Source organism: Crinia signifera, chromosome 6 (assembly GCF_055691185.1).
Source record: "Crinia signifera chromosome 6, ASM5569118v1, whole genome shotgun sequence".
NCBI lineage: Eukaryota > Metazoa > Chordata > Amphibia > Anura > Myobatrachidae > Crinia > Crinia signifera.
Window position 1 is genome coordinate 160,460,067 of NC_139222.1, and position 144,179 is coordinate 160,604,245.

At 43.8% G+C, this 144,179-nt stretch overlaps 1 protein-coding gene across 2 annotated transcripts; it reads left to right on the forward strand.

Annotated features, from left to right (window-relative positions):
* Positions 1-9,414: 9,414 nt before the first annotated feature.
* LOC146007125 (bactericidal permeability-increasing protein-like) lies at positions 9,415-120,557 on the forward strand. 2 transcript variants are annotated; one of them, XM_083145499.1, is made up of 16 exons: positions 9,415-9,537; positions 11,226-11,341; positions 11,437-11,545; positions 11,664-11,792; positions 48,771-48,926; positions 49,210-49,273; positions 51,716-51,776; positions 78,108-78,199; positions 79,250-79,426; positions 80,779-80,832; positions 86,774-86,941; positions 98,333-98,403; positions 110,021-110,063; positions 112,048-112,111; positions 112,194-112,270; positions 120,416-120,557. In XM_083145499.1, exons 2-16 carry the CDS (start codon positions 11,242-11,244, stop codon positions 120,470-120,472), a joined length of 1,422 nt encoding a protein of 473 aa, XP_083001625.1. In that variant the 5' UTR covers positions 9,415-9,537; positions 11,226-11,241; the 3' UTR covers positions 120,473-120,557. The 2 variants fall into 2 exon arrangements, with proteins under 2 accessions (XP_083001625.1, XP_083001626.1); XM_083145500.1 differs by lacking the exon at positions 86,774-86,941.
* The last annotated feature ends 23,622 nt before the right edge of the window (positions 120,558-144,179 follow it).

Below are 144,179 nucleotides of genomic sequence, written 5' to 3' on the forward strand. Positions count from 1 at the left end.
TTTGACCCTTTTGTTGTTCCATATAAATGACGACAACATACTGTTTATTTTTTTAAAAAGTGACACTGGCAAGTACACTGGCGACTGCTGGAGGACGTATAGAAACTTGGGCAAAATTATCATTTTCACCAGATTTACCCGACCTGTAACCGTGAGTGGCAGCTTACTCCATGACTTAAACCTCACTGCAGTGAAGTCCAGCAGTGGCTGGATATTTAGCTTGCTGAATTCATATGGGTCTCTGGATATCCATATCCCCAGATATTTGAAGGATTCAGTCCAGCCAATTGAAAAAATTTCATTCTGTACTAACCCCGGCTGCTGTTTCATAGCCATTATGCTGGACTTCCTCACATTGACCTCAAAGCCGGAGTAACCGCCATGAGTTTGGATCAGTTTTAGCACCATGGGAGCCGATTTTGCATATTCTTGCATAAAAATTAGTAGATCGTCAGCGTATAATGCAACCGTGTCACACCCCTGACCAACTTCAAATCCCTTAATACCCGAATGAGATCTTAATGCACATGCCAAGGGTTCGATCGCCAATGAAAACAAACTTGGTGATAAGGGACATCCCTGCCTTGTCCCTCTAGTGAGGGCAAAGGCATCGGACGTCCAACCGTTAACAGATATTCTAGCTGTCGGGTTGCTGTACAATATCTGCGTCCACTTAATAAAATTAATTCCAAATCCAAATGCTTTCATAGTCTCCCACAAATACGACCACTCAACAGCGTCGAATGCTTTGACTGCATCTAGGGACATAATAGCTGAGTTATTTGTGATATTTTGTGATACCTGCAGGTGTCTATAGACCTTCCTGATGTTAATAGATGTAGATTTGCCGGGTAAAAACCCCGTTTGACTAGGATGTATAACCTTTTCCATACGTCCATTCAGCCTTGTCGCCAGTATCTTTGCCAGTATCTTTGCTTCTGAAGGAAGCAACGAAATTGGTCTATATGCCTCGGGGTCTGTGGGATCTTTCCCCTGCTTTAGGAGAAGTATTATTCTAGCCTCCATCATTGTTTGAGGGCATTCCCCCTTCTCAAAACAGGACTCAAACATCTCAAGTAGTATAGGGGCAAAAAACTCTGCGTATTTTTTATAGACATCAATAGGTATGCCGTCTAAGCCTGGGGCTTTACCTCCTGGCAACTCTTTAATGGCCTGTATTACTTCTTCTAGTTTTATGGGTGCTTCAAGGTCTTCTCTATCTACCTCTGGTAGGGCCGGTAACTCAATTTTCTTCAAGAAATTATGAGTTTGTAACTGATTATATATGGATTTAGATTCGTACAAAGTACTAAAAAAATCCTTAAATACTATCCCTATTTCTCCTGTTTTATGGTGCATAACCCCATTTTTATCCAGAATCTCATGGATGGAGTTTACAGGATTATCTACTCGGGCCAAGTATGCCAGGTATCTGCCTGCTCTATCAGAGTTGGCATAAAACCTCTGCGAGTTATATTTCATACATTTTATATTTTCGGTTTTAACGTAATCCAGCCATTTATTTCTAGCGAGATCCCAGGCTATTTTATTTTCAGGATTGGCATCGGACAGAAATCTGGCTTCCCACTCATTGCATGAATTTTCGAGAGCCTGAGTTTCTAATTTCTTTGCCCTCCTGATTTCTCCTATTTTTTTTTTTAGGGTGCCTCTTAAAAAGGCTTTAAATGCATCCCAGGTTATCATGTCCGATGTCGACCCTTTGTTTATAACCCAAAACTCCTTCCATTGGTTTACCAAACCGCCCATATCATCAATTCTGGTAAGCCAGGTTGCATCGAATTTCCAAAATGGACACCCCTTATCGACATAGTCCTCTAGTTCTATTTCAACAGGAGAATGATCTGAGATGCCTCTTGTTTTGTATCCCACCGCTTGAATATATGGTAATAGTTCTCTAGAAACCAGAGCCATATCTAACCTAGAAAAAGCCACATATGATGTGGAAAAACATGAATATTGCATCAGGTTTGGGTTATTAATCCTCCAAGGGTCCACCCAGCCTAAATCATTAATAAAATTGCCAAAATTCCCAGAGCTACTGTTGACACTACTATGCACCTGGGTTTTTTGCCAACGGTCTAATTTGGGGTTCAATACATTGTTAAAATCACCGATACATATTGCCGGAGTATCCGGCATCATTGCCACAAAGTCTGCGGCTTTCCCCAGTATATCAAAGGAAAAAGGGGGTGGGATATAAACCGCAAGCAGGTGCAAATGTCTAGTGTTAACCATACAATCCAAAAAAACATACCGACCCCCTGGGTCAATTTTTACTCTATTACATACGAACACAACAGTTTTTTTTATCAAAATTGACACTCCCCTTGCGGAGGATGTAAAAGGAGCATGATACGCATGACTCACCCAGGCTTTTTTAAGGGTCTGCAGTTTTACACCTGTCAAGTGAGTTTCTGTTAAACACACTATATCGGCATTGCTTTGCCTAATCTGGCGCAAGACTAAGGAGTGCTTTATTTTGTCATTCATGCCCCTGGTGTTCCATGCCAATATACGGACCATTTAATTCTTAGTTACATATCTCCTTTGCATACCATGCTTCCCCTTCCATCCCCCGAAATGACCAGAATATTCCAAGTCCTTGCCTGGCATCTCGCTGTCTTCTTTACAAATAATACATTAACATTACTACAATTACCACCCTCCCCCCTACCTATATGCCCACCCTTCTTAAGCATATTTAAATTCCCCTCCCCGTACACAAAGAAAGGAGAGAAGAGAAAAAAAAAAAAAAGAAAAAATTAGAAAATACAATAACATTCCCTTAGAGGCTAATGGAAAAAAAACCCTGACCACGATAACCCTGCAGGGCAAGCCCTTTCCCTCCCCCCCCCAGCACTTTATATAGGAGGAAAAACAAAGAGAAAAAAAAAAAAAAAAATGAGTCCAGGATTTTAATAATTCCCCCCTTTTTCCCTTTTCTTTTTTTTTTTTTCTTTTTCCTTTCTTTACTGAGCTAATTGGCGCTTATCCGGGGCATTCTTATCTAACCATTCTCCTGCCTCTTTAGGAGTTTGGAAGAAAAATGCTTCCCCGTCCATAATGATCTTAAGTTTTGCTGGAAACAACATGAAATACTTTAAACCAAGTTCTCTTAGCCGTTTTTTGACGTCTAGAAACTTAGTCCTGCTTTTTTGGACTTCTATTGAAAAGTCTGGAAATGCTGATATCTTAGACCCCTCAAATTCCAGAGGACCTTTTATGCGTGCAAGTCGCAGGACTGTGTCTCTATCTTGATAGTTGAGCATTTTTAGAATCAGGGTACGTGGCGGTGCTCCGGGCTGCGGGGGTTTAGCTGGTACTCTGTGGGCTCTTTCGACAGCGAATTGCCCAGAGAACGATGCTTTATCGAAATTATTGCTTATTAGCTGCTCAACAAATTTAGGTACATCACTCCCTTCTGCTCTCTCCGGGAGTCCCACGAGCCTAATGTTGTTTCGCCGCAGTCTCCCTTCAACATCTGATATTTTGTATTTAATTTCCCGAATTTGACCTGCCATTTCATCAACTGAGTGCTGAAGCCTGTTATTAGCATCCTCAAGTACAGAAACCCGGCTTTCGGCTTCCTTCATTCTGCCTTTCATATCTTTAACATCTTGCTTTATTTGGATAAGATCAGTCTGCATGTTATCTATTTTTTCCAGCAGTCGGGTCTCGCTGCTACCAATTGCATCCAGGATCTGCTGCAGTGTGATGTCTGGGGCGGCGGGGGTTGCAGTGGGGTCTGGCCCTTTAGCCGGGGTGGAATGTGGGGTAGTAAGCGCTGTTTGGGATGTGTTCCCAGATTGAGTTCTGGCATACCTTTCCAGGCGTGCTGCTGCCGTGGTGCCAGTTTTGCCCATTTTTAGCAGGGCTACGCGTGGTTTGCCTGGAACAGGTGTTTTTAATACTCAGCGCTATTTTACCCCCGAATTCCTAGCCAGTATGTTCCCTTTTATTTGAATAACAGGTGTCCTTCTGGGGAACCCAGAATTCCTGAGGGTATATGATGTTCTATACGGTATACGGCCTCTGTCGCAATACAGTTCTCTGTACTAGTTCTGGACACTTAATTTAAGTGCAAAAACAGTTCTTGTATTTGTTATGCTCAGAGAGCCGTTCGACTCACCCCCACTGCTCACCCTTGTAGGATTTCTCCTCTGCTTGATGACGCCGTTCACACCGCTAGGTTATACAGGTGCTCCCGCTGCTATGTGGCCACCTCATTAGCCGTCCGGACTCTGCCGCGAATCTCCGGGAGCAGACCTCTGTTTGCACGTGTAAGCGTGAGGGGAGCCGTCGCGTCACTCGGCGCGACGATCAGGGGGTGCCGCGTCACCAGCTGCGGCCAAACGGGGAACCGCCGCGTCGTCTGCCTCGGCCAAGCCTGGCGTTGGGATATAAGACTCGGCCGCTGGATACACAAACAGCGCTGCCTCAGCTCATTCGGATGGTGCCGGGAGGGAGCGTTGCCCTACACGTCCTCACACACGCCCTGCCGTGGCCACGCCTCCAACTAGCCCACAAACATGGATTACTTGCTTCAGCTGGCAGTTGTTTTTGCATCATCGATGGTGAGTGAGCAATCGTCGTTGATTCAGATGATTAGTCACTGTGTTCTGATTGTCTCTGGTAGCCATCCCATCTCCCCCTACTATTTTATTTAGTTGCGATTACTCAGCAACCGTTGGTAGGTACCACGGTGTGTACATGACATGAATCAATGTTTGATCAGGTGAGAGGACACAATGCAAGTGGAGCAGCCAACTCCAGCTATCTATGGCTTACTTCATGGCTCTCTGGCTATTTTGGAACTGTAAAGTGGGCATGTTTGGGCATGTTGCCCACCCTCCCGGAATGGCTGGGAGGGTCCCGTAAATCGGGTCAACCTCCCGGCCCCCCGGAAAGGTAGGCAAGCCTCCCGGAATCCGGGCAGGGGGTCCATGGGAGCAAATTATGCAATTCACATCTTTGTAGCCCTGCCCAGGGCCAGATTAAGCCTTCGGGGTTACTTTAGACAGGGGGGGCCTTTAGACTTATCATTACCAGCCACAAACAGCATGGGAGACTATTACACTGTAAAAACACAGGCAGTATTAACTTGGTCTCCCAGGGAGGGCAGCCAGGAAGTGGACAACCCTGGCTTGGACTACTAGTTTCACAAGACATGCTGGAACTTGCAGCAAAATAAAAGCTTTAAAGCCACATGTTCCACTCTCTACAATATTTAATAACCAAATGTCGTACAGATTGAGCGCTTCTCATTCAGCGCCGGGTATCGCCAGAATGTCCCCACTGGCGATCGCTGGTGGAGAGGTTCTCCATCTGACTGGGTCGCACGAGTGTCTCACATGCACACGCGCCCCAGTTTTTCCCAGAACTGATTTATGGGGCCAAATGTAATATGGCAAGGGAGATTTTGGGAGAGTTTTCCCATTTTTTTTTTAAAGTGGCAATGATTTACACAAAAATCCAGGTTTATTTTGCCATGTAAATGATTGCTGCTTAAAAAAAAAATAGGAAAACTCTCACTTCGCCAAAATCTCTCACTTTCTGATTTTCACACCCTATTACATTTGGCCCCTGGTACTTTTAATAATAATTAAAAATAAAAAAAACATTATACTGTACATCAAGATAGTTAGAGGACCTTGCTGGGAGCTTGTGCAAGTGTCAGATATTTTGAGTAATAAAAACAGTTTTTACAAGTCATATAGTATAGCTTGCTTATGAAAAATAAAGCTAATATTGCCCCTAATATATTAATAAAGTAAATATTTATGTTATTTGCCTCCATATTCGGAACATAATGGTTGCCTCATTAATGAATACTTTTTTGTGATTCCACATTTTCTGATTTAAGAGATAGTTGGAGGGAATACATGACGTCTGGATTTAGACTGTTGGCATCCCGACCACTAGAATGCTAAACACATCCCCGCTAAAGCACCATGCTTTCTGAACTACCTAAATATGGTTTTAAACCACAATCTGTTTGAGAATAACTGTTGAAATGGCACGTAATAAAATGTCAGAGTTTGTCTGGCATCCCTTTCGGAGTGTATAACATCCTGCAGCTGGTGTGAAATCAGAATTATAATCATCAAGATCGAACTTTAGGTTTTCATATTTGGCAAATTAGCATTTTAAGTGATTTTACAGTCTTTAACTAAAACCATTGGTTTTCATAACGTTGTTCAAGTCTTTTTTTTTTCCAATATAAATTTTTATTAAAGGTTTTGTTCCGTTACATACAGAAGGGGAACAGGGTACAGAATAAAGAGGGGGGGGGGGGGGGTAGGGGGTAGGACTACAGTCCAACATTTATCAGCTTATACATCAACAACCATAAGTATAGGCACAAACAATATTCGCAATGCAAATACAGGGGAGAGCCATACCAATCCGTGGCTTTGGTTAGCGCTAAAGGGGGGTGGGCTAAATGAACAATAAGTTATGCCATATCAAATATTAATGTTGCCCCTTCAGGCATCGCAACATACTCCCGCCAACAGGACCAAGTCACTGGAGGAGAAGAGTGTTTGGGGGCAGACAGTAAGCCCATTGTTTCCATTTGGAATGAATGGTGAAGTTTCCTGACAATTTTACTAAGATGTTATTACATTTTGACATTTTGAATGATGCGAGATAGATTTTTTCCCATTGCTGTTGAGAAAAGGAGCACTCCAGTGCGCCCTCCCATTTGACTTGACACTGCTCCTGCAATCCAGTGGACAAGGAGCGATAAAGACACAGGTCAGCCGGAGCGCTCCCCATCTTCCATGGTCCATCTTCTGTGCTGAAATCCTGCAAGCCACCCAAACACAGGGTCAGGGGCAGTGTTCCCTCTAAGCTGTGCGCACGTGCGCGCGCACACAACTCGATGAGCGTGCGCACAGACATTACAACAGAGCGCACAATGCAGCAGTGGTCCCTTTTTGCAGTTGTGGACTCAATTATTATGTGTTTCACCCATTAACTACATTGTGTGCTGTGTTTTGAATGTTTAAATGTTTAATATCATTTTGAAGTAAAGCTACCACAAATGCTGAATGTCATTTTCCAGTTATATATAAGTGACGTACAAAAATTTTAATTTCCTTCCAAAGTTGCACAGCCAAAATCTTTTACCGCACACAGCCTTCGTAAAATTAGAGGGAACATTGGTCAGGGGCCTAACTAGATAGTCGTAGGCCCCATAGCCAAGGCTGCCACCAGAAATTGTGGGGCCCGGTACTTAAAAAATAAGCAGCCCCCACCCATTATTACAAGTGTGCGCAGGCTGAAGCAGCAAGCTTGCCTATAACTAACAGTGTTTCACCCTGGCTCTGATGCCAGGTTATTATTTTGTGGTGGTGAAACACTATTAGATATAGGCAGGCAAGATTGGCCGGTGATAAAAAAAATAGACACTTTATCACTTCACCAAGCTTAATAAATCTGCCCCTCAGTTCCATCCATATCTATCTCCCCCATTAGCCAGCACTCCCTCCACATCTCTTTTTACATCCATCTTACTGTATGCTTCCAACAGAGATTAGAGACAATTGATTGCAGAACTTTCAATGAACATCCCTACTCCATTACCCCCTCCACACCTTCTTTTAGCTCTCCATCTATACCACCTCCCAGCAATCTCTCCACAGCCTCTCCTCCACATCATATTCATATCTCAATACTCTCTCCATATATTCCTTCTCAGCAATCCTGCATATCCTCTCCCAGCATTTCCTCCACATTCTATTCCTATCCCAGCACTCTCCCCATACACTCTCCCTACATTCCTACTCTCCCAGCATTTCCTCCACATTCTATTCCTATCCCAGTACTCTCTCCATAAACCCTCCCTGCATTCCTACTCTCCCAGCATTTCCTCCAAATCCTATTCCTATCTTGGCACTCTCTCTCCATATGTTCGTTAGCAGCACTCCTGCATATCCTCACCCAGCATTTCCTCCACATTCTATTCTTATCCCAGTACTCTCTCCATAAACCCTCCCTGCATTCCTACTCTCCCAGCATTTCCTCCACATCCTATTCCTATCTCACCACTCTCCACATACCCTCCAAACACTCCTGCATATCCTCGCCCAGCATTTCCTCCACAGTCCATCATGTGTATTAAAATACTAAATATTTCTATACTGTATGCTCCCACAAAAGTTTGAATGTTTACCACAATGTATTGCTGTCAAATTGTTTTATTGTTTGTTTATGTATCACTGAGGAAGCAGCAAGCACTTGAACCTAAATGCATTTCACAGAAAACAACATAAGCGCTACACTGGTCATTTACTGTAGATGGTTCCAAGACTGATTCAAGATTAATTAGTGAAAGATTTAAATCACCAGTAAAATCACTCACTAAAGATTAAAACCGGTTTGTCCATCGAAAATGTTTTAAAAAATAAAACCATAAGGCTTCCTAATATTTATTATCTGCAAGCTTTCTCAAAGCCAATTGTATTATATTGACTCATACTGCATATTGCAGCTGTGACACAGCATTTAATAGGCACGTGTTCTGAAATAATATATTAAGATTTTTTGACTCTCACATTTAGTGCATGATTCAGGTTGGCTTGGTAAGCTATGAACATCACAGTTTACCAAATGCCTGAGCCGCCACCCATCCAAACACCTGCCCCCCCAGCCAATTCCCCTCGGTAACATGCAAGGTGTCAGATGCCTCCGTCAGCAGGAGAAATCATTCGATGGTCGCCAACCATCAAATGCTTTCTCCTATCGAATAGAAGTCACTGAAAACTGAGTTTTATTTGTGAGCGCTGCGAAGAAGGCGGGGTGGGCATCCCCATGGGAAAGCCCAGCATTTTCATGGGGATGCCCATGGTCCAGCGTCATCACTGCCCCGTCCACCCCCAGCCCTCCCTCTTGTGTGTTATTCGATACGGAGTGAATTCTGCTTCACTCCGATGTTTGCATGTGCAGACCCCCAAACATCGGAATGGGGCAGAATTCACCCCATAACAGATGATACTGAATTAGGCCCTTAGTGTCCATGACCTACTTGTCTGGGATGTATCTATTTTTTCAGTTAAACAAAGTATACAGCAGCACAGAGTATTTTTAGATATGAGATCTTGACGTTAATTGTGTGATATGATGAGTGTCATAATGTGTGCATCAATGATAATTACCATCACATCAAAATAGTTCAATTTTAAAAAGTATTAGGCGCAAAAAGCCTGCAGCGTGGCTAGCCAGGGATGGGACATGGAGCAGGACTATGGGCGTTAAAGATGGCAGGGCCCAGAATAGTGACTGTACTTAAAACAGCTCCAGCATATAAATAGATACAACGCTTAGCTGGCTGCTACTGCAGGAGCTAGGGCTACGCTCTGATTGGCTCAGCGTCAGAGCTAGCAATGTGCTCAGTTGCCTGGCAGCAACCTGAGAGAGGGGAAGAAGCCAAGATACCAGTTAATGCAATGCACAGAGCAACAGCCACAAAGGAAGGAGCCGGGGATAATGCGATGTCAAGATATAACAAACCTGGTAACCATTGGAACACTACAAATCGGTACCATTCAGTAGTGGCAGTCATCTGAAAGACACCATTGAATGGTTACAACACTAGCATCCAGGGCTGTTTCAAGACAATATGGCTCCCAGATCAAACACAAAATAATGCGACACTCCCCCCCACCTGATGTAAAAATAATGTATTTGTGCACACTGAAGGCGTGTGGCCAAAAGGGGGCATGGTCTTGCTGCAAGTCAGTTTGACCTTGCTGCAATAGGTGTGGCCTTGCAGGAAAAGTCAACCGTACACCCACATAAAAGTGCCCCTTACACCATATTATGCTTAACTCTGCAATGCCCCTAGCAGCAAATTACAGTATGCCCCACACAGTAATGCGCCTTATTATGCCTTATTCGTCCTGCACAGTAATGCTATTACTATTACTACTACCTGCTCGTTACCAGTGTTTTTTTCAGCATGCTGCTGCTCCTGCCACTGCCATTACTGCTCCAACCTTCTCTCTCTGACACATGTAGTAAATATCCATCCCCAACATGGCTACCACCTCCTCTAGCATCCTTCATAGGCATATTTTGGGTGTGACATTTTCATCAGTATGTCATGCAAATTACCATACCACATGGTATACTGTCTGAACGAGACAGTGGCCATAGCCCTGGGTATATTTTGCCTGGCCCTAGAAATTTGAGGCCCACCCCTAAACCAACCCATACCCTCTTCTTGTCCTTCTGTATAAATACCAAATAGAAATACAATAAAAACAAAAATGTATGTGGACACATCTGTAAATGTGCCAACAAATCCCTTCTAGTGCATTTGTTGTTATATGCACACTCTGGATCTCTATGTGCTACATCTAGGAACATGTGTCATTGTTAAGGGTTTGTGAGTAGATATAAATATTGTGACGAGGATCACAAACACGTTGAAGACTTTAGGTGTTTATTCTAAACAGCAGGTTACAGCAAAGCAGGTTAAATTCATATGTAGTCAGTATTACAGGCAGTAGCATACAGGCACTCAGCATAGCAGACTCTTGAAAGGCACCAATGGTCTCTATGCCATAACACCCCAGGCCTATCACTTGGGTAGATATTCCACCATATAGAGCAAGGTGACTCTGCCCTGGAAACCTTTATATCAGGAAATCCCAGGTGCTGCTGATTACAACTGGGATTCTGCTACTGCTACCAAAACCTGGGGCCTTATTTTGGTTCATTCTTTCTGACAAAATCCTTCTTAGATGGGCAAAACCATGTGCACTGCAGGTGGGGCAGGTGTTACTTGTGCAGAGAGAATTAGATTTGGGTGGGGTTTTACTTCAAAGTGAGATCTATATTGCAGTGTAAAAATAAAGCAGTCAGTATTTTCCCTGCACAGAAACAAAATTACTCACCCAAATCTAATTCTCTCTGCACATGTTACATCTGCCCCCCCTGCAGTGCACATGGTTTTGTCCATCTAAGAAGGATTTTGTCAGAAAGAATGAACCAAAATAAGGCCCCTGGTCTGGATCCTCCACATTACTTTCATGTGGGGGGAATGCTGACTCTGCCACACCATGTTGTTTAGTCTGGAAGTACTACTGTTTGGTGCTCACAAGTATCAACTTCAAGGGCTAGAAAATAGATGGAGTATTATGTAACAGTTTGTTCCTTCTGAAATCATTTATCTGGTAATGGAATGGACTTTCTTTCAGGGCATTAAAAGTAATAATGAGGCTGGTGTGGTTGCTGTGCTGGAGTTTTCTCATGCTGTCTGCGCACTGTAATCCTGGCGTTGTTATGAGAGTCACTCAAAAATGGCTTGACTACAGTAAGTAGCCTAAATTGTGTAGCAGATGTCAGGGTTTCAATAGTTGGATATAATATCTGGTATGACTGTACAGTATTGCAATTTTGTGTTTTCAGTTCTTAAAGATGCAACAGAATTTTTCCGCCATCTGCTGCAACGGGACAGTCTTCCAAATATATCTGGTTCCACACGAGTATTTGGTACGGTTGAATATGGAATTTCAGGGTGAGAAACCATCAGACAATTATCCTCGCTAATAAAAAAGTTTTTGCCCATGCCACAAGCATCATGTTTACACCCAATAATTGGAATAAACCCAACATGTTCTTTGCTTTTCTCATAGAATATATGTTCAGGAGTTCAACACTTCTCTTGTAGTAGCTGTCCCAGTACCACCGAGAGATATCCAAGTCACTGTTGAAGGTGCAAAGATTAAAGTCTATGGTCAATGGACAGTAAAGCACTGGCTAATGTAAGAAATCCAGAACTATGAGAATGTATTTATTGGTTTAGTATTATAACTATTAGTTAAGTGACTTGCCATATAACTTGCCTTTTATTCAGTTAAACAAACCAGCCAATTTTTTTTTACTTATCTTTAGTTTAAAGGGTATAAAATAAACCGAAAAATCTGTTTGCAGCATCTTTCCCTTGGGCAACCTTGTTAACATAAAATATATAGGTGACTCTGTAATGTTGCACTGCAGCCTATTATTCTGCTGTAGTGAGTGTTGTAAATAATACAACAATATATTTATACCTGAAATAGAATAGAATAGAATCAACTTTATTGGCCATGTATGCTTGCGCACACTAGGAATTTTTTGTGGATTTACAGTGCAGCATCAAGCAGGGATGAAGGGGGGGGGGGGGAGGAGAAGGCATTACATACATTTCATTAAGACATTACATGTGGGGAACACATGCCCACCGAGTTGCACAGCGCCTAGGCAGCCATCAGCGGCGCCACTGGTCATTGCTACAGCTAGGTAGGTAACATTAAGCAGAGACAGTACAGTTATCACACAGGGAACACATACCCACCAAGCTGAACAGTGCCTAGGCAGCCATCAGCGGCGCCACTGGTCGCCGAAACAGCCAGGTAGGTAACAATACAAGCAGAGACAGTACAGTTATCACACAGGGAACATATTTGGCTGAGCTGCACAGCTCCTAGGCAGCCATCAGCGGCGCCATCTTGATCATGCTGCTCAAAGGCAGCAGTAATTATAACATTTGTATTTATGAACCACTTTTCTTCCAAGGCTGACACACCCTGCCAGCTTGTTGCTGGCAGGGTGTGCAATCAGTGAAGGAACAGCATACAGGCTTTGCATACAGTGGGCGTATATGATGAAGATCATGGTAAAGAAACAGTAAAACAAAGAGTAATACAAATTATGATTATTATAATCTACACAGTGAGTATCACATTGAGGCTATTCTTGTGTATCTAATCTCTCTTCCTGCCAAGGCTCCCGGCTGTCCCAATGGCCTGATTCTGCAGATGAACGTAATTCCAAAGTGCCACGCTGCTCAGCGATTGTTGGCATGTTCCCCGCTAGCATTGCATCTGCATCAAGGTGCTGTAGCAATCGCACATAGGACCAGATGTATCAAGCTTCAAAAAGTGATAAAATGGAGAGTGATAAACAGCCAGCCAATCAGCCCCCACTTGCCATGTTACAGGTTAGGCTTAAAAATTACAGGAAGGAGCTGATTGGCTGGTTGTTTATCACTCTCCATTTTATCACTTTTTGAAGCTTGATGCATCTGGCCCATAATGAGGATTTAATCACAAAGTCATTGAGAGGAAGAGATCATTTGGGGGAGATAGTGGATTGTATTTGTAAAAATGCATGTGTGTCATGGTCATTGGCACTGGATGTGAATCTGATCTCAACAGCGCTCATGTACTCAGAGAAACATGGCACCTGCTTCACTAGTGCCATAGACAGTCTACATATCCATGTCTACCTTTAAGTCCTATGTTCCTTTTTCTTTAATATAGGCTGTGAATGTTTATACAATTGTGGACTAGATGCAATTGCTCCGGTGGGAACCTCCTGTCATTTCTGGGTGGAAGCATCAGTTGCTGATCCAGTTGCATTGTGGAGAAACATGCAATTGCATTAGTGCACTTCTCTGAATCAGTCCTTAACCCCTTCCTGACAGAGCTAGTTTTTGCGTTCCTGACAGAGCCATTTTTTTCAAATCTGACATGTCTCACTTAAGTGGGGATAACTTTTTTTTGCTTTTACTTATCCCAGTGATTTTGAGATTGTTTTTTCGTGACACATTGTACTTCAAATTAGTGGTAAATTTGGGTCGATACAGTCTGTGTTTTTTTGTGAAAAATACCAAAATGTCGTGAAAAAATGGAAAATTTAGCGATTTGCAAAATGTTAAATTTTCTGCTTGTGAGACAAATAATCTTACCACTCAAAATAGTTAATAACTAACATAGACCATATGTCTACTTTATGTTGCCATCATTATTTCAACTTCCTTTTAATTTTTTTGGACACTAGGAGGCTTACAATATGAATAGCAAATTCTCAAATTTTCAAGAAAATTTCAAACACTGATTTTTTTAGGGACCAGTTCAGTTCTGATGTGACTTTGAGGGACTTGTATGTGAGACACCCCCATAAATGATGCCATTTCAAAAACTGCACCCCTCACAGTATTCAAAACAGCATTTTGGAAGTTTGTTAACCCTTTAGGTGTTTCACAGGAATTAAAACAAAGTGTAGGTGAAATTTCAAAATTTCATTTTTTTTGCAGATTTGCAATTTTAATACATTTTTCTAAGGAACACAGTACATTTTACTAGAGAAATGTGACTAAAAATTGATTCCCCCAATTCTTTTGTTTTCAAAAATATCCTATATGTGGCCCTAGTGTGCACGTTGACCAAACCACAGGCTTCATAATAGAAGGAGCACCTACTTGATTTTGGAGCCTCCTTTTTATGAGATTATTTTTTAGGCACCATGTAGGTTTCTAGGCACCATAAGATGCTAAAATTTAGGAACCCCCCCCACAATTTACCCCATTTTGCAAACTACACCCCTCAGGGAATTCATCTAGGGGTATAGTGTACATTTCAAACCCCCAGGGGTTTCACCAATTTTGATACAAGTGGGCAGTGAAAATGAAAAATTACATTTTTTTACACAAAAATGCAGTTCTGGCTCAAAATTTTTCATTTTCAGAAGGTATGAAGGAGAAAAAGCACCCCAAAATCTGTGCCCCAATTTCTCCCGAGTACGGCAATGCCTCACATGTGAACAAACAATACCAGTTGGGTGCATGGCAGGACTCAGAAGGGAAGGAGTGATTTTTGGATTTTGCAGCACAGATTTTGGTGGAATGAATGGTGGGTGCTATGTTGCACCAATACAGTGGAACCCCCCCACAAGTCACCCCATTTTGCAAAGTACACCCCTCAGGGAATTCATCTAGGGGTATAGTGTACATTTCAAACCCCCAGGGGTTTCACCAATTTTGATACAAGTGGGCAGTGAAAATGAAAAATTACATTTTTTTACACAAAAATGCAGTTCTGGCTCAAAATTTTTCATTTTCAGAAGGTATGAAGGAGAAAAAGCACCCCAAAATCTGTGCCCCAATTTCTCCCGAGTATGGCAATGCCTCACATGTGACCAAAAAATACCAGTTGGGTGCATGGCAGGACTCAGAAGGGAAGGAGTGATTTTTGGATTTTGCAGCTCAGATTCTGGTGGAATTTTGGTGGGTGCTATGTCGCATTAGCAAGACCCCCCAAGCACCAATACAGTGGAACCCCCCCACAAGTGACCCCATTTTGCAAACTACACCCCTCAGGGAATTCATCTAGGGGTATAGTGTACATTTCAAACCCCCAGGGGTTTCACCAATTTGGATACAAGTGGGCAGTGAACATGAAAAATTACATTTTTTTACACAAAAATGCAGTTCTGGCTCAAAATTTTTCATTTTCAGAAGGTATGATGGAGAAAAAGCACCCCAAAATCTGTGCCCCAATTTCTCCCGAGTACGGCAATGCCTCACATGTGAACAAAAAATACCAGTTGGGTGCATGGCAGGACTCAGAAGGGAAGGAGTGATTTTTGGATTTTGCAGCACAGATTTTGGTGGAATGAATGGTGGGTGCTATGTTGCACCAATACAGTGGAACCCCCCCACAAGTCACCCCATTTTGCAAAGTACACCCCTCAGGGAATTCATCTAGGGGTATAGTGTACATTTCAAACCCCCAGGGGTTTCACCAATTTTGATACAAGTGGGCAGTGAAAATGAAAAATTACATTTTTTTACACAAAAATGCAGTTCTGGCTCAAAATTTTTCATTTTCAGAAGGTATGAAGGAGAAAAAGCACCCCAAAATCTTTGCCCCAATTTCTCCCGAGTACGGCAATGCCTCACATGTGACCAAAAAATACCAGTTGGGTGCATGGCAGGACTCAGAAGGGAAGGAGTGATTTTTGGATTTTGCAGCTCAGATTCTGGTGGAATTTTGGTGGGTGCTATGTCGCATTAGCAAGACCCCCAAAGCACCAATACAGTGGAACCCCCCCACAAGTGACCCCATTTTGCAAACTACACCCCTCAGGGAATTCATCTAGGGGTATAGTGTACATTTCAAACCCCCAGGGGTTTCACCAATTTTGATACAAGTGGGCAGTGAACATGAAAAATTACATTTTTTTACACAAAAATGCAGTTCTGGCTCAAAATTTTTCATTTTCAGAAGGTATGAAGGAGGAAAAGCACCCCAAAATCTGTGCCCCAATTTCTCCCGAGTACGGCAATGCCTCACATGTGACCAAAAAATACCAGTTGGGTGCATGGCAGGACTCAGAAGGGAAGGAGTGATTTTTGGATTTTGCAGCTCAGATTCTGGTGGAATTTTGGTGGGTGCTATGTCGCATTAGCAAGACCCCCAAAGCACCAATACAGTGGAACCCCCCCACAAGTGACCCCATTTTGCAAACTACACCCCTCAGGGAATTCATCTAGGGGTATAGTGTACATTTCAAACCCCCAGGGGTTTCACCAATTTTGATACAAGTGGGCAGTGAACATAAAAAAATTACATTTTTTTACACAAAAATGCAGTTCTGGCTCAAAATTTTTCATTTTCAGAAGGTATGAAGGAGAAAAAGCACCCCAAAATCTGTGCCCCAATTTCTCCCGAGTACGGCAATGCCTCACATGTGACCAAAAAATACTAGTTGGGTGCATGGCAGGACTCAGAAGGGAAGGAGTGATTTTTGGATTTTGCAGCTCAGATTCTGGTGGAATTTTGGTGGGTGCTATGTCGCATTAGCAAGACCCCCAAAGCACCAATACAGTGGAACCCCCCCACAAGTGACCCCATTTTGCAAACTACACCCCTCAGGGAATTCATCTAGGGGTATAGTGTACATTTCAAACCCCCAGGGGTTTCACCAATTTGGATACAAGTGGGCAGTGAACATGAAAAATTACATTTTTTTACACAAAAATGCAGTTCTGGCTCAAAATTTTTCATTTTCAGAAGGTATGAAGGAGAAAAAGCACCCCAAAATCTGTGCCCCAATTTCTCCCGAGTACGGCAATGCCTCACATGTGAACAAAAAATACCAGTTGGGTGCATGGCAGGACTCAGAAGGGAAGGAGTGATTTTTGGATTTTGCAGCACAGATTTTGGTGGAATGAATGGTGGGTGCTATGTTGCACCAATACAGTGGAACCCCCCCACAAGTCACCCCATTTTGCGAAGTACACCCCTCAGGGAATTCATCTAGGGGTATAGTGTACATTTCAAACCCCCAGGGGTTTCACCAATTTTGATACAAGTGGGCAGTGAAAATGAAAAATTACATTTTTTTACACAAAAATGCAGTTCTGGCTCAAAATTTTTCATTTTCAGAAGGAATGAAGGAGACAAAGCACCCCAAAATCTGTGCCCCAATTTCTCCCGAGTACGGCAATGCCTCATGTGTGACCAAAAAGTGGCAGGACTCAGAAGGGAAGGAGTGATATTTGGAGTTTGCAGCACAAATTCTGGTGGAATGATGGTGGGTGCTATGTCGCATTAGCAAGACCCCCAAAGCACCAATACAGTGGAACCCCCCCACAAGTGACCCCATTTTGCAAACTACACCCCTCAGGGAATTCATCTAGGGGTATAGTGTACATTTCAAACCCCCAGGGGTTTCACCAATTTTGATACAAGTGGGCAGTGAACATGAAAAATTACATTTTTTTACACAAAAATGCAGTTCTGGCTCAAAATTTTTCATTTTCACAAGGAATGAAGGAGAAAAAGCACCCCAAAATCTGTGCCCCAATATCTCCCAAGTACGGCAATGCCTCACATGTGACCAAAAAATACCAGTTGGGTGCATGGCAGGACTCAGAAGGGAAGGAGTGATTTTTGGATTTTGCGGCTCAGATTCTGGTGGAATGAATGGTGGGTGCTATGTGGCATTAGCAAGACCCCCGAAGCACGGTGAAATTATGAACCTAATATTCCATAGATGTGTGGTATATTTTAAAACACTCCTTTATACATAGGCCGGGTTTGTCGGGGCAAGTGTCACACTGGAAAATAGTTTGCTTTCTTATTCCCTTTTTATAGCAAACTTTGCACCTTTTTTGTGTCCTGCCCTTTTTTCCAGTGGAGGGGATTTCATCAGGAAAATGCTGCCCTGGTACAATACGGGGGCCAGTACTAGAAGTACTGGGGCCCTCTGCCTGCTGGTTCCCAAATATTAGGCCCTTTATGACTTCCTCTTGAAAGTGCATAAATGTCCCCCTCTGGCCGGTAGAACGGAATAGCACGTAAGCGTTATACAGTGCCATCTGGATGATATACACGGCCACCTTCTTGTACCAGATTTTTGTTTTCCGCAGGGCACTGTACGGCTTCAGTACCTGATCTGAAAGATCCACTCCGCCCATGTACCTATTGTAATCCAGGATACAATTAGGTTTTGAGGTGTGGGTACTGGTACCTCGTACAGGGACGGAGGTGGTACTGTCTCCGTGAATTGTTGTCAGTATAAGGACATCCCTCTTGTCCTTATATTTGACCAACAACATATTTTCGTTGCATATTCCCCTGCTTTCACCCCTTCTCATTACTTGGGCAATGTGCGTTTTTGGGAGGCCTCTTTGGTTCTTGCGCACAGTACCGCAAGCTGCTGTACCTCTTGAACCAAGGGCCTTAAACAGGGGGATGCTAGTGTAAAAGTTATCCGCATAGAGGTGATAACCTTTATCCAGGAAGGGGTGCACTAAATCCCAGACAATTTTCCCACTAACACCTACGAGGGAGGGGGGGCATTCTGGCGGTTCAATTCTTGAATCCTTCCCTTCATAAACCCTAAACCTGTGGGTGTACCCTGAGGTGCTTTCACACAGTTTATACATTTTTATGCCATACCTTGCCCTCTTACTGGGAAGGTACTGGCGGAATTTAACCCTTCCTTTAAAATGTATAAGGGACTCAAACAGAGCAAGGGTTTGTACCAGTCGCACAGGGAAATATAGTATCGTTTTCATTCAGGTGGACCCTTGTATAGGTTATTTCGTGTGGGATTCACTTGAGTCAACCTGTAAGGGTGTGCTACCATGGGACATAAATTTTGAGCATACAGAGAAAGAGAAAGCACAGAATGTCCAGTATGGTGCACCTTTGAAAGGAATGTACGATAAAATGTAACTTTTAATAAAGGATGCTTTTAAAAGATTGCGAACATAAAAACACACTAACACACAGATAAACACAAATAGTGATTTAAAAGAGGAAAAATTCCTCATGCAGTGTGTCCCGGATTTGTAATACAAATGACAAATTGGAAATTTTTATTATAGATGTCTCCTGGTGTGTATGCACCACGGAGAACCCCACTTAAAGGTTTGCTGTTAAATTCAAGAACAGTTGTACTTCATGTGTAACCCTGAAAATGAGATCTACCATGAGATCGGGTTCACATGTATCGATTTCGTGTGTGCTGAAGGGAGATTGACTACTAAGTCCTATTATTCGTGTGATGCAAAATCCCTGTCAGCGCAACCGTTGTATCAATCACTGGTATAGATCGTTTGACTTGATATTTACACAGACAATAATTCGTGAATGATTGCAACCTTTTGATAACCCTTCTTAGACAATGAGATCCACTGTGGGATCGGGTTCAGGATTTTGCGCTCAAATGGTTTTACAGAGAGGCTTTGAGACTAATACTGGAAATTACTCCCGGTGCAGGGTGTGGAGTGCGTCTCCGTTACCTGCCCTGATGGCGGTCACCGTAGCCGTGTCTCAAAGAGTCGCCTAAACTCTGTCAGTGAGGCGCATCTGAGGTATGTGCCCTTGCACGGCCTCAGAAAAATCAGAGTGCTGCTGAAGTCAGGTGACGGCCGTCACAACCTGATCAGTAAGCAGCGGGGTTCCGTCTGCGGCGGAAAACCCGTTAGGCGCAACCAAACATAATCAAAATACAATGGTAAGTGGGGAGAGGGTAGGGGGGACACACTGCGAGCGGTCGGCGCACGCTTCGCAGAGCTTCTTCAGGTCCTGAAGAAGCTCTGCGAAGCGTGCGCCGACCGCTCGCAGTGTGTCCCCCCTACCCTCTCCCCACTTACCATTGTATTTTGATTATGTTTGGTTGCGCCTAACGGGTTTTCCGCCGCAGACGGAACCCCGCTGCTTACTGATCAGGTTGTGACGGCCGTCACCTGACTTCAGCAGCACTCTGATTTTTCTGAGGCCGTGCAAGGGCACATACCTCAGATGCGCCTCACTGACAGAGTTTAGGCGACTCTTTGAGACACGGCTACGGTGACCGCCATCAGGGCAGGTAACGGAGACGCTCTCCACACCCTGCACCGGGAGTAATTTCCAGTATTAGTCTCAAAGCCTCTCTGTAAAACCATTTGAGCGCAAAATCCTGAACCCGATCCCACAGTGGATCTCATTGTCTAAGAAGGGTTATCAAAAGGTTGCAATCATTCACGAATTATTGTCTGTGTAAATATCAAGTCAAACGATCTATACCAGTGATTGATACAACGGTTGCGCTGACAGGGATTTTGCATCACACGAATAATAGGACTTAGTAGTCAATCTCCCTTCAGCACACACGAAATCGATACATGTGAACCCGATCTCATGGTAGATCTCATTTTCAGGGTTACACATGAAGTACAACTGTTCTTGAATTTAACAGCAAACCTTTAAGTGGGGTTCTCCGTGGTGCATACACACCAGGAGACATCTATAATAAAAATTTCCAATTTGTCATTTGTATTACAAATCCGGGACACACTGCATGAGGAATTTTTCCTCTTTTAAATCACTATTTGTGTTTATCTGTGTGTTAGTGTGTTTTTATGTTCGCAATCTTTTAAAAGCATCCTTTATTAAAAGTTACATTTTATCGTACATTCCTTTCAAAGGTGCACCATACTGGACATTCTGTGCTTTCTCTTTCTCTGTATGCTGTATAAGGGACTCGTCGATACAAATAAATTTTTCAGGGATGTACACCTCTTCAAATTTGGCACTGAAATGATCAATGACCGGCCTGACTTTGAATAGCCGGTCAAAGGTGGGATCATCTCTGGGTGGGCACTGTGCATTATCGGTGTAATGTATAAATTTAAGAATTGTCTCAAATCGAGTCCGGGTCATGGCCATACGGTAAAATGGAGTACTGTACAGAACATCTGTACTCCAATATTGCCTAATTTCTGGCTTTTTTACTATGCCCATATGAAACACCAGACCCCAAAACGTCATCATCTCTACTGCATCTACAGGGGTCCACCTAGCAAATGATGACGTGGGGTTTTGAGCAATAAACTGCTGGGCATATAAATTAGTTTGGTCCACCATTAAATTTATAAAATCATCAGAGAAAAATAATTTGAAAAAGTCAATTTCTCTGAGACCTGTGGAATCAAATTGGATTCCTGGCATGGCCAAAAACTCAGGAACCTGGGGCTCAAAATTGTCTGGTGGTGGGGTCCATACGAGATCAATTGTTGGGGGGGGTCTCAGCTGCTCTACGGGGGCGTCTTTGAGGGGGTCCCTCATCACCAGAGGAGGAAGAGGAGCTTAAGACGAATCCTTCAAATTCCCCGCTTGCATCACTGGCTGTGTCAGAGTCAGAGGCAAGCATGGCATATGCCTCCTCCACTGAATACATTCTCCTGGATGACTGGGAGGACATTTGGGAGGACATTTGGGATGCCATTTTTATTTTTGTGTTACTGGTAGTGAAATGTTTCAACACGTGTATAGTGTAGGGGGGGGGGTACAAACTTTATTTCAACCTGGGGGGAATGTAGTGTGTAATGTGTATGTAGTGCAGAAAAAAAAAATACTTTATACCAAAAAAAAAAATTGAAGGGGTTAAAAAAAAAAAAATTGAAGGGGTTAAAAAAAAAAATTGAAGGGGTTAAAAAAAAAAAAGGTCCTGCGCCAAAAATTGAGCACAGATGTTGGTCAGTAACGTCTGTCACTGAACAGCGCTCAAAGGCAACAGGAATTTGATCAAAAAAAAAAATATATAGATCAACCCTGTGCCGAAAAAGCTGATCAGTGATGTACGTCACTGATCAGCGCACAGTGGCCACAGGACACCCACAAAATCACAGTGTGTGTGTAAAAAAAAAATTAAAAAAAGACCACACAGCACCCACAAAAAAAAAAAAAGGTGATCAGTGATGCGACACTGATTACCAGTGAGGGGCAGCAGGTGCACAACCTTTGGTGCAACTGGCAGCAACTGACAGGTATATATAAAAAAAAAAACCTCTGCGCCCCCAAAAAGTTGCTGATCACCTCAGATATGGTGATCAGCACAAAAGGCGGGGGTAGCAGACACAAAATATACACTCTCTATCACTCTCTGTCACTATCTCTCTCTATCTCTCACTATCTATCACTATCTATCACACTGCAGCAGCAGCACTGACAGTTATATGTATAAAAAAAAACCTGCACCCCCAAAAAGGGGGGGTAGCAGACACAAAATATACACTCTCTATCACTCTCTGTCACTATCTCTCTCTATCTCTCTATCTCTCACTATCTATCACTATCTATCACTATGACACTGCAGCAGCAGCACTGACAGTTATATATATATATAAAAAAAAAAACCTGCACCCCCAAAAAGGGGGGGTAGCAGACACAAATCTCTCTATCTCTCACTATCTATCACTATCTCTCACTATCTATCACTATCTATCACTATGACACTGCAGCAGCAGCGACAGTTATTTATATATAAAAAACCCCTGCACCCCCAAAAAGGGGGGGTAGCAGACACAAAATATAGCTCTCTCTGTCACTATCTCTCTATCTCTCTCTATCTCTCTCTCTCTATCTCTCTATCTCTCTATCACACTGCAGCAGCAGCAGGAAGTCTCAGGAAGTCAGATCCAGGAAGCGTCCAGCACGCTACAAGCAGTGATCAAGTGATCAGGTAAGGTATTTGCAAGGATCAGGTAAGTATTAGCAAGGATCAGGTCAGTATCACGGCAGATAGGCACGGTGACCGCTCTGCACGCTACTCCAGACCGGAATGGCGTCTGCAGCGCAGTCACCGTTAGTTTAAATGTCGCGCCTTGGCTGTGATTGGTCCGTGGGTCCCACGGACCAATCACAGCCTTGGGGGCAGGTGGGGTGAGGGTGGGGTGAGGTGTCATCGTCACCGATGACCCCCTCATGCCCCCTGACGCCCGGCGGTGATTGACACCTGTGTTACCGAGCGTCTGATTCGCTGGTAACACAGGAAAACGCTGTAATTGGCTGTTCACACTGAACAGCCAATCACAGCGATCGCCGACGGGGGGGCGACATCGCAGCCCCCCCTGGGCATGTCAGGGACAGCAGACATCGTCCCTCTGTCACTGCGTCTCGAGACGCAGTGACAGTTTAAAGTCATGACGTACATTTATGCCATGTGTCGGGAAGTACATCCCGGCCATGACGTAAATGTACGTCAAATGTCGGGAAGGGGTTAAGTTACTTTTTACCATTTCGCACAAGATCAGTTATATTAAGAGATGTTATCACTTTCTTTATTCAAGGTGTACATTATAAATACACTGTATACAATATACTGTATATGTATGTATGATACAGTACTTACCTACTGTATATTTCTCCTCTCCGGGAGAAGCCCTGAGAGGGGATAGATGCTCCTAGGCACTTAAGGGGTGTGTAAAAGTGTTATATATAGATATGGTATATATATATATATATATATATATATATATATATATATAGATATAGATATATCTATATCTATATATATATATATATATCTATATATATCTATATATCTATTTATAGATATATATTCCAATTATCCCTCCACGCTCTATTGACTCCCTCTTAGCCTCATTTCCTTAGGTATATAAGCCCGACCCGGACAGCTTTGTGATGTCGCTGTCTCCATTTCCTCCAGGGCTGAGGTGAATGCTATATTATACGCTGATGATCCATCAGAAAAGTATGTTATCTCTTTGACTTATGTGATTTATGCACTCTGGATGTTTTTGCTTTATGGTGTGTTGGCATACATCTGGATGTAATTGATTATACACATATATTGTATTATAGACTCCTTGAAAAAGGTCAGTTTGTGGACCGAAACATCAGGGCATGATGGAATTTACCAAATTGGAATAAAAAGACAACAAATGTGATTTTTACACAAAACCATTGACTTTTATTCATTATTGTGCTTAAGGAGAGTGTTAAAATCCCCCCTAGAGCGTGGAGGTATAATTGGAATAGATTTGAGGCACGTGGTCACACACGTCAACCTCTTTTGAACACCCCAGAAATAACCCTGTTCTAAGTGTGAGTGCCGTCTTCTCTTGTTCTATATATATATATATATATATATATATATATACACACACCCTTGTGCAAATTAATTGAAACAGGAGATGATTATATGTTTTTGATACTTAGGGGGAAATTTACTAAAGGAAATTTGTAAAAAAAATAGGTGTATTTGTATCCAGAAATACACTTTTTTTGGTACTTATGTAGTATCTGGGCTGCCGATTTTGTGATTGTATGCCTTACCTTAAGGCATACAATCAGATGCGATGCAATGCGATTCGATGCGATTCGATGCGATTTTGCATAGGATTCAATGTTAAGAAGGTCCTGTTCATTTCCCCACTATCCAAGTGGGCATAGAGTTGATTTTATATAGCGTGGCGAGCGCAGCGAGCCACCGAGCCTGAAGCGTGGCGAGCGAAGCGAGCCCCGCGAGGGGACGCATATTTCTTAAAAAGTATTCTGTGTCCGCTCGCCACGCTTCGGGCTCGGTGGCTCGCTGCGCTCGCCACAGGTTTATATCCAACTCCATGCCCACTTGGATAGTGGGGAAAGGAAAAGGACCCCTTTTTCCCATTGAATTCTATGTTAAAATGGACTCAGACCATTTTAACATTGAATCCTATGGAAAAATCTTGACCATCGCATCGCATACGATTTGGTCGCATGCGATGCGATACGATTTGGTCGCATGCGATGCGATACGATGCGATGCGATCCGATCTGATTTCTAAATCGGAAGCCCAGATACTACATAAGTACCCTTTTTTTTTACATTTACTATCCCGAAAATACGGCAATTCATAGTCGTATTCATGTGCTATCAGTACGAATACGAATTGCCGTATTTTTTGTGAATGTAAAAAAAAAGTGTATTTCTGGATACAAATACACCTATTTTTTACAAATTTCCTTTAGTAAATTTCCCCCTTAATATCTTTCCATCGTCCGAAAAAGTAATAATATGACTTCTGAATTTTTATTATGTATGCTATTGCACAGGCACCTCCTAATGACCAGCAGCAGCAACCTGTCAGAGTGGTCCGGGTCGAGACAAACACAGGTTTTTTTTATGTGCACAGCACCACTGTGGGCAACCGTATATATATATATATATAGCGGCGGCGGGAGGATGGGCGCCGAGTATGAAGAGGGAAGAGGTCAGGAAAGCGGGGTCAGTGTCTGGAATGGCAGCGGCAGCAGTCGTCCACCGCTGCTGCGGAGCTCTGCAGATACTCTCGCGAGATGATGATTTCATCATCTTGCGAGTCTGTTTGTGTCTGCAGCAGCAGCTGCGACTGTAATAATGCTGTGGGTAAGGTGCGGAGTCGGGCATGCATGCAGAGCGCAGGCACGGCAGTGGAGGAGCTCAGGCAGGGTCCAGGGAGGCTGTGCTCGAGCTGACCCTTTACAAAAAGTTGGCTGTTCTGTAAGTACAGTACAATACACTGCCTGGCTTAATACATAAGATACTATGATTGATGTTTGTGTGTATGTATATATATACTGTGTATGTGTGTGTGTGTGTGTGTGTATATATATATATATATATATATATATATATATATATATATATCACGCTTTGTGATTTTTCAAAAAATTTGCTTCTCTAATCTATTACTTTATACAAGTTCTACTGCTTCAGAAATTTTTTAGACTATCTAGTTTCCACATTTGGAAAAATAGCTAAGCTGTGTTTTACATGTTGTGACAAATTGATAAAAATAGCCAAGATGTATGTGGACACATCTGTATACACATATACATACACACACACACACACACACATCGGCCTGTGCCCTCCAGATTGATGGTTTCCAGGTGACGGTTCAAACAAAGACAGCAGCACTCCATGTTCTTTTCAATACATTTTAGTAGCAAAGATGTGAATTCCGACGTTTCGGGGTAAGAAACGTCTTTACACCTTGATAAAGGGGTTCTATGACCCCGAAATATCACAATTCCCAACTTTGCTACTAAAATGTAGGGGAAATCCAGAGGAGTGCAACTGCCTTTGCACTGTTGTTTGTGTATGTATATATATATATATATATATATATATATATATATATATATATATATTAGTGGGAGAAGGTTTCAGTGCTTCTAGGGGGTCCTGGGAGGTTGAGTAAGATTTACTTGTATGTGGCATAATATGTAATAGGCATTACCGTGTGTGGTATAATTAGTATTAGGCATTACGTTGGGTGGAATGATGTGTAATGGGTATTACAATGGGTGGCATGATGTATGATGGGCATTACGGTGTGTGTGGCATTATGTGGAATGGGCATTATGGTGTGTGACATTATGTGTAATGGGCATTATGTTGGGCGGCATTAGGCATTAAGTGTAATGTTTTACTGGGCATTACAGTGTAAATCTGTTTCAGTGCTTCTAGGGGAGTCCTGGGAGGTTGCACTGGGGCCCTGGCTGCAGCCCCCTAAATGTACCCCAATCCCGCAGCTGTGTGTAGAGTAATGGACACCACGCATTGGTGCCAGGGAGAAGGCACAAGAAGCAATGAACATATAATCCCCTTGCAATGAGCATGCAACCCCCCTCCCCCTGACAACAAGCATATAACCCCACCCCCCCTCTCCCACTGACAACAAGCATATAACTCCCCCCAGGCAACTATCGTGTAACCACCCCCTGGCAATGAGCATGTAACTCCCTAGAAATTAGCATGTAATTCCCCTAGCAATGAGCATGTAGCTCCCTCTAGCAACAGGCATGTAATCCCTCATGCGAATGAGAATGAAACCCCTGGCAAGAAACATGTAACCCATGGCAACAAGCATGTAGGTAATATTTACTTGTATGTGGCATAATATGTAATAGGCATTACCGTGTGTGGTATAATTAGTATTAGGCATTACGTTGGGTGGAATGATGTGTAATGGGTATTACAATGGGTGGCATGATGTATAATGGGCATTACGGTGTGTGGCATTATGTGGAATGGGCATTATGGTGTGTGACATTATGTGTAATGGGCATTATGTTGGGTGGCATTAAGTGTAATGTTTTACTGGGCATTACAGTGTAAATCTTTGAAGCACGCCTTCATCACACACTGTCCCTGTTTCTGTTGTATGTGTGGGGGAATGATTCATTCTGAAGTGCATATACATAAATAAGTTACCTTCTGTTTTGTTTGTATTGATGGCCAATAGGAGGTGATGGACACGCCCAGTAGGCGGTGATGGACACGCCCATTAGGCAGTGATGGACACGCCCCTCCAATGATGCACCCCCTAAGAAAATGGGCTGCACACGCCCATGGGTGGGCATTACTTTCAGCGCCATAATTAATAAAAAGTTCACTGCTCCCTGCCACTGCCGCTCCCCTCACCGCTCCTGCCACAGAGTTTCTGCAGCAGTATCTGACATCTGGAGATCTGTAAAGCACATGCACCGGGCATCTCTAGCAGACAGTGGAGCAGCCCCTGAGTGTGGGAGCAAGTCCGTGGGCCTAGCCACATGACATCATGATGTGATACACACTACCTGAACCGTAATGCACCACTGGGAAAGGGGGAAATGGGCCAAATTCTTCCCTACACCCGCCAGGCCGATCCACCGTTCCAGCCATTGCAAGCATCAACGGGTGCATTGATAATGTTTGGTCAATGGGCATGAGCGCTGCCTGTATTTGTTTGAATGTTATGAGTGTAAGAAGTTGAAGAATAAGACTGAGATGAAGATTTGCCACGTTAAAGTGTAGAATTCACTCAATAAATCATGAAAAAATATAGGTGTACAAAGAAATACAATCAAGAAATGAAGGTAGGATTAAAAAATAAATTCTGATTCAAATTGATAATTGTTTGGATGGGGGTGGGTTGCAAAATAAATCTATAGATGGGATGTGGATATTGTAGGATTAATTGGTGTTTGGTACACTTACAAGGGGTACCCAATTGATGACAAATTTTCACTACAGTGTCATCGTCACAGTGTCACTCTAGGGGGATTCCCAATTGGGGTCCAGGTTATCTTTTAGGGACCCTTTCACAATGCCGTAGGTCTCTTCTCTTGGAGCCTACGGTCTCTCTCAGTGATAGTCAATAGTAGTAGTAGTACGTTTATTTATAAGGTGCCACAAAGTGTCCGCAGCGCCGTACATAGCAAACAAAAATAAATTACAAGGTAATTTACAGGGTGTGTTGAAAAATACAGTATAAATAGGGGTATAGCTGGTAGAACTAAAATCAGCATCAGTTCAGAAGTAGGTGTCAAAATTGTCGAGGAGACTGAGGATGAAGTAGAGGAAGGGAAGAACAGGACAGGAGCACAGGTGTGGTAAAGAGGTAGGGTGAGTACATGAGGAAGGAGGACCCTACTCATAAGAGTTAACATACTAAAAGGAGGTGGGTGGACGAACGAAAAACAATAGGAAAGTAGGAACGAATGGGAACTGAGGCAGGATAGGAGGATCGAAATAAAGCAGAACTTGAGCGCTAGGGATGGTGTGTTGTGTTTATACACAGATGGCTGCCTTCTGGAAGAGGGTTAACGCCCTCAATAGAGAAAATACCAGAAAAAGAGAACCAGTAGGCGCCTTCTGTATATCAGAATACAATTTATTACAAATGAGAGGAGTTTCCCTAATCTCGGCAGACTGAGGATACAAAGGGCAGATTGGGAGCACATACCCCCGGCAAAATTACCCCTGCACACTCTGGTCCATTTCACGGACACTTACAAGCAGCACACAGTGTCCACCCTGCGCCGCTGATACACGGAGGACCGTGATCAGCCAGCCTGCTTTCAAACAGCAGTACAAGTCTACACGAAGCCGCGCCCGCCGGAGCTAGTGCACTTCAGCCTGCAGTTGGCTCGGTGGCCGCTGCAGCAGCTGTAGTCTGCACACCAAGGCAAGGCACTTTGGCCAAGTGTGTCAATCCATTCCGCAATACCCACTGTAGACCTGTGAGACAGTGTCAATTCTCTGGTAAAGTGACCAAGGCACCGTCTTTAAACTGTCACCTGCATCTGTGAGGGAATATTCCACCTTTCCATTATCCACCTTCCTCGGGAGGATTACAAAATTTTGAATATCACAGACTGTACTTTGGGATCACTCCCCATCATGTGACTGCTACCTCCGCCCAATTTGTCCAATCTAGGACCCGGTAACTATCTGTTACACTTCTTACCTTCATGCTAAAATGCATTGATATGGCCTTTTTAAATTAATAGTGCATGCATGCAATTTATTCAATACTTTTTATCCATTATTTCATGTTTGTTATATATTAATTAATGTTTGGTTCTCTTTTTCAGGATAGGAGGATCAAAAGAGGTTAGGAGGAGGGATAGGCTAGTCGAAAAAAGTGGGTTTTGAGGGAGCGCTTGAAGGAGGTAAGGGAATCAGAAAGCCTGATGGGTGGTGGGAGGTTGTTCCAGTGCAGGGGGGCAGCGCGAGAGAAGTCTTGGACACGGGAGTGGGAGGAGGTGATTAGGTGAGAGGTCAGTTGGCAGTCAGCGATGGAGTGAAGAGGATGGGAGGGAGTGTGGATAGAGATCAGTGAAGAGAGGTAAGGAGTGGTGGAGGAGGAGAGAGCCTTGTAGGTGGTGGTGAGGAGTTTAAAGAGAACTCGGAAGGGAATGGGGAGCCAGTGAAGAGATAGACAGAGGGGGGAGGCGGAGGTAGAGCGGCGGGAGAGGAAGATGAGCCTAGCAGCAGCGTTAACAATGGATTGGAGAGGTTCAAGGCGGGTGAGAGATAGCCCAGAGAGAAGGATGTTGCAGTAGTCAAGGCGGGAGATGACAAGAGAGTGAATGAGAATGTTGGTCTGATGAGTGAGATGTTGCGTAGGTGAAAGCGGCAAGACTGTGAGAGAGCACGAATGTGAGGGGTGAAAGAGAGGGAGGAGTCAATGATGACACCGAGGCAGCGCGTTTGGTCGGTGGAGGTGATCTCTGTTTCACCAATGCTGATGGAGATAGTGGGAGAAGAGGGGATGTTCGGGGCATGGAAGATTAGAAGTTCAGTTTTAGCCATGTTTAGGAAGCGTTGGGTCATCCAGGCTGAGATGGCCGTAAAGCATTCGGAGACCTTGGACAGGAGTGATGGGGATAGGTCGGGGGAGGAGAGATTGATTAGGGTATCATCAGCATAAAGGTGGTTATGAAAACCATAGGAGCTGATGAGGGTGCCCAGAGAGGTGGTGTAGAGGGAGAAGAGGAGAGGGCCAAAGACTGACCCTTGGGGAACACCGAGTCAATCACTGAGTGAGACCGTAGGCTCCAGGAGAAGAGGCCCAATTGAACCCCAATTGGGAATCCCCTATGGTGACACTGTAGTGAAAATTTCCCTTCAATTGGGGACCCCCTGTAGGTGTGTTTCGCAACCCACCCCCATCCAAACAATTATAAATTTGAATCAGAATTTATTTTCTAATCCTAATTTCATTTCTTGATTGTATTTTTATCTACACCTATATTTTTGCACGATTTATTGAGAAAATTGTACACTTCTTCATCTCAGTCTTAAGCTAGGTACACATATATACAATCGTCGGGCCGTTCTTCCAATCTGGGGGCAAACGGCCGTTCGATTGTATAGGTGTGTACGCTGTCCCAATTGCTGCTGTGCGATCGATAAACGGCCAAAAACGCTCTTGGCCGTCCACGGTCGGTCGGTCGAAGGTTCTTTGCTGCTTAATATTTAATCCGACAGGACGGCTCCATATCGGAACAAAAGTGAAGTGTGTACGCATGTTCGATCGATATGCTTGACAGTTTGACAAAGCACGGTGGTATGCTGCATTATGAGAGACCCTGTAACCCTTTGCCTGCTGTTTTAACTAATGTGTGTTTAATGCCTCACTGCCCAACACTTTAGAGGCATCACTTTAAGACATTAATCAATGTTGAAGTTTTAATAGAGTGTGCTGGAAGCTCTTTGCAGGGCACCATAACACACTATTAAAACTTCAACATTGATTAATGTCTTAAAGTGATGCCTCTAAAGTGTTGGGCAGTGAGGCATTAAACACACATTAGTTAAAACAGCAGGCAAAGGGTTACAGGGTCTCTCATATACTTCTTCTTGCGATTGTTTGGACGGGAGTACATCGGACGTCGCAAGTAAAATTGTACATATGTGTACGCGCAGAACGGTCGTATGTTTTGGACGGCCGAACGTGTATTCGGTCGATCGAACGGTCGCAAGAAAAATGAAATTGTACATATGTGTACCCAGCTTTATTCTTCAACTTCTTACACTCATAACATTCAAACAAATACAGGCAGCGCAGCGCTCAAGCCCATCAACCAAACATTATCTATGAGCCAATAGGCAGAGCAGCGCCTAACATCCAACTGACTAATAGGGTGTATTGAACAACGCGTGCATTGGCCAGGACAAAGATTTCTCAGTGCTGCTGGCTGGGGAGTGCAGTGACAGCCTGGAGGACTGGAGAGACAGATATGGGGGGAAAAAAAGAAAAACCGGTACATTCGGTAGTTTTTATTTGCTGGTACAGACTGTTTAAAAAAAATGGCAAATTGGGTACAGTTGGAGGGAATGCTATGATGCAATTATTTTTTATGTGTTCTGTGTGTTTGTTGTACTGTTTTTGTGTGTGGGTTGTAGTGTATGTATGTGTGTGTTGTGTTATATCTGTCCAATTCGTAAGTGTGTGAGGTGCACTACGTATATACAGTATGTGTATGTGTGTGTTGTGTCTTTATGTATCTTTGCAATGTTTAAGTGTGTTTTGTGTGTGTTGTACTGTTTTTGGGTGTGTGATGCACAGTAGTGAATGTGGATGTATGTTGCACTGTGAGTGGCGTGTTATGTGTGTTTGCTGTGTTGTGTGTATCTGTCCAATGTGTAAGGGTGTGAGGTGCGCTACGTAAATATGTGTGTGTGGTGTGCTGTGCCTATCATGGCAATGTTTAAATTTGTGTGTTCTATGTGTTTCTGTAAATCGATTTTTTTTATTTTTGAAATGTAATTTCATGGCTGTTCATGTTCTTTGAGGGCAGATTACTCTGGAACTAAACCTTCCAGTTTCACTGGACCAAAATCATTCAAAGCCCACTCAAAAGTTCTTCAATATGATACTTGTCTCATGTAAATGGGTCAGTTAGATATAGCCGGTTAAATGAGATAACTGGTTAAAGGGGGGGAGGGGTGGTTTTCTCTCCCCCTCACACCAGAAAATGCAGGGACTAGGCTGGTGTAAAAGGGGCCAACCTGGGAATGCATTTTCTGGTGTGAAATGGGTATTATTTCAAATAGCTGGGACCTGCAGTGCTCGGATTACAGCCAGGCTCTGCCACTGTCAGTGGCTATCACTTCTGCCTGGCGGTGGCTGTCCCCCATTTACCACGAGCATGTATTCCCCATTGGCAATGAGCATGTAATCCCACATGGCAACGAGCATGGAACCTCTGGCAATGAGCATGGAACCCTTGGCAATGAGCATGGAACCCTTGGCAATGAGCATGTAGATAAGCAGCACTTACTGTATGTAGCATAATTTTTAATAGGCATTATGGTGTTTGGCATAATACATAATGGACATCATGCCGTGTAACTTAACGTGCAAAGGACATTATGGTGTAAATGTTTAATACGCGCCTTTGGTAGACAATGTCCCTGTTTATGAAGCGTATTGTGAATTTTGTCTTAATCTGTGTGGCATTATGTGAATTCTGGCTCAATCCGTGTGGCATTAAGTGAATTTTGTCTCAATCCGTGTGGCATTATGTGAATTCTGGCTCAATCCGTGTGGCATTAAGTGAATTTTGTCTCAATCCGTGTGGCATTATGTGAATTCTGACACAATCCATGTGGCATTATGTGAATTTTGGCTCAATCCATTTGGCATTATGTGAATTTTGGCTCAATACATTTGGCATTTTGTGAATTTTGGCTCAATCCGTGTGTTATTATGTAAATTTTGGCTCAATCCATGTGGCATTGTTTGAATTTTGGCTCATTCCGTGTGGCATTATGTGAATTCTGACACAATCCATGTGGCATTATGTGAATTTTGGCTCAATCCATTTGGCATTATGTGAATTTTGGCTCAATACATTTGGCATTTTGTGAATTTTGGCTCAATCCGTGTGTTATTATGTAAATTTTGGCTCAATCCATGTGGCATTGTTTGAATTTTGGCTCATTCCATTTGGCATCATGTGTAAGGGGCAAGTATAATGGGGTCTAGTATTTTGTAGCATAATGTGTAGAAGTTGTATATGGTGTTGTACACTACACTCAAGGACATGCCCCCTGTTGAGTGGCCACACCCCCTTTTCCAGAGCGTACCTTTGGCGCGCGCACAACTACATCCTTCACTTTTGTTGCCATGGTGGGCCTATTTTTAATCCCACTGCCACCCTCTCTCTGCCGCTCTCTTAGCATGTACACTGGCACCACTAACACTGGCCCTCCCCCACCTAAACCCTCTTTTATCATGGTGCCCCCCCTGTCATTTATCCTGGATCCGCCCCTGTCCCTGTGTGATATTGGGCAATAGTTCTGTTTGCACATGAAAATGGAGACTGGATCAAAGGAAAATGTGGATTTTGCCCCATGCTAGACATCCAAAATGGTCAAGATTTTCATTGCTGGGAACAATATAAAGGTACTAGACTGGCCTAGGAACTCACCAGACATGAATCCCATTGAAAAGCTGTGGTCTATTTGCAAGCGTCACCTTAGAGAAAAGGAGTGTATGGCGATAGCAAAGATGATTAAAGCACTGATTCAAGTGCTGTACCGTGACCATAAAATCACCAAGGACTGTTGCAGTTTGGTGGATTATATGCTAAACCATGTAAAAATACTTTTGAAAACAAAGGAGGTCATAGAAACCACTAAAATGTTGGGTACTCTTTACCTAGCACGGCGCCCATCGTGGGGATCGCGGGCATCGCGGGCAGTACATTAACGGCCGCGACGCGATGCCCGCGATCCCCACGATTTCCCATAGGGTTCAATGTTAAATTTAGTGCTGGCCGCGATTTTACATTCAATGCTTCAATGGCCGCGATTTGGCCATAGGAATTAATGTTAAATGGGCCACAGAGCCCAAATAGGCATAATTAACACTTAAATGTCCCCCCAAATTTGTAACGCCACCCCACGATCCACGCCAACCCGAAGCGTGGCGAGCGCAGCGAGCCCGCGAGGAGCGGCGGTACGCGTCCTCCGACCTTTTCATACCCCCACTATCCACGTCGGCGTGGAGTTGAGAATAGAATAGTGTGGCGAGCCCAGCGAGCCACCGAGCCCGAAGCGTGGCGAGTGCAGCGAGCCCCGCGAGGGGACGCGGATACCAATCTGGGGGCAAACGGCCGTTCGATTGTATAGGTGTGTACGCTGTCCCAATTGCTGCTGTGCGATCGATAAACGGCCAAAAACGCTCTTGGCCGTCCACGGTCGGTCGGTCGAAGGTTCTTTGCTGCTTAATATTTCATCCGACAGGACGGCTCCATATCGGAACAAAAGTGAAGTGTGTACGCATGTTCGATCGATATGCTTGACAGTTTGACAAAGCACGGTGGTATGCTGCATTATGAGAGACCCTGTAACCCTTTGCCTGCTGTTTTAACTAATGTGTGTTTAATGCCTCACTGCCCAACACTTTAGAGGCATCACTTTAAGACATTAATCAATGTTGAAGTTTTAATAGAGTGTGCTGGAAGCTCTTTGCAGGGCACCATAACACACTATTAAAACTTCAACATTGATTAATGTCTTAAAGTGATGCCTCTAAAGTGTTGGGCAGTGAGGCATTAAACACACATTAGTTAAAACAGCAGGCAAAGGGTTACAGGGTCTCTCATATACTTCTTCTTGCGATTGTTTGGACGGGAGTACATCGGACGTCGCAAGTAAAATTGTACATATGTGTACGCGCAGAACGGTCGTATGTTTTGGACGGCCGAACGTGTATTCGGTCGATCGAACGGTCGCAAGAAAAATGAAATTGTACATATGTGTACCCAGCTTTATTCTTCAACTTCTTACACTCATAACATTCAAACAAATACAGGCAGCGCAGCGCTCAAGCCCATCAACCAAACATTATCTATGAGCCAATAGGCAGAGCAGCGCCTAACATCCAACTGACTAATAGGGTGTATTGAACAACGCGTGCATTGGCCAGGACAAAGATTTCTCAGTGCTGCTGGCTGGGGAGTGCAGTGACAGCCTGGAGGACTGGAGAGACAGATATGGGGGGAAAAAAAGAAAAACCGGTACATTCGGTAGTTTTTATTTGCTGGTACAGACTGTTTAAAAAAAATGGCAAATTGGGTACAGTTGGAGGGAATGCTATGATGCAATTATTTTTTATGTGTTCTGTGTGTTTGTTGTACTGTTTTTGTGTGTGGGTTGTAGTGTATGTATGTGTGTGTTGTGTTATATCTGTCCAATTCGTAAGTGTGTGAGGTGCACTACGTATATACAGTATGTGTATGTGTGTGTTGTGTCTTTATGTATCTGTGCAATGTTTAAGTGTGTTTTGTGTGTGTTGTACTGTTTTTGGGTGTGTGATGCACAGTAGTGAATGTGGATGTATGTTGCACTGTGAGTGGCGTGTTATGTGTGTTTGCTGTGTTGTGTGTATCTGTCCAATGTGTAAGTGTGTGAGGTGCGCTACGTAAATATGTGTGTGTGGTGTGCTGTGCCTATCATGGCAATGTTTAAATTTGTGTGTTCTATGTGTTTCTGTAAATCGATTTTTTTTATTTTTGAAATGTAATTTCATGGCTGTTCATGTTCTTTGAGGGCAGATTACTCTGGAACTAAACCTTCCAGTTTCACTGGACCAAAATCATTCAAAGCCCACTCAAAAGTTCTTCAATATGATACTTGTCTCATGTAAATGGGTCAGTTAGATATAGCCGGTTAAATGAGATAACTGGTTAAAGGGGGGGAGGGGTGGTTTTCTCTCCCCCTCACACCAGAAAATGCAGGGACTAGGCTGGTGTAAAAGGGGCCAACCTGGGAATGCATTTTCTGGTGTGAAATGGGTATTATTTCAAATAGCTGGGACCTGCAGTGCTCGGATTACAGCCAGGCTCTGCCACTGTCAGTGGCTATCACTTCTGCCTGGCGGTGGCTGTCCCCCATTTACCACGAGCATGTATTCCCCATTGGCAATGAGCATGTAATCCCACATGGCAACGAGCATGGAACCTCTGGCAATGAGCATGGAACCCTTGGCAATGAGCATGTAGATAAGCAGCACTTACTGTATGTAGCATAATTTTTAATAGGCATTATGGTGTTTGGCATAATACATAATGGACATCATGCCGTGTAACTTAACGTGCAAAGGACATTATGGTGTAAATGTTTAATACGCGCCTTTGGTAGACAATGTCCCTGTTTATGAAGCGTATTGTGAATTTTGTCTTAATCTGTGTGGCATTATGTGAATTCTGGCTCAATCCGTGTGGCATTAAGTGAATTTTGTCTCAATCCGTGTGGCATTATGTGAATTCTGGCTCAATCCGTGTGGCATTAAGTGAATTTTGTCTCAATCCGTGTGGCATTATGTGAATTCTGACACAATCCATGTGGCATTATGTGAATTTTGGCTCAATCCATTTGGCATTATGTGAATTTTGGCTCAATACATTTGGCATTTTGTGAATTTTGGCTCAATCCGTGTGTTATTATGTAAATTTTGGCTCAATCCATGTGGCATTGTTTGAATTTTGGCTCATTCCATTTGGCATCATGTGTAAGGGGCAAGTATAATGGGGTCTAGTATTTTGTAGCATAATGTGTAGAAGTTGTATATGGTGTTGTACACTACACTCAAGGACATGCCCCCTGTTGAGTGGCCACACCCCCTTTTCCAGAGCGTACCTTTGGCGCGCGCACAACTACATCCTTCACTTTTGTTGCCATGGTGGGCCTATTTTTAATCCCACTGCCACCCTCTCTCTGCCGCTCTCTTAGCATGTACACTGGCACCACTAACACTGGCCCTCCCCCACCTAAACCCTCTTTTATCATGGTGCCCCCCCTGTCATTTATCCTGGATCCGCCCCTGTCCCTGTGTGATATTGGGCAATAGTTCTGTTTGCACATGAAAATGGAGACTGGATCAAAGGAAAATGTGGATTTTGCCCCATGCTAGACATCCAAAATGGTCAAGATTTTCATTGCTGGGAACAATATAAAGGTACTAGACTGGCCTAGGAACTCACCAGACATGAATCCCATTGAAAAGCTGTGGTCTATTTGCAAGCGTCACCTTAGAGAAAAGGAGTGTATGGCGATAGCAAAGATGATTAAAGCACTGATTCAAGTGCTGTACCGTGACCATAAAATCACCAAGGACTGTTGCAGTTTGGTGGATTATATGCTAAACCATGTAAAAATACTTTTGAAAACAAAGGAGGTCATAGAAACCACTAAAATGTTGGGTACTCTTTACCTAGCACGGCGCCCATCGTGGGGATCGCGGGCATCGCGGGCAGTACATTAACGGCCGCGACGCGATGCCCGCGATCCCCACGATTTCCCATAGGGTTCAATGTTAAATTTAGTGCTGGCCGCGATTTTACATTCAATGCTTCAATGGCCGCGATTTGGCCATAGGAATTAATGTTAAATGGGCCACAGAGCCCAAATAGGCATAATTAACACTTAAATGTCCCCCCAAATTTGTAACGCCACCCCACGATCCACGCCAACCCGAAGCGTGGCGAGCGCAGCGAGCCCGCGAGGAGCGGCGGTACGCGTCCTCCGACCTTTTCATACCCCCACTATCCACGTCGGCGTGGAGTTGAGAATAGAATAGTGTGGCGAGCCCAGCGAGCCACCGAGCCCGAAGCGTGGCGAGTGCAGCGAGCCCCGCGAGGGGACGCGGATACCAATCTGGGGGCAAACGGCCGTTCGATTGTATAGGTGTGTACGCTGTCCCAATTGCTGCTGTGCGATCGATAAACGGCCAAAAACGCTCTTGGCCGTCCACGGTCGGTCGGTCGAAGGTTCTTTGCTGCTTAATATTTCATCCGACAGGACGGCTCCATATCGGAACAAAAGTGAAGTGTGTACGCATGTTCGATCGATATGCTTGACAGTTTGACAAAGCACGGTGGTATGCTGCATTATGAGAGACCCTGTAACCCTTTGCCTGCTGTTTTAACTAATGTGTGTTTAATGCCTCACTGCCCAACACTTTAGAGGCATCACTTTAAGACATTAATCAATGTTGAAGTTTTAATAGAGTGTGCTGGAAGCTCTTTGCAGGGCACCATAACACACTATTAAAACTTCAACATTGATTAATGTCTTAAAGTGATGCCTCTAAAGTGTTGGGCAGTGAGGCATTAAACACACATTAGTTAAAACAGCAGGCAAAGGGTTACAGGGTCTCTCATATACTTCTTCTTGCGATTGTTTGGACGGGAGTACATCGGACGTCGCAAGTAAAATTGTACATATGTGTACGCGCAGAACGGTCGTATGTTTTGGACGGCCGAACGTGTATTCGGTCGATCGAACGGTCGCAAGAAAAATGAAATTGTACATATGTGTACCCAGCTTTATTCTTCAACTTCTTACACTCATAACATTCAAACAAATACAGGCAGCGCAGCGCTCAAGCCCATCAACCAAACATTATCTATGAGCCAATAGGCAGAGCAGCGCCTAACATCCAACTGACTAATAGGGTGTATTGAACAACGCGTGCATTGGCCAGGACAAAGATTTCTCAGTGCTGCTGGCTGGGGAGTGCAGTGACAGCCTGGAGGACTGGAGAGACAGATATGGGGGGGGAAAAAGAAAAACCGGTACATTCGGTAGTTTTTATTTGCTGGTACAGACTGTTTAAAAAAAATGGCAAATTGGGTACAGTTGGAGGGAATGCTATGATGCAATTATTTTTTATGTGTTCTGTGTGTTTGTTGTACTGTTTTTGTGTGTGGGTTGTAGTGTATGTATGTGTGTGTTGTGTTATATCTGTCCAATTCGTAAGTGTGTGAGGTGCACTACGTATATACAGTATGTGTATGTGTGTGTTGTGTCTTTATGTATCTGTGCAATGTTTAAGTGTGTTTTGTGTGTGTTGTACTGTTTTTGGGTGTGTGATGCACAGTAGTGAATGTGGATGTATGTTGCACTGTGAGTGGCGTGTTATGTGTGTTTGCTGTGTTGTGTGTATCTGTCCAATGTGTAAGTGTGTGAGGTGCGCTACGTAAATATGTGTGTGTGGTGTGCTGTGCCTATCATGGCAATGTTTAAATTTGTGTGTTCTATGTGTTTCTGTAAATCGATTTTTTTTATTTTTGAAATGTAATTTCATGGCTGTTCATGTTCTTTGAGGGCAGATTACTCTGGAACCAAACCTTCCAGTTTCACTGGACCAAAATCATTCAAAGCCCACTCAAAAGTTCTTCAATATGATACTTGTCTCATGTAAATGGGTCAGTTAGTTCCGAAGATATAGCCGGTTAAATGAGATAACTGGTTAAAGGGGGGGAGGGGTGGTTTTCTCTCCCCCTCACACCAGAAAATGCAGGGACTAGGCTGGTGTAAAAGGTGTTAGGCGCCGTGGGAGCGCTTCTGGAAGGACAGAGCGGCATGTACGCTTAGCCGCCTGTCCTTCCGGCTCTGACGTCCGGTTGCCTAGCAACCAGGGACGCCGGAGGACGCAGCGTCGGAGCGCGACGCCCGTCCTCCCTCCTCGCGTCTCTCAGCGCCTGAGACGCGGCAGCGCCGTTGCTTAGCAACGGCAGACGCTGCTAGGCAGAGAGGAAAGCCGCGAAATTCAACAAGCCGCAGGTGTCGGAAAGGACTCGTTAGGACAGGCGGGACTCAGGCCTCCATCCTCATTGGCTCCTAGCCTTCTTATCTAGGAAGCCAGCCCTGTAGTCCTCGCCGGTGATAGCTCCTGTTTGGACCTATCTGTCTGCTGTTCTCCGGTCCGTTTCCCTGCTGTTCCCAGCGGCTCCTTCGTGGTCTTCTCTTCCATTGGTCCCCCCTGTGTCGTGAGTTGCCCCTCTGGGGTAGTTTCATTCACTCCTTCTTTATTGTCATTACCTTACTCATTACCTGTGTTCTCTGTCTGCCGCATTGGCAGGTCATTTATGTTGGGAAGGCCCATTGCTTCCCACTCATTCTCTCCCCTTGTCTCCCAGTTTTTCTGGGGTTTTCCAGTCCCTCCTGCTCCTTGTATACTTTGGTATTGTGTCTCATATTTTGTGTGGTTCCCTGGGCGACGGTTGTCGCGGGTTGTGGCGACCAGGTCGCGGGCGCTTAGTTGCGTTAGCCAGGGCTCGGCAAGTCGCCGTTTTATAATTTTAGTTAGGCCCTCAGTCAGCTCTCCTCTTGACCGTACCCTAGGGGGGTCCCCGGCTCCTTGTCCTCTCATAACACCTGGCTGCACCGGAGCTTGGGTGGGCTTAACCTACCCATTCAAACGTGGCGGCTACAGGCGAAGCCTAGTAACACCTGCAGGAGTCGGTCACCCAGCCTGGGGGGTACAACAGAGGTAGTATAGGGTTTGGCCGTGGCTGTCCTAAACAGCAGTCCCGGCGGTGGGGTCACACCCAAAACCTAACATTATCACCGGCCATACAAAAAAAAAAAAAAAAAAAAAAGAATTTTTTTTTTTTTTCCCCTCTCTCCCTTCCCCTTTCTTATTCTCCCGTTTTTTTGGACAGATAGCATTTTGGGTGTGTATATCTTTGTTGTCTCTGGAGTGGATCTGTTATTAAGATGAATCCTACTCCTGAGGGTCAGGCTCAGGCATTTGCCAGTCAATTACAAGGTTTAACGCAGATGGTTCAAAATTTATCTCTTAGGATGAAAACCCAGGAGGAGGGTGTACGAGGAAATCCGCCGGTTCTGGTAGAACCCAAAATTAATCTTCCAGACCGGTTTTCGGGTAACCGGAAGGATTTCTTTAATTTTAGAGAAAGTTGTAAGCTTTATTTCAAACTGCGACCCCGGTCATCCGGCTCTGAATTGCAGCAAGTTGGTTTAATTATGTCTTTGCTTCAGGGGGATCCCCAGACTTGGGCTTTTGGGTTAAAGTCTGATAATCCCGCCTTAGCGTCGGTGGATGCTTTCTTTAAATCATTAGGACTTCTATATGATGACCCTGATAGAGAGGCGTCTGCCGAGAGTCATCTGCGCTCTCTCAGACAGGGCCGGAACCCTGCAGAAGCATACTGCACAGAATTCCGACGGTGGTCGAATGACTGTGGCTGGAATGACCCAGCATTACGTAGCCAATTCAGGCTAGGGCTTTCTGAAGCCATTAAGGATAGCCTTATCCAGTATCCTGTCCCGGGATCCCTTGATAAACTCATGGAGTTATCGATTAAAATTGATCGGCGTCTTAGGGAACGCAGGTCTGAGAGAGGACCCAGTTTGAGGCCTACTTCCCTCGGCTTTGTACCCTCAGAGGACGAAGAAGAACCAATGCAAATTGGTGCTTACCGCATCACCCCAGATGAGAGAGCTCGCCGGATGAATGCCGGGTTATGCATTTATTGCGGGAGCAAAGGGCATTTCCTCCGCGCTTGTCCCAACAAGTCGGGAAACGCCAAAACCAAGTGAATGCAGAGGGGATTCACTTTGGTTCTCTTCTTATTTCCCCTCACAATGCATTATTAGTCCCTACTGAGATTCAGGGTGTAGAGGTGAAGATGTCTGTTACTGCATTTATTGATAGCGGGGCAGCTGGGAATTTTTTAGATATTCAGCTGGCTGAAAGACTGGCCATTCCCCTGCTCCCTCTAAAAAAACCTGTAATAATGCGAGGCCTGGACGGCAGCCCGTTGGTCAACGGAGTGGTCCGCCATCAGACCCCGCCAGTTTCCCTACGTGTGGGCATTTTTCATACAGAAAAAATTTCTTTCTTTCTTATCTCATGCGCTACTGTGCCGATCGTTCTGGGTCACCCCTGGCTCCGGGTTCATAACCCACAGATTGACTGGCAGGCAGGGGAAATAACTCGTTGGAGTAATCATTGCTCCAGTCATTGTCTAGGGCAGCCTATACTTGGGGCAATGGTTTCTGTGGAGGGGATTCCAGCGGCCTACGCTGACTTCCAGGATGTCTTTTCTAAAGGCGAAGCTGAGGTCTTACCCCCTCATCGCACATACGATTGCGCCATTGAGCTAATTCCCAAGGCACAATTTCCCAAAGCCAGACTTTATTCCTTGTCTGGACCTGAGACGCAGTCCATGAATACCTATATTCAAGAAAATTTGGCTAAAGGCTTTATTCGGCCCTCAAAGTCTCCCTTAAGTGCAGGGTTCTTTTTTGTTTCCAAAAAAGATGGCTCCTTAAGACCCTGTATAGATTACAGGGCACTCAACAAGATAACGGTAAAAAACACGTATCCATTACCATTAATATCTGTGTTGTTTGACCAGCTTCGCACCGCTAAGATCTTTTCTAAGATCGACCTGCGCGGTGCCTACAACCTTGTCCGCATAAAAGCGGGAGACGAATGGAAGACTGCCTTTAGTACCCAAACAGGGCACTACGAATATCTCGTAATGCCATTCGGCTTGTCCAACGCACCAGCGGTCTTCCAAGATTTCATCAATGACATTCTTAGAGATTTCTTGGGAGTCTTCGCTGTGGTCTATTTAGACGACATTTTGATCTACTCCAGCTCGTTGGAAGAACATCGCCATCAGGTCAGGTTAATTCTTCAAAGGCTTAGAGAACATCGTCTCTTTGCTAAGCCTGAGAAGTGCGAATTCGAAGTTACTAAGGTATCCTTTTTAGGATACGTGATTTCCTCGGAAGGCTTCTATATGGAACCCAAAAAACTGCAAGCAGTTTTAGATTGGGTCAAGCCCACGACCCTTAAAGCTGTCCAAAGATTTTTAGGGTTTGCAAATTACTATAGGCGGTTTATCCGCTCTTTTTCTGATGTGGTAGCTCCCATAGTGGCGCTCACAAAAAAGGAAGCAGATCCGTCCCAGTGGCCTCCCCAGGCAGAAGAGGCATTCCGGGCCTTAAAACAAGCTTTTGTGTCCGCTCCCATTTTAAGACATCCCGATCCCCAACTACCGTTTGTCATTGAAGTTGACGCTTCTGAGGTAGGGGCAGGGGCAGTCCTGTCTCAACAGGATCCTGAGTCCTTATTTTTTTTTCCTTGCGCCTACATGTCTCGAAAATTCTCTACTGCAGAGATGAACTATGACGTCGGGAACCGGGAATTGTTGGCCATAAAATGGGCATTCGAGGAATGGAGGCATTGGTTGGAAGGGGCCAACCATCAGATTCTGGTTATCACAGACCACAAAAATTTACAATACCTGGAATCAGCTAAGCGTCTGAATGCCCGACAAGCCCGGTGGGCATTATTCTTTACACGTTTTAACTTTATTATCTCTTACCGTCCCGGGTCTAAAAATGTAAGAGCAGACGCATTGTCTCGGAGTTTCTTACCCAAACAAGGTTTGCGGGAATCTCCTCGGCCCATTCTTCCGGCATCAATTATCCATTTTGGCATTACTCAGACCCTCAAGGATCTACTTCTGCAGGTCCAGGGTCAGGCACCCAGACAGATGCCTCTCGGCCATTTATTTGTGCCGCAGTCCTTGAGAAAACGGGTCTTAGAGGAGTTCCATGACAGCCAGATTGCAGGGCATTCCGGCGTCAAGAAGACACTTGATCTTCTCTCCCGATGCGTCTGGTGGCCGAGCATGGTTCCAGATACCAAGGAGTATATCCAGTCTTGTCCCGATTGTGCTAGACACAAGATTCCTAGAGTGTCGCCCACAGGACAACTTATCCCCTTGGCAATTCCCTCCAGACCATGGTCACATATTGCCATGGATTTTGTGGTCGACCTACCCCTATCTTCAGGTTTTCAAGTAGTATGGGTGATTATTGACAGGTTCAGTAAGATGGCCCACTTTGTTCCTTTGCCCCAGTTGCCATCAGCCAATAAGTTGGCCAAATTGTTTTTAGCTCATGTTTTCAAACTTCATGGTCTTCCAACCGATATAGTTTCTGATCGAGGTCCGCAGTTTATTGCCCGGTTTTGGAAACTTTTTTGCAATGCATTAAAGATCAAGTTGAGTTTAACTTCCGCTTATCATCCCCAATCCAATGGGCAGACGGAACGCCTTAATCAATCCTTGAAGCAATATCTGCGCCTTTTTGTGTCCAAAGCTCAGAATGACTGGTCGGAGTTCCTCCCCGTTGCCGAGTTCGCATATAACAACTCCTATCACTCGGCAACCCGGACTTCACCTTTTGTAGCCAATTATGGCTTTCACCCTAAAGCCACTGCTCTGGCTCCAGAGGGATCAGTAGTTCGCTCTTCCACTACTGCCCGTTTAAAGGTCATTTGGAAGGAGGTACACGACGCTCTTAAGAGGGCTGCCCTTCAGGAAAAAAATTTTTCTGACCGGTCAAGACGACCATGCAACTTTAAAGTAGGCGATAAAGTCTGGTTGTCTACTCGGAACATCAGATTGCGACAAGGAACTTCTAAATTTGGTCCAAAATTTATTGGTCCATTTGCCATTGTTAAGAGAGTTAATCCTGTAGCCTTTCGGTTACAAATTCCTAGGGCTTTAAAGATAGCCAATACTTTTCATTCCTCTCTGCTCAAGCCCGTTTTCACGTCTAGGAAATTTCCTCGAAAGGCAGACCTGGGTAAACCACCTGTTAATGTCCATGGACAGTCAGAATTTCTTGTGGAAAAAATCTTGGATTGCAAGGTCTCTCGAGGTTCTTTATGTTTCCTTGTCCATTGGAAAGGATACGGCCCGGAAGAGAGGTCATGGGTTCCCGATAGGGATCTACACGCCCCACGCCTCAAAGCAAGCTTCTTTCGTGATTTCCCTCAGAAAGCAAGGCTTCGGGGTTCTTTAACCCCTCCTCAAGGGGGGGGTACTGTTAGGCGCCGTGGGAGCGCTTCTGGAAGGACAGAGCGGCATGTACGCTTAGCCGCCTGTCCTTCCGGCTCTGACGTCCGGTTGCCTAGCAACCAGGGACGCCGGAGGACGCAGCGTCGGAGCGCGACGCCCGTCCTCCCTCCTCGCGTCTCTCAGCGCCTGAGACGCGGCAGCGCCGTTGCTTAGCAACGGCAGACGCTGCTAGGCAGAGAGGAAAGCCGCGAAATTCAACAAGCCGCAGGTGTCGGAAAGGACTCGTTAGGACAGGCGGGACTCAGGCCTCCATCCTCATTGGCTCCTAGCCTTCTTATCTAGGAAGCCAGCCCTGTAGTCCTCGCCGGTGATAGCTCCTGTTTGGACCTATCTGTCTGCTGTTCTCCGGTCCGTTTCCCTGCTGTTCCCAGCGGCTCCTTCGTGGTCTTCTCTTCCATTGGTCCCCCCTGTGTCGTGAGTTGCCCCTCTGGGGTAGTTTCATTCACTCCTTCTTTATTGTCATTACCTTACTCATTACCTGTGTTCTCTGTCTGCCGCATTGGCAGGTCATTTATGTTGGGAAGGCCCATTGCTTCCCACTCATTCTCTCCCCTTGTCTCCCAGTTTTTCTGGGGTTTTCCAGTCCCTCCTGCTCCTTGTATACTTTGGTATTGTGTCTCATATTTTGTGTGGTTCCCTGGGCGACGGTTGTCGCGGGTTGTGGCGACCAGGTCGCGGGCGCTTAGTTGCGTTAGCCAGGGCTCGGCAAGTCGCCGTTTTATAATTTTAGTTAGGCCCTCAGTCAGCTCTCCTCTTGACCGTACCCTAGGGGGGTCCCCGGCTCCTTGTCCTCTCATAACACCTGGCTGCACCGGAGCTTGGGTGGGCTTAACCTACCCATTCAAACGTGGCGGCTACAGGCGAAGCCTAGTAACACCTGCAGGAGTCGGTCACCCAGCCTGGGGGGTACAACAGAGGTAGTATAGGGTTTGGCCGTGGCTGTCCTAAACAGCAGTCCCGGCGGTGGGGTCACACCCAAAACCTAACAAAAGGGGCCAACCTGGGAATGCATTTTCTGGTGTGAAATGGGTATTATTTCAAATAGCTGGGACCTGCAGTGCTCGGATTACAGCCAGGCTCTGCCACTGTCAGTGGCTATCACTTCTGCCTGGCGGTGGCTGTCCCCCATTTACCACGAGCATGTATTCCCCATTGGCAATGAGCATGTAATCCCACATGGCAACGAGCATGGAACCTCTGGCAATGAGCATGGAACCCTTGGCAATGAGCATGTAGATAAGCAGCACTTACTGTATGTAGCATAATTTTTAATAGGCATTATGGTGTTTGGCATAATACATAATGGACATCATGCCGTGTAACTTAACGTGCAAAGGACATTATGGTGTAAATGTTTAATACGCGCCTTTGGTAGACAATGTCCCTGTTTATGAAGCGTATTGTGAATTTTGTCTTAATCTGTGTGGCATTATGTGAATTCTGGCTCAATCCGTGTGGCATTAAGTGAATTCTGGCTCAATCCGTGTGGCATTATGTGAATTCTGGCTCAATCCGTGTGGCATTAAGTGAATTTTGTCTCAATCCGTGTGGCATTATGTGAATTCTGACACAATCCATGTGGCATTATGTGAATTTTGGCTCAATCCATTTGGCATTATGTGAATTTTGGCTCAATACATTTGGCATTTTGTGAATTTTGGCTCAATCCGTGTGTTATTATGTAAATTTTGGCTCAATCCATGTGGCATTGTTTGAATTTTGGCTCATTCCATTTGGCATCATGTGTAAGGGGCAAGTATAATGGGGTCTAGTATTTTGTAGCATAATGTGTAGAAGTTGTATATGGTGTTGTACACTACACTCAAGGACATGCCCCCTGTTGAGTGGCCACACCCCCTTTTCCAGAGCGCACCTTTGGCGCGCGCACAACTACATCCTTCACTTTTGTTGCCATGGTGGGCCTATTTTTAATCCCACTGCCACCCTCTCTCTGCCGCTCTCTTAGCATGTACACTGGCACCACTAACACTGGCCCTCCCCCACCTAAACCCTCTTTTATCATGGTGCCCCCCCTGTCATTTATCCTGGATCCGCCCCTGTCCCTGTGTGATATTGGGCAATAGTTCTGTTTGCACATGAAAATGGAGACTGGATCAAAGGAAAATGTGGATTTTGCCCCATGCTAGACATCCAAAATGGTCAAGATTTTCATTGCTGGGAACAATATAAAGGTACTAGACTGGCCTAGGAACTCACCAGACATGAATCCCATTGAAAAGCTGTGGTCTATTTGCAAGCGTCACCTTAGAGAAAAGGAGTGTATGGCGATAGCAAAGATGATTAAAGCACTGATTCAAGTGCTGTACCGTGACCATAAAATCACCAAGGACTGTTGCAGTTTGGTGGATTATATGCTAAACCATGTAAAAATACTTTTGAAAACAAAGGAGGTCATAGAAACCACTAAAATGTTGGGTACTCTTTACCTAGCACGGCGCCCATCGTGGGGATCGCGGGCATCGCGGGCAGTACATTAACGGCCGCGACGCGATGCCCGCGATCCCCACGATTTCCCATAGGGTTCAATGTTAAATTTAGTGCTGGCCGCGATTTTACATTCAATGCTTCAATGGCCGCGATTTGGCCATAGGAATTAATGTTAAATGGGCCACAGAGCCCAAATAGGCATAATTAACACTTAAATGTCCCCCCAAATTTGTAACGCCACCCCACGATCCACGCCAACCCGAAGCGTGGCGAGCGCAGCGAGCCCGCGAGGAGCGGCGGTACGCGTCCTCCGACCTTTTCATACCCCCACTATCCACGTCGGCGTGGAGTTGAGAATAGAATAGTGTGGCGAGCCCAGCGAGCCACCGAGCCCGAAGCGTGGCGAGTGCAGCGAGCCCCGCGAGGGGACGCGGATACCTGTGAAGCCCGCGTAGGGCCACGTTTACCTGTGAAGGTATCCGCGTCCGCTCGCCACACTTCCGGCTCGGTGGCTCGCTGCGCTCGCCACACTAATCTATTCTCAACTCCACGCCGACGTGGATAGTGGGGGTATGAAAAGGTCGGAGGACGCGTACCGCCGCCCCTCGCGGGCTCGCTGCGCTCGCCACGCTTCGGGTTGGCGTGGATCGTGGGGTGGCGTTACAAATTTGGGGGGACATTTAAGTGTTAATTAAGCCTATTTGGGCTCTGTGGCCCATTTAACATTGATTCCTATGGCCAAATCGCGGCCATTGAAGCATTGAATCTAAAATCGCGGGCAGCACTAAATTTAACATTGAACCCTATGGGAAATCGTGGGTATCGCGGGCATCGCGTCACGGCCGTTAATGTACTGACCGCGATGTCCGCGATCCCCACGATTTCTTTACCCACGAAGCCCGCGATGGAGATCGTGGGCGCCGTGCTAGGTAAAGAGTACCAAATGTTGTTTGAAATAAAATACAAGGTGAAAATCAAATTAATGTAATTTTCATTACTTGTTTCAAATATTTTGCACAAGGGTGTACATACATACATACATACATACAAATACAGTACTGTAGGTGCACAAATTGAGTCTCCTATTCTAGTTTGTGTCATTGTTTTGGTGCCAAAACAATGAGCCAAATGCCAGACCCTTTCATTGAGGAACAATACTATTGAATGAAATATGTTATTTCTCTTCTGTGGATTTCAAGTGATCTGTGCATGTCTGATATTCTGCATTTTCAGAAAGGATAGTGGATCTTTTTCCCTTGTGGTCTCCGGAGTATCTTTAGAAGCTCACCTAACTATGCTCAAAGACTCTTCCAGTCGTCCTTCTGTGTTTCTTTCTGCTTGCCACTCCGAAGTGCATAATGCCAAGCTGCACTTATCTGGGGGAGCCAGGTAAGTAAGCACATTCATCTGCAAGCCATCTGGAACTACATGACCTAATTACACCTTTCCTTTACTATGACTATGCGAATCTCATCTTTCACAAAAGCTGGGTTTACCAAGCCTAGGTCACTGTAAGTAAATATAGGAATTATCTGTCATTGGATGAATACAATAGGTGCACACATGAAACCTGTCTGACAAGGATGATCTATCCTTTTCCGAAATCTCTGCAGCTTAATCAGTTTTATAATTTTAACCCTAATATTACTTCATCTGTTTTTGCATCTCGCAGCTGGCTGTACAATCTTTTCACTGGTTTTCTGGAGCAACCCATCAAAAATAACCTGAACAAAATGGTAAATGGGGACAATGTAATGTGGCATATTCAAAGTTTGTACAGTTTGGTACACAGACAGTAATGCTAAACAACAGGGCTGTTAAAAATATGGTTGTACTAAATATTCCATTAACTATATAAAAAATAATCCACTGGCAGAACATTTCAATATGCACAGACGTAACTCTGGAAGGCAATGGGCGCCGGGCTCCTGCTCATAAGGGGGCACCTCTCCTCCCCTGCTCGATATCACTTCTGTGGCTAACTCCACCTGCTTAGAAGGACAATAGACGTCACACTCACTTCAGAGTGTGTCAATCTTTTATCAAGACAAGAATGTTCTTGTCTTGATAAAGGAGTGACATTGGAAACATAGATTAGACCAGGCATGTCCAAACTGTGGCCCTCCAGCTGTTGTGAAACTACACATCCCAGCATGCCTTACCATACTTTTAGCATTCCCTAATAGCAAAGCTCTGACAAGGCATGCTGGGATTTGTAGTTTCACAACAGTTGGAGGGCCATAGTTTGGACATGCCTGGATTAGACCTTCTGTGTCTGGTATTGTTTTTCAAAGAAGTCAGAGTGAGTGCCGTGGTTTTGCCTGCCTTTATATTTTTACTTTATATTTACTGATGGAATTTTAAGGAATACGTTTGTATTAAAAATATATTTTATGTATGTCTATAACATGCTATGTTTCTTTGTTTCTTTTTTGTGAGTCTTGCAGGCGGATACTATTTGAAAGCTGATATCACAGATATTTAAGCACTAATCAATTATTATTATTATATATAGTTATATACTATTATAGACACTTTAAATATTAAATAAATTGAATAATGCCAATAAAACTTGGTACTTGTTTAGTTTCACGACGGCAACATGGGCGCGCGCTACTTCCAGGTTAGGAGCTCGCCAAACTTTCTAAAATAAACTAAATAAACTCCATGCCAACGTGGATAGTTCATATCCCCACTATCCACGTTGGCATGGAGTTGATTTTAGATAGTGTGGCGAGCGTAGCGAGCCTCCGAGCTCGTAGAGTGGGCAAGCACAGCGAGCCCCGCAATGGGGACTCAGGCGCGCGGCCTTGCTGCCGCCGTGAATCTAAACAAGTACCTAAAACTTTATTACATACGTAGTCCAGTAATAGTTATACTCTCCTACCTTGACCCAAAGGATCGGTCCCCTTCTCCAGTAAAAAATCCACAGGCTGTGCACAGCTCCATAGCATCCATGTTAGGAGAATAACATGGGTTTCTATTAGCTGTTATGGGGAACATATATTTACTGAGCTTTGCAGCACCCAGGCAGCCATTCAGCGGCGCCACATGCTGATTGCACCAGCCAGATAGGTAGACAAGTAAAACAGTACAGATATAGGACACGTACAGATATATACTAGATGTACTCTATTGAGCGACGCGGACACGGGGAATATATATTTACTGAGCTGTACAGCACCCAGGCAGTGGCGCCATTTGGTGATTGCACCAGCCAGATCGGTAGCAAGTAAAAATGGTACAGATATAGGACACTACAGGGGTGACACGGGGTACATATTTGGCTAGCAGCACAGATCCTAGGCAGCCAGTAGAACAGTACTGGGTACACAGAATAAGACATAACTAGACATAACAGCAACAAAAGAACAAAAACAGAGCACAAATAACAGTACAATTCTTAGTACACAATACAGCTGAGATATAGGGAAGTGAATGAGAAGAGACGCAGGTATAGATGGTAAGAAAACTGTAATTGAAATGCAAGAAGAGTGCTGCGAGAACAGGAGGGCCCTGCTCCAAGGAGCTTACAGTGCTGGTTTTAAAAATTCCAGGGAACCCATGCATGGTTTGTTCCGTGAATTTTTAAAACCAGGACTGGCTCTTTGAGCCCAGGGCAGTTTACGGCCGTGGTGGGGGACCCCACACCATTTTCTAAAATTATTTATTTATTCTTTTTTTTACACAATGCAGTCTGCATGGATCTGAATATATACAGCCGCCGAATACAAATTGAATCAAATATGGCCGCCTACCCATCGGAAAATATGAATTCCGTAAATACAGCAGATTAGTAAATCTTCCCTATTTATGAATTGTATTCCCCCGATAATACGGCCGGTGCCAATTGTATGCAGTCTTACCCAGTATCGGCCATATTTTCTTTTCTTAGAAAATTTCCCCCACTGTCTTGTACAAGTTGCAAACTGAAAAAAAAATTACCTAATTTTTGGTACAACTGCAAGAAATGGTGCATTGCATGCATTGCTTTATCATTTTATTCAATCATTCAACCATATTTTCTGCTATTTTAGAAATATATGTTATTCACGTAGGGAAATGTGGCACTCTATGTAGCTATTGCTTTAAATACTGGGTTTAAAAGCATGACACTTTTATTTGTTGTCACAGTAAATCCAACATAAGTACAATTTAAGTTTGTGTCTTTTTCTCAGCTCTGTCCAAAAGTGAATGATGTCGTGAAAATCCTACAGAATGAGCTGACTACATTTCAAGGTGGGAATTCAAAATGCTCTTTTTTTCTCATGAATTATTTGACATTCAGATTCAAGAAATACTGGATCTGGATATTGATATAACGTCTACCGTACTAATGCATTCTGACTTTCTGGCTGCCCCATGCAGAAGAGTGCAACCAGGTTGGTATAATAGGACCGGAAAAGGGGGGGTTTCTTGCGGTGAGGTGCAAGACTAAGACTGAAAAAGTCTTACCTGGGGCACGCTTTCTTTAAATGTGTTTAGTATTATTATAATTCATTAAAACGTAACTTTTAATTCTTTTATTCTTAAAAGGAGGGGTGACTTTTTGTCACTATTTTGGGAATATTAGTTATTGTGTTTAAAATATCCCAGTTGTGCTCACTGCACCTTTCGATCAGGATGCAGTTATGTCTGAATCACATATAGCTATCTGTGTCCTCAATATTTGGATACAGGTATGTCATTGAAATTCATTATACACAGAAATATTGTATCTCCACTTGCGAAGATTTTTTTTACCATATAACAGATGTGCACAGAAATACCTTTTAAGGTTTACCTCAATCTTAAACCTTTTGCCAATGTCTCGCATTTAATTCATATAAGGTACTTTCTGTTTGCTCCCCATTCATTTTTATATATTGGTTTTCTCCCAGATCCACAGTTTTTGCCAATTGGCATATAGCAGTTGCTATTAGTGAGAAGGATAGGTAGGGAAAAAAATAGTGTGTTTTTGTGTCGCTACTTCCCTCCTCTGCTTTCTGGCATCTTAAGCCAGTATCAGATGCCAGATGAGAGAGAGGTAATGTAGTGTTTCCATACACTTAATTTAATGAAAGAAGAAACAGACTTGGCTTCTGCTTGTCAGAGTTGGTTGCTCAAAGCGACCTTGTTGCTTCATTAGCAATACATGGTATTCGCTTGACTACCTAACTGAGAGTGCCTTGCTGTTGGAATTTAGTAGAAACAAGGATTGCCTATATCCTTGTTCTAAGTTATAAAGAATACTGGGATGTTTAGTCTGCGGTGATTGTTCTGCTGTCAGATATCAGCATACAATGCTTCAAATAGCTGTTGAGAGACAATCACTTTGACAATCACAGATTGAAATGATAGGCAAAGATAGTCGTTTCTGCTGTTCTGGATTCCCCTCTTAATGTCTCTGTTACTCGCGTATTGCAGAGACCATTGTAGGTTTCATCAGAATGAGAGAACGCCCAGTAGTATCAAGATAGTAAAAAAATAATTTTAGAAGATAGAAAAATAGATATAGCTTGAAGATATTTTCACTGATTGCCCGGTGTGTATGCTACCATTTTTCTCAAATCATACCATCTGTAAAAAACCACAGGTAGCAAATAATAACCATCAGATTTTGCAGTAAAATAGTGCAATCTTATATTGGCCAGTCATTACTGTCCTCAAGACTATTTAACATTTGCAATAACTTACTGCCCAATTATTGCTTTCCTCTCAACAATTTTAACATCTGCAATGAGTTGCTTTAGTAACAGTTTCAGATTTTTTTTAAAACATTCAGCTATAATTGCAACACATTATTGCATGGTGTGTACGTTTAGATTGTGTCCACTTTCCAGCAATACAGGCAGAGACAGAAAGAAAGTGTTGTTTCTAATGTTACTTTGTAGCAGAGTTTGCCCTTGTGGTCTGCATAGTAATAGGATGCCAATTTATTATTGGTCTTTGTACAGTTAAATAATAGCAATCAGCGGCAAATTTGCGTTAATTCAGCCAAACTTACACCAAACAGTGGCACAGTATATATCCTGAACTCGTATCAAAATTATATCAATAGGTACAGGTACAGTGATAATCAATTGATCTTTAATAGCACAATTGTTAGGCTGCAGTTGTTAAGGTATTCTGTAAGATTTAAGTGTCACCCCGCAGATTATGCACCCTTTGCATTTAACTCATAAATCTGTGTGGGGTAGCTGGGGGGGTGTAACAGAATTTGCCCGGTACTACAGTCTGTTAATGGTTTAAATGCGTTACCCCGCAGACTATACACCCTTTGTATTTAACCCATACAGCTGGGCGGGTTAGCGGGGGGTATAACAAAATGAACACGATACTGCAGTCTGTAGATGGTTTAAGTGCGGCAATTGCCGCTGGTCTACTCACGAACCGCCTATAGCCTATAGCGGTGTTTGGCGTAGCCTGGGATCAGCGGGAGAGCGGTATACGTGGGTCCGCAGCAGGCATCTGTAGAAGCCGGTCTCTCACTCCATGTGTGAGAGCCGGTATCGGAAGTGACGCGCGTTTCGCTCGGGGAGAGCTTGGTCACACTGGATTCTGTGTGATGCTCCCTCGGTTGGTCTCACTATTTACCATTTTCCTGTGATTGGATAATTGCCTATGTAGATAGTATTCTTATTATATCGATGGTTTTATCTGTAATTTGACACTCTTTTGAATACGCTCAGATTATATGAATATGTTTATACATTCTTTCAGTAGGAGGTGGAATTGGTTTTTAATTTTTTATTTTATTTTTTACAATTATAAGGATCAATTTATTAATCAATTTGGTGATCTGTTGATCTCATTGAGGAATATTAGTATTATTTGTCCTAATGGCTTGTTATTTTGTCTTTTTCATTAGAAAAAAGTTAAACTGTTTTTTGGTACTTAGTATCTATTGTTATTACTTGCACAGCCATTGAACAATTTATGAGGCATCGATAGTGAATACTTTATCTTTTGATGTGTATTATTTATGTTGCTGGGATCTATGGATTGTGAATTTAACAATTCTTATAGCCAGGGTGTTGATCTGTCAATAGGTGATTATTGGTAATCTAGGTTTTTGGGAAGTGCCTATTTGTTTTTAATTTTTAATTTGTATATATATGGATTATGAAAGTTTATAGTTTACTGTGTATGATTGAGAGGTTTGGACTTGAGAAAGAATTGATCAAAGGAAAACACTGTAGTTTATATATTCATTCAGGCCGTTCGGATGTAATGATCCCAATCTGAAAGTCCACTCGCTTTCTTTTTTTAGAAGAGCTTTTGTTATGTCTCCTCCTCTTATCCCGAGGGTTATCTTTTCGAGTCCCAAGATTTTTAATCCTGTGGGTGAGCCTGTGTGTTTCTCCAAGAAATGTCTTGCCACTGAAGTGATTTGCTTCATTTTCTGTCTGTCTGAGGCGGCATTGCGTATATTCCCCATATGCTCCAAAGCTCGAATCTTCATCATACGTGTAGTGATGCCAACATATTTTTTATTGCATGGGCATATGATGCAATAGACAATATTCGTGCTTTTACAATTAAAATAATTTTTAATTGATATTTTGGTGTTGTATTTATCTTCAAGTTCTTTTATTGGGGAAATATGGTCGCATACTTTGCAGTTGCCACACGGGAAACTGCCGATCAATTTGGGTTCTTTTCTGCTCCCAGTGGTGAAATGACTATGTACAAGTTTATCTTTGAGACTGGGAGCTCTTTTCCAGCTCACTTCCAGTTTGGGTTTCAAGGTTCGCTTCATATCTGGATCTGATAATATGATAGGCCAATGTTTCTGTAGTATTGTCTTTATTTCTTTCCACTGGTCACAAAAATTTCCTATAAATCTGACAACACCCGTGTCATCCTCTGTAGTTTTCTTTTCATAGAATATCAAATCATCTCTTTTCTTGGTTGATACTAGTTTTTGGGCCCTTTTGATACACCTGGAGCTGTATCCTCGCTCTCTTAGTCTTGTACTAAGTTCTTTGCTTCTGGACTCATACGTATCGTCTGAAGAACAATTTCTTCTGAGTCTCAGAAACTCTCCTTTGGGGATGTTGGTTTTCGTGGGAGGGAAGTGTGAGCTGCTGAAATGAAGTAAACTGTTGGTAGCTGTTGTTTTCCTGTAGATTTCTGTGGCCAAATCGTTGTTTTCCGCTCTGTAAATACGTAGATCCAAGAAAGAGATGCTCGTTGGACTACTCTCATAAGTGAATTTCAGATTAATATTGTTTGTGTTGAGATCTTTTATATACATATCCAGCTCCATTTGTGTTCCGTCCCAGATGATCAGTATGTCATCTATATATCTAGTCCAAAAAATTATGTGACAGTTTAGGGATTCTCGATCTTCGCGGAATACAATCTCATTTTCCCACCAACCCAGGAAGAGGTTGGCGTACGTGGGGGCACAAGCCGCCCCCATAGCGGTCCCTCTTACCTGGGTGTAGAAGTAGTTATCGAAGGTGAAATAGTTTTTTCTTAGTACTATTTCTAGTAGGCGTATTAGGAAGTCTTCAAAATCTCCCATTTGTTTCATACTTAAAAAGTATTTTATCGCCTGTATCCCCAAATCATGTCGGATGCTGGTATAAAGGGACTCCACGTCTAAACTCACCAACAGATAGTTATCACCTAATTTAATATCGTTGATTTTCTTAAGAACATCTGTGGTGTCTTTGGTGTATGAGGTTAACTCAAGAACATGTTCTCTCAGGTGTGTGTCTAGGAAAATGCTGGCTTTTTCCAAAAGACTCCCATTTCCAGACACTATTGGTCTTCCTGGTGGATCATTTAGGTTTTTATGCACCTTCGGTAACATATAAAAAGTTGGAGTTCTTGGGTTCGTCACTTTGAGGAAGTCAAATTCTGATTTAGTGATAATTCCTGAGTCGTATGCCTCTTTTACTGTGTTCATATAAGTGGTGAGGTACTTTTCTGTGGGATCGAACAAGCTTTTTAGATAACAGTCCGGATTGTTTAGCTGCTTTTTGGCCTCTATGAGATATTTATCTTTTGGCCAGATCACAATATTCCCTCCTTTGTCCGAAGGTTTTACTAGGACATCCTCTATTTCCTGGATCTCTTTTAGGGCCTTTCTCTCATTTGATGTGAGATTACCTTTGGGTTTATGAGAACGTTTTTTTAGGTACAGTTGGTCTAAGTCTTGAGATACCATGTTCATAAAGATTTTTACTTCTGGACAGATATTGTCATTTGGAAAAGACGTAGATTTGTTTTTACAGATCTGTCTTCCTGTCTTTGTACTCTGGGATGTTCCTTCTTGTGCCAGTTCTTCTAGTGCTTGTAATGCTTCCAATTCCTGAGTAGTAAGGTTTGATTTAGATTCAGACACTTGTGCTTTTGTTGCAAAGAACTTTTTCAAGAGAATCTTGCGTCCGAAAAGATGGAGATTAGTTTGCCACTGAAATCGGTCGAGATTTGTGGTCGGGGAGAACGTCAGGCCTTTTGTAAGGACTTCTTCTTGTGTGGTGGTGAGAGTATGATTGGAAAGATTGATTATTTTGAGGGTGGTTGTTCCTTGTTCTAGGTTCTGTTGCCCCTTACCGGGTAGCGGTCCCGAAGTGGGGATCCCCATCTCTCTTTTCCCCTTCTTCTTCTTTGCCCTCCTTGTTTTCCTTTTCCTCTCTGGTTGTAGTTGCCACTGCCTTGGTCTAAAAAATGGCCACGTGGTTGATTGTCTTCCCTCTGGAAGTTTCTGTTACTTGTTGATGGGGCTTGATCAAGGTGTTCGTCACTGCCTGATAGTTCTGCTTCTGATGAGGACGGTGTTGTATAGCGTCCTTCTCTTCTCCCCTCTCCTTTATTTGTATGTGTCCAGCGGAAGATATTGCCCGTGCTGTAGTCTTTTTTATCTCTGGAAAATTTGTTCTTTTTTCTCGTAATGACTTCCTGTTCATAGGTGTCAAGGTCTTTTTTGAGTTTGTCGAAGTTGTTCTGAAACGTGGTGTTTTGTTCCCAGGGTTCTAGATTTTTTCTGACTTGTTCTATCTTTTGAGTGCACTGGTCCAAGATCAGATTGTTGTGTTTGATGAGAATCTCTATTAGATCATGGGAGCATTTTAGTAGACATTTCTCCCAATCTTGTTTAAGGTTCTCTGTACACAACTCGAAGGAGGGAAAAAGTTTTGGACGTAGACCTCTTGGTGTGATCCTTTGTTTGTAGTATGTTTCCAGACTTGTAAGGTCCCAGTTGGTTCTTATCTGCCGTTGTAGGGTGTATTTCAAAGTTGTCAGGTCTTCTTCCCAATTGATTGGTTGGTCTGTAATTGTTAGATCGGTTGGAAAAATACTTTCCAGATCCTCCACTCTGCGTCTTGTAGAAAGAGCGTCTTTTAGGCTGAAGCTAGACATGCCGTGGGAGTTATTCCTTTTAAGAAAGTTGTTATTGGTTCCCAGAGTAGATTCTGTTTCTTCAAAATGTGGTTAGTGCAGGATTCGGAGCTGAGATAGGCCTCAGTTTCAAATTCTTTGGAAAAAAGGGGGTTTGTGTGAATCCGCACATACACTATTGTAAGTATTATCTATTAGGTAGACCAACGTGGTTTTTATGAAGAGATGATCTCCTGTATTTCCTGTTGGTGGTGCTCCCAGAACAAGTTTCAGAGAACTTTACTGGAAAAGGGGGGGTTTCTTGCGGTGAGGTGCAAGACTAAGACTGAAAAAGTCTTACCTGGGGCACGCTTTCTTTAAATGTGTTTAGTATTATTATAATTCATTAAAACGTAACTTTTAATTCTTTTATTCTTAAAAGGAGGGGTGACTTTTTGTCACTATTTTGGGAATATTAGTTATTGTGTTTAAAATATCCCAGTTGTGCTCACTGCACCTTTCGATCAGGATGCAGTTATGTCTGAATCACATATAGCTATCTGTGTCCTCAATATTTGGATACAGGTATGTCATTGAAATTCATTATACACAGAAATATTGTATCTCCACTTGCGAAGATTTTTTTTACCATATAACAGATGTGCACAGAAATACCTTTTAAGGTTTACCTCAATCTTAAACCTTTTGCCAATGTCTCGCATTTAATTCATATAAGGTACTTTCTGTTTGCTCCCCATTCATTTTTATATATTGGTTTTCTCCCAGATCCACAGTTTTTGCCAATTGGCATATAGCAGTTGCTATTAGTGAGAAGGATAGGTAGGGAAAAAAATAGTGTGTTTTTGTGTCGCTACTTCCCTCCTCTGCTTTCTGGCATCTTAAGCCAGTATCAGATGCCAGATGAGAGAGAGGTAATGTAGTGTTTCCATACACTTAATTTAATGAAAGAAGAAACAGACTTGGCTTCTGCTTGTCAGAGTTGGTTGCTCAAAGCGACCTTGTTGCTTCATTAGCAATACATGGTATTCGCTTGACTACCTAACTGAGAGTGCCTTGCTGTTGGAATTTAGTAGAAACAAGGATTGCCTATATCCTTGTTCTAAGTTATAAAGAATACTGGGATGTTTAGTCTGCGGTGATTGTTCTGCTGTCAGATATCAGCATACAATGCTTCAAATAGCTGTTGAGAGACAATCACTTTGACAATCACAGATTGAAATGATAGGCAAAGATAGTCGTTTCTGCTGTTCTGGATTCCCCTCTTAATGTCTCTGTTACTCGCGTATTGCAGAGACCATTGTAGGTTTCATCAGAATGAGAGAACGCCCAGTAGTATCAAGATAGTAAAAAAATAATTTTAGAAGATAGAAAAATAGATATAGCTTGAAGATATTTTCACTGATTGCCCGGTGTGTATGCTACCATTTTTCTCAAATCATACCATCTGTAAAAAACCACAGGTAGCAAATAATAACCATCAGATTTTGCAGTAAAATAGTGCAATCTTATATTGGCCAGTCATTACTGTCCTCAAGACTATTTAACATTTGCAATAACTTACTGCCCAATTATTGCTTTCCTCTCAACAATTTTAACATCTGCAATGAGTTGCTTTAGTAACAGTTTCAGATTTTTTTTAAAACATTCAGCTATAATTGCAACACATTATTGCATGGTGTGTACGTTTAGATTGTGTCCACTTTCCAGCAATACAGGCAGAGACAGAAAGAAAGTGTTGTTTCTAATGTTACTTTGTAGCAGAGTTTGCCCTTGTGGTCTGCATAGTAATAGGATGCCAATTTATTATTGGTCTTTGTACAGTTAAATAATAGCAATCAGCGGCAAATTTGCGTTAATTCAGCCAAACTTACACCAAACAGTGGCACAGTATATATCCTGAACTCGTATCAAAATTATATCAATAGGTACAGGTACAGTGATAATCAATTGATCTTTAATAGCACAATTGTTAGGCTGCAGTTGTTAAGGTATTCTGTAAGATTTAAGTGTCACCCCGCAGATTATGCACCCTTTGCATTTAACTCATAAATCTGTGTGGGGTAGCTGGGGGGGTGTAACAGAATTTGCCCGGTACTACAGTCTGTTAATGGTTTAAATGCGTTACCCCGCAGACTATACACCCTTTGTATTTAACCCATACAGCTGGGCGGGTTAGCGGGGGGTATAACAAAATGAACACGATACTGCAGTCTGTAGATGGTTTAAGTGCGGCAATTGCCGCTGGTCTACTCACGAACCGCCTATAGCCTATAGCGGTGTTTGGCGTAGCCTGGGATCAGCGGGAGAGCGGTATACGTGGGTCCGCAGCAGGCATCTGTAGAAGCCGGTCTCTCACTCCATGTGTGAGAGCCGGTATCGGAAGTGACGCGCGTTTCGCTCGGGGAGAGCTTGGTCACACTGGATTCTGTGTGATGCTCCCTCGGTTGGTCTCACTATTTACCATTTTCCTGTGATTGGATAATTGCCTATGTAGATAGTATTCTTATTATATCGATGGTTTTATCTGTAATTTGACACTCTTTTGAATACGCTCAGATTATATGAATATGTTTATACATTCTTTCAGTAGGAGGTGGAATTGGTTTTTAATTTTTTATTTTATTTTTTACAATTATAAGGATCAATCAATTTATTAATCAATTTGGTGATCTGTTGATCTCATTGAGGAATATTAGTATTATTTGTCCTAATGGCTTGTTATTTTGTCTTTTTCATTAGAAAAAAGTTAAACTGTTTTTTGGTACTCAGTATCTATTGTTATTACTTGCACAGCCATTGAACAATTTATGAGGCATCGATAGTGAATACTTTATCTTTTGATGTGTATTATTTATGTTGCTGGGATCTATGGATTGTGAATTTAACAATTCTTATAGCCAGGGTGTTGATCTGTCAATAGGTGATTATTGGTAATCTAGGTTTTTGGGAAGTGCCTATTTGTTTTTAATTTTTAATTTGTATATATATGGATTATGAAAGTTTATAGTTTACTGTGTATGATTGAGAGGTTTGGACTTGAGAAAGAATTGATCAAAGGAAAACACTGTAGTTTATATATTCATTCAGGCCGTTCGGATGTAATGATCCCAATCTGAAAGTCCACTCGCTTTCTTTTTTTAGAAGAGCTTTTGTTATGTCTCCTCCTCTTATCCCGAGGGTTATCTTTTCGAGTCCCAAGATTTTTAATCCTGTGGGTGAGCCTGTGTGTTTCTCCAAGAAATGTCTTGCCACTGAAGTGAGAAGGACGCTATACAACACCGTCCTCATCAGAAGCAGAACTATCAGGCAGTGACGAACACCTTGATCAAGCCCCATCAACAAGTAACAGAAACTTCCAGAGGGAAGACAATCAACCACGTGGCCATTTTTTAGACCAAGGCAGTGGCAACTACAACCAGAGAGGAAAAGGAAAACAAGGAGGGCAAAGAAGAAGAAGGGGAAAAGAGAGATGGGGATCCCCACTTCGGGACCGCTACCCGGTAAGGGGCAACAGAACCTAGAACAAGGAACAACCACCCTCAAAATAATCAATCTTTCCAATCATACTCTCACCACCACACAAGAAGAAGTCCTTACAAAAGGCCTGACGTTCTCCCCGACCACAAATCTCGACCGATTTCAGTGGCAAACTAATCTCCATCTTTTCGGACGCAAGATTCTCTTGAAAAAGTTCTTTGCAACAAAAGCACAAGTGTCTGAATCTAAATCAAACCTTACTACTCAGGAATTGGAAGCATTACAAGCACTAGAAGAACTGGCACAAGAAGGAACATCCCAGAGTACAAAGACAGGAAGACAGATCTGTAAAAACAAATCTACGTTTTTTCCAAATGACAATATCTGTCCAGAAGTAAAAATCTTTATGAACATGGTATCTCAAGACTTAGACCAACTGTACCTAAAAAAACGTTCTCATAAACCCAAAGGTAATCTCACATCAAATGAGAGAAAGGCCCTAAAAGAGATCCAGGAAATAGAGGATGTCCTAGTAAAACCTTCGGACAAAGGAGGGAATATTGTGATCTGGCCAAAAGATAAATATCTCATAGAGGCCAAAAAGCAGCTAAACAATCCGGACTGTTATCTAAAAAGCTTGTTCGATCCCACAGAAAAGTACCTCACCACTTATATGAACACAGTAAAAGAGGCATACGACTCAGGAATTATCACTAAATCAGAATTTGACTTCCTCAAAGTGACGAACCCAAGAACTCCAACTTTTTATATGTTACCAAAGGTGCATAAAAACCTAAATGATCCACCAGGAAGACCAATAGTGTCTGGAAATGGGAGTCTTTTGGAAAAAGCCAGCATTTTCCTAGACACACACCTGAGAGAACATGTTCTTGAGTTAACCTCATACACCAAAGACACCACAGATGTTCTTAAGAAAATCAACGATATTAAATTAGGTGATAACTATCTGTTGGTGAGTTTAGACGTGGAGTCCCTTTATACCAGCATCCGACATGATTTGGGGATACAGGCGATAAAATACTTTTTAAGTATGAAACAAATGGGAGATTTTGAAGACTTCCTAATACGCCTACTAGAAATAGTACTAAGAAAAAACTATTTCACCTTCGATAACTACTTCTACACCCAGGTAAGAGGGACCGCTATGGGGGCGGCTTGTGCCCCCACGTACGCCAACCTCTTCCTGGGTTGGTGGGAAAATGAGATTGTATTCCGCGAAGATCGAGAATCCCTAAACTGTCACATAATTTTTTGGACTAGATATATAGATGACATACTGATCATCTGGGACGGAACACAAATGGAGCTGGATATGTATATAAAAGATCTCAACACAAACAATATTAATCTGAAATTCACTTATGAGAGTAGTCCAACGAGCATCTCTTTCTTGGATCTACGTATTTACAGAGCGGAAAACAACAATTTGGCCACAGAAATCTACAGGAAAACAACAGCTACCAACAGTTTACTTCATTTCAGCAGCTCACACTTCCCTCCCACGAAAACCAACATCCCCAAAGGAGAGTTTCTGAGACTCAGAAGAAATTGTTCTTCAGACGATACGTATGAGTCCAGAAGCAAAGAACTTAGTACAAGACTAAGAGAGCGAGGATACAGCTCCAGGTGTATCAAAAGGGCCCAAAAACTAGTATCAACCAAGAAAAGAGATGATTTGATATTCTATGAAAAGAAAACTACAGAGGATGACACGGGTGTTGTCAGATTTATAGGAAATTTTTGTGACCAGTGGAAAGAAATAAAGACAATACTACAGAAACATTGGCCTATCATATTATCAGATCCAGATATGAAGCGAACCTTGAAACCCAAACTGGAAGTGAGCTGGAAAAGAGCTCCCAGTCTCAAAGATAAACTTGTACATAGTCATTTCACCACTGGGAGCAGAAAAGAACCCAAATTGATCGGCAGTTTCCCGTGTGGCAACTGCAAAGTATGCGACCATATTTCCCCAATAAAAGAACTTGAAGATAAATACAACACCAAAATATCAATTAAAAATTATTTTAATTGTAAAAGCACGAATATTGTCTATTGCATCATATGCCCATGCAATAAAAAATATGTTGGCATCACTACACGTATGATGAAGATTCGAGCTTTGGAGCATATGGGGAATATACGCAATGCCGCCTCAGACAGACAGAAAATGAAGCAAATCACTTCAGTGGCAAGACATTTCTTGGAGAAACACACAGGCTCACCCACAGGATTAAAAATCTTGGGACTCGAAAAGATAACCCTCGGGATAAGAGGAGGAGACATAACAAAAGCTCTTCTAAAAAAAGAAAGCGAGTGGACTTTCAGATTGGGATCATTACATCCGAACGGCCTGAATGAATATATAAACTACAGTGTTTTCCTTTGATCAATTCTTTCTCAAGTCCAAACCTCTCAATCATACACAGTAAACTATAAACTTTCATAATCCATATATATACAAATTAAAAATTAAAAACAAATAGGCACTTCCCAAAAACCTAGATTACCAATAATCACCTATTGACAGATCAACACCCTGGCTATAAGAATTGTTAAATTCACAATCCATAGATCCCAGCAACATAAATAATACACATCAAAAGATAAAGTATTCACTATCGATGCCTCATAAATTGTTCAATGGCTGTGCAAGTAATAACAATAGATACTAAGTACCAAAAAACAGTTTAACTTTTTTCTAATGAAAAAGACAAAATAACAAGCCATTAGGACAAATAATACTAATATTCCTCAATGAGATCAACAGATCACCAAATTGATTAATAAATTGATTGATCCTTATAATTGTAAAAAATAAAATAAAAAATTAAAAACCAATTCCACCTCCTACTGAAAGAATGTATAAACATATTCATATAATCTGAGCGTATTCAAAAGAGTGTCAAATTACAGATAAAACCATCGATATAATAAGAATACTATCTACATAGGCAATTATCCAATCACAGGAAAATGGTAAATAGTGAGACCAACCGAGGGAGCATCACACAGAATCCAGTGTGACCAAGCTCTCCCCGAGCGAAACGCGCGTCACTTCCGATACCGGCTCTCACACATGGAGTGAGAGACCGGCTTCTACAGATGCCTGCTGCGGACCCACGTATACCGCTCTCCCGCTGATCCCAGGCTACGCCAAACACCGCTATAGGCTATAGGCGGTTCGTGAGTAGACCAGCGGCAATTGCCGCACTTAAACCATCTACAGACTGCAGTATCGTGTTCATTTTGTTATACCCCCCGCTAACCCGCCCAGCTGTATGGGTTAAATACAAAGGGTGTATAGTCTGCGGGGTAACGCATTTAAACCATTAACAGACTGTAGTACCGGGCAAATTCTGTTACACCCCCCCAGCTACCCCACACAGATTTATGAGTTAAATGCAAAGGGTGCATAATCTGCGGGGTGACACTTAAATCTTACAGAATACCTTAACAACTGCAGCCTAACAATTGTGCTATTAAAGATCAATTGATTATCACTGTACCTGTACCTGTTGATATAATTTTGATACGAGTTCAGGATATATACTGTGCCACTGTTTGGTGTAAGTTTGGCTGAATTAACGCAAATTTGCCGCTGATTGCTATTATTTAACTGTACAAAGACCAATAATAAATTGGCATCCTATTACTATGCAGACCACAAGGGCAAACTCTGCTACAAAGTAACATTAGAAACAACACTTTCTTTCTGTCTCTGCCTGTATTGCTGGAAAGTGGACACAATCTAAACGTACACACCATGCAATAATGTGTTGCAATTATAGCTGAATGTTTTCAAAAAAATCTGAAACTGTTACTAAAGCAACTCATTGCAGATGTTAAAATTGTTGAGAGGAAAGCAATAATTGGGCAGTAAGTTATTGCAAATGTTAAATAGTCTTGAGGACAGTAATGACTGGCCAATATAAGATTGCACTATTTTACTGCAAAATCTGATGGTTATTATTTGCTACCTGTGGTTTTTTACAGATGGTATGATTTGAGAAAAATGGTAGCATACACACCGGGCAATCAGTGAAAATATCTTCAAGCTATATCTATTTTTCTATCTTCTAAAATTATTTTTTTACTATCTTGATACTACTGGGCGTTCTCTCATTCTGATGAAACCTACAATGGTCTCTGCAATACGCGAGTAACAGAGACATTAAGAGGGGAATCCAGAACAGCAGAAACGACTATCTTTGCCTATCATTTCAATCTGTGATTGTCAAAGTGATTGTCTCTCAACAGCTATTTGAAGCATTGTATGCTGATATCTGACAGCAGAACAATCACCGCAGACTAAACATCCCAGTATTCTTTATAACTTAGAACAAGGATATAGGCAATCCTTGTTTCTACTAAATTCCAACAGCAAGGCACTCTCAGTTAGGTAGTCAAGCGAATACCATGTATTGCTAATGAAGCAACAAGGTCGCTTTGAGCAACCAACTCTGACAAGCAGAAGCCAAGTCTGTTTCTTCTTTCATTAAATTAAGTGTATGGAAACACTACATTACCTCTCTCTCATCTGGCATCTGATACTGGCTTAAGATGCCAGAAAGCAGAGGAGGGAAGTAGCGACACAAAAACACACTATTTTTTTCCCTACCTATCCTTCTCACTAATAGCAACTGCTATATGCCAATTGGCAAAAACTGTGGATCTGGGAGAAAACCAATATATAAAAATGAATGGGGAGCAAACAGAAAGTACCTTATATGAATTAAATGCGAGACATTGGCAAAAGGTTTAAGATTGAGGTAAACCTTAAAAGGTATTTCTGTGCACATCTGTTATATGGTAAAAAAAATCTTCGCAAGTGGAGATACAATATTTCTGTGTATAATGAATTTCAATGACATACCTGTATCCAAATATTGAGGACACAGATAGCTATATGTGATTCAGACATAACTGCATCCTGATCGAAAGGTGCAGTGAGCACAACTGGGATATTTTAAACACAATAACTAATATTCCCAAAATAGTGACAAAAAGTCACCCCTCCTTTTAAGAATAAAAGAATTAAAAGTTACGTTTTAATGAATTATAATAATACTAAACACATTTAAAGAAAGCGTGCCCCAGGTAAGACTTTTTCAGTCTTAGTCTTGCACCTCACCGCAAGAAACCCCCCCTTTTCCAGTAAAGTTCTCTGAAACTTGTTCTGGGAGCACCACCAACAGGAAATACAGGAGATCATCTCTTCATAAAAACCACGTTGGTCTACCTAATAGATAATACTTACAATAGTGTATGTGCGGATTCACACAAACCCCCTTGGTATAATAGGACCACCTTGACTGGATCCAAGGAAGGGCGACAGTGGTGGTCATCACAGAGCCCCCACACTTTAGGGGCCCCCACCCTCTCCCATACCTCCCAACTGCCCCAATTATTGTGAGACAGTCCCATTTTTGTTGGAAGTTTCCCCCGCTACCCACAGCTCTGCTATGTGTGCATGCGCACAGCATCTGTTCAGTGAGACAGAGGGGCTGGGGGCATGGTTAGCAGCTCTCAGAGTGCTGGCCTCAAAGCCACACCCCTATTTTTGGAATGACCCTCCTCCACTGCCACCAATGTCGGAAGGTATGCTTTCCCCCTGTATCGTGCATGCTGGTAGTACTGAATTGGAGCACAGCATAATTCATCTGTGTCTCAGATTCTACACAGCAGCTACCAGCACCGCCAACTGATGTGCTGCTAAAGTCACTGTCAGCCTCTCATGGAATTTCACAGTCACCACCGGGGCCGCTGGGATTTCTGTGGTATCCAGGAGATGAGAGTGAGGCAGCACCATTTCTCAGCGGTGCCAGCAGTGTGTGATTGGCTGGCAATGGGCTTTGAGCTGTGTGGCGCCAGACCACCCTACCTCTATCCCCTGCACCTCTACTGCAACATTCAGGTGCCTGGAATCCCAACCAAGTTCCTATTTACTAATGTTTTTTGTTAAAACAAACTTCTGTTATTATTATTAATAAAAATAGTATATATTATATAGTATACAAGCATTCATAGCACTGCATCTGACTGCTGTGCTGCAGGTGAGGTGACAGTGCTATGTTTGTATACTATATAGTATACAATGTATTCTTTATATTATGCAAGATATTGGGAACATTAGGGTACATTTACTAAAGTGTGATTTGCATTTTTCAAAACAATACTATGTTACAAATGAAATAGGGTGAATCATAAATTGAGATATTTTGGGAGAGTTTTCCCATTTTCTTTAAAGCAGCAATCATTTACACTGAAAAAGCAGGTTGATTTATTATTTATAATTGATTGCCGCTTTAAAAAAAATGGGAAAACTCTCCCAAAATCTCTCACTTTCCAATTCTTGGATCCTTTTACATTTGGCCCTATATCGTCTTTCTTAAGGAATTGAACACAAACACAATGCTGATTGATAAGTAATCCTTTTTTTTTTTTAACTGCCATTATATCACGTTCCGTTTGCTTCCCACGAAACTAACTGCTCCAGTCATCAGGTTGCAGTAATTGATTGCGTAAGATGTGCAAGATGACACAACCTTCAGAGATTCTTCCTACAATCACTATATCATTGGAAGAGGATGCATTATACTGTATGTGTCCTGATGCTCTTTCACTCAATTAAATATTCTAATTATTTTTTTAAGTAGGCGTGCACTAAGTTGCAAAGTCCTAGGAACATTTTTTATACAGTTTTTACAAGAACATTTTATTGCTACAGATATCAAACCTTCCAACATTAAAATCTTGAGGATCGGAACGCTCGCAGAGCCACGTGAATATCCAAAAAGGGGAAAGTGGCCTATGTGAAAGGGGGTGTGGCATTGCAAGGATGCATGCATACAGCATCTATACCCTGCTGGCCAAAAAAAGGGAGTTAGGTAGAGATGTCCTCATACATCTAGCTCTATAAGCCATGCAGCAGAAGATACTTTGCACAAGTGAGCTGACAGGTCAGGGGCAACTCAGGCATCTTTTATTGGTTCTTGTTTCCTAGCACGGCCACAATCGCGGGCATCGCGGGTAATTTTTAGTGGTCTGCGATGCGACCGACGCGATGCCCGCAATTTCCCATTGAAATGCATTGAAAAAAGTCAAAATCGAGTCGGTCGCATCGCAGGCGGCTAAAAAAGCATTAAATGGTCCAGACGCGATGCCCGCGATTTCCCATAGGGAACAATGTTAAATGCATCAATTTACCCAAATCAACATAGGGAACAATGGTAAATGGGCCTGAAACCCCCCAAAACACCCCTTAACAGTGAAATGGCCCCCCAAAATTAGTTAACGCCACCCCACGATCAACGTGAACCCGAAGCGTTCACCTAAATGAAATAGGGTGAATCATAAAGTGAGATATTTTGGGAGAGTTTTCCCATTTTCTTTAAAGCAGCAATCATTTACACTGAAAAAGCAGGTTGATTTATTATTTATAATTGATTGCCGCTTTAAAAAAAATGGGAAAACTCTCCCAAAATCTCTCACTTTCCAATTCTTGGATCCTTTTACATTTGGCCCTATATCGTCTTTCTTAAGGAATTGAACACAAACACAATGCTGATTGATAAGTAATCCTTTTTTTTTTTTAACTGCCATTATATCACGTTCCGTTTGCTTCCCACGAAACTAACTGCTCCAGTCATCAGGTTGCAGTAATTGATTGCGTAAGATGTGCAAGATGACACAACCTTCAGAGATTCTTCCTACAATCACTATATCATTGGAAGAGGATGCATTATACTGTATGTGTCCTGATGCTCTTTCACTCAATTAAATATTGTAATTATTTTTTTAAGTAGGCGTGCACTAAGTTGCAAAGTCCTAGGAACATTTTTTATACAGTTTTTACAAGAACATTTTATTGCTACAGATATCAAACCTTCCAACATTAAAATCTTGAGGATCGGAAAGCTCGCGGAGCCACGTGTATATCCAAAAAGGGGAAAGTGGCCTATGTGAAAGGGGGTGTGGCATTGCAAGGATGCATGCATACAGCATCTATACCCTGCTGGCCAAAAAAAGGGAGTTAGGCAGAGATGTCCTCATACATCTAGCTCTATAAGCCATGCAGCAGAAGATACTTTGCACAAGTGAGCTGACAGGTCAGGGGCAACTCAGGCATCTTTTATTGGTTCTTGTTTCCTAGCACGGCCACAATCGCGGGCATCGCGGGTAATTTTTAGTGGTCTGCGATGCGACCGACGCGATGCCCGCAATTTCCCATTGAAATGCATTGAAAAAAGTCAAAATCGAGTCGGTCGCATCGCAGGCGGCTAAAAAAGCATTAAATGGTCCAGACGCGATGCCCGCGATTTCCCATAGGGAACAATGTTAAATGCATCAATTTACCCAAATCAACATAGGGAACAATGGTAAATGGGCCTGAAACCCCCCAAAACACCCCTGAACAGTGAAATGGCCCCCCAAAATTAGTTAACGCCACCTCACGATCAACGTGAACCCGAAGCGTGGCGAGCGCAGCGAGCCCGCGAGGGGCGGCGGTACGCGTCCTCCGACCTTTTCATACCCCCACTATCCACGTCGGCGTGGAGTTGAGAATAGAATAGTGTGGCGAGCCACCGAGCCCGAAGCGTGGCGAGCGCAGCGAGCCCCGCGTGGGGACGCGGATACCTGTGAAGCCCGCAAAGGGACGCGTTTACCTGTGAAGGTATCCGCGTCCCCTCGCGGGGCTCGCTGTGCTCGCCACGCTTCGGGCTCGGTGGCTCGCTGCGCTCGCCACACTATTCTATTCTCAACTCCACGCCGACGTGGATAGTGGGGGTATGAAAAGGTCGGAGGACGCGTACCGCCGCCGCTCGACGCGCTTTGGGTTCACGTTGATCGTGGGGTGGCGTTAACTAATTTTGGGGGGCCATTTCACTGTTCAGGGGTGTTTTGGGGGGTTTCTGGCCCATTTACCATTGTTCCCTATGTTGATTTGGGTAAATTGAGGCATTTAACATTGTTACCTATGGGAAATCGCGGGCATCACGTTGGTCGCATCGCATGCGACTTTTTAGCCCGCATGCGATGCGACCGACACGATTTTTTTTACCTGCGATGCCCAAGATCATGATCGGTGTGGCCGTGCTAGGAAACAAGTACCCTTTTATTTGTTTTAGAAAAATGCATCTTAGTTGCAACAGAGTGTACCAGGGGACTGTGAAGATTAATTTGATATGCAACACTTGTATATTGCCCATAACCACTTCATCAGCCACATCCACTATCCCCACCCTCAGCTCCCATCAACATCCTCAGCCACAGACTCAGCCACAGCCCTCAGCTCCCATTCACCATCCTTAGCCACAGTACCTTTCTCAGCCACAGCCCCCATCCACTTCCTCAGCCACAGCCACCATCACCATACCCTATCACCATTTTTAGCCACAGCCCCCACCACCTTCCTCAGCCCTATAATCTCCCTCAGCCACAGCCTCATCACCTTAATCAGCCTCCATCACAAAACATGATGAGCGCAGAAAGCTATGCGAGGGAACGTGGTAGACTACGGTGTCCATGTCAGTCTACGCCGACATAGACACATGTTAGTCTACACCGACAGACACACAAAACCAAAAACTCAAATCAACCTTTTCCATGTCAACATTGCTTGTGTCGACCTTTGACCCTGTCATCCTCTAATGCATGTCTACCTTTTTCATGTGTGGATCTACGGCCTGTCAACCAATAGTGGTCGATCTAAACCTGTCAACCTAACAATCCATACCTCCTCGGTCACCAGCCTCTCATCTTCCACAGTCACAGCCCTATCACCTTCTTCAGCTCCCAGACCCACATCTTTCTAATGTGTGGTGACGTGGCCTGTGGCATCACTCCACTGTGCCACCAACTGTAAATCTTCGCTCAACCTGGGCCACATCTGAGTAGAGCCAGGCCAGTCTACAATGGAGCTGTGCTGTGGGTAAGGGTCCTGGCAGTATCCTGTATGGAGCCCTCTGAAGTTCCTCCAACACAACATGCAAACATTTCTGATATAATGCTTATCAGGTTTGAAAATGTAATTAATTTGTAATCTGCACACAGCCCGAATGTTGGAGAAAGTGGGCAGGGGTCCAATGTACTTTATGTGCCTAAATGATGAAACAAGCAGGTACATGTCATGTGGTACAGTATTTGATCTTACTTGTTTTTTACAAGATGTGGCATATAAAGTGAAACAACTTCTGATATATATCTGCCAAACAATCTCTTTTGCAAATATATTAGGTGATTCACCACTGCTGAAAAAAAGGTGTTGCTTATGGGAAAATGAAAATGAATTTCCCATCCATAAAGAAAGCCATAATTATTTCTCATTTATAAAATGCAGAACCATTTACTGAACCAACTTTCTTTTTGTATTTTACTGAGCCATTTTGGTGTTTATTACAAACTTAATTGTACATATCACTCAGTATGATCACTTTTATTTACAATTGCATTACACTTGAAGGTCCATACACACTGGGTAATTATGCCCAGCGCCTATGGACAGCGATGATCGCTATCATCGCTGGGGGAAAGCAGCTCAGTGCATACACATTGAGCTGCTTTCCCCCTGCCCGGCGCTGTGAGGGGGGGGGGGCTTTACATAGCGCAGTGCTATGCAAAGCCGTCCTCAAAGCCGCTCATCTGCTGGTAAATATCTGCATTTTCTGTTGTGAAAGGGGTATTATTTCAAGTAGCCGGGACCTGCAGTGCTCTCTGCCTGGCTGTCAATGGCTGTCACTTCTGCCTGGCGGTGGCTGTCCCCTAGTTACCGCAAGCATGTATTCCCCCTTGGCAATGAGCATGTAATCCCACATGGCAACGAGCATGGAACCCCTGGCAATGAGTATGGAAACCCTGGCAATGAGCATGGAAACCCTTGGCAATGAGCAGCACTTACAGTATGTAGCATAATTTTTAATAGGCATTATGGTGTTTGGCATACTACATAATGGACATTATGCTGTGTGGCTTAACATGTAATGGGCATTATGGTGTACATTTTTAATGCACGCCTTTGGTGCGCAATGTCCCTGTTTATGAAGCATATAGTGAATTTTGATTTAATCTCTGTGGCATTATGTGAATTTTGGCTCTATTCGTGTGGCATTATGTGAATTTTGGCACAATCCATGTAACATTATATGAATGTTGGTTCAATCCATGTGGCATTATGTGAATTTTGACACAATCCATGTGGCATTATTTGACTTTTGGCTCAATCCGTGAGGCATTATGTGAATTTTGGCTCAATCCATGTGGCATTATGTGAATTTTGTCTCATTCCGTTTGGCATCATGTGTAAGGGGCAAGTATAATGGGGTCTAGTATTTTGTTGCATAATGTGTAGAAGTTGTATATGGTGTGGTACACTACACTCAGGGACATGCCCCCTTTTCCGTGGCCACACCCCCTTTTCCGTAGTACGCCTTAGGTGCGCACACAAGTACATCGTTCACTTTTGTCGCCAAGGTGGGCCTGTGTACTTTAAACACCAGGGCCTATTTTTAATCCCATTCCCGCCCTCTCTCTGCACTCCTTTCTCTTACCGCTCCCTTAGCATGTACACTGGCACCACTAACACCCTCCCAAACCCTCTCCTATCATGGTGCCCCCCTTGTAGTTTTCTCCTGGATCCGCCCCTGAGGGACGAGGCCAGGGTTTGCAAGGCTGCATGTAGATTTCCTGTCCTTGCAAGCTGCCAGGAATCAGTCGGTCTGAGTAAGCCTCAGCTTATGCAACCTGGTCTAACCAAGTGCATGGTCACACATTGTGCACTAGGATAGTAAACCTAATGCAGGAGTTATCTATTTCATATAGACACCTCCTACTGCATTTCTATTTTGATGGATAGAATTGCAAAGCCACTTGAATGCAGTTCTACCCATCTCTGAATCAGGCCCTCAGTACAGGGCTGTCCAGTGTGTACCTGTATTTTCACTGGGTGTGAAGGGTTGACAGTGTCTAAGTCAACTGTCAATAGGTCAACACCACGACATTCTGTAAGTAGACAATAACAAAAGGTGGGCATACACAAGGTCAACGTAGGTCTACTTTAGCAAAAGGCCGATTGTTAACACCTGAGCATGTGCATCCATAATTATTGTAGTGCATCCCCTCATATGGCTCTCTGCACTCCCTATGCTTTAGACAGGGTGCCTTACTCCACAACAGCTGAGCTCGGCTTTACCATTCCCAATTGCAGTCCATGTCGATCACAAAGCGTAAATTCATCCCAAAAATTTGAAAAAAAAAGTTAATTTGTTGACCATTACCATATTGACCCTTTGCTTGTGTCAACCCTTTGTCAATGTTGACCTAGTGTATGTCGACCTTTAGATTTGACGGGTATCATATCATACGGATACTGTTTTCATTACTGGATTTTCCTACATAATTCATAAAACAATAACTGAAAATAATTATGTTAGGAAAGCATGTTTATATATAAAGGTAACCTCTGCTCTTTGAGGAATATTTGCATTTGCTGCTACATAGGGCAGCCATTAGGGGGGTGCTGTGGGTACAGCTGTCCCGGGCCAGAGAGGGAGAGAGAGCAGAACCCGGGCCACTCATTTTGCCCACCGCACCTCCCTCCGCTGGGCTTCTTCACATAAGGACATGGGCAGTCAATTAATATGCGCGACCACGTGGTGAACGAATCAGAGCTAGCGTACCATCAGCCAATCAGAGTGGCTGCCAGTGCGTGAACTCTGGGGGAGGGGGGGCGGGTCCCGGACTAGACAACCGTCCCAAAATTCCTGCTGCTATTTAATGTACAGCATGATGTTTTTTAAGATGTGTCTTACAAACATAGAGGACTTATTCTAAAGTAACATATTGTACTATTGTACTCTGTATCCAAATGAGAGATACCTCAGGCAGCTGGCTGCTTTACTCCACTATAAAAGCAACAGCACCACCTTATGGAAATACAGTATACAGAGTTCATTTTAAAAGAGTAGGTAATACTTTATATTACGCCACTGGTGACTAGACTAGTTGTGATGGAATTACAGGGTTAACAGTGTCTGGGTTGACATGCATAAGGCTGATATGGAGAAAAGGGGGACAAAAGTGCGGAAATGTCGACGTATGAAAGGTTAACCTTTTCATTTGCCAGCCTTTGCCATGTTGCCCTTTTTCTTGTGTCGGCCTTTTGTCTACCTTGTGCTTGTCAACCATATGTTGTCAACCTGTCAACTGTAGAACTAGACACTGTCAATCTATCATCCAGGTCCTGGCTAATTTATACACAGCTGTCAAGGTGATGTATGGTCTGCTGAATTCCTGCTCTGGGGATTGAAATGCAGATGTGTGCCATAGGCCTACGCTTCGGACTTCCAAATTGAGACAGATCTTTCTGATCTATCTTTGCTAACTGCTGTGGAGAGAATATCATAGTCTCATACCTCCCAACTTCTGTGCTGATGAAATAGGGACACTCGCGCGGAAAGGGGCGGGGTGTATGCAAATGAGGGCGCGGCTTATGCTAATTAGCCACAACCTCCGTTTTCATACGAGAATAGACGCTGTGCGCATGCGCACAGCATCTATTCTATTAGATTGGGGGGGTCTCCCAACTGCCACCCCCCGCAGCGGGACAATGCCTGCCGCGGGTGGGACAGCAGGACAGGACCCGAAAATCGGGACTGTCCCGCTGTAATCATGACAGTTGGGAGGTATGTAGTCTTCTATAGCCAATGCCATCAAATGATAGAGTTGGCTATTACACACAAGCGCCATTTTGAAACCCTTTAGGTGGCCATACACACGCAGATTTATCTGCAGATCTGTCTGGTTGGAACAAAAACCTGGTTAAGGATGAGAGCAAATGACAGTTGACCATTTGCTTGGAAAACTGAAAAACTGTCACTCATCCATAACCATGTTTTAGTTCCAACCAGTCAGATCTGAAGATAAATCTTACTAGTGTATGGGCACCTTTTAAGTGTCAACATGTCTGTGAGAGATGTACAAAATATCCACTAAAAATGCCAGCTTCACTCACATTTGTTATGTAAATTCAAATAAACAATGTTGTGTAAAAAAAGATTATATTTCCTATATAAGGTAACATTACGGGTCATTATGATGCTTAAAAATGTTTGCTTGTCAATTTTCAGACCTATTTTGACAAATTCACTTGGCACTCAAAGGGTTAACATTGCCTATTGGCACATCACTGTCCTATATATTAGGATTGCTGGGTTGGTCAATCCGGGTTATTTATTTTAGGTCTTTTCACACCACATCTCGGGTGTGGACCTGGCAGCAACCCGGCAATAATCCAGGTTTTCAATGCTCCAGTATGTGAAAAGGGTTAGATATATCTGCAGATCAATTGATCTACATATCTACATATTATGATTCAATGTCACAACTGGGTGGACACATTTGCATGCACCAGATCATTGAGCTGTCAATCACCGTTGGCATTGGTGCGGATGTAATGGTGATTGCCCGTAGACACAGTCGACGCAATAGATCTGTAATCACTACAATTCATAGACATATTGCTGGTACAAATTGGCTGATGGTGCTGCATTTAAATGTATTGCATTTTAGGAATAGATGCAAATTAGTGGCCTACAGATGTAACGCCTCTCAGTCAGTTCTGGGAAGAGCTGGCGGAGAGGCGCGAGCATCTCACATGCACGCGCATCCCCGTAAACGCGGTGGTGGGGAGCGCTTTCCCTGCTCGTCTCGGCTTCAGGGAGACAGACAGGGGGGGTTGCGGGGTAGTACTGTAGAGCGGCAGGGAGGCGACAGGAGACGGCGGAAGGCTCAGACAGAGAGGGGCACGTGAGCGTCTTGTGTGCACGTGCCCCTTTCTGTCTGATTACGGGTCCTGGAGGTTGGCGATAGAATCACCAGCGATCAGGTCTAAGGGCCTTATTCTGCTCCATACAATGGGACTGTATACGGGCGGATCGGGTTTTTTTTTCATCTGCGCATGCGTAGCTTTCGCAATGTGCAGGTGCGGCGACCTCACACCGCTCACGGACGGGTCTCTCCGTGCGAAAAGACCTGTCCGCAAGAGTACGGTCATTGTGGGCTGCATGGGGGCGTTTTTAGGGAAGCGGCCGGAATAATGAGGAAAACTGGGAGTAAACATGGACGTACACGGGGGTGTGCACAAAAAATGTACGGTGCTACAACCGCTCGATCGGCGAATGCACCGTGCATTTTAGGCCAGAAATAGGCGGAAGCCAAAGATAGCTCCAGACCACCCCTAGAGATATAGAGATACCGTATGAGAGCGGACACCTGGGTCTGCTAATTAACGCTGATTACTACACCTGAATGTAATAAGCAATGCAGCAGCCTATTAAGTGAAAACCATGATTTCACTACCTGCAAGCCACACACAGCCCTGAAACACATTGGAAGCATATCTTTCTACACTTCTCAACATGTAAAGGTTGTTTTAATTTTAGGTAAGATTCATTCTAAGACCTGCTTATATATGTCAAGGTAGTTATTTTATAACTATCTACACCCATTCAGTAAGTGTTTTTGTATACTTTAAAAGGCAGGACACTCAATTCACAGAAATCTACATGTATCAACTTTTTCACTGTAACACCAACATAACTTTATTTAAAAGTAAAACCAATGTGGGGACACATAGATAGTGATTAAAATGCCACATTAGAACATAATAAATATACATGTAATGAGGGTTAAAATGTTGTTTTATCAGGGTGTTTATTAAGGTAGACAATTGAGTTAATAGAAAACAATTATTGAATAACAATTAGAATAATTAATTAAATGTCTTAATTATAGTTGAAAGGGAAGATTTGCAGTCCCATATATGTGAAGGGTATGCCACCATGCACTGACGTATGCTCACTCTCACGATCGGTGACACACGCTGAGTTTTCCATTTAAAAAAGGCGAGACCCGTCCATGCACTGTGGTGTACACTCCGATATACGGAAGATGTCGGTGTGAAAACGGACGAGACCCGTCCGTATACGGTGGCGTACGCTCTGTTGTACGCCAGTTAAGGGTGTCTAAGAGGAGACCCATCCGTATACGGTGGCGTACTCTCTGTTGTATGCCAGTTAACAGTGTCTAAGAGGAGACCCGTCCTTATACAGTGACGTACGCTCAAGTGTACGCCACTCCCCATTGTCGGTGTTTGTGACCGTCCGTATGCGGATGTTTTGTGGGCGGACTTTCGCTCACCGTCCGTGTACGGGAAACGTACGGTGAAACGGACCGTACGTACGTTGCACCGACCGAACCAGAATAAGGCCCTAAATCAGGCTCATAGTTTCGCCGAGTAAGCCAGGACGGTACTTGTTTAGTTTCACAGCGGCAGATATCGCATGTGATATCGCATGCGATTTGTATACGATTTGATGTGCGATGCGATTTAGTACTTGTTCATAACCCCACTATCCACTATGGCATAGAGTTGATTTTATATAGAGTGGTGAGCGCAGCGAGCCACCGAGCCCGAAGTGTGGTGAGCGTAGCGAGCCCTGAGAGGGGACGCAGATAACTTTACATGTATTCCGTTGCGCTCTCCACGGAATACATGTAAAGTAATCCGCGTCCCCTCACGGGGCACGCTATGCTCACCACGCTTCGGGCTCGGTGGCTCATTCTAATCTATGGGGTGGGGGTGGGGCTAATTATGTTGTGCCTAGGGGCAGTAAGTCCTAAATACACCATATAATGGAGCTACATATGAATTTGAAATTTATGATCTGTTTCTTACAGTCACTGCAAAGCTTGATCCTCAAAATAAGATTGAGTATGGTCTAATAATTCCCCCACGGGTATACAAAACTTATATTGACTTGGAGCTAAAGGTAAGATTACAACCAACATACAGTAAATCACATTACTTATTTTTTAGTTTTTGCAAATTGAGTGAATTGGTAAGCTGTATGACACTCCACTCCACTGAAGCTCTGCTCTATTATCATTATTATTTTCATTACTATTGTTACATTTTATTTATGTGGGGCCACAGCGCTGTAATACCTTGAGAACCATTGTACATGTAGTGCAGCTGTACCTGCTATCGTTCAATAAACCAACTCCACTGGAGTCATCCCCTGGTATAGAGCCCCATACACACTAGAGGATACTGTAAAAGATCTCGCTCATAAATTGCCTTCTGAGCGATATCACTTAAAATTTTCTCTAGTGTGTATACTACCGCAAATTGTTAACGGCCCCTCCTATCTGCCTTAAGATACAGGTCAATTTAGCTATATAGCCAACAACCCACAAGTTCAGCAGGACCCCGTGATGTCACTGAACAATATTGTTTACTCATATCGTTGAGTGTGTTCCCCTAAATCAGCCACCCACAGCCATAGCCGATATCGTTAACTATATTAGGATCACCTAGTCGGTATGGGGCATTACTTTGCAATATCAACACCCGCACACACTTTGTTTTCAACACAACCCAATCTTGGAGGCCCTGTCAGTGCCAAAGACGCATTCTGCACCCATATGAACAGAACCAGAGGAAACAGAAATATTGCTAAAACTTTAGGGTAGTAAACAAGGCGAATCAGCGGCATTGAATACTGCCCATTATGTGCACATTTACATCTACTGGGCTGTAACAGGACATTCTCATGTGGAACTAATGTTCGGTCATGTTGCAGCATCTGCAGGCTATTCATAGTTGGACATATTGTAAGCATAAATATGGCTGTTTCCAGGGTAACTTTTGCCCCTTGTATAGGCTGGTGCAGGTGCCCAAATGGAGGTACAGGTTGGCAGCTAGAGTATCACTTACATGATTGTCTTCCTTATTTTATAAATACCCATGTTAAGAAATATGTAGTTACTGTGTACTATTTGGAAAAGTTGCCATTGACAGCTTAATTTGTTCTAAACAGGGAACAGCACAATACATTGGAGCTAAAGAACAACAGGAATTTAATAAATCCCCCCTCATATTACCTGAGACAACGAATTCCATGATCTTGTTGGGACTGTCTGAACATTTTTTCAATACTATTGGAGAAACTTACTTCATGACTTCCATTCTAAAACTGGAGCTGACACAGGAGCAGGTAAGATTAGAGAGCAACATACTGTACAGACTCAATATGTGTAGGCATTAGTCCCTGCTTAAACTAAAATTTAAGCTGAAGTATTGCCTGTCATGTTTCCACAAGTACTGCAACAGGGGCCTTTTCCACCCTCGCACAAAAGGCCGGGAGCATAGCCAGCAGCATCGGAATGTGCACAGTATACACATCCTTATGTACTAACTCTGTTTGAACCCTCTCTGTTGCCTCAGCCAGACACTGTTATGTACTGGGAAATGGTAGCTGCATTGTATAGCCAACCCACTTAACAGAGAAATACAATTTACCCTTTTGTACATTTTTCTCTGTTTTGAGAGAAGTCTCAGCCTTTCCCGTATTCCCAGTACTTGCAAGTACTGGGACATCATGGACCTTATTCAAGTCCATTCGCAGGGCCGCGTTCGTTCGCACGGGGTCAATGTTTGTTATTTGCGCATGCGCTTTTCTGTGCATGTGGATGCGCTGGGTGCATGTAGCCACAGCGAACAAACCCATCCTTGCGACGGGAGGGTGGGGGGAGGGGGGAGCGTGAGGCAGCGGGAGGGCCTACTAGCATATGGAAACACCCAGCGTTTAATGGGCGTTCCCAGGAGAACGCTGGGTGTTCTCATGCTAATGACCTGATGGCGTGGGGGGCATGCAGATGACATCACCGGATGGCCCACCCCAAATTTGGAGGACAGCGGGCGCTAGAAAAGTCAGTCTAGGCTACTTTTCTTAGTGAAGGCAGGAGTAATCATTCAATGGCAGGCGACCATTGAAGGATTTTGCCTCTTTGTGGTCGCATGCGAGGGGATGTGTTAGCTTACACATCCCCTTGCATGTTAGAGAGGGAATTAACGCAGCCGTGGGATGGGTGTTCGGCCTGGCTGCAGATGGACTTTACCTGGTCACTCCATTTTTCAGATTTGCCGTTATATTTTTAGCATTGCTCATGGTCCCTGGCCTGAATGTAGGCAACTATGGCTGATTCTTCTGACCTGATGGTTCTGAATTACAGGGTGGCAAGTGGCAGTTGTGCAGGCAGGGTTGCAGGCAATGCTGGCTTAAGAGTATACCAAGATACATCTAAATTTCTCTTGCAAAGGTATAGGGCTGGTGAAAGTGTGCACTCATTGATGGCAGCTCCTTCCACAAGTGGCTGCATAGTGGCGGGCAGCCACATAGAAACATTCTGTATATGACTGTAGATGTATACATTAATAGGATCAAGCACAAATAGGTGCATAGTATTATGATAGATGAAGAAATGGCATTTACACTAGAGATGTGCCGATTCCTAAAATAACCTTAATGTGTACAAAATCTTTTTAAATATGTCTCTTATTTAACAGTACCCAAATGCGTTCTGGCTGCGCACGGGAGACTATGGACCAATTATCCCAGAGGTATGTGATTTATCCCAGCCTTGTGTCTTATTATTGTCCAACGGGTTTAATACAAAAAGTTTTCAGCAGAATGTCGGCATTGTGAATGTCAACATGTTGACAAGACGTTTTCCTATTGACTTTTGAAACGACGCTAGTAGTCAGTGATGGCATTCTAAATGTCAACACCCAGAATGTGTACCAACCCAACCACTACTAATGCTATTAAGTCTTTACCAATATACTTTACATTGGAACTAAACCTACAGTATAAAATATTTTATTGTTATACTTTTTGCATTTGTCGCAACAAAACAGCTGTACTTTCTATGTGACTGTACAAGTATCATTCATAATTTTTACATCTATGAGGAAATGCATCTAACGGTGCACATACACGATGAGATAGGCACCATGCGTCTGTAACTAGATTGCATCGCATCTACATACCTCCCAACATGACCCTCTTCGGGAGGGACACATTGCTCTGCTCCTGTACTTTCCTCGAGAAAGCATATCTCTTCATACCCGGTAATTGCACCATGTATGGGTACCTGAACACCAGACTTGCCTACCTGACCCTCTCCATGAGGGAGAAAATGCTCTGGTCCTGGACTTCCCTGGTAATGTAGGATTGCCATCACCTGTAGTGAAACACCTTTTCAATTACCTAGCTCCCCACAGGTTATGACAATCATACATAACCAGGGAAATCCAGGACCAGAGCATTTTCTCCTTCATGGAGAGATTCAGATAGGCAAGTATGATTAACACAGATTTAAATCAAATATATTTGCTTGCTTCCTAGTCTTTTTTATCAGTTGTGAATACTGTACACTTATCCGATTTCGCCCGATTCCTGCGGACGGCCCAAATCGGATGTGTTTGACATTCCATCCGACCCGATGCGTGGTCCCGTGCACATCAGGTCGGGCCCTACAGATTAAACCTGCTGCAGGTTCAATCTGTCAGATCAGGCCATCAGCTGCACATCGCAGTTGCCTTTTAGCACTCACGATGTGTTGGCATACACCCAGTGGCGTAACTATAGCTCCGCAGCCCCCGGTGCGGTGGCGGGGGGCGCAGAGAAATTGGGGGCGCCGCCGGGGAGCTGCGGGGCTATAGTTACCCTCGGTCTGCGTCTCACCCGGCTCTCTGCCGGGACCTGCCTGACCGTCATGGTCCCGGCCGTCTCCTGCTGCAATGAAAACTGACAATTAGAAAATGGCTGTCCCCATACTGCAGACAGCTTTCTGTCTGCAGTATGGGGGCAGCCATTTTCTAAGAGTCAGTTTTCATTGTAGCAGCAGGAGCAGGCCGGGACCGTGACGGTCAGACAGGTCCCGGCAGAGAGCCGGGCGAGACACGGACCGCGGGTGCAGGTACGGGTAAGAAGGGGGGGGGGGCAGGTTAGGTGTGTTCAGTGTTGCAAGTAAGGTGGTACGGGGTGGTACGGAGTACCTGTAAGAAATATGTTGCAGGTACGCAGTACCACTTACCCACTGACCCACTGTCATTTCTATTTTTATTTTAAGTTTAAATATAATGCATCCGCAGCCCGCCCACCAAGCGTTATGAGTGGTGCTATATGCAGCTATCGGCTACTGTTGATTTAGCCTGTCACACCAACAGGCATCAGCAGCTATGACAGCATGAAGAGCAGGCTCCACAATTGTAAGCACAAGCTGCCCGTCACTCCCTGTTTCTCATTCCTTGTCTCCTGATGCCAAGCCACTATTGTCATTTAGTCACTCCTCTAGCTTTGTGTGACCACGCCCCCTCATGACACATGGCCACGCCCATTTTTGGTGGAGGCTATTAGTACCACCAAGAAAAAAATTCTACTTGCACCACTGGGTGTGTGTGGGGGTGGGGGGGGCACCGGAAAAACGTGCTGTCTCGCCTATGTTTTAAAAAATGTTCCCGCCCTCGCCACCACAATGCTGCACCTGCAGCCCACGCGCGCTTCACGCAGCCCGGACCTCTTTGCTGCCTCCACAGCTCCCCTGGAATTATTACATGAGATAAATCGCATGCGATTTCGTAATGATCTCTGCTCAGGGGAAATTAGTTGTGAAAAGTGCAGAGCGGCACACACCATCGTCACCTTGCCTCAAAAAGGGCTGAATGAGCAAATCAAAGACCAAATCCATACTCCCTGTCTTCTACTCATAGGGTGTGGTCCACAGGGAATTTCTACCTACCAGTCAAACTATCATTGGTGCATTTCACAAGCAAAGACATTGCCACTGCATGGGTCCTCCATCATCACAATGCAGCAAGTCACACATTGCTGCAAGTGAGGCTGTTTTTGGCCAAGCACAACATGACAACGTTGCCTCAACCAACCTACAGTCCAGATTTGTCCCTGGCTGACTTCTTTTGTCCCCCTGGATCAAATGCGGCCTAATAGGGCACTGCTTTCAGACCGTAGACAAAGTAGAAACAGCCACGACAAGGCACTCAAGGACGTTCCGGCTAACGCTTTCCAGGAGTCGTACCAAGCTTGGCAGACACGCTGGCAATAGTGTATCAATGCTCAAGGGTCACACTTTGAAGATTATTAACCCTAAATTCAATAAATAGTTTTTCCCGGATTTAGTCTCATTATTTTCCAGACAGACTATGTATTTCAGATTGGATGTTGCTATGGGCAACCAATCAGAATCTATTTCTTATTTATTTAGAACCTTCTAGAAGAGAATAGATATAATCTGATTGGTTGTCCACAGCAATATCCCATCAGAAATAGAACTCCCATCTTGGTAAATAAACCCCTGTTTGTGGAAGAAGCTAAGGGTCTGATTCAGAAGTGATTATTATTAATGCATTCACAATAACGGCCGCTGTATTAACAGCTATTTTAAAAATATACAAAATCTAGTCCCAGCCTTCCCCTTGTGCACCAGCGTACAACAGAGAGTATACAGTAAGTGCTGAGATGCCCACTTTCAGGGTCTGTGGGCTGTGTAACTGCAACAGTAGTTTTGCACACTCCACCATCGGTACATTATTGACAGCCTATGGGATGCTCAGTGTATTCATCCTAAATTCACCTAAACCTGGCATCTGTGGCCCTTGACCCTTGCATACCATTCTGCAGCATTCTAGCCGAGAGGCTCCTGAAAAGCAGATGGCACTCCCTTCTCCCTGGAAAAGTAGACAGGTCTCCCGGATACAGCACCCCACCACAGCTACCATGACCCCTCAGCCATCCCAAAGAGTTGGGGACAATGAATTGCATCATCATAGCTGACCCTTGCAGTAATGCGTGCAATGTGTAGTGGTGGCACACCCCATGCATTGCCCACCTATGTTGATGCCATACTTGCCTACTTTTGAAAACTAGTTTCAGGGAGATTATTGTTGGTAGAAGAATTTTGCACAGCGCCCCATTGAGGGGGTGTGTCATGCTCCACCCAAAGAGCGTGTCTAGTTCCATATATGGAGAGATTGTGTAAACCTAGAAGTGTGGGTGTGTACCAGAGCCGGCCCTAGCCTAAATGACGCCCTAGGCAAGATTTTGACTGGGGCCCCCTAGCACCGCCATTAGTTCCGCCTCTGACCTTTCTCCCATTTCCCAGCACCATGAACCCTCATCATAGCAGTCATCATTTTGGTGCTCCTACCCGCAATATTTAAATAGAAACAGTGCACACATTCGGTGCGCAGCCCATACAGGGGTGTGTTCTTGCTGGGAAGGGGCATGGCCACACAATAGTACACCCAATTCAAATTATGCCACACAGTAGTGCAACTTTATTCCCAATATATCATGCGATGGTGTCCCTTATTCACGTTACATCACACTGTAGTACCACTTTACTTTATATACATTACTCCTCACATTATTCACATTATACCCTTAGAAAACAAATTTAAGCACCTCCATGGCCACACTGCAACCCAGCACAAAGCAGTGTGTGCTGGGAAGAGGTGAAGAGCTGCAGCTGCTGCTGTCAAGGGGAGGGGGCCCGTGGCCTCCACTGGGCCCTTCCATCAGACTTTGGCCTGGGTAATTTGTACCCCCTACCCCTTTCTCTCGGCACCCCTGATTATACCACACAGTAATGCCCCTTACACATGACACACATTATTAATGTCCTTATAACCATAATGCCCCTTGCACATTATGCCAACCTTTATTAATGCCCTTCATACACATAATGACACACATAATGCCCCTTACACATATGTTGCACATTATTAATGCCCTTATACGCATGACACACATAATGCCTATTACACATATGTTGCACATTATTAATGCCCTTGTACACATGACACACATAATGCCTGTTACACATATGTTGCACATTATTAATGCATTTATACATGACACACATAATGCCCCTTACACATATGCCGAACACTATTGCACAACCAACCCACCCGCAGACAGCACTCGCACAGCCACTAACACTGTGACCGCTCCCTCTGCTTGGATACAGATGTTTCCTCATACATCTTGCCTCAATAGGCCATGCAGCTCCTGGCCAGTTCTGCTAATGTTGGGTGCATTTTATGCTGAAAATTCATCTTATTTGCACACAAGGAGCTTCCGATGATTAAAATGATATGTCTCATGAATATATTCTGTGTGCGACTGTGGCTTACCTGCATACAGAATGCTATGTTCAGGGGGGTAACTATAGCACCGCAGCCCCCGCGGTCGAGGGGGGGGGGCGCTGTGCATGTGGGGGCGCCGGGGGGCTGCGATGCTATAGTAATACCCCCGCCCCCATCCCCCGCAGGCTTACCTGTCTGCGCGTCCTGGCTCCCCTCCTGGCTTCAACCAACTCTATGGAGACGGACCACGATAAAATGGCAGCCCCATAAAGCAGACCGTTCTCTGAAACTGTCTGCGGTATGGGGGCGGCCATTTTATCGTGGTCCGTCTGCATAGAAATAATTGAAGCCAGGAGGGGAGCCGGGATGCGTAGACAGGTAAGCCTGCGGCGATTGGGGGGGGGGGGGGGGGGCTACGCCACTGGCTATGTTACAGTGATTTCCATGAATACACTATTTCATATGCAGATACAGCCTCACTCACACACAAAATATAGGCATGCTGCATATCATTTTAATCAACAGAAGCTGCTGGTGCCCCTAGGCATTCCAAATGCCCTAGGCAATTGCCTAGTTTGCCTATGCCTAAGGCCGGCTCTGGTGTGTACTGCTACATCTGAGAGGAATCTGATAAAATTATTTATATCCAAATGTAGATGAGCCCCAAAGCAGTTAGTAAGAGCTACTGTACTTGGTAAAGTGCCGGGAAATGGTGCTGATGATTTAATGTAACTGTATCTATCTCTCATTCCTTTTTATTTCTCCAAAGATGTAACAGTGTTATGTGGGCTAGGTGAAAGGGAGATTTCTAGACTAATGAGGGAGAGAGGGAGATTGCTGCTATTTCAGGGAGTCTCCTGCAGAATGCAGGAGGGTAGGCAGCTATGGCTGATGCATCACTTCCTTTTGTGCTTGCTTAGCAGCTAGAAAGTAAGCAAATATGCCTTAACGCCATTGGTGTATCTTTAATGGATGCAGGGTCCAGGAGGCCCCACAATTTATACAATGCAGCAATATCATTATACTTACCCCTCCATAATCCCACTGCGGCCAGCGCTGCAGATAAAAATCACAAGAAATATGGCACGTTGGGCACTTTCCTGGTGATTTGCATATGTGTGATTTGCAGTATGACCCCAGGAACAAAATGCGGGTGACATGTTTCTGGAGACCTAAGCAAAAAGCCAAAGTCTACAGAGCGGCATCCTTGAGGGACTGCCTTGAGTCTCACAGACTGCATCTGGCTTCACTTTAGGCATAGAACAGTGGCAGATTTTACTTGGGGGGGTGCCTGCTTCTAGGAAACCCACTACAAACTCGTTCAAATCAATTTTTATTAAATTGACTATAGAATTGTATACAATTTAACATCATTTTGTTTATTCCACTGAAGATAAAGAAATATTACCCTGTATCTGAGGCTATGATACTTACTGTAAGAGCCACCAAGGCTCCCGTGATACACCTGACATCCCAGCTAACTATGGATATGGAAGGAGAACTTCAAGCTTTGGTTGTCCTGCCACATCTTCTCACCAGACAAGTGTTTTCTGTCCCCTTGGTAAGTGTTATGTTTTATGTGACATTGCTGAAGCTCAATCTTTATCACTCTTTTGGTGAACTAGAAACGGGTTCCCTTTGCCTGCAGGAAAAAGTGTAGATATGTACTGTGACCAGTATCACAGTGAATGGGTGCTTGCTACAGAATATCCAAAAAGCTAAGTAGACAGTAGTTTACTGTACATAAGAGGGGTTGGGATCGTTGGGTCGACCACAACTAGGTCGACAAGCATTGGGTCCACACCACTAGGTCGACATGCAGCAAGGTCGACATAGGTTAAGGTTGACATGGGTCAAGGTCAACATGGATCCAGGTCGACATGGGTCTAGGTCAGCATGACATTAGGTCGACACAAGCATTAGGTCGACATGGGCTAGGTCGACAGTAAAAATGTCGACGTGGTGTTTTTCACGTTTTTTTACCTGAATGCCGACACTGTCGTCATGGACAGTTTGAAGTGCACTGCATCCCCTCGAATCACTCGCGAAGCTTCGGGCACACTATTTTATTCTCCCACCATGCCCTAGTGGATGGAAGGGCATGAAATACCACCGGTCGGCACATGTCGGCTCAAAAAACTGTGAAAAACCCATGTTAACCTTTTGACTGTCGACCTAGCCTTGGGTTAGGTTGACAGGGTCATAAGGTTGACAGGGTCATTAGGTCGACAGGGGTATGGTCGACAGGGTCATTAGGTCGACATGTCTAAGGTCGACAGGGTCATTAGGTCAACATGGGTAAGGTCGACAGTGAAAAATTAAACTTTTTGGTACTTGTTTCCTAGCACGGCCACACCAATTTTGATCGGGTTGGTCGTGTCGGAAAAAATCGCGTCGGTCGCATCGCATCGCATACGACCAAATTGCATGCGATGCGACCGACGCGATGGACCCGATTTTCACATTGATTATTTACAATTTACACTCCTCCGGCAATTTAGAAGTCTAGATTTAGACGTCTAAATCCAGACTCCCTGCAGTCCTGCGCACCGCAGACAACTCGGCAATTTACACTCCTCCGGCAATTTAGAAGTCTAGATTTAGACGTCTAAATCCAGACTCCCTGCAGTCTCCTCCTGCAATTTAGAAGTCTAGATTTAGACGTCTAAATCCAGACTCCCTGCAGTCTCCTCCTGCAATTTAGAAGTCTAGATTTAGACGTCTTAATCCAGACTCCCTGCAAACTGCTAAGATGGGGGCATCTAAATTTAGTAGGGTCTAGGGGTACACTATTAAACCTGTTCACAATGACACTAGTCGACGTAACAGCTGTCGACCTTGTTAATTCCACTATCCACGCCAACCCGAAGCGTGGCGAGCGCAGCAAAACCGCGAGGGGCGGCGGTACGCGTCCTACGACCTTTTCATACCCCCACTATCCACGTCGGCGTGGAGTTGATTTTATAAAGTGTGGCGAGCGCAGCGAGCCACTGTGCCCGAAGCGTGGCGAGCGTAGCGAGCCCCGCGAGGGGACGCTGATACCTGTGAAGCCCGCGAGGGGACGCGGATACCTGTGAAGGTATCCGTGTCCCCTCGCGGGGCTCGCTGCGCTCGCCACGCTTCGGGCTCGGTGGCTCGCTGCGCTCGCCACACTTTATAAAATCAACTCCACGCCGACGTGGATAGTGGGAATATGAAAAGGTCGTAGGATGCGTACCGCCGCCCCTCGCGGGCTCGCTGCGCTCGCCACGCTTTGGGTTGGCGTGGATAGTGGAATTATCAAGGTCGACAGCTGTTACGTCGACTAGTGTCATTGTGAACAGGTTTAATAGTGTACCCCTAGACCCTACTAAATTTAGATGCCCCCATCTTAGCGGTTTGCAGGGAGTCTGGATTTAGACGTCTAAATCTAGACTTCTAAATTGCAGGAGGAGACTGCAGGGAGTCTAGATTTAGACGTCTAAATCTAGACTTCTAAATTGCCAGAGGAGTGTAAATTGTCGGGTTGTCAGCTGTGCGCAGGACTGCAGGGAGTCTGAATTTAGACGTCTAAATCTAGACTTCAAAATTGCCTTATTTTAACATTGAAGCCTATGGCAAAATCGGGTCCATCGCGTCGCGTGCCATGTTAATGCACAAGACCGACGCGATGGACCCGATTTTGCCTTTGCCGGCAAAATGGACCTGATTTCAAAGGAAATCGGGTCCATCGCGTCCATCGTGTACCTTAACTTAAAGATACACGATGGACAAGATTGTGGCCGTGCTAGGAAACAAGTACCAACTTTTTTTTTATTTCGACACTCGCCATGCTTTGGGCACGATGCTTGGCTACGCTCGGCACACTATTCTCCCACCACGCTCTAGTGGATGGTAGGGCATGAAATACCGTCTGTCGGCACATGTCATCTCGCCATTGACACCGAAAAGTACCACCACATCCCCTCGCATGGCTCGCTGCGCTCGCCATGCTTCGGCCGCGGTGCCTCGCTACGCTCGGCACACTATTTTGTTCTCCCTCCATAGTGGATAGTAGAGCATGAAATACTGCCTGTCGGTACATGTCGACTCAAATAACAGTAAAAAAAAACGTGCGACCTAATGACCTTGTCAATCTAACCCATGTCAACCTAATGACCCTGTAGACCTAACCCATGTTGACCTAATCACCCTGTCGACTTAACCCATGTCGACCTAAAGGCTTGACGACCTTACTGCATGTCGATCTAAACTCATGTCGACATATCTGCATTTCGACCTAGTGGTGTTGATATAATGCTTGTCGACCTACTTTGTGGGGACCCAGAGGATATATCTTCTGTTTGATATGGACAAAAAAATTAAAATATTAAAATCTTTACAAATAATCTTCAAAAACAAATATATAAAAATACATTACATTGTCACAAAACACAATCAATAATAAAGAATCACATAATGGGTGACATTTAATAGAGATCGATGTTGTGTTTTTTGCGATTTTTATCGCAAAAACTGCCGTTTTCGCACTTTTTCCCGAATTCGCATGATTAATGAGATGCGGAAATCTGCAAAAAGTGCGATTTTTTTTTAACTCCGGAATTTGCATCCAGATGTTTTCCCCATTGAAAAATATACAATTCGCATATTTAATGAGATGCGAATTTGGAAATCGCCCAAAAAAATTCTCTAAACAGCAAAAAAAAAATAGACCTGATCCTGACTGGCGATTTTGTCAGAAACATGGCAATTTTGTCAGAACCATGCACAGATCATTGTGATCTGTGTATGGTTCTTTGGTAAAATATGTGTAAAAGTAAAAAAAAAAAAAAAACTGTGTGGGGTCCCCCCTCCTGTACATAACTGGTTCCAAAAATACGGGGGACAAAAAGCATAGGGGTCCCCCGTATTACTGAAACCAGCCCCGGACTCTTGGACCAGTCCTGGTTCCAAAAATACGGGGGACAAAAAATCTGGTGGTCCTCCGTATTTTGAAACCAGCACCGGGCTCCAACAGCCCGCAGTGTCATGCCACAGCCGGGGGACACTTTTTACACAAGGTCCCCCGGCCATACCATGAGCACTGTGGCTGGTCAGCCTTGGACGGGGTACCTGGAGGAGTGGGGACCCCCCCAATAAAGGGGGTCCCCCCCCCAGGCTTCACCCGTTCAGGGCTGAAGCCCGGGGCTGTCACCGGCGTCCCTGGCCATTGGACGCCGGCCTGATAGTGTTAAATTCACATTCCTAACATTGCTTAATACAAGAGAACTACAAGTGCCAGCAGACCTCCCCCACATGCTGAGACTTGGAGAACCACAAGTCCCAGCATGCGGGGCATTAATGGGCCCGCTGGGACTTGTAGTCCACCTGTAAAAAGAATGTTCAAATAAAGCACACACACAGAAAAGTAAAACTTTATTACATACACACACACACACACACACCTCACTTTTACAACCACATACTTACCGATCCAGGATCCAGCGCTGGTCTCTCTGCAGAAGAGCCGGTCAGCCCGCACTATCAGCGGGCTGAACCGGCTTTCTCCAATGCAGCTAACAGCTTCTGTTGCGTTGTCCCAGCGCGACACAGGCTAAGAGCGTGATTGGGCGATGCGTCTCCATGGAGACGGATAGCTCAGCCCTGATTGGCTGAGCTTCTCCATGGAGACGCATAAGCCGAAGACGCTCTCAGCCTCTGTTGTGCTGGGACAACGCGACAGAAGCTGTTAGCTGCATCGGAGAAAGCCGGTTCAGCCCGCTGATAGTGCTCTTGTATTTAACCCTCTAGAGTCCAGACTTACCATACAGCTATACCAGCTTCTCTGTATCCTCCAATCACAAAAGAGCAGACTAGGACTTCTTTAACTGTATACAGGAAGGAATATAGCTATCTCGGGATCTTAAATCACTGAATGTTTTCCTGCAGGCATTACATTCTCTTAAACATCACAAGTGAGGTGACATTATCCAGATGGAGACACACTCATCTAGCCTGCCTATGGCGGTTGGCATGCAAACTCATCACTGTGTGCCTAGTCACGCTGCAGCACTATGATTTGCTCAGCTTGGCGTTTGACGAATAGTGTTATCGGATGAGGGCATTACCAGCGATCATCCACCAGATGTCACTTTATAAAATCATCACTGCTCATATGTCTGAATCTGTCAGAATCTGTCAGAATCTGGATTGTATTTGCATGAAGTGACCATTGAAATGTACTGTAGCACAAGAACTACTTTGCTACTACATTACAGCACTGTTCAGTAAGTTAGACACTTTTATTACAAAAATACAATTGCATGGGTGGGCGTCTCATTACACTATTTTATAACTGGCTATGGTGATGTATATTTTACAATTTAATACTTCACAGAGAATATGGCGTGCGTGCATGTGAGACGCATCCCATTCCCAGCAAAGGGCTGGTCGAGTCGGGTAGTATGCGGTGTGAAAGATAACCTACAGCACAGCACTGTACAGTACAGTTTGTATAGTATGAAGCTTATGGCTGCCAGGTATCAGACATCTGTGGAAGTAGCAAGGGTGTACTGTGTAAGGACACAGCTGTCCAAGCATCTCATTACGCTATTTCAAGGGGTATGGGGACACGTGATTGAATATACAGTACTGGAGAGGGGGGGGGGGGAATATTGTGAATGAGATAGAGAATGAGACGTCCAGTGTCTCAGACACAAGAGTGTCCCATTCTCGATTTGTGTTCACAATATTCAGCATTGGCTGTGGGAACTGCAGGCTGCAGTTATTATTTGCCCATGATACTCAGACATTACACAGCCCATTTGTCTGAGCATGTATTGTAATGTACTGTTGGAGTCGCAGCAATGTTCTCTGGAATGTGCATCCCATTCTTGGCGAATGGCGCCATTCCATCTGTATAGCAATCCGCCGCTGGATTGGTGAAGCATCTTCCCAGTGGTGGCGATATGCATTGCATGGATATTGGATAGTGTGCATCAATGGACCTCAGAGTGCCTGAGCGCACTACAAAGCGACACGCCAAAACCATTGCCATGGCGCGCTCATGCACCCGATGAGCCTGGCTCCATCTGTACATTACTTTCATAGCCTGCAATAAAAATATCTTTAATTTTGGTACTTGTTTCCTATCTGGGCGCCCACGATTTAAATCGCGGGCATCGGGGGTAAAATCGGGGCCATCGCGGCCGATAAAAAATCGGGTGCGATGTGCCAGACGCGATGCCCGCGATTTTCCCATAGAGAACAATGTTAAATGCCTCAATTTACCCGCGATGACCGCGATTTACCATAGGAAACAATGTTAAATGGATCAATTTCCCCAAATTATCATAGGGAACAATGGGAAATGGGGCAAAAACACCCCTGAACATAAAAATGTCCCCCCAAAAGTAGTTGACGCCACCCCGCCATCAACGTGAACCCGAAGCGTGGCGAGCGCAGCGAGCCCGCGAGGGGCGGCGGTACGCGTCCTCCGACCTTTTCATGCCCTACTAATCACTAGGGCGTGGAGTGAGAATAGAATAGTGTGGCGAGCGCAGCGAGCCACCGAGCCCGAAGCGTGGCGAGCGCAGCGAGCCCCGCGAGGGGACGCGGATACCTTCACAGGTAAACGCGTCCCTTCGCGGGCTTCCCAGGTGTCCGCGTCGCCATGGACACCTGGGAAGCCCGCGAGGGGACGCGTATAACTGTGAAGGTATCCGCGTCCCCTCGCGGGGCTCGCTGCGCTCGCCACGCTTCGGGCTCGGTGGCTCGCTGCGCTCGCCACACTATTCTATTCTCACTCCACGCCCTAGTGGATAGTAGGGCATGAAAAGGTCGGAGGACGCGTACCGCCGCCCCTCGCGTGCTCGCTGCGCTCGCCACGCTTCGGGTTGGCGTGGATCGTGGGGTGGCGTTCAAAATTTGGGGGGACATTTAAGGGTTAATTGTGCCTATTTGGGCTCTGTAGCCCATTTAACATTGATTCCTATGGCCACATCGGGTCCATTGAGGCATTTAACAGTAAAATCGCGTCGGTCGGGCCATTTAACATTGATTCCTATGGGAAATCGGGTGCATCGCGTCGCGGGCATCGCGGGTACATTTATGGCCGGCCGCGACGCGACCGACGCGATTTTCATGTTTAACATGGGTTTCAATGGGAAATCGCGGGCATCGCGTCGGTCGCGTCGCGGCCAGACAGAAATGTACCCGCGATCACCACGACGGGCGCCCAGATAGGAAACAAGTACCTTAATTTTTAATATAATCATATATTTGTTACATTACCAGCAGGTGTCACTGTTGTTTCACACAAGGAATAGAAAAACACTACAACAATCATTTTATACTTTCATTAATAGACATTTTAGTTTAGCATTATTATCAGCCCAAAGGGATGGTCTGTTGTTTCCTTTAATAGGAGCATTTTAATGTCAAAGTACCTTAAGGCCCATACACACTGGGTGACTTTGAGCTGAAAGCTGCTCAAAACAGCAAGTTTGAGCGGCTTTCAGCTCAAAGCCGCCCAGTGTGTATGGCCCGGCAATGATCGGTGAGCGCTGCATCATCGCCGGGAAAGCCGTTCATCTGCTGGTATTGATGCCGGGCACCGAGCGCCGGGCAGGGGGAAAGCTGCTCAGAGTGTATGCACTGAGCAGCTTTCCCCCCCAGCGATGATAGCAATAATCGCTGTCCATACACACTGGGCATAATCACCCAGTGTGTATGGACCTTTATACACCTCCATAACACATGCCCACCTCTGCCACAAATAGCAATCAATGAGCTGACTAAAATTCCTGGATACCTGTTATCTGACATTTATTCAGGCCCTATTATCTAAGCAGGGTTGCCGACCCTCCCGGAATTTGCGGGAGTCTCCCGAAAATCGGGTCCTTCCTCCCGGCCCCCGGAAGGGTGGGCAACCCTCCCGGAATCAGGGGGACCCCCACTGAGCCCCCCGATCGCGGCATTTATATGCCGCAATCCGCGGGTCTCAGGGGAGGGGGCGGAGCTAAAACGGCACAATCGTGTCGTTTTAGCCCCGCCCCCTCCATGGATATCAGTTATTTAGTCTATTTCCCGTAATGGGGGCGGGGCTTAATGACTTCACGGTTAAGCCCCGCCCCCAAAAGTCGTAATGAAAGATTCCTCTCCGGGCTTCTCCCGGAGAGGATTTTTTGAGAGTCGGCAACCCTGTATCTAAGTCATACTTCTTTGTAGATCCCAAATAAAGTAAGTATTATAGGAAACTATATCAGCTGTCACTGTTATTGTTGATGAATTATGGGGAAATAAATTTGTGTAAAAAAATGTGACACGGGAGATTCAGATTTCATAAGTTATACTTGGCCTAAAGGTGCCCATACACTAGGGTGGTTCACATGCAATTTGGTTACTTTCATGTGATTGCGGCAATCAACCGCATGAAAAGCCTCCAATATTATTGACAGCAGATCCGATGCCTGTGAGCGGCATCAGCTGCCAAAGTGATCTGTCGGATCGCATCCGAGCAGGACAGGCTTGGCTGGGATCGCATGCGATATATCGTATGCAAAAGGTCCTCATATAATATATTGCATGCAATCCTGCTGCCCGGGAAGGTTCCAGGCAGCGCAAAGGGGATTGTGTGCGACTTCTGTAAGGGGAGAAGTCACCCAAATGTATGGGCACCTTAAGATTACTGATTGCATACTTCTCCTAATCAAAGCCCATCTGAGGATAATGGAACATTGATGGACAATCAAGAGATCTGCATTCTAGACAAACATCTACCCATATACCCATCTACCCATATATCTACCCATTCTGTATATCTACCCATATATGTAATTGCTCCCAATAAGTAGGTGGAATGAAGTAATAAATGGCATTCAATGAATGCAAAAATCTTGGTCTACTTTACCTACTGTATGGTTATAAAAGTCACATAATATTTCAATCTATCACATACAGTACTGTAAATTAGAACTAAAAAAAATGGAAAAATTGAGTTTCCATGGCTCCTGTGTGCGGGATATGGTCACTAGGTCCACAAACATTAGGTCGACAGCACTAGGTAGACATGCATGAAGGTTGATATGACTGAAGGTCGACATGGGTTAGGTCGATACAAGCATTAGGTTGACATGGGGAAGGATATTTTATGCCCTACCATCCACAGGGGCGTGGTGGGAGATTAAAATAGTGTGTTGAGTGTACCAAGGCACCGTGCCAAAGCATGGCAAGCTCAGTGAGCCATGCAAGGGGACGCGGTGCTCTTTTTTTGTGTCCATGTCGACTGTGTTGTCATTTGGGTCAAAAAAGTAAAAAAAAAAAACACGTCGACCTTCTGTCTGTCAACATTCCCCATGTCGACCTAATGATTGTGTCGACCTAATGACCCTGTCAGCTTAACCCCATGTCGACATTCAGTCATGTTGTCCTTCATGCATGTTGACCTAGTGGTGTTGACCTAATGCTTGTCAACCAATGATCCATCCCCCTGTATGCAGGGTTGCTGAGATAGGGGGCTTTGGCACCGATTACCCAGCATCGGGCTTGTTGGAGGCGCTTGTCAGGAACTGGGGATTACAAATGAACCCTCTTTGTAGTGCTGCTGAGTGAAGTGTTAATAATTGAAAGTTATTGAGTTTATACTTAGTTATTCTATATATTCCTAGTTTGGATTTTATTTTTGTGCAATGTAAATGTTTATATATACTGTTGAGCATTTTATTTAAAAAATATGTAAACTTTTTAAAGATACTGCAAATCACCTAGGGGCCTATTTATTTTACTTAACTTTTTATGTAGCTAATCACATTTCCTATACTTATAATGGGAAATGCAAACTGGCCAAATTTACAAAGTAAAAAATGTAAATTAAAAACACAGTGAGCCCTGTAATATCAATGCGAGTGGTGTCATCGGGAGGCGGGGCCAGGGAGGCACTCGGAGATGACAGCATCTTCCAGCGGCGTCTTTACAGCACAGTGAATGGGACCCGGATTACCCATTCACACTGCCCCTGGACCCGCGATGGTCAAGGCTCAGGTTAAAATACCGGAATGCAGGACCTGGGACGATCTTTCAGCACCCTTTCATACTGACCGATTTCCTGGCTTGTTGCGTGTTCATTTGCAATAACCCAGCAAATATTTGTCAGTGTTAAAGGGGTATATCTCTGCCCTTAGGCTGAGAAATCAGTGCAGGGACAGGTCCAGTGCAATCAGCTACAGTATGTGTGTCCAATGGACACAGGCTGATGACTGTGTAAACAAAATTTTAAATAAATCATACTTCCCCAGGATCCGGTGGTCTGTTGAGGGCTGCTGGTCATTAGGGTCAGTGCTCTGCAAAGCAGTAGCTGACTTTACAGCACTGGGGGTCACAGAAAGAGGAAGCCCTGAAGGCTGGCAGTACTGCAGGAGCTGATCCCTGTGTAGTGAGCATGAATAAGCGATGGTAGGGGGTCATCGCGACGGGGAGAGGATGCTGGTGGTAGCTGTGATGTTGACGGCAGGAAATGTGCAGCACAGCATCAGGTTATTTTTCCATAAACTACAACTATAGTGATGCGGAGACCCAATGCAGGGACATACTGTAGCTTTATCGTAAGCTTGATAAGTGGTGCACCCCACTTCTTTTGGGGTACCCTACCAGCAGGGCACCCTCACCCCTCTTCTATACCTTTCTTGTTTCCCTTCTCTACTTCTCTCTTTATCATGTTATTTTATACATATTGATATTCCTGTTATTGCTATATACTTGGCTACAACATGTTGTTACTGACATTAGGCCTAATTCAGCACTAGTTGAGGCCCTCTCCACACAGGGCATGGCCATCCATCATGCCGGGTGCCACGATGTGCTTGCAAAATTTTCCATTTGAATCGATATTGTGTGAGCGCTTTATTATACCACGAAGGGCTCACATGTTAACGATAGCCCTTTGACTGGCCAGATGAGCTACAAAGCCAGTCACCATACCACCATGTTTTGGGTCGCAGTAGCTGTATGTGACGTCATTCTACCCCGGAGTACAGTGCAAACAGTCCGGGCACGTCGGTGTTGTCCTTACTGCGCCCCTGTAATCACTGTGTAATACTGAGTTAAGCCCAGTTTCTCTTATTATCTGACATGTGACGCTCCATTACAATTGTTCACGTGAAGTTTATTTCCTTTTGTGTTTTGCTCTGCTCTGATACTATGACGCATTTAAAACTGATAAATAGACCAGTTAAAAAAATAAAGCATCTGTAGTCTATGCATACAGTATGATGAAGAAAGGCTATTTCCATGCTCTCAATAGAAACTAACGTCCATTCAAATACAAGAGCGTAACTACCATAGGTGCAAGGGGTGCAGCTGCTATGAGGCCCTGAGCTGAAGGGGGCCCATCTTTACTGTCTAAGTAATATGTTTATGCTGTTTATGCTGTTTATGCTGAAGGGGGCCCATCTTTACTGTACTTCAGTCAGTGGTTCCCAAACTTTTTTCAATCATGGCACCCTTGAGTATAAGAATTTTTTTCGCAGCACCCCAGGCGAAAACCTTATACTTAAGAAATGTAGATGTAATATATTAAATGAAGACATTTGTGATTATAGGTCATTGTTAGTGTTTAATTATGTAGTGATAGATAAGGTTCAATTCTGTTTGTCTATATATTTATTAATTGGTAGCAAAAAGCAATGGTTTTGACTATTATATTAAATATAAACTATTTGAATTTGTCCTGGACTACCAGTCCAGGGCACCCCTGCAGGTGTTCCTAAGGCACCCCAGGGTGCCACGGTACACAGTTTGGGAACCACTGGTCTAAGTAATACATTTATCACCATCAGTTGCTAAATAGGGGGCCTTTAAAAACGTTTGCTATGGAGCCTACAAATATCTAAAACGCCCCTGACATATGTCCATCTTAAAAAATAAAATACACATATTCATAAATTACATTAAAAGCACTGTATGCCAAGTGATACATATATTTTTTTTTTTATTGCAGGGAGCAACTCTTGTTGCAGATACAATGCACCTCTTAAACCAGAACTTGACAATTTCCTTTGGTATTGAAAGGTAATACTCAATACGATCATATGAATATTAAAGCAAAGACATAACCAAATATTGCATCAACAATATTACCACATACACCACTGTTGCTGGACCTGCATTCCTGTGCCTGCTGTCATTAGGTGAACAGCACTAAATCGATCCTCTGGAAAAGGTGGCACAGGCAGGTTGCCCCTCCCCCTTTGCCCACTGCCTCAAAGGCTCAGTATACTGAGAGGTGTGTATTGGGAGAATAGCACTGGAATAACAGAAGCATTGTGTGGAGATTTTTCCCTCTGGGTACACCTCTCCATCAGGTCTCAGTTACAGTGCAGTGTAAAGATTGTCCCCAGCTACAAGTCAACCTTGGTTCAGGGACAGACAGACAATCAAAAGAAGGGGCAGCGGTTTCTTAAATCTTGAAGACTGCCAACCAAGAAGATGCAAAATGGCAACTTCTCGTTGGTTGGCGGTTCCCCCAAAAAGTACCCCTCCTTTTGATAATAACTGTTCATAGTATCTCTCTGTATTTATGTAGACAGTTTTAGTAAGTACTGTTTATTAATATTTCAGATAAGGTTATACAGTGGGCATACAGTAGGTGTATGTGTTTGTTATTGATATTAAAAATCAAATACAGTGATGTGCAGATTATATTTCATATATCTCTACCTATTAATTCAGTGACACAGTTAATTATGGCTATTCAGTCTTCATTGTATATCCAAAAGAAAGAGGATATTTTGCAAGAGAGAAAATAATCCTTAAATCTTAAAAATTGTACTTGTATTAGTATTTGTTAAAAAGAAGAAAGAGCAGACCTGTGCAAATTTTTTAACCTATAGAATCTCACGAGGTGATCTTCTTCTGTGCCTTGTGAAAATTTTAGAGAGATTAAGACTTTAACATACATACATACAACATATATTGTGTTTGTGCCGATGCACAGGAAAAGATAGGGGTGTTTATAGAGATTAAAATGAATTTCCCTTTGGCTGGCTACTATTGATGCTGTGATTTTAGTTCAAGTCCTCATAGGAAGGAAGGTTTATGTTGTTCAATCACCAATTAATTTGGTTCTATCATGTGTGTTATTTTTGGTGAGTTGTCTCCCACGTGTAAATACGTCGGTTTATTGGATCTTGTTTTTATCTGGCAAGTATTTGTTTCAGGGTTACGTGCATTTATTTTGATTTTATTTTATTTTAGATACACGTTAAATGTATCTGCCTCTCGCCCTTTATTTCGGGTCCAAATCTCTTGTGATTTGGGTACTCGGGATAATTCCTCCAGATAGTTATTCTCAAACTAATTTTCTGGTTCCCTCTGAGTATTTTCTTTAAATAGTTGTTGCCATATAGTGGCTGTTTTCAAATAATGCACGTGAATACGCCTGTTTCAGATTATCCTAGATCCCCGCTGTGTCTCTCTCCCAATTTATTAGCTCTCTCTCACTGAGCTGTTTTATTTTTTTATTTTTTTTGGGGGGGGGGGGGGGGCTGATGAGTTTATTTCGCAGCTTTATATTGGTATACTGATTTTCTGGTTTTTTGGTGAGACTGCTTATCCCAGCAATTCGGCTCTCTCTCACTGAGCTCATATAATTTGCTGAGTGTATTTGAGGATTATTCAAGCGGTAATTTTGTGCGTGTTGACAGTTTCGGTTTTATTTTAATAACCAGATTGTGGTTTTAATTCCACTTGCTCTGTCCAGTGTAGTATTACTATCTTATATATTCTGCCTTTATTGGCGCAGTTAGGATAGTATTAGAAGTGGTTGTATATAGTTGTTTAATCCACGTCTCTAGTGTACTGGTTTTCTGGTATCTTATAGATCTGCTGTCTCAGTAATTCCGCTCTCTCTCACTGAGCTGTCACAAATTACCAATATATTTCAGAATTATTTCTGGTGCATTGGCAGTCTCCAGTTTATACTCAGATTGTGGTTTGAATTCCACTCTTTCTATCCAGTTTGTTAATGCTATCCAATATATTCTGCTTTTATCAGCACAGTCAGGAAAATATTTGGGACAGTGGTGTATTTTATATCTAGTTTCAGCAGTTTCTAGGTATATGAGTCGAGTACTTGGGATAATTCCTCCAGATAGTTATTCGCAAACTAATTTTCTGGTTCCCTCTGAGTACTTTCTTCTAAAGATAGGGGGGGCTGACACGTGTTTCTGGCTCTGATGAAGCTAAGCCTGTGAAACACGTGTCAGCCCCCCTAAGCTGGCTACTTTTGTTGCAAAATCAATGAAATGTATAAATAATGATATAATGATGCTGTGATGTAATTGAAAGTAGATACAAGTCTCTGAAAGGAAGGCTAACAGTTATCTGAGCAAAACCAGTACCTAGAAACAGCTGAAACCAGATAAAATATATTACTATCTTTATATTTGCCCTAAATTGCGCTGATAGAAGCAGAATATACTGGATAGTACTAACATACTGGACAGAATAAGTGGAATTTAAACCACAATATAAACATAAACCTGAGACTGCTAATATGCTAGAAATAACTCTGAAATATATGAGTAACCTGTGACAGCTCAGTAAGAGAGGGCTGATTCACTAAGACAGCAGGTCTATAAAACACCAGAAAACCAGTATACTAGAGTTGTTGATTAAATAACTATCCTAACTGCGCCAGAAAAAGGCAGAATATATAAGATAGTAACACTATACGGGACAGAATAAGTGGAATTAAAACCACAATCTGGTCATTGAAATAAAATAAAACTGTAACCACCAAACATGCAAATAATTATTTCCTGAATAATTCTCAGGTACACTCAGCAAAGTACATGAGCTCAGTGAGAGAGAGCCTAATTACTGAGATAAGCAGCCTTATAAAACACCAGAAAACCAGTATATTAACATAAAGTTGTGAAATAAACTTATCTGCTCCCCCAAAAAATAGCTCAGTGAGAGAGAGCTAAAAATTGAGAGAGAGATACAGCAGGAATCTAGGATAATTGGAAATAGATGTATTAACATGCATTATTTAAAAATAGCCACTAGATGGCAATAATTATTGAAAGAAAGTACTCAGAGGGAACCAGAAAATTAGTTTGCGAATAACTATCTGGAGGAATTATCCCAAGTACTCGACTCATATACCTAGAAACTGCTGAAACTAGATATAAAATACACCACTGTCCCAAATATTTTCCTGACTGTGCTGATAAAAGCAGAATATATTGGATAGCATTAACAAACTGGATAGAAAGAGTGGAATTCAAACCACAATCTGAGTATAAACTGGAGACTGCCAATGCACCAGAAATAATTCTGAAATATATTGGTAATTTGTGACAGCTCAGTGAGAGAGAGCGGAATTACTGAGACAGCAGATCCATAAGATACCAGAAAACCAGTACACTAGAGACGTGGATTAAACAACTATATACAACCACCTCTAATACTATCCTAACTGCGCCAATAAAGGCAGAATATATAAGATAGTAATACTACACTGGACAGAGCAAGTGGAATTAAAACCACAATCTGGTTATTAAAATAAAACCGAAACTGTCAACACGCACAAAATTACCACTTGAATAATCCTCAAATACACTCAGCAAATTATATGAGCTCAGTGAGAGAGAGTCGAATTGCTGGGATAAGCAGTCTCACCAAAAAAAAACAGAAAATCAGTATACCAATATAAAGCTGTGAAATAAACTCATCAGCCCCCCCCCCCCCCCCCCCCCAAATAAAACAGCTCAGTGAGAGAGAGCTAATAAATTGGGAGAGACACAGCGGGGATCTAGGATCATTTGAAACAGGCGTATTCACGTGCATTATTTGAAAACAGCCACTAGATGGCAACAACTATTTAAAGAAAATACTCAGAGGGAACCAGAAAATTAGTTTGAGAATAACTATCTGGAGGAATTATCCCGAGTACCCAAATCACAAGAGATTTGGACCCGATATAAAGGGCGAGAGGCAGATACACTTAACGTGTATCTAAAATAAAATAAAATCAAAATAAATGCACGTAACCCTGAAACAAATACTTGCCAGATAAAAACAAGATCCAATAAACCGACGTATTTACACGTGGGAGACAACTCACCAAAAATAACACACATGATAGAACCAAATTAATTGGTGATTGAACAACATAAACCTTCCTTCCTATGAGGACTTGAACTAAAATCACAGCATCAATAGTAGCCAGCCAAAGGGAAATTCATTTTAATCCCTATAAACACCCCTATCTTTTCCTGTGCATCGGCACAAACACAATATATGTTGTATGTATGTATGTTAAAGTCTTAATCTCTCTAAAATTTTCACAAGGCACAGAAGAAGATCACCTCGTGAGATTCTATATGTTAAAAAATCTGCACAGGTCTGCTCTTTCTTCTTTTTAACAAATACTAATAAAAGTACAAGTTTTAAGATTTAAGGATTATTTTCTCTCTTGCAAAATATCCTCTTTCTTTTGGTGTGCATCCGCAGTGCAACTCTCTTCTCTCTCAAAGTTACTGTTACGATTTTGTTGCCCGGATAGCACCCACCGCCTATATGGATAAAATAATGGCGCTCGAATCAATGTTTCCCTAAACAATATATAAGGGACATCACATAAGAGAAACGTGTGTGCGGACCCTCAACCCCCTCCCCTCATCCCTATTATCTACTGTTCATTGTATATCCCACTGTTCTTATACCTAGGTATGGTGTAGCTGATCATATGCACCGTCCTTTAATCTTTATCTCTGTCTTAATCAGCATTTGGTGTTCCTACACCGAGCTAGAGGGGTACATGGGAACCTTTGGTAGGCCCCACTGCTTGCGGGCCCACCTCCTACTCTAGGGATCAGAACTATGGTGTATTTCTGTAGGTCTTTAATCTGGTACATCATGAATGCACTTGCAATGTATTGGCTTGTCACACCCCATCTGGAAACTGGGCATACCACTAAACATGGGCCCCTACCATGGCATTCCCCGAGTGGGCCATTCATGCACCAGTATAATATTGTTCCTACATAATCCTGTACATTCCTAGACTGACAAAATTTATACATCCAACAATATGATATGTATGTAATTACTGCTGGATGACTAATTGCTCATTTTGCTTTGTCTCCTAAATATAAATTACTCCAAACATTTGCTGGTGTCATTGCAACCCATATTATATGATTATGAGGTCATGATTCTATTCTCGGGTGTCCTGGAGTAGTAACAATTATTAGAGCCGAGCATATTTCTAGTTTTAAACTGGGTGCTCAGAAATGCCGATGTGTCTTTCTGATATGCCTGATTGAACAAGATTAATGGAAATGTTTATTATATCACGTTATCAACACTGCCAGGAGCAGACGAGTCTTCAGGTTCTACCCTTAACACACAGATTTCATGGTATTCTGACTGCATTATCTCACCCAGGGGAGTATGTTCATCTCAGTCACCCGATTCAAGTTGGAGTTTGGTGCCCCATTCACCTGTGTGTATCATTTTAGAGTCCAGCAGAATTGCTTTCTGCAGTGCAAGCTGAGTGGTACCAGGCCGGAGACATTCAGACCCCTATTGCAGATGTTAGCATGGCTCCTGGTATATAGTTAAATAACTACAGTTGCGCCACAGAGCTCCATTGTAGGAGAATTGGTTACACTTGGATACCGCTGTGAACAACACAGATGCTGCTGTACATGCAGGTGCCCCTTTCAGGGAGTAGAGCCCGAGGGCTGGTGCCTCCATTGCCTCTAGGAAGTACGCCCCAGACACACAGAAAGTTCTGCTGTCCCACAATAATATAGGAGGAATGCTGAGCCTATGTGGCCGATGAGCTAAGGCCTTATAGTGTAACACATTTTCTTCATGTGAATAATCCCCAACTTCGGGACAAATATGTATTGTGGCAGAGCCAGCATTCCCCCTCTTGGAAGTAATGTGGAGGATCCAGACTAGGGGCCTTATTTTGGTTCATTCTTTCTGACAAAATCCTTCTTAGATGGGCAAAACCATGTGCACTGCAGGTGGGGCAGATGTTACTTGTGCAGAGAGAATTAGATTTGGGTGGGGTTTTACTTCAAAGTGAGATCTATATTGCAGTGTAAAAATAAAGCAGTCAGTATTTTCCCTGCACAGATACAAAATAACTCACCCAAATCTAATTCTCTCTGCACATGTTACATCTGCCCCCCCCCTGCAGTGCACATGGTTTTGTCCATCTAAGAAGGATTTTGTCAGAAAGAATGAAACAAAATAAGGCCCTAGGTTTTGGTAGCAGAATCCCATGTGTAATCAGCAGCACCTGGGAGTTCCTGTTATAAGGGTTTCCAGGGCAGATTCACCTTGCTCTCGATGGTGGAATATCTATCTACTGGACCTGAGTGATAGGCCGGGGGTGTTACAGTTTAGGGACCAGTGGAGCCTTTAAAGAGTCTGCTATGATGAGAGTGCCTTATGCTAATGCATGTAATACCAACTGCATATGAATTTAACCTGCTATGCTGTAACCTGCTGTTGAGAATAAACAACAAAGTTGACATCTGAGACCTGTGTTTGTGATCCTTGTCATAGTATTTGTTAAAGAGGGCACTTATCACTGTTACAGACCATTGCATTTATCTTTGTTTCCTAGATCTAAAGCTTGGCCTATTGCAAAGAAGGAAAAACAAATAGAATTTAAGCGTGGTGCACTTATAAAACATACATTTTTCCATAATCTTGACTGTAATAAAACATTCAGGGTATCTTTAAAAAATATATTTTTTTTTAAATGAAAGATTTTAGAATAAATGCATAAGAAACTTGGAACTGTGTGTTTTAAAATAAATACAGTATCTTTCACTGCTAGTCAGATATATGATACCATCTAGGGCTATTTTTCAGCAGGCTCCAGCAGGAATTACTGTACAGGGCCAATGTTGAGGTTAAAATGTTCCACCTCACCATTAGAGGTGGTGGAACTCAGGCCCTTATTCTAGTTCACTCTTTCTGACAAAATCTTTCTTAGATGGACAAAACCATGTGCACTGCAGGGGGCAGATTTAAAATGTGCAGAGAGAATTAGATTTGGGTGAGTCATTTTGTTTATGTGCAGGGTAAATACTGGCTGCTTTATTTTTACACTGCAATATAGATCTCACTTTGAAGTAAAACCCCTCCCAAATCTAATTATCTCTGCACAAGTAACACCTGCCTCACCTGCAGTGCACATGGTTTTGTCTATCTAAGAAAGATTTTGAACTAGAAGAAACTAGAAGAAAGAGTGAATTAGAATAAGGGATACAAGAAGAAATTAGAGATAGCGCTGAGCCAGGTGTATATATAACTATTATTTATTAACCAATAAAAATTAGTTTTACTTATATAAAAACATGTAATATACTTCAATTACATACAAGTGCCGGCCAGTACTACACAGAAAAATAAAAATGAAAAAACCTATTAAAAAATATATATATTAGCAGTTGGCACCGTGCTCATTACTTGAAATTAGTAAGGCTCACTTATTTATTATGATGTTTCTCTTGGTAACCTTAGGTTAGTAACACAGTTAGTCTTGTGTCCCAAAGTTTAGCTCTCTCACAGCTACTTCAGGTGGTTTGTTAATTAGCATGCATGCTTAAATGGTTAGTATAGGTTACAGTCATTAGTATGACAGAGATAGAACAAAGCTCAATTGAGCTATAACTTGCCACTCTTTCCAGCTGAGTCCTTTGGAAATAAGGTGGTGGTGTCCCAGCTGCTGATTCTCTGCAAAGCAAAGCAGCCCTTCAGGGTTCTTCCACGCTCAGGGATGGGCAGTCAGGATGGTTATGTAGCTGTATAGCTTTGTAGTGGTACCGGCACCTGTACAGTCTCCTTAGGGTCTCCTTTACGCATTTCCCCGCCTCTCACTAGGCGGCTTCCTCAGAAGGATGTGTATTTCTTCTTGTATTTGTGCTTTAAGGGGTGGGGTATCCCCTTAATAGAGACAGATGCAGACCCAGGGGAGCTATAATATAGACCTACGCTCTGATACACTTTTTTCTTTTCTTTCAACTAGAATAAGGGCCTCAGTTCCTGCTGGAGCCTGCTCAAAAATAGCCCTGATACCATCCATCTGCCCCGATTTTCACAGGACAGTCTTATTTTTTGGGACTGACCTGCTGTCCCATCTATGTGTTTTCATGGCAGACAGAGGGGCTGGAAGCATAGTCAGCAGCTCACAGAGCACTGCAAATGTCCCAACAGTGACGGAAAACAGCCAAGTGGCTCACAATCCTAACATTCACGTAAAGCCAGGCCTTGTTTTCCCAAGACTACACCCCTTTTCAGTAGAGATGAGCGGGTTCAGATCCTAGAGATCCGAACCCCCACAAACCTACCTGATCCGAGGCCGGATCCGAGGAGTTCGCCGGTTCCCGCCATCTTTCCAAGTCCAAATCGAGGCTAAAACGTCATCATCCGGCGTCGGATTCTCGCGAGATCTGGGGATATATAGTTCCCGGCGGTCAGCGCCATTTTTAAACAGGCTGGTGATTTCAGACAGCACATATGTGTCTGTGCTGTCTGCTGAGGGGTGTGAGGGGGAAACCTGCTGGGGGGGGGGGGGATGATTAATGCATAGAGGGGCTGCTAGTGCTACAGAGGGGGCTGCATTATTTTAATAAAAAAAAAATATTCAAAGCTGCCAGTGCCCATGGTGCCCGCATGTGTGCTGTATTTGTCCAGGGGTGCCCACATTTGTGCTGTATCAGTCCAGGGGTGCCCGCATGTGTACTGTATCCATCCAGGGGTGCCCACATTTTTGCTGTATCAGTCCAGGGGTTCCCACATGTGTACTGTATTTATTTAGGGGTGCCCACATGTGTGCTGTATTTGTCCAGGGGTGCCCACATGTGTGCTGTATCAGTCCAGGGGTACCCGCATGTGTACTGTATCCATCCAAGGGTGCCCACATGTGTGCTGTATTTGTCCAGGGGTGCCCACATGTGTGCTGTATCAGTCCAGGGGTGCCCGCATGTGTGCCGTATAATTCTATGGGTGCCCGCATGTGTCCCATATCAGTCCAGGGGTGCCTGCATGTGTGCCATATAATTCCATGGGTGCCCCCATGTGTCCTGTATCAGTCCTGGGGTGCCCGATTGTGTGCCGTATATTTTCAGGGGTGCCCCCATATGTGCCGTATCAGACCAGGGGAGCTGCCCTTTTTTAAATGAAAATAAAAATAAAGGGTTTTTTTTGTTGTATTTTTTTACTGCAAGGGCTGTTAAATGCACTGTAGTCCAGGGGTGAGCCAAGAGTGCTGTATAATTCATGGGGTGTTGCTAAGTCTGCCGTATAATTCCAGGTGTGCTGTTCTTTTTTCTAATTAAAACAATTCAAATTTTTATTTTTACTGCAGGAATTTGTCTGCCGTATAATTCCATTTCTGCCGCCATGTGTGCCATATCAGTCCAGGGGTGCCCTCATCTGTACCGTATAATTCCATGTGTGCTGTATCAGGTCAGGGATGCCCACATGTGTGATGCATAATTCCTGGGGTGAGCCAAGTGTGTCATATAATTCATGGGTTGCTGCAAGTCTGCTGTATAATTCATGGGGTGCTGCTAAGTGTGCCGTCACAGTCCAGGGATGATGCTAAGTGTGCAGTATCGGTCTAGGGGTGAGCCAAGTGTGCTGTATAATTTATGGGGTGCTGCTAAGTCTGCTGTATCAATCCAGGGGTGCTGCCATTTTTTTATTAAAAGAATAACTCTTTTTACTGCAGGAGTGTCACTATGTGTGCCGTATAATTCCATTTGTGCTGTGTCAGTCCAGGGGTTCCGCCATCTGTGCCGTATAATACCATGTGTGCTGTCATGTGTGCTGTATCAGGTCAGGGGTGCCACCATCTGTGCTGTATAATTCCTGGGGTAAGCCAAGTCTGCTGTATAATTCATGGGGTGCTGCCAAGTGTGCTGTATTAGTCCAGGGATGATGCTAAGTGTGCCGTATCAGTCCAGGGGTGATGCTAAGTGTGCTATATCAGTCCAGGGCTGAGCCAAGTCTGCCAAATAATTCCTGGGGTGAGCCAAGTCTGCCGTATAATTCATGGGGTGCTGCCAAGTGTGCTGTATTAGTCCAGGGGTGATGCTAAGTGTTCCGTATCAGTCTAGGGGTGATGCTAAGTGTGCCATATCAGTCCAGGGGTGAGCCAAGTCTGCCAAATAATTCCTGGGGTGAGCCAAGTATGCCGTATAATTCATAGGGTGCTGCCAAGTGTGCTGTATAAGTCCAGGGGTGATGCGAAGTGTGTCATATCAGTCCAGGGGTGATGCTAAGTGTGCCGTATCAGTCTAGTGTTTGTGCCGCCCACTTGTGTCGCTTATCATAGTTATCCAACTACTGTACTTCTGTGCAACCTTTTGGCCTAAAAACACTATTGTGAGGTGTTCAGAATAGACTGGAAATGAGTGGAGATCAATGATCTTGAGGTTAATAATAGCATAGGAGGAAAAAAACACCTAAATTCTGTGATTTTAGTGTTTTTTATGGTCTCTTTAAAAAAAAATCAGAACCCAAAAACCAAAAAATTGAGGGGGTGTTTTGGCAAAACCCAGTAGAACCCAAAACCTGAAGGTAATCAGAACCCAAAATGCGAAAAGTGGCCGGTGCACATCCCTACATTTCAGGACCTTGCATCTTCAGCGTGCGAGAGAGACAGGTGTTTGTTTACATCATTTAATTACTCTCCAAATAATCGGATTATTAGGCAAGTACGAGATGTTATCTGATCCTATGATTTGGATGATTATAATTAGGCTTCCTAATCACAGGTATCTGAGCTCAGCTGCAAAGTATCATTTTGATGGTTTTATATGTACTAAGGCTCGCTTGTTAAAGGGTAATAACCTGAACCGTGAACATCAGTTTTGCAGTTCAACTATGTGGGTGGATGCGCAGACTAGATCGGCTGTTCGTGTCTAGCATTGCCTTTGCATCCACTACTAAATCAGGACCAGTCTGAGCAATTTGACTGAAGCCCTAAGGATGCATTGCTATGCATTGTACTTCTGATCAGGGCCGGCGCCACCACTAGGCAAATCTAGGCATTTGCCTAGGGCGCCGGCCACTGGAGGGCAGCATTTCGCGCCCCCCCCCGTGCCGCGGGGGTACCTGTCCTGCGGCTGTATATATAAAGCTTGCGGCGGCGGCAGCGGGGGGTCCCTGCAGTCAATAAGAAATAGAGCGCCATCCGCCTGGCTACGCTGAAGCACGTCTGTTGTGGAAACACTGGCCGCACGCTGATTGGCTGAGATTCAGCCAATCAGCGTGCGCCGTGCGACCAGTGTTTTCACAACAGAAGCGCTTCCGCGTAGCCAGGCGGATGGCGCTCTATTTCTTATTGACTGCAGGGACCCCCCGTTGCCGCCGCCGCAAGCTTTATATACACAGCCGCAGGACAGGTACACACCCCCCCCCCCCCAGGCACCGGGGCGCCCCCACCCTGACTCGCCTGGGGCGCTCCGGTGCCTTGCACCGGCGTCTTGCACCGGCCCTGCTTCTGATTCCTCCATCCCATTAACTCCTGTAAATAATTGGATTCATCCTTAGCTTAACTGATCTAATAAAGACAATGCTATTGTAATGTTGTTCATCTTGCACATACATTATAGTGTATTCTGTATTTTCTTTTACTTTTCAGGTTGCAGTTCTATGAGATCAGCAGTGCTGTTGGTGCCATTAATGTAAGTATCGGCATATAGTCATCAAAATAAATAGAGAACGAAAAGCTACAAATTATTATAATTATTGATGATTTTTTTTTTTCCCAATATTGGAATTTGAAAAAGGCACAGTAATACCGTATAGCCAGTACTATTTTAATGGAAAAATAGGTCCAGGAACTCTGAGTCTTGGGGGTGGATCGATTAAATAAAGGGGGGGAGAGAGAGAGAGAGAGAGATAGAGAGAGAGAGATAGGTGTATATATTGTATTTAGAAACAAAGGCACTCATAGGTCAAATAAAACATTTTGCCCAAGAGCAGGTACAGGAACCCAGTTCCTGGTGATTTCATATTTAATTAGAGGTTCAGGAACTGAGTTCCTTCTGGTTCCTGCTGAAAAATAGCACTGCGTATAGCCCATTACATAATGGATCTGGTTGACAGGCAGAACTGCGTGTAATTTTTTGCCCACCGTTCACATTTGCTGCCAACCACCCCCCCCATTCGCAGTGTAAATGCCCTCGCATGGCTGCGAACACCGGGCATTCCCATGGGCGAATCGAATCCCCCAATCTGCCCCTAATACCCCCCACCATGCTCGCAGTCTTTGGTGCATATGCCCGCCGCATGCGAGCGCGTGAATCAGAAAACCCCAAAATTCAGAAATTGATATGAGAGCACTTCTAGCTGTTTTCAAGACCCTCTTCAATTGAAGAAGTTAATCTTGGTGTCATCAATAAGTGACATTTTATAAATATACCATACAAAGAGTGATGTTCATTTTATTTCCTTAGGACAGTTGTAGCTATTTCTTTACACCGCACATGAATAGACTAATAGTCATAACCTAAATGTACATTCATCTATTACCAGCCTTTTTCATGTCACCCGTGTCACATAATTGGTGCTTTAGCAATGTACATAAGTGCACCCTGTCCTTCCAAATGCATTCATAATCCCAAACCAGAAATAACTCCATTACAGATGACACAGTGAAGAATGGCATTAAAAAAGATTACATAGGCACCAATATTTACAGTGGTTCTGAACTCGACTACATCTGCATTGCAGGATTACTATACATATAAATGTAAATCACTGTCTGTATTCAAAGTTGGTGGCAAACATGTATACCCCTTTCACATCTCACCTTGGACACAGATTATTGCCGGGTTGGTGACATATGGACCTGGGTCAAGGTACGGTATGAAAGCACCATTCCTTATAACCCAGGTCAGCCAATCCCAGCAATTTGACCCAGGGTATAAGAAGGGTTAAATCCAGGTCGCCCTCTGTATATTGGGCAACCTGGTTTTGCATTATGAAAGGGGTAGTAGAAACACCTACCCCGGATCTGTGACAGCTGGTGCTGTAAATTGTCACATGACATGCATGATGGTGGCCTAGCATGAAGTGGGTTTGACCCTATGGGAAGCCCTAATTTACCTCAATGTGGGGGTGTGGCTCATGGACGTGCGGTGAGGTAAATGGCTCAAGAGTCCCTGGCAAGTACCAGAGCCAGATATGCACACAATATATGAACCATGTGGTACATGTCAGCATTATACACATGTGCAGCAGTGTGTACTGCTGGATATTCACTGAGTTTTGATAAGAGATGTGCAGAAAAGGTAGCCAGGTGAGGCACATGGAGACTCTGTCTTCTCTTTAGTGAAAGGAGCTAGGATGTCAAAGAGCAGCACCTGGTTGGCTGGTTTGGTGACACCCATGTATGGCCCTCACGACCAGTTACATTTCTGCACCCGCCCAATCCATCTTCTTGTGAAAGTAGCCAACAACGCTATCATCATACTGTACATTTGTACCAGCCCTTTCATTTGTGCAAGAGATCCATCTGAAGTTAGCCAGATCTCTACTCTATTATTAAACAACAAATGAATACGTAATGAGGGACATGACAAGTACGCAATTACTGTAGAGATACAGTACTCAAAAACATACATACAAAAATGAATTAAACCATGTTACTGACTTACTTTACAGGTCTCACAGTTAGAAATGTCTCTAGGACAAAGTCTGCAAGAATCCATACTGCACGCTATAAACAGTAAGATCTCTTAAAGTTTATTTTAAATAATTTCAGTTCCTACATTTGGTGATTAAAATAAATGTACTGCTTTTATTTTCAGATGGTCTACGCGATGGTGTTCCCATGCCTACACTTGATAATATAACGCTACAGGACTCAGCAATATCAATCTCTCCTGTAAGACTTATTTTACATATAGGTATTGGCGGATTAAAGTCTACTAGTTTTACACCTTGCAAAATAACGACTTCTGCAATGTAACTTCACTTTGAGCTTTGATAGTTATTAGCCCACAAACTCTCCCCCCCCCCCCCCCCCCCCCACAGCCTCAGCCCCTACCTACTCCTACCTCCAGTCTCTGTCTTCATAGCTCCCTCTCTCCATATCCAGCAAGATTGAAACAGCAGTGTCCCTGCAAAAATTGCTTTCACTTTCTGTTATGACATCTTGTAGCACATAAAGGAGTCATTTGATCTGTGGAGTGGCCTCTAGTGGTCAGTAGCAGTACTTTACCTCATTAGTTATACATAGAGGAATCATTTAAAAAGTGTATTCAATATCAATACGACATATTGCAAAAAAAAAAATTATCATTCCCAACATGAGCCTTTGTCAAGACATAGCCAGCTATACACAATATCTAGTGTCAATCAAATCACTGGATATTGTGTAAAGCTGGCTATACAGATGGAGCTAGCCTCCCTCTTGCTGGCGAATCGCCAGATTGTCTCCGCTGGTGATCCGCCAGCGAGGCGCTCCATCTGAAAATCTGACTCACACGCATGCGCGTCTCAGTTTCCGGGCGGCGGGGCAACGGGAACCCTGTCTGTCTCCGCTTCAGGGAGATGGACAGGGTTAGGTAGGACAGCGGAGAGGCAGTGGGGACCCCGGGTGACCGCCGACAAGCCGGTGGGGACCTGGGGGAAGCGCCGTCGGAGGGTGATGCGCGCGCATCTCGTGTGCGCGCGTCCCCTTTCACAGAACAGATGGCGGCTGGCGGGGGATGGCGGCTGGTGATTCTTCTGCCATCCCCTGCAAGGCTGAGCCCTGCTCCATGTGTATCTTGACAAAGGCTCCGGCGCATGCCGAAACATTGAAATCGCTCAGACATCCAGGAGGAGATAGCAGTTGGAAATCTCTCGAGTAGCTTGGAGACATAGGCGAATCTAGGGGGTGGTCCGGGGGTGCACAGGACCACCCATTAGCCCATTTTGTAGCTGAGGGATGGGGCTTTCCAACGAGCCCAGCCCCATGTCTCTAGCCCCCTGGGAACCAGAGATACGGCCAGGCAAACCTGGAACGTTTTCCCTATAGGATAACATGGGACCCGCTAATTCCGACCCCCACCCAGTTCTATGGCTGCCAGTTCCCCCTTCGGCATCACTGAAGCTCGAGGTTGATCTCAGTCGAACCCAAATCGCTGGGCCTTTAATCTGATACCAGGCTGGATCCATATGGGTTAATTGATTCCTGGGATATTGAGGTTAAACCGTTTTTTTTTCCATTTATTAAATGTAATTTCATGACTGTTTATGTTCTTTGAGGGCAGATTTCTCTGAAACCAAACAGCCCAGTTTCACGGGACCAAAATCATTCGAAGCCAACTCAAAAGTTCTGCAATATGATACTGGTCTCATGTAAATGGGTCAGTTGGTTCCGAAGATATAGCTGGTTGGTTAAAGGGGGGTAGGGAGAGGGGAGTGGTTGTCTCTCCCCCTCACACCAGAAAATGCAGGGACTAGGCTGGTGTATAAGGGGTCAGCCTGGGAATGTCCCTGCATGATCCTGGGACCATATTCCCGGGTAAATCCCTGCATTTTCTGTTGTGAAAGGGGTATTATTTCAAACAGCCGTGACCTGCAGTGCTCTGCATACAGCCGGGCAGCCCCCTGCTCTCTGCCCAGCTGTCAATGACTGTCACCCCTGCAGCTTCCGCTCCAATTCTTCTCCCCGTTCTTCACCTCAGCCCGCCCCCCCTTTAATCATGTGGTGCCGACGCCCGGCGTGCTCCCCCGACGTCACGCACAACAACAGCGTGCACAATATTTAAAATGTCCACTCGGCTAGAGGGGGCACCAGCAGGGGAGTGGGAGCGTGCTCTGCACTGCGCTCTGCTCCTCTCCCCATAGAAGCAGCTGCACCACTCTCCATCTCTCCCTGCAGCAGCAGCGAAGGCTCATATAAAAATTTACAGTAAGTGGCACTTTTGGGGGCATTGCTTAAGGGATGCTATAAGTGGCGGTATGTGGGGGCATTACGCATAATGTGTCGCTTAATGTGTAAGGGGCATTACGGTGTGCAGCATCATGTGTAAGCGGCATTATGTGTGCAGCATCATGTGTAATGGGTACTATGGTGCGCGGCATAATGTGTAATGGGAACTATGGTGTGTGGCATCATGTGTAATGGGTACTATGGTGTGCGGCATCATGTGTAATGGGTACTATGGTGCCATCAAGCAAGAACCCCCTAGGAATGAGCACGTAGGTAAGCAGCACTTATGTGGCAAATATGTCATGGGCATTACGGTTTGTTATATAGTATGTAATGGGCATCATGATGTGTGGCACAATGTGTAATGGGCATTATGGTGTGTGGCCTTATGTGTAATTGGCATTACGGTGTGTGGCTTTATGTGTAATGGGTATTACAGAGTTTGCTAAAATGTGTAATGGGCATTACTGTGTATGGTCTAAAGTGTAATACCACACCCCTTTTTGTGATGCCACACCTCCTTCCCATGAGGCCACACCCCCTTTTTGACGCGCGGCTACGCCGCGCAAAGGTACCCCTACTGTTATGTCTAGATCTGGGACCACCCATTACCATAATTCTAGATTCGCCTATGCTTGGAGAGGCATGCTAGCTGAGAGATAGGACGGTACTTAGAGAGCGAGTGCTGTAGGGGAGGCCTTGTCTGATTGTATGAGCCAGGTTTCTGTAATGGCCAGCAGGTTGAAGTTGCGAGAGATAAAAAGGTTGTGAATGGATGTTAATTTGTAATAATTTGTTACAAACAGAGCGTGCATTCAATAGGGAACATTTAAGTTGTTTGGTGGGTGGTGGGAGGCATATGATATTTATGAGGTTAGTTGAATCTCTATAAGACTTAGAACCAGTTAAATCTGAGTGGGACAGGTGGTTGGGGCCTGGGTTTGGTTAATTGTCACCAGCTAATAAGATTAGAAAGGAGAGATAGATATAGGAGGCTGTTTGTGTTTTTTTGTATTGGTGGTGAGATGTGGATGGGAAAGTACATGTACAGAAGTATTCAAAGAGCTCATGAGTGTTTAGAAGAGGGGAGTGAATAATAGAAAAGTCAATGTGCACAGAGTGGTGATTGTTAAGCCCTGTACACACACATCGATTTGATTTTGATTCGATGCTAAGGTGCGTACACACGTACAGATTTTTCTGTCTGATCTATCTGGTGGGAACAAAAACCTGTAAATGTATGGGAGCAAATGACAATCAAAAAATTCCACCCAAATGCAGGAAAACAGAAAATAATATCTGCTTTGATAAATTTGTTATATCAGAAGGATTTAAACAATTTATGGGGAGGGGGGGGATCTTAGAATGCACACCCGATTTGCATGAGGTGCTATCATGCTGGGACTTGTAGTTCTGCAAAGAAAAACACGTGGTGAAGATGCACACTCCATATTATTAATCAAATCAATCAATAATAGAGGTTCTTGGTATATTCATTAGCCAAGAAATATCTGCCCACCAACCAGCTTCATGGTGACCTCATTTCTGGTGGGTCCCTAATACTAAGTTTAATTCTGGGGCGCGGAACCCCAAAAAGGCCAGCATAAGCCAGTCACCCCAGGGCAGCACACAAGTGAAAAACTAAGCTACAGTATAAAAGTGTGTTAATAGGAAAGAAGCAGGAGCTAGAGGTTAAAAAGTGTAGTGCTAGAAAGTATAATATTAGTGAAAATAAATAGTGCTAAATAAATGTTAGGGTGTGCCACCCCGAAAGCAACTCAGCTACACCAACCCAAGGGGAGCCGCGCCTCAAATCCATCTCCGAGACAAGATTTAAACAATTTGTTTGACTGATCACTGTCTGTTTTCAAGTGTTTGGGAACCATTTTTTGATTGTCATTTGCTCCCATACATTTCCAGGTTTTTGTTCCCACCAGATAGATCAGACAGAAAAATCTGTACGTGTATGCAGCCCTGTACACACACATCGATTTGCTTTTGATTCAATGTTAGATTCAATTTTCTATTAGATCTGGCATTAGATCTTTCCAATCAATTTGGCATTAGATCTGTACTTTTGCTTTAGATATCGAATTCGATATACATTCATGGTACATTGTACACATTCGATTTACTAGATCGAATTCGATATTTCCTTGGCTGCACAGTAGATTTTTCTGTTCGATTTTGTGAAAACGGAAGCGCGCATCGAATCGAATGTAGTGCCACAAGTGATACAAAAACCATTCGATTTCGTTTAGGATTCGATTAGATTTTGCTTCTATAAGCAAAATCTAATCGAAAATCGGGAAGAAAAAAATCAATGCATGTGTACAGGGCTTTAGGGGGATTATAGGATGGTTAAAGTTTGGTGAGAATTTCATGTAATGAAATGAGAAGTAGCAGTTGGGTGAGCACAGGGGCGGTTTGGCCCGCTGGGAAACCGGGCCATTTCCTGGTGGGCCGGGCCAAACTCCGCAGCACTTTGCCCACATCCAAAATGGCTGTGGGCAGGGCCGGTGCTAGGGTGTCCGGCGCCCTCCTGCAAACCATAAAATTTGCGCCCTTTCACATTGCCATTGCAACAAACTGCAGCCCGATTGTGGGAGCGTATGCAACATGCGATCCTATGGAGGATCTCGGGTGCATGTATGCATACACTATCTCAGTGCTGTGTCCGCAAAATGTTGCAGGCATTAAAGGTGTCCATACACGCTGTGAAAATTGCATATGTTATGGGCTAGATCGCATCGCACGGCATGCATGCAATGTGTGTGCGATGCGATCCAAAAGCAGTACAAAAAGTATGTGCAGCATGTACTTTTTGTACTGTGCAATGTGATGCCCGCGGGAGCGCACATCGCATCGCATGCTGCTATTGCAGGGTGTATGGCCACCTCTAGGCACATAACCCAGCCCATTATTTAATAAGTATCTAAATTTATATTAAAAAAATCTAAAATTATTAAAAGATTTGTTATAAACATGTATAATAAAAGACTTACTGTTCTTTTGGTGTTGTGCAGTCCCTCCCTTTCTATCTGTGTAGGCAGGACGCTGAGGACGCCATTACAACCCTCTCGTGACTAAGAGGGAAAGGAGGGGAGAGAAGGAGGAGATGGAAGAAGAGGGGATGAGATAGAGGGGGCGGAGTGTTGAGGACTGGCAGTGGCACTTGCACAGCTCACTGAGAAGAGGGAAGGAAGGGGAGGCGGCGCTGCTGCCTGTTCGTCATTTCATTGACAGCTGACAGGCACAGGGAGCAATGGGTAGGGGGTGGATCAGGACATGACATGTCATCCAGGCATTCACAGACAGCGATACATGCCTCAGCGCAAGTGTCTGTGACTAAGAGGGGGCAGGTCGCAGGAGGAGGACAGTGTGTGCACGGTGCAGGGAGCTGCTCAGCTTCTCCATACTGCCCCCCGCTGTCAGACATGCACTGCGGGTGGCATGCAGGCTGTGTGCACTCGTGGTGCAGGGAGCAGCTCTTTATACTGTCGCCCACCCGCTGTCAGACAGGCGCTGTGGGCAGCGTGCAGGAGGCAGTGACAGTGAGGGCTGAGGCAGCTTTAGCAGAGCAGGGAGGGAGACAGCGCCTTTTCAGCATGGCGCCTCCCTGATTTGCAGGAGCTGCTGAGTGGGTAGCGCCGGCCCTGGCTGTGGGAGGGCCGCAGCACATGTGCGATAGCGCACAGCACCCAGGGCCGCCGCTAGTAATGTTGGGGCCTGGGACTGACCTTCAGCCCGGGCCCCCAGCGGCACACACACACCACGCGCACGCCGGCGGCACACCCTCCCCTCGCGAGTGGCACACCACAACCACCCCCCACACGTACCGGCACCCCGCCAATTACTATTACTTACCTGCGGCAGCAGCATCTTCTCCCTCCAGGCATCGGGACTCGGACGGAGCACTCACTGTACAGTGCAGCCTGCAGAGCGCTGAGCCCCTCTTATATCCTAGGCTCGGTGCTCTGCAGGCTGCACTGTGTATTGTGCGTGCCTGCCGCCGGCGCCGGGTGGCATTGTGCGGAGGGGTGCCATGCCACTGTGGGCAGCTGCCCGGGCCCCTCCAGAGGCCGGGGCCCAGGACAGCTGTACCCCTGGCACCCCCCTGTCGGCGGCCCTGACAGCACCTCCCATCGGCCTACAAGTGCGGCGGCAGCGGGCTCCCAGCTCCCGTTCCCCCATCAGGAGCCAGCAGAAAGCAGCAGGTGAGCCCCCCCCCCACCCGGGATTACAGACACCGACCTCCCCGCATTACATTACATCGAAAGCCGCCCCCCCTCCCTTTACATTACATCCACGGCCGCCACCTCCCCACATTGCATAGACACTCCCCCCCCCACATTACATACACTGCCCCCCCCTCCCGCCCGGGCTGCTACACGATTTTTTTCCCGGGCTGGATTGAAGTCGAAATCTGCTCCTGGGTGAGGATGATGTGATTGTGTGTATGTTTGAGACAGGGTTATGTAGAATGGATAAGTTTAGTAAATAAGTGTAGTAATTTTTGGAATTACCTTGTTTGATGTTGTTCAATGTTTTACAACAGTTTTTTTTTTAACTGTTCTTTAAGAGTAATTCCCACTTTGTAATTTCTTACTTCGTATATTTCCAACTGCCCAGGCAGACAACTGCCATCTATATGCAGATATATCAGGTCTGATTGAGAGGCTACAACTGAGGTCACATGACCACTAATCAAAGGACATAAATTAGCCTGTTTTAAAAAAACACTAGGCCAAGTACGCTCTAATATATTATGCCTCACTGAACAACAGCTTCAAGCAGGTAAAAAAAAAAAAACACTAAACACATCCTTACTCAGGGCTGGGCAATTGCGGCCCTCCAGATGTTGAGGAACTACACATCCCAGGATGCTTTGCATTGGTTTTGCTATGTGGCCATGCTGAAACTAATGCAAGGCATGCTGGGATGTGTAGTTGCTCAACAGCTGGAGGGCCGCAATTGCCCAGCCCTGCAAACTGGTCCATGGTCACCCTAGCATTGAACTCTGCCCTACCCCACATGACAAAAACCTTGTCCTTGGTCAGGGCTGGGCAACACATCCCAGCATGCCTTGCATCAGTTTCAGCATGTCCACATAGCAAAACTAATGCAAAGCATCCTGGGATGAGTAGTTCATTAACATCTGGAGGGCCGCAATTGCCCAGCCCTGTCCTTACTAATACAAGAACGGCATACCTCCCAACATGACCCTCTCCAGAAGGGACACAATGCTCTGTTTCTGGACTTCCCTCTGAATGAATAACTGCATCACCTGTGTTGAATAACACCTTTCTTATCAATTACCCTGTTCAACACAGGTGATGGCAATCATACATTCAGAGGAAAGTCCAGAAACAGAGCATTGTGTCCCTCCTGGAGAGCGTCATGTTGGGAGGTATGCACTGGTTATGCAGTGGCCATAATACAGATTAGCAGAAGTGCTTTCAAGAGACAAATGAAAATTCACATACATGGAATAATTACTGCAAAACCTCATAGGAGTTTATGCAGAACGCTGGTACTTGTAGTGCTCACAAATGAAAATTCACATACATGGAATAATTACTGTAATACCTCATAGGAGTTTATGCAGAGCTGATCGAACCACCATCAGTATAGCTCTGCTCAGCAGCCTATTTCAGTGTTTTGTACCTTGTACAATATATTCCTTCAGGGGAACATCACATAATATAATGATTACCGTATATACTCGAGTATAAGTCGACCTGAATATAAGCCGAGGCACCTAATTTTACAACAAAAAACTGGGAAAACTTATTGACTCAAGTGGGATCCTCACTCAAGTATAAGCCGAGGGGGGCTTTTTCAGCATAAAAAATGTTCTGAAAAAGTAGGCCTATACTCGTGTATATATGGTAAGTACAACATTTGGCCAATAACTCAGAGCATTTGAAAGCGGACACATATAGAGGATATAAACAATCCTTAGGGTCCCTTGAATTGATTATGCATTAATTTTATTACCATTGATGCTTATTGGTGGTGGTTCTCAAATACGTTTAGTGCTACATTTACATTATGTATAATATAGGCTGCTACACAGTTGCACTCATCAAAGTCTTATCATTTTAGGGCTGTTTATTGGTGTCAACGAATATGTATTACATACCTTGGAAAGTACAGTCATGAATCTTCCCATATATTATATTTCAACATACAAGCACATTACAAATCATCTTATATGGAAGAAATATTGTCATGGAATGCTATTGGACCAGCCACCTTTCTATACTTCATTGTCTTTCATTTGAATAAACACATTTCACTGACTGTTATTGACTACTGTATTCTTTGGATCAATCATCCTGTAGGCATGTGAGCAGGAAAAATTTGCTGCAGCTTCATTAATTAATGCCAGGTTTAATGGGATCATTTCTATCTTGAAACCAACATCGATAGTTGCTGTGTAACTTTAACCTAACAGCAGTTGAGAGACTTTTCCCTTACAACTCATTGTAGTATTATCATCAGTATTCTTTTTAATTTCTAAATAGACACAATGCTCTGCATCACTGTACAGTTACAGTATAACAGGAATCTACAGTACAGTACAAAAGTATTTAAAAGCGTTGATAATACAGAAAATCAACGAATCAATAAATCTATGCTTTTATTATATTCTGTTTTCCTGACTGCTGCTATTATTGCTGCAGATGACTTTAGCTTGTTGCACAATGTACTATTCACTGCGTATGAGGCCTTCCCTTTGCGCTAAACAGTTATAATATGTCAGAAACGGTGGCCATTTTGTTAGGCATGACTTGCATAATAATATTATAAAATGGCTGATCATTCAGAACAGTGCTGTAAAAGTGATTTCTTATAGAGAATTGCTTTTGGTTTTAGAAGCTTAAGAATGTGATGTTGACAGTATAATGGAGCAAGGACAGACACCTAGACTCCACAAACTGAATAATATGGGAACAAGGCCACACATGCGTAGACCCCCAAGGCCACTGAAGTTGGGTGTTGGGTTAATTATGACATCATGATTGAAAGCAGAGCTTTCCAATAAGACTCAATGCTTATGAGTAATTAATTAATATGATTAAGGTTTAAATATCAGAGCTATAGAAGGAGGGGGAGGCAGTTGAGGAAGAACAAGGAAGCACAGGGGGCTGGAGGTAATTATGAAGGAGGTTTAATCATAGCTGATCACTGTCCTTGAAAGGTGTCCATTTTGATTTGATTTAGAATTACTGTTTAAGTATTAGCTAGTCAGTTTTATGTTTCTTGTGTTAGTCTGAATTTGCAAATACCTGTAATGAAGCTATTTTTCAAGTAAAGCATTGCCATACATTTTCTAACAAGGTTGTGTGGGTGTGCAATCATTTCAGCGTTGCCGTTATATTTAAAGGTAATAAGGTAAATATATACAGGTTTGGGTTATCAATCATATCTAATCTTATCAAACAAATCTCTGCGTTATCAGCGTGAATCCCGGAGAAGTACATAATCAGGGATTTACATAGGTGGATAAGTAGTTCTTGGAAAAGGGAGTGAGAAATGGTCATACATTATCAGAAGATACAGACTTCTGCTAAGGACTAGAGATGTGCGGCGGCCACTTTTTCGGGTTTTGGATTTGGTTTTGGATCTGGATCTCCCTTCGTGTTTTGGATCTGGATTGGTTTTGGCAAAACCACCCTTGCGGGTTTTGGTTTTGGTTTTGGATCTGGATTTATTTGGAAAAATGCTAAAAATTGCTAAAATAATAGTTTTCGGGCCTGTTTTTGCCCCTAAAGTGTTATTAAGCTCAATAACATTAGTTTCCACTCATTTCTAGACAATTTTGATCACTTCACAGCTCACAAAATCGTTTTCATATACTTTAGTAGGGCCATAAGGTTATCCCGAGGTAGCTGGATGACTAAGCTAGGCGACAGCAGTGGGCATCACATACATGTGGACCTTACACTTGTGGACCTTGTCACACTGGACACAGGATATATGTCGTCACACTGGACACAGGATATATGTCGTCACAGTGGACACAGGATATATGTCGTCACACTGGACAATGGATATAGGTCACGCTGGACACAGGATATATGCCGGCACACATTACATGTCACACTGGACACAGGATATATGTTGTGACTTGTGACACTGGACACAGGATATATTGTCGTCACACTGGCCACTGGATATATGTCGTCACACTGGACACAGGATATATGTCGTCACACTGGACACAGGATATATGTCGTCACACTGGACACAGGATATATGTCGTCACACTGGATATAGGATATATGTCGTCACACTGGATATATGTCGTCACACTGGACACAGGATATATGTCGTCACACTGGACAATGGATATATGTCACGCTGGACACAGGATATATGTCGTCACACTGGACACAGGATATATGTCGTCACACTGGACACAGGATATATGTCGTCACACTGGACACAGGATATGTCGTCAGTCGTCACACAGGACAGGACACAGGATATATGTCGTGAGTGACTCTTGACACTGGACAATGGATAAGATATAGGCCGTCACACTAGACACAGCCCCTTAATGCTGCCCCTGTACACAGTGTACTACTCAGCAGCACTGCAGCCCCTGCGTGTGAGCACTGCAGCACTGAGTTAGTTAATTAAATCACAAAAAAAACACAGGGTTCAGGGCTAAATAAAATTAATCACAACACAGGGCTTAGGGCTAAATAAATCACAACAGGGCACAGGCCACAGGACAGCCCCTGGACAGCCCCTGCGTGTGAGCACTGCAGCACCTAGTTAGTTAAATCACACTACAGGGCTCAGATCACAAGTCTACAACACAGGGCAGTGAGGGCAGGTCACGGAGCACAGCACGGAGCACATGGCACGGAGCACAGCACAGGGCAGTGAGGGCACAGGTCAGGTCATGGAGCACATGGCACAGAGCACAGCACGGAGCACACAGAGCTTCCCAACCACCCTCTTCCCTCTCCAAGATTGGAGTGAAGATGGCGGGGCGCGCGTGCGTCTTTTATAAGATCCCGCTCCCGCGAGAATCCGACAGCGCGATGATGACGTTCGGCCTCGTTATTGGTCCGGAATTCAGGCGGGAACTCCCGAGCCGGCTCGGATCTGGCCCGGATCCCCGATATTCGGATCTGTCGGATCTCGGGAATCCGGACCCGCTCATCTCTACTAAGGACCAATAAGATATGTATAGCAGGGGTCTGGGAATGAATTAAAGATGATCATACAGTATGACCAGGTTTCTGTAAAGGTTTAAGTTAAGTTGAATAGAATACGGAGTAGGCATGCCCCGACTTCTAAGATAACACCTCATACCGGTGTACCCTGTACTTTTTTTGTGCTGATACTCAGGAGTGTACACTGATGGCACATATTTTTGGCGGGAAGGAGCACGACAAAATTTTGAACTCAGAACAAAATGAGAGAAATGATTTCAGACATGATAAATAAACAAAATAAACATCTTAACTTATGCAATTCATGGAAATGAGTGTCCCGGGACTTTCTTTCAAAAACTCCAGTATTTATACCCCAAAGCAAGCTTATATATATATATATATATATATATATATATATATATATATATATATATATATATTTATTTATTTATTAGGTATGTGCACCGGCCACTTTTCGGGTTCTGATTACCTTGAGGTTTAGGGTTCTAATGTGTTTTGGCAAAACACCTCCTAAGTGTTTTGTGTTTGGATTTTTGGGGTTTTGGGTTCTGATTTTTTTGTTAAAAAAGCATAAAAACTGCTAAAATCGCAGAATTTGGGGGGGGGGGGGGGTTGCTCCTACGCTATATTAACCTAGATAACATTCATTTCCACTCATTTCCAGGCTATTCTGAACATGTCACACCTCACAATATTGTTTTTAGGGCAAAAGGTTGCACCGAGGTAGCTGGATAACTATGCTCAGCCACACAAGTGTGTGGCACAAACACGTGGCTCATGTAAGAGTGGCACTGCAGCGGTAGATATGGCAGTACTAGGCACCAGGCAGGTAGATACGGCAGTACTAGGCACCAGACAGGTAGATAAGACAGTACTAGGCACAAGACAGGTAGATACGTCAGCAATACTAGCATGTGCATCAGCAGAATTTATAATAATTAATTTTATTATTAGGTACTGCTTGGCAGTGGCACTCAGTGGCACACGTCAGTGCACCAGCAGCATGGAATTATTTTTTACAGTCCCACACAGCACAAGTATTTTTTTTTTTATTAAATTAGATATAGCAGCCTAGCATGTACTAGGTCAGGGGTGGCCGGACTTTTTCAACCCGGGATCTACGTTTTGTACACTTACTTACCGGGGATCTACCGGCATCTCCCCCTGTATAAAGTATACCCCTCCAAATGCAATACGTTCCCTACACCTTATGCAACACGGAATGAGAGAAACTTCACATTACAGTATGCCACACATGACACAGGGAACGTGCCCGAAATTCACATTCTGACGCAGAGAATGTGCCTGAAATTCACATTCTGACACAGGGAATGTGCCTGAAATTCACATTCTGACACAGGGAATGTGCCTGAAATTCACATTCTGACACAGGGAACATGCCTGAAATTCACATTCTGACACAGGGAACATGCCCGAAATTCACATTCTGACACAGGGAATGAGGCCAAAATTTACATTCTGACACAGGGAATGTGCCCGAAATTCACATTCTGAAACACGGAATGTGCCTGAAATTCACATTCTGACACAGGGAATGTGCCCGAAATTCACATTCTGACACAGGGAATGAGCTAGAAATTCACAGTGTGCCACACAAAATGACTCAAACTTTAGTGCGCCACACGGAATGATGCAAAGTTCACATAGCGCCACATGAAATGATGCAAAGTTCACACTGCACAACACGGAATGATGCAAACTTCACATTGCGCCACACGGAATGATGCAAACTTTACATTGCGCCACACGGAATGATGCAAACTTCACATTGCGCCACACGGAATGATGCAAACTTCACAATGGCACACAGAATGAGCTAAAATTCACATTGTGCCTCACGTTATGACGCAAACTCCAAATTTTACACTGAATGAGGCAAAACAAAAAATTTTTAGAGGGGGAGGGGCTGTCTTTACAAATGTAAATTCATCCCAGTGGCTGCCTGTGATGGAGTTTTGTGCCCCTAAAAAATATATATATATATATATATATATTTATATTTAGGGGCACAAAACTCTATCACAGGCAGCCACTGGGATGAACTTACTTTTGTAAAGACAGCCCCTCCCCCTCCCACAACATATAAAAACAAAAAAGTGGACAAACTTATCGCCCCACATGCACAGTGCAGCACTTAGCATCCCTGCTGTTTCTGTCCAGCTACCCGCCGCCGCTGAGCCTCCCTGCTGCAACTCACTGTGCACTGAGTCTTGTCCCGCCGCAGATGATCGCTCCCAGCCCTATCCTGCCGCCGCTGAACTTCTCTGCTGACACTCAGTGCGCCGAGTCCTGTCCCGCTGCAGCTGAGCGCTCCCAGTCCTGTCCTGCCGCCGCTGAGCTTCTCTGCTGCTACTCACTGCGCGGAGTTCTGCCCCGCCGCAGCTGATCCTACATACCGCTGAAGCTGAGCCTTCCAGTCGGCTCCAACATGTTCTTCACACTTGCAGTGCGCGGGTGACGTCACTTGTGCACCCGCGCACTGCATCCCTGGGAACGCTTGAAGCCTCTGTTCTGTCAGAGGCTTCAGCAGCTATGTGTTGTGCAGGGAAGTTGATCGTGATCTACCCGCGGGACCTCCGCGATCGACGGGTAGATCGCGATCGACCTTTTGGCCATCCCTGTACTAGGTAGTTACACTAGGTAGGCAGTAGCACTGCCAGTGGCAACAGTGGACTGATGCTGGCCACACATCAGACCAACTTTCCTCCAACCATCCAACTAGTTGCTTGGATGGAATAAAAATCTGGTACTGGATGGGAGCAAAGGACAATCAGAAATGTGCTTACAAACCCAGGAAAACGGACAAAAACATTCAGTCAAACTGTTTAAATCAAACAGGTTCAACTACAGTAATGTGTCTGAGAAACAGTTTTTGTCCTTTTCCAGATTTTGGAAGCAAATTTCAGAAGTAAATAATACATTTGCTCCCATACAGTACCATATTTTTATTCCATCCAAGCAACTAGTTGGATGGTTGGAGGAAAGTTGGTCTGATGTGTGGCCAGCATGAGTAACTAAATAATACTGGCGGATTCAGTGCAGCCAGCACCAGTGGATTATATATAATATAATTAATTATTCATATAATATAATATTACAGCACAGCACCAGAGGTAGGCCCCAGCACAGAGGAGACAGTAGTACTACAAGTACACAGTTAGACTGTCCTCCTTGCTAGGGAGAGCCCACCCTAAGCAGAGAGGAGAACAGAGTACACAGTAGCACTGAGGGAGACAGCCCCAGCGAATAAAATAGGGAAACTCACTTCGCCGCGCGAGCGCCCAAAAAGGGGGTGTGGCTTATGCAAATGAGGGGCACGGTTTACGCAAATGAGCCGCGTCCCCGTTTTCGGCCGCGAATAGATGCTGTGCGCATGTGCACAGCGTCTATTTTGTCAAATTGGGGGGGCTCCGAACTCCCCCCCCCCGCAGCGGGACACCTCCGGCCGCAGGTGGGACAGCGGGACAGGACCCGGTAATCGGGACTGTCCTGCTAAAATCTGGATTGTTGGGAGGTATGCAGCACAGCACACCAGAGGTAGACCGCACAGAGGAGACAGTAGTACTACAAGTACACAGTTAGACTACACAGCAGCACTGAGAGACAGCCCCAGCAAATAAAAAATATTGCGTTCAAGGTCAAGCTCAAGTTTAAGCCCCAGCAGCAGCACCAACACACCCTTTCCCAACCCACTACTAGACTACAGTGAAGATGGCGGGCGCAGCAGCTGCTTTTAAAGCCTCGCGAAATCCGGCGCCAGGAGATGATGTTCTGACCACGCGGACGGACCCGAGTAAGGCGGGAATCTCTGAGCGCTGCTCAGAACCGGGCTCGGAATGATGACGTTCGTGGGGGCTCTGGAATCCGAGTCTGCACATCTCTAATTATATATATATATATATATATATATATATATATATATATATTAGAGATGTGTCTCCAAACTTGTTCCCGGCACTCTGTTACCCCTATAGAAGGGGTGTCTTGCCCAGGTACCTTCCTGTGGTGGGACGATACCCACTGTATATACTCCTTGTGAACGGCGGCACTCAGTGACTGGAAAAATGCTGGTAACTAGGTGAAAAAAAATGACAACGTTTCGGGGATCTTGCCCCTTCGTCAGGATAAGAACAGTGGGCACACTACACACATTAAATACACTTACCCCTGCGTCTCCTCCCCCGTCCTCCGTGGCTGGAATCCCGCAGCCCCGACTTCCGTGCATGGAGCTTCACTTCCGGCGGCTACGTCAGAGCCGGCACCCGGCTGTTGCCATGGCTACCACAGGGTCCGGGGACGCACCAGGGACTACCTAGCATAGCACCTGCAATGCTAGAATACAAACATACAAAATTACATTCATTACAAAGTGACAATCTAATTGCCTATAGCTAAAAACAACTCTCAGTGGATATCACAAACATGGTGTGTTGATGAATCAACTTGTGAGTGGACGACTGCGCTCTCTTGCACAGATATATATTTCTCTTAAAGTGACAGTGCAATTGTAAAAAAAATTGAAAAAATCTTAAGCATCTGCTATAAGATGTATATAAAAAAAGGGAGAAAAACAGTTAATAGACATACATATACATCCAGTATATACTGCTTCGTGGACTACGATATTGTGTCCAGGTTATACCTAGACAGCTTTATGCTGTATATACAGATGACATTAAAATGGGGTTCTGTAAAGCTGATGTTATGTCCCCACTGTCAGATACTCAAAGAGAGTAGATGAATCATGTCTGCACCAATGCTGTTATTTATTCTTATAGGTCAGACTCTTGTGTGGTACTTTAATGGAACAACCTTTATAACTTCTGTTAATCGACAACCATGGGACCTCCTACAGTGAAATACAGTCACTCATTATTTTGTCTTTACAAAAAGTGTATTAGCCCCAGGGAGTCATTTAACCCTCTGGGGTGTATGGTGTCAAGGCGGAATATCCACCGTGACTCCGCCTGTTTAGGACCGAAACGTTGGGACTATGCAGCGTTTATAAGGAATAAAAGCACTTTTTATTGCAAGAAAAATTGTGGTTGGTGAGTGCCCTGTCTTTGGATCTATACATGTCTCTGAAAGGACTACTACAGCAGCACCCCTGTGAGTGCATTGACAAACCAATATATATATATATATATATATTTTATTATAACACTGTAGGGGAATTTGGATGCCTTTTCCTGGGGTAGAAGGCAGCCAGCAGCAGCTGAGAAATCATACAAGTCCAGTGTTTGTGGTGCAACTGGCCGCAACCAGTTTTATTCAGCAGAAAATAAAATAAGCATCAAAAGAAAATACCTTGCCTGTCCGGGACTAACTAAACACAGGATGTTCCTAACTGTCACTAAACAAAAACACAAAGTTTCCCAGTCAACACTGGGTGGCTCACTTGTATAAGGCAGCTTGTTTCTCACACAGAGATTCCACAGTCTCACCAGGCAGTCTGCACTCACTGCTCAGTCTGGCAGCCTTTTCTCATCCCACTCACAGCTGCTCGCTGATTAGCCCTCTGTGAGGTCAAACACCTGTTTCTAAAAGGTGTAGGACAAGAACCTTGGACAAATATACCTGCCCTAATCATTACCAGTGGCGGATTCAGGGGGGGGCACCCGGGCACGTGCCCCCCTGTCATTTATTTTGTAGCTGAGGACCAGGGCTTTCCAACGAGCCCAGCCCCGTGTCTCTAGCCCCCCGGGAACCGGAGATATCGCCTGGCAAACCTGTAAAGTTTTTTCCCCATAGGATAATATGGGACCCGTCAATTCCGACCCCCACCCAGTTCCGATGGCTGCCAGTTCCCGCCCTGGCATCACAGAAGCTTGTGGTTGACTTCATTCAATTCCAAATCGCTGGGCCTTCAATATGATATCAGGCTGGTCCAAATCGGTCAATCGGTTCCAAAGATATTGCGTGTAAACCGATTTTTTTATTTTTTAAATGTAATTTCATAGCTGTTCATGTTCTTTGAGGGCAGATTACGCTGGAACCAAACATTTCAGTTTCACTGGACCAAAATCATTCAAAGCCAGATAAAAAGTTCTTCAATATAATACAGTACTTGTCACATGTAAATGGGTCAGTTGGTTCCGAAGATATAGCCGGTTAAGGGGCAGATGTATTAAGCCTGGTGAAGAGATAAACTGGAGATAAATTGGAAGGAGATAACGCACCAGCCAATCAGATCCCAAATGTCATATTTCAAACACAGCTGATTGGCTGGTGCGTTAACTCTTCCAGGTTATCTCCACTTTATCTCCAGTTTATCTCTTCTCCAGGCTTAATACATCTGCCCCTAAATGAGATAACTGGTTAAAGGGGGGAGGGGTGGTTTTCTCTCTCCCTCACACCAGAAAATGCAGGGACTAGGCTAGTGTAAAAGGGGCCAACCTGGGAATGCATTTTCTGGTGTGAAAGGGGTATTATTTCAAATAGCCGGGACCTGCAGTGCTCTGAATACAGCCAGGCTCTGCCACTGTCAGTGGCTATCACTTCTGCCTGGCGGCGGCTGTCCCCCATTTACCACGAGCATGTATTCCCCCTTGGCAATGAGCATGTAAGCCCACATGGCAACGAGCATGGAACCTCTGGCAATGAGCATGTAGAGAAGCAGCACTTATGTAGCATCATTTTTAATAGGCATTATGGTGTTTGGCATAACACATAATGGACATAATGGCGTGTAACTTAACGTGTAATGGACATTATGGTGTAAATGTTTAATGCGAGCCTTTGGTGGACAATGTCCCTGTTTATGAAGTGTATTGTGAATTTTGGCTTAATCTGTGTGGCATTATGTGAATTCTGGCTCAATCCATGTGGCATTATGTGAATTTTGTCTCAATCCGTGTGGCATTATGTGAATTTTGGCTCAATCCATGTGGCATTATGTGAATTTTGGCTCAATCCATTTGACATTATGTGAATTTTTTCCCAATCCGTGTGGCATTATGTGAATTTTGGCTCAATCCGTGTGGCATTATGTGAATTTTGGCTCAATCCATGTGGCATTATGTGAATTTTGGCTCAATCCGTATGGCATTTTATGCATTTGGCTCAATCCGTGTGGCATTATGTGAATTTTGACACAATCCATTTGGCATTATGTGAATTTTGGCTCAATCCGTGTGTGTTATTATGTAAATTTTGGCTCAATCTGTGTGGCATTATGTGAATTTTGACAACAATTCATGTGGCATTATTTGAATTTTTGCTCAATCCATGTGGCATTATGTCAATTTTGGCTCATTCCATTTGGCATCATGTGTAAGGGGCAAGTATAATGGGGTCTAGTATTTTGTTACATAATGTGTAGAAGTTGTATATGGTGTTGACACGCCCCCTGTTGAGTGGCCACACACCCTTTTCCGGAGCCCGCCTTTGGCGCGCGCACAATTACATCCTTCACTTTTGTCGCCATGGTGGGCCTGCGTACTTTAAATGTCAGGGCCTATTTTTTATTCCATTCCCACCCTCTCCTGCCACTCTTAGCATGTACACTGGCACCACTAACACCGCCCCTCCCCCACCCAAACCCTTTTTTATCATGGTGCCCCCCCTGTCATTTTATCCTGGATCCGCCCCTGATCACTACTCCAGTGTTCTTGTCACAATGTGTATATATACATAAACATAGAAACATAGAATTTTACGGCAGATAAGAACCACTTGGCCCATCTAGTCTGCCCCTTTTTTAAACATGTTACCTCAAATCATATTTTATCCTTATTTTTTGTAAGGATATCAATATGCCTATCCCAAACATGTTTAAATTGTACTACTGTATTTGCGTCTACCACCTCTGATGGGAGGCTATTCCACTTATCTACTACTCTTTCTGTGAAGTAATTCTTCCTCAAATTTCCCCTGAATCTTCCTCTCTCTAGTTTCAGTGCATGTCCTCTTGTTCTGCCACTCCTCTTCCTGTGAAGAATGTCTCCCACCTGTACCTTGTTAAAGTCCTTGATATATTTGAAAGTTTCTATCATGTCTCCCCTTTCCCTTCTCTGCTCCAAAGTATACATAGTAAGATCTTTTAGCCTTTCCTGGTACGTTTTGTGATGTACTGTAGGCCATGCACAGGGCCGGCGCTACCACTAGGCAAATCTAGGCATTTGCCTAGGGCGCCGGCCACTGGAGGGCGGCATTTTGCCCCCCCGTGCCGCGGGGGTACCTGTCCTGCGGCGCTGTGTATTTAAAGCTGGCGGCGGAGGCAGCGAGGGGTCCCTGCAGTCAATAAGAAATAACGAGCGCTATCCGCTGGGCTATGCGGAAGCGCTTCTGTTGTGAAAACACTGTTGGCACGCTGATTGGCTGAGATTCAGCCAATCAGCGTGCGCCGTGCGGCCAGTGTTTTCACAACAGAAGCGCTTCCGCATAGCCCGGCGGATAGCGCTCGTTGACTGCAGGGACCCCTCTCTGCCACCGCCGCCAGCTTTAAATACACAGCGCCGCAGGACAGGTACCCCCCCCTCCCCAGGCACCGGGGCGCCCCCACCCCGACTCGCCTGGGGCACTCCGGTGCCTTGCACCGGCCCTGGCCATGCACCATTTTAGTTGCCCTTCTTTGTACAGTCTCTAATGACATGGCCTCCAGAACTGAACACAGTACTCTAGATAAGGTCGTACCAATGACCTATACAGTCAGGGGCGGATCCAGGATAAAATGACAGGGGGGGCACCATGATAAAAGAGGGTTTAGGTGGGGGAGGGGCAGTGTTAGTGGTGCCAGTGTACATGCTAAGAGAGCGGCAGAGAGAGGGTGGGAATGGGATTAAAAATAGGCCCTGGCAGTTAAAGTACGCAGGCCCACCATGGTGACAAAAGTGAAGGATGTAATTGTGCACGCACCGAAGGGGGCGTGTCCTTGAGTGTAGTGTACAACACCATATACAACTTCACACATTATGCAACAAAATACTACACCCCATTATACAGTACTTGCCCCTTACACATGATGCCAAATGGAATGAGCCAAAATTCACATAATGCCACACGGATTGAGCCAGAATTTACATAATGCCACACAGATTGAGACAAAATTCACATAATGCCAAATGGATTGAGACAAAATTCACATAATGCCACATGGATTGAGCCAGAATTCACATAATGCCACATGGATTGAGCCAGAATTCACATAATGCCACACAGATTAAGCCAAAATTCACAATACGCTTCATAAACAGGGACATTGTGCACCAAAGGCGCGCATTAAACATTTACACCATAATGTCCATTACACGTTAAGTTACACGCTATTATGTCCATTATGTATTTTGCCAAACACCATAATGCCTATTAAAAATTATGCTACATAAGTGCTGCTTATCTACATGCTCATTGCCAAGGGTTCCATGCTCATTGCCAGAGGTTCCATGCTTGTTGCCATGTGGGATTACATGCTCATTGCCAAGGGGGAATACATGCTCGCGGTAAACGGGGACAGCTGCCGCCAGGCAGAAGTGATGGCAGAGCCTGGCTGTATTCAGAGCACTGCAGGTCCCGGCTATTTGAAAAAATACCCCTTTCACACCAGAAAATGCATTCCCAGGTTGACCCCTTTTACACAAGCCTAGTTCCTGCATTTTCTGGTGTGAGGGGGAGAGAAAACCCCCCCCTTCCCCCCTTTAACCAGTTATCTAATTTAACCGGCTATATCTTCGGAACCAACTGACCCATTTACATGAGACAAATATCATATTGAAGAACTTTTGAGTGGGCTTTGAATGATTTTGGTCCAGTGAAACTGGAACATTTGGTTCCAGAGTAATCTGCCCTCAAAGAACATAATCAGCCATGAAATTACATTTCAAAAATAAAAAAAATTGGTTTACATGCAATATCTCTGAAACCAATTGACCGATATGGACCAGCCTGGTAACATATTGAAGGCCCAGCGATTTGGAATGGAATGAGATCAACCACAAGCTTCTGCGATGCCAGGGGGGGAACTGGCAGCCGCCGGAACCGGGTGGGGGGGTCGGAATTGACGGGTCCCATATTATCCTATGGGGAAAAAAACGTTACAGCTTTGCCAGGCGATATCTCCGGTTCCCGGGAGGCTAGAGACACGGGGCTGGGCTCGTTGGAAAGCCCTGGTCCTCAGCTACAAAGGGGGGCACGTCAGGGTGCCCCCCCCCCTGAATCCGCCACTGTATACAGTGACATTATTACTTCTTTCGTTCTACTGCTGATACCTCTCCCTATGCAACCAAGCATCTGACTTGCCTTCTTCATTGCTTTTTTACATTGCCTACCTGCCTTTAAATCCCAATTACATAGTGACACCTATATATATATATATATATATATATATATATATCTCAGGGACGTGCAGTCAGGGGAGGCAGTGCTTCCCCTGTCATTTTGTTTCAAAATAATACAAAGAATATACCTATGACACATATTCTGTGTTATAAGTATTTCCTTTAGATTATTTTACTACATTTAATTATTTAACCTAGTTTGGGAGGCACCGATAAGCGTGCCTCCCACAAAGAATGGCAAGGGGAAGAAGCGGGGGGCGGGGCTAAGCTGTTGGCTAAAATAAGGCCTTTAAAAATAATGCCAAAAGCAGCACTTCTAGAAGTGCCTAATTGACAGGGGCTGCTGTGATTGGACAGCAGATCCAGCTGCTGTCCAATCACAGCAGCCCCTGTCATTTAAGCGTGACAGTGTCACTTCTGTTCCCCCCTCCCCTGCTCCCCTGTGCCCTGGCTCCCGAGTCCCGGTTCCCTGCCGCGCGATGTGTCCCTCTCCCCTGCCTGGTAAGTACAACGTTATGAAGGGGGACAGAGGTGGCGGCGGGGAATGGCGCTGGTGTCATCGGCGGCCAGGTGCGGGATGAGGGGTTGGCGGGGAGGACGGAGATGGCGGTGGGGAAAGTTTGCTGGCCGGCTGCTGGAAGGGGGGCAGCAGGTGTCGGCTGCAGCCAATCATGAGGGCCGGGAAGGGGGGGGGGGTGCGGTGATGGCTGTGACAGTGCCTCTCCATTCACAGCCACCACCGCACGTCACTGATATATATATATATATATATATATATATATATATATACACTCTGTCCAGGGCCGGCTCTACCACTAGGCAGTTTTAGGCAGCTGCCTAGGGTGCCAGGATCTGGGGGGGCGCCACTGAGTCTGGATCCTGGGATAAAGCCATTTAACTATGTGGGTGCACCGCAGAGCTCTAGTGGAAGAGCAGTGATCACACCTGGATCCCGCTGTGAACCGCACAGGTGCTGCTGTACATGCAGGTGCCCCTCCAGTTCTGTTAATCCGGAGGATGACATCGCCATTGCCTCTGGGAGTTATGTTCCTGAGGGGGCAGAAGGTTGATTTTTGCCTAGGGTTCCGAGAAACCTTACACCGGCCCTGACTCTGTCAGCGGATAGGACATTGGCGTGCATTTCAGCAGTTACAGATTACAGTAGATTATAATTTAGTAAATAGTCCAATGACTCCTCTGGTAATCCCAGACCCCAGCCTATCATCTGAGCAGCTAGTCTAGCGTCAGGAGAAACTTACATTACTTCACAAACCATTCTTAAAGGTAGCTAAAAGGTGCAACTAAGCAACTTGGCTGCAGTGGATTCCTTAGCTCAAACCAAAACCTAGAGTGCAAAAAGTGCAGCTATAGTAAAAACACTGTGTGGCCGCTTATGGATCACATGCAGTGATCTTAATTCAGACCCTGCACCGATGGTCGGGGTTTGCGTATGCATATTTCTGTGCATGTACAAACCCCGACTGGGAACGGCCACAGAGCGTTACTGACTCACCGGGCCATTCGCAGTAGGGAGGGAGAGATGGGTATGCGGGTGGACCGATGCCTGCTGGGGGTGGGCAGCTGATGTCATTTGTCTTTGTCCTGGCGCCCACAAATAACAGTCAGTTGAGACTGACTTTTAATTACGAAGGCAAGAGTAATCATTCACTGGTCGGTGACCATTAAATGATTTCTCGTACAGCGGCGGCATGTGAGTGGATGTATCTTCGTTACACATCCCTTCGCAACCATGGCTTACTGAACCAACTAGATTCAATCCCAGCGTGTAATAGTGGCATAAATGTATCCCTGTATAGGAGTGGTGTGCCCCTCTGTACTTACTGCAGAGCTTGCTACCGTTCCAGACAGAAAATAACGTTTTAAGTGGAACGTAGTCTTATTGCAGCACAATAGAATGGTTTGTTTTCTGTTTCATGCTGTGACTGAATTATACAGTATTTGAAGCATGCTAGCACTGTTGTTGATTATATGATTTGTTATTACAGATTGAACATTACCCAGAATGGATTGCTAAAGAAAAAATCTGAAAAATGCATAATTAGCGCCCATAATAATAAAGAGGAAAGTTCACTTTAGCACATTCCATTTGCTTGAATATAGCTTTGTTTCCTGTAAAAGTAATTTCTTCATAGTTCATACTCATATAAGTACAGTAAATGCATACCTCCCAATGGGGCAAATGTATTAAGCCTTTACAAGAGATAAATGCAAGGGTGATAAAGAGAGATAAATGTCCAGCCAATCAGCTCCTTACTGACTTTTTTCAAACGCAGCCTGTAACATGGCAGTTAGCAGGTGATTGGCTGGACGTTTATCTCTCTTTACCACACTTGCATTTACAGTATCTCTTGTTAAGGCTTAATACATCTGCGCCAATATTTGAAAGTTGTAAAGAGGGACAGTGCGCTGCGGCATGCTGGAGGGGTTGTTTTATGACTTGTGGGCGTGTCTTCGAACACCCACTGGATGTGTCTTATAACAGCCAGTGGGTGGTATACTGTATAGTATATATATATATATATATATATATATATATATATATACAGCGGGTGGTGCTCCGGCTCGACTGGAGCCCCCATGGGGATAATCTGTTCTGGTGCCTTCCCAAAAGGACTGGTCCACATACAAACACGAAATGAATGGGCGTCACTCAGAGGCTTGGTAGTCAAAAAGAAAGTGTATTCAGATCCACTTGTGTACTGAATACACTTTCTTTTTGACTACCAAGCCTCTGAGTGACGCCCATTCATTTCGTGTTTATATATATATATATATATATATATATATATATATATATATATATATACACAAAAGGGGTTATGGTCATGTCACAGTGGATTTTCCATTTTATATTTGTGTGAGTCAGTGTAATAAATGGTACCAGATGAGAAGCCACACTGCACAGCCAGCCCCAGCGCAGGATCACAGCAGCAGAGCAAAGCCCTGGGAAAATTAAACTATAAGAGGCTTGCTGTCAATCACTGCAAAGGGCCGGGACTGGACGGTACATTAGTGTCACATGTCATATGGGTGCCAAAGTGGTCAGAGCTGCTAGAGCCTCATACTGTCTCTTCGAAGGGCTCGGAATGCGCGCACATGCATGCTAGATGCAATAACCGCAGCTCCTGTATACCAGATTGGCAGTGAAAGAGCTACCTCCCAACTACACTGATGGCTGTGTGTGGGGCGCAGGAACGTCCGCAGAAACCGGGACATTCCTGTGGAAACTCGGACATTCCTGTGGGATGTATGGTAAATGGTCTTTAGCATTGCTGTGATAAAATGATGGGGAGAGGACGGGTAGGGAGTTCGTCTGCACACTCTTAATGGGTCGTCTATATTTTATTTAAGGACCCGTGTCACCCGCTATCTACAATTCACATGCGGGGGTGCCACTCAGGGTAACTTAGGGTATACAGAAAACTGTGGTAGCACAAAAAGAGTTTGTGCTGGAAAAGAAGTTACGCTGTTTGAGTGCACACTATATATTTTGAATATAATTTGTACTGTATTGTAATGATGAATACAAAATAAAATTTAACTTTTAATAAATTTATTATTAAAAAGGTTTCCTCTTTATTTTTTATTATTATACTCTTGGGAAAAAAAAGGGGAGGATTTAGTTGTCTAGGTGAAATATTTCACCTAGACAACTAAATCCTCCCCTTTTTTTTCCCAAGAGTATAAAAATAAAAAATAAAGAGGAAACCTTTTTAATAATAAATTTATTAAAAGTTAAATTTTATTTTGTATTCATCATTACAATACAGTACAAATTATATTCAAAATATATAGTGTGCACTCAAACAGCGTAACTTCTTTTCCAGCACGAACTCTTTTTGTGCTACCACAGTTTTCTGTATACCCTAAGTTACCCTGAGTGGCACCCCCGCATGTGAATTGTAGATAGCGGGTGACACGGGTCCTTAAATAAAATATAGACGACCCATTAAGAGTGTGCAGACGAACTCCCTACCCGTCCTCTCCCCATCATTTTATTGATATTGTTGCTGTCAACTCAGCTTCTCATACGTCTGGCACCTCTCTAAAAGGAGGAATTACCTCAACAAACTTTCTTAACAAAATTACTGTAAAACACCAACCAACTCCTTACAATGTCGAACTTTAGTCTTGCTAGAGATCTGGAGAACAGGAAAGAGAAATTAAGAACAGATATGAATTCCATCTTTCTACAAAATTCAGAAGTAGGAGACAAAAATAACACCAACTGGTCCGAAGACCTCTTCTCCCTAAAAGTTGCATTGATGAAGCATAGTAAAACAACATGGAACCGGATGACATTCGACAATTACCTGAAACAAAAACTAATACCAAGAGGTTTAAGAGCGAGAATATTTCCGGCCTATGAATTAGCAACCGAAGAACTACAGAAAGAATGGGAAACCATATTAATTCAATGTTCCAATGAATTAATAAAAATCTTGATAAAACACGATAAGATAATATTAGCACAACAATCCCAAGAGATAGCAAGACTAACTGAAAAATTAAAAAACTTTGAAACTCTCGAAGCCTTCCAAACACGATATGAAAAATATAAAAAAGAGATAGAAAATTATGAAAATGAAATTATAGAAAGAAAGAGACGTAAATTTCAAAGGGATAGGACGGACTTTGCTACAAATAAAATCTTCAAATGGAATACCAGAACATCGCAACAAATCCAGAGAAGACCAAGCAGTGCGTCCAACTATACAACCTCTGAAACAGAAATGTCAGAAGGTGACAACTTTGAACGTAAACCATACCATCAAAAAAAATTTTTAGGCCGCGGCCGGAGAGATACACAAGACCCAGGAGAAAGACAAGGAGGAGCAAAAGGAGGAAGACGAAAGAGAGAAGCACTGGATTGGAGGGACGAACCTCGAGAGATGAGGAGATTCAGGCAGCAATTCTAACTCCAAATGAAACACAGGAAAATATAAAAGATAACCTCAGAATCATAAATCTAACAGATAAAATCTTAACACCAGAACAAGAATCCATTTTGAAAAGAGGTTTATCCTTCTCACCCACGCAAAATCCCGATCGTTTCGAGTGTGAAAAGGACTTAAACCTTTTCACAAGGAAAATTCTTTTAAAAAAATTCTTTGCAAATCAATCTGAATTATGCAGAAATGAAACAACTCAGAGACCCCCTGAGAGACAAAATCCAGAAATCTTCGAAGAAGACGACTTAACAATACTTCAAATCCTAACAGAACTAAAGGACGAGAACACCCCTGAAATATCATCCAACGAACCATTTGATAAAAATAAAATTAAGAAAAAATCAACCTTCCAACCGGATCCTAAGATATGTCCCCAAATACAAGTATACCAGAATATGGTATCAAAAGACCTTGACTCTCTCTTCTCAAAAAGAAACAAACAACCTGATAATATTAATGAAGGAGAGAAAAAGGCCTTAAAAGAAATAGGAAAATGGGAGGACACAGTGGTGAAGCCCTCAGACAAGGGGGGCAATATCGTCCTATGGCCACTAAACTCATATTTACAAGAGATGGAAAGACAACTACAGGATGAACAATGTTACAAAAAGCTCACATTCAACCCGAGTCAGAAATATACCCGGATGTACCAAGACATGATACAGGAAGCTTATGACAGAAAAACAATAAGCAAAAGTGACTTCCAGTACCTAAAGGTAGAAAAACCAAGAACACCAACTTTGTACTTATTACCGAAAGTGCACAAAAACGAAAAGAAGCCCCCAGGTAGACCAATACTATCTGGGATAGGAAGCTTAACAGAGAAAATAAGCATTTATGTTGACCAATTCCTCCGAAAACATGTCACAGCACTTCCCTCATACACTAGGGATACGATGGATATTCTGAAAAAACTTGAAAATATAACTGTCAATGAGAACACATGGCTGGTAACCTGTGACATCGAAAGCTTATATACAAGCATTAATCATGATAGAGGAATAGCTGCAACTAGGTACTTTTTAAACATGGAAGCTGACCAAGAATTCAATAACTTTCTGCTGGAAGCACTAGAATTTATCCTCACTAAAAATTTCTTTACCTGTAACGAATCCCACTACCTCCAGGTGAGGGGCACGGCAATGGGGACGGCCTGTGCCCCCACGTATGCCAACCTCTACCTGGGGTGGTGGGAGAGGGAAATTTTATTCCAAGAAGAAAATGAGGAGTACACTGATAATATCTTGATGTACCAGAGGTATATAGACGACATATTCATGCTGTGGGAAGGAAGTAAGAACGACCTGGAAGACTTCATTTCAATTTTAAATACCAACAACTTGAACTTAAGACTGACTCATGAAGCAAGTAAAATTTCCATCAATTTCCTGGACCTCACCATTAACATCCAAGAGGAAGGGACAATAACAACAGATATCCACAGAAAAAGCACAGCAACTAATAGCATCCTACATTCCACAAGTGCCCACCTACCTGCAACAATCAGAGCTATTCCGAAAGGAGAACTTATACGAACAAAACGTAATTGCTCGGAACCAGAAACATATGTAAGAAGAGAACTGGAACTGAGCAAAAGACTCCAAGACAGGGGATACAGCCGAAGATTGATTAAAAGAGCAAAAAAGGAAGTTGATGTAATATCAAGAGAGTCTCTACTCCAACCGAAAGTACATAATGAAAAAGAGGAACCGGTCAGGTTTATAGGCAGTTTCAACAAAAACTGGAAAGAGATAACAACTATCCTACAAAACCACTGGCAAATTCTGAGAACTGATGAAGATCTGAATAAGATACTACCAGCACAAGTGCAGACAAGCTGGAGAAGAGCCAGAAACATTAAGGACCGTCTCGTAAAAAGTCACCTTACGAAACCTCCAATTCCGGACAGAAGACCTGGTTCGATGAAATGTGGAAGGTGCAAAGCCTGCCAGTACATGACCCCGAAAACATCATATACAGACAAATGGGGGAAAGAGTGGAAGATACAAGAGAACATCACATGCACCACTATGGGAGTCATATACCACCTACAATGCCCCTGCAATAAAATCTACATTGGCAAAACCATCAGACCCCTTAAAGTACGAGTACTCGAACATGCAGGAACAATACGTAACGCACAAAAAGACAAGGATAACTTTAAGACACTAACTCCCGTGGCCAAACATTTCTTAAAATTCCATAACTGCAAACCAGATACCCTAAAAGCTTTTGGAATGAAACAGATACGCCTGGGAATAAGAGGAGGGGACCTTGACAAGGAATTGCTGAGACAAGAAACCAGGATGATTTTTATAATGGACAGCCTACATCCAACTGGCTTAAATGAAAATAATAGTTATACACCATATCTCTAAAATATTGTTGCAACAAGAATGAAGAACTACAGGAAGAACCAATGAGCCAAAAACAGTAAAATATCCAACTAAGACAAACATAAAATCACCAACAAGTACAAATAAATTGAAGATCTGAGATTATATACAATTGAGTTCTCTCGTCAAGTAAAAACAGGAGGGTGAAGTAAATGAAAAATTCCCAATAACTAAACAACAATAAGACGATACGAGGTACAACACAAAAAAATTACAAAACAAAAAACCCAAAAAAAACAGAAAAAGACTTACCTGAAGATGTCAGACCATGAACTTTCGAGTGGGTGGAGGAGGAGCCCTGTGAAAAAATGAAAAAATGAAAAAATGTAACAAGCATAAAATAAAAATATATGATACACCAAAAAGGAATATGTCAAATAGATGACACAATCACTACAATAGAAATCCAAAACTTATCACTACAAGATACATAATATCACTTATCACAGAAACCACCCAACAAGACACATACACCTACTACCTATTTAATTAAAATAGAATTAGTATATATATTTTATCCAGAATTCACCCATTATTAATATTATCCCCCTTCCCCTTTTTTCTTTTCAATCAAACCTATTTTCTTTTTTTCACCATAATTTATTATCACCATAATTTATTATCACTTCTCTTCACAAAGAAGCTTAATAATGTATTGATAAATAATCATATGATTAAAATATCACTAATATGACAAGTGATCTTTACACCAAATAAAATTCCTCACCATTATTAATTATTATCAACCCCCCCCCCTCCCCCCCTCCCCATTTCTTCTCTTCTCATGGTTTTTCTCACATCAATTTGATATTGTCAGGTTTTTTTCACAATTTTTTCAACACATTCATTCTTCTTTTTAACCTTATCTAGACTCACCACTGATATAGATGAATACTCATATCAAGGGAATCTGAATGGAATATAATACACTAACGTAGCAGGACATTACGAATATAGGAATATGACATAAGATCTGAATAATAAAGTGGAGATAAGTCCAAGTATAAAAGGAATGATCAGACATCATAACCACTCTCTAGTAGGAAAAGCAACAATTTTAAAATAAGAGTGATATTGTTCAATACAGACTCCGGACCCCTCCTTACACAGCATAAAATAATAACGATATCAGAAAGATATGAATAGCCAGGAAACACGGGACACGAACACTCTGTCATGATTAAAGTATAACTTTGGGCACACACACATACAAAGACCCATATATGGAATGAACTTAAGCAACTATAAACACTAAAGTTTAGAGCCCAAATTACGATATACATAGTCCCGGGTGCATCCTGCTCCGAGATCGAGATCCCGACGCAGTGATTGGTCAGCCCAGACCACGTGACGGGCGAGTGACGCATGACGCGAGTCACATGACCCGGAAATAGGGCAAAACGGACGAGGCTGCCGTCTGATAATAGGAAACAACCATAGCCACATGATTGGCTCACGCTGGAACACGTGACCTCAGTAACGCAGCCTGATTGGAAGGGGAAAATAAATAAATATAATCCCAAGGAGACACTCGGTTGGTCTTGAAAAAGCCTTAATAGGTGAAACGCGCGTCGAGCTGTTAGAGCCCGACCTCTAGCTGCACTATATGATAATGATATTATAGAAATGTATTTGATTTAAATCCAAGAAATTTGGGTGTGTGTGTGGGGACAACCAGCGGGGATACTCACCAAGAAGTGAGGAAAGTAATTGGTGCTATAACACAAATATATGTGTATATTAATATATAATAAGCACCAATCACTTAGAGTGGGAACGCAGTCTATGAGTGTGCATAGGAGCAAGCCAGCGTGCACACATATAAAAAGTAAAAGATGCTACCCACCTAAAGTGGGAAAAGAAAGGTTTTCCTGAATAGACATATGAATTAAATGAAAGCACATACAATAAAGTTGTGTAAACACACAGGGAATTACCGTTAACCCTTACATGCGCACAAAGAGATATTATATCGCTGGATGTATCATTATTTGCAGAGTGAAAAAAACTCACAAACAATAGTATCAACATAAACATTCTCCAAAGCAGGAGATTGTATCAAAGCTCCAACTATCTGACAAGAGATGCTTATTGCAACTAAAATGATACAAGTGTGGTAATTAATACAAAAACCATAAATAACATACCAGCAAAACCTATAAGTGAGCGCTGAATAAACACCTAAATGTTATGTGCAAATAAAGAGAGAACAAATGCATGTGTATCTATAGTTGAAGAATCACTGTAAATAAACCCCAAATAAATATTCACTTAAAATAACTGCAATAGGGTTCCAACTGTCGGTCCAGACAGGGACCCTTATGGCAGCATAGGAACACATATTGAGGTGAACAGTGATAGACCAACTAGGAAACCATGCTACTCTTTAAATATTAAAGTCATAACCTAAAGGCGATATGTGCACATAAAAACTATACACAAAAAATCTTTTGGAAACCGAAAATCTTAATAATACTGTTATTAGCTGGGGCAAATATAACCCCCAGGCTTGGAGGGAGTGGCACAACCTCAAACTCTGAGGAGACACAAAAAATCCCACGCACAAAATTCCCCCCCCCCTTTTTTTCTTGGATAATCGGAATATGCTGAACTAAACGCCAAGAAAATTAGGCAACAGTAGTAATCAGCATATATCCCTATACGTATCTGAATAGGTAACCGGGCGCAAGCCACATATAGGCAAGAGTGCACAGACACGATAAGACCCAGGGGAGACCTACAGTAATACTATCGAAAATATCAAATCAAGTGCAGCAGACCACGGGCTCTGACACATTTTTTAAATACTTTACTCTTCTACACTTTCTCATTTCATCTCTTTGTATGAGCACCATGTCTAAATGTATATGATTTTAACCCTATATTTCACCTAGACAACTAAATCCTCCCCTTTTTTTCCCAAGAGTATAAAAATAAAAAATAAAGAGGAAACCTTTTTAACCCCTTCCTGACAGAGCCAGTTTTTGCGTTCCTGACAGAGCCCTTTT

Bases quoted from the DNA above. Each gene is read 5' to 3' on its own strand.
- LOC146007125 (XM_083145499.1), top strand. From the start codon at position 11,242: ATGAGGCTGGTGTGGTTGCTGTGCTGGAGTTTTCTCATGCTGTCTGCG. The intron at 11,342-11,436 runs GTAAGTAGCCTA...TTGTGTTTTCAG, and splicing joins TCAAAAATGGCTTGACTACA to TTCTTAAAGATGCAACAGAA. The intron at 86,942-98,332 runs GTAAGTGTTATG...TTTTTATTGCAG, and splicing joins AAGTGTTTTCTGTCCCCTTG to GGAGCAACTCTTGTTGCAGA.